We start from the raw sequence: 139,785 nt of genomic DNA, 5'->3' as shown, positions 1-139,785 counted from the left end.
GGCTGGCGCTGTGCGGGTCACCTTTAGAAAGGGAGAGGGGGCCTGTCAGGATGCAGCGACCTTCGTGAACTAGTTGGACCTGGACAATAAAAATTTCTTGGTTTGTCCCTGTGGAGATGTCGGGACATCTGTCCTCTACTTCAGTCAGGATCTGCCAGATGAGATGTGGCAGGAAACTCAACCAACTTGCATAACCAAAAAGAATGTATTGGCTCCTGGAGCAGGAAAAGCCAAGGTCTGCTGCTTTCAGGAGTAGCTAGATCCAGGTGCTGGGGGGCCCACCTCCCCCACCTCCGAGTCCTTCTGGGGCAGCATGGCCCGCAGCAGCTCTGGGTTGACACCCTCAGAAAGGGCGCATCTACCTGATCGTTGCAGGGAGAGCCCAGGGCTGGCATTTGCAGGCTCAGGGGAGCCCAGCGCCGGCCATTTCTGCAGCCCCAAGGTGAGGATGACAGGCCTGGGTGTTGCCGCACTGCAGCTGGGGCTGGCGCTGGCTCTGTGTCAGCCCTGAGGGTGGAACAGGGTGCTGCCCAAGCATGCCCTGAGGGTTGTTTCCAGAAGAATGGATAGGTAAAAACAACAGAGCCCAGCCCATTTCTCCCACCGTTGGGGAAACTGAGGCCTGGAGGGAGCAGGCACTTGCCTGGGGCATACCGAAATATTAGGATCGATGTGGGTTGTAGTATCATCTGAAAGACCACCAGGATGGCTGAAGAGCAAAAAGGAGAGCTTTGTTGGTGTTATCACTTTGAAAGCCGGGAAGAGACCGTCTCTGGCATGGGCCAAAGGTGCTCTCTCTCAGAAGAGGCAAGGGCAGGTTGGTTTCATGCCCTGCGGAGTCTGCAACACAGTAGCGTCACACACATTCAGCAGGCTTGGGGCAGGACGGTGCTTGGCAGAGCAGCTGAAACACAAGCATGAACTTGTCCATGGCCACAGCTTGAGGTCCCACATGGGTGAGTGAGGCAGGAATATGCCCAGGGACAGGGGAGACGGCTGTGTCCCCTGAGGTCTCCCTTGTCTTCTCCCTGCTAGGCCTCAGCTGAAGATGTGGCATGTGCTGCCGTCTCTGCTGCCGCAGGTGTGACTTAGAACCTGGGGGCAGGTGTGAGGCTCTGCTTGGAGCTGTCCCAGTTTGGGGGGATGCTGGCAGCAGGCGCTACAGCCTGACCCTGGGACATGTTGGCCCCACCACTCCCCACCAGCCCAACTTCCTTCTTCACTACAGAGCACTGGGACAGAGACTGCGCATCCGAGGCCCCCACCCCCACCCAAGACATCCACCTTGTGGACATCTACTGAGGCCTGTGTGCGCAGGCGCCGTGGCAGGCACTGGGGATATGGCAGTGAGCAGGACACGAGTCCCTCCTGCTCAGAGCACACAGTTTAGAGAGGGGAGGCTGAGAACTAACCATATCGGCAGAATAGACCCACCCTGGCCGGGCACTGAGTGTGGGAAGGAAGGGCTCAGGCAAAGCCTCCTCCACTCAAGCAGCGAGGAGCCAGCCTTGAAGCCGGTGGCAGGGCGCTGGGCAGAGGGGTTGCAGGACAAGGCCTGTGGCCAGCATGGATTTTTTGCAGAAAACAAAGAAGGCTGGAGAGTGCTAGGAGCCAGGCTGGAAGGGAACAGGCCCAGTGGGGCTCCGGGGCAGAGGAGCTAGGTTCTGCCCTCTGGGTCTGGCCTCAGAGGCAGGCACCGCCAGCAGCACCCCCAGCAGGAGGGGGTGCTGTCCCCAGCTGCACAGGTCTTGGCCTCTCTCAGCACCCCTGGCTTCTTCCTTGGTTGCCTCTGGCCCAGATGACACCTCACACACATGTGTGGCTCTGGGAGCTCTGAGTTTGCCCCCTGTTCAGCACTGGGTTGGTGGGGCCAGGGTCATTGTCCACTGAGAGCCACTTGGGGATAGGCAGTGGCAGGAGCCCAGCAGGAGGTGGGCAGGGAGAGCTGAGGACAGACCTAGCATAGGCGGGAGATGGGACAGGCCCAAGGGCTATTTGTTGGGGAGCCGCAGGGCTGGGCCATGGGAGGATGAGAAGAACGCGTGGGAAGGGACACAGTGCTGAGGTCTGGCAGGGGCAGTGGGGCACCTTTCCCAGGGAGGGCCAGGTGCCCCTGCACAGCAGGCAGGATCTGCTGAAACTGTGGGGCCAGGGGGATTTGGGGCCATCTGCAGGTGGCTGGACTTGCGGGTTCAGAGTGTGATGTGGGCCCTGGGGGGAGGGAAGGACAGTCTCGGGTTCTGGTGGTGGTGGACACAGGCAGGACCGGGAGCCTACGAACCCTTGGCAGCACATCTGCACCCTGCTCTTGGCACAGCCATAGTAGGTGACTCAGGAAAGAGGCTGCCAGCAGCGAGGATGCTGAGCAGGATCCCCAGTAAAATCAGAGAACAGTAAGGACAGAACTCATCAATGCGCTTTCTTAGCACAACCCGCAACTCTTCCATTCTTGGGGCTGGTGAAAACTCTCCAGAGTTGTTAACATTACAAGCGCAAGCCTCCAGTAGAAAGTCATCACATAGCCAGCTGCTGCTGGAGGTCACATTTAATTATCCCTCACAGTTCAGCGCCCTGCCTGCCCACTGAGTCTGGGGAGATACTCGGTAGGAGCAAGAAAACAAGCGTGTGTGTGCCTATGCACGTGTGTGTTCCTGTTGTGTCCAGTGTGTGTGTGTGTGTGTGTGTGTGTATGCAGTGTGTGTGGTCGTTGTTCTATGCATGTGCTCTGTACGTGCAGCTCATATGTGTATAATGTGTGTATGTAATGTGTGGTGAATATGTGTGGTTCTGTGTGCATGTGTGTGGTGTTATGTGCATGTATGAGTGTTATGTGCATTGTGTGGTGTGAGTGTATGTGGTGTCATGCACTGTTGTGTGTATGTGTGTGGTGCTACGTGCATGTCTGTGGTGTGTGCATGTGTGTAGTGCTGCATGCATGTATGTGGTGTTGTGTGCATGTGTTGTGCTGTGTGCATGTGCAGTGCGTGTGCATGTGTGTGGTGCTGCATGTATGTATGTGGTGCTATGTGCATATGTGTGGTGTGTGCATGTGTGTAGTGCTACATGTATGTGGTACTGTGTGCATGTGTGTAGTGCTATGTGCATGTGTGTAGTGCTATGTGCATGTGTGTGGTGCTGCGTGTATGTATGTGGTGTTGTGTGCATGTGTGTGGTGTGTGCATGTGTGTGTGGTGTGTAGTATGTGCATGTGTGTGGTGCTGTGTGCATGTGTGTGCTGTGCACATGTGTGTAGTGCTGTGTGTGGTGCTGTGTGCACATGTGTGCATGTGTGTGGTGTTGTGTGCATGTGTGTGTTGGGTGAGTGTGGGTCTGGTCCCAATCTGGGTCCCCAGCAGCCATCACAAGGTTCCAAACAGAGCGGCCTGAGGCTGAAGGAAGGTACCGCAGATGGGATACCCCAGAAGCAGAGCCTGAGATGTGGGTGCAGGTTGCTTATGTAGGAGGGGATCCCAGGGAGCTGGGGAAGGAGGGACCGCCCAGAAAGGGTGCGTTATGAGGATGGTCACCATCATGGCCAACAGAAGCCCTGCCTATTGGAGACCCTTTGGGGAGCTGGACAGGAGGAAGTGCCTCAGAATTCTCTTGCTGGGCACAGAACTCACGCACACGCCGTGCTTTCAGGTTGCTCCTGTCTGAAGGCTGAACATACGCTCAGAATTCAAGGAACATTCCTGGGAAGAAAAGCGTAATCTCAAAGCAGGCCACTGCCAGGCACAGAGCCGCCACCCGCTGCACTGAGCATAGGCGGGCGAAATTTCAGCACGGGGGGCAAAACTTGCCTGCTGCGATCATGATCACCCCTTGGGGCACTCAGACTCCCTTAGGTCCCATAGTAAGTCCACGGGGTCATGTCCCCCGTGCTCTGCCCTCCTGGGGTCCCCTCACCTGCAGGCAGTACTTACGCCAGTCTAAGTGGTGTGCCAGGGTGGCCCGCAGGGCTGGAGCCCTGGTTACGTGGTTGCCAGGCCCTCACTGGGCTAGGGCTACTCGTCGCCCATCTTACGTTTATAACGGGACATGGAAGCGCAGGGGTCCCCGAGGCCTCTCAGAGTCCGAGACATAGTCCCCTCACCCAGCATCCTCACCATGAGGAGGCAGGGCTGAGCACCCTGCTGGCAGAGTGGCTCCCCGCGCTGTCCTTTCTGCTCAGTTGCTGGCATGAGTGAGGCACACAGATCGAGGGTCAGAGGGACCCGTGTGGGTCCCCGCAGGAAGTGGCCGACAGAGCTCAGTCTGCAGGCAGGGAGGCGTCTCCTCGGGGCTGCTGCCCCACGATCCTCCCGCTGGGTTCCAGTGGGCGCGAGGGCGGGAACCTCCTCTCCCCTGCTGGGTGCCCCCCGGGCTCGGCCGCACCGAGGCTCCACTTCTCCACGGCTGGCAGGTGTCAACGTGTGTGGGAGTCCCCTGGAACATTCAGGAAAAGGCAGATCCCAGGACTCAGGCTTGACCTCTGGGTGGCCCCGAACTCTGTATTTGTAACGAGTGGCCCAGGTGACGCTGCTGCAGGCTGAAGACATGACAAATTTTAAGAAATGCTGACTTAAGGGATATAGGGTTACCCACCCCACTGTGGTAGGCAGAATAATGCCCCGTGTCCTAATCCCCAGAGCCTGGGAATATGTTCCCTCGCATGGCAAAAGGGACTTGCAGGTGTGGTCAGGTTAGGGTCTTGAGAGAGGGAGATCATCCTAGATTTCCGGGTGAGCTCAACGTAGTCACCTGGGTCGTGAAAGGTGGAAGACGGAGGCAGAAGAGGAAGGTCGGAGAGCGCCGCGGCGAGCGAAGCGGGGTCTCAGAGGAGCCTCGCCTCTGGCTCTGAGGACGGAGGACGGGGCTGTGAGCTGAGGCGTGCGGGTGGCCTCCTGGAGCTGGGCATGCAGAGAAAGGACCTCCCGAGCCTCCAGAGGAACCGGCCCCGCTGACATCTTGCTTTGAGCGTTAAGCCCAGTGGGACCCACGTCGGACTTCTGACCTACAGAGCTGTGAGATAATACAACCGTGCTGTCTTGAGCCACCAAGTCTGTAGTAATTTGCCACAGTGACAACAAGAAGCTCATACACCATTCCACAAGAGAGGCTCAGAGAAACCTGGCGACTTGTGCAGGTGGCCCACTCATGCCCAAACCTCCATGCTTCCCAGTGGCTGCCCCGTACAGGGTGGTGGAGACAGGGAGGCCGGGCGTGGGCTGCTCCGCTCCCCAGAGCCAATGGCCTGGCTGGCAGAGTGGACACGAAGCCGCCCCGGCCTTCCCTGGGAGCTCGCTTACAACACAGGTGCCTCTGCTGAGACTTCTGACTCCCAGGGGTTGGGTGGGGCCAGGGAATATGGATCTCTTAGTAGGTGCCTGGAGTGGCTCTGAGCCCAGCCAGGTTGGGGACCCATTGCTGAGACCATGTCCTTCATGTACCTTATGGCTGGACTTGCCCCTCCTCCCAGGGAGCCCAGAGACAACTGAAATGTTTCCTAGGCCATGAGGGAGCAACGTCACCCACATTCTTACAGAGAATGACCAGGGGTGCCCAACTGTTTGCCCACTGAGCACATGGGAATCAGGCACCCACTGTGTGATCCGGCCGGATGTGGCTCCTGGTGAGGGTGGAGCGGGCTGGCCCCTCGGGCACACATGTCCCTGCCGGGGATGTTTTAGGTACGCACTACAGGAACCTCCAAGCAAGGCTGAGCAGCTGCAGTGAGCGTCTGTGTAGGCACTGCGGAGTTCACACGTGTTTCTAGGGGACCCCACACATGTGCAAAAGTGCCAGTGGGGGACGAGGGGAGACAGCAGTGTTCCCGGGCTGAGGCATGGTCAGCTGCAGGGACCCCGGATGTGGCTTATGGCTCTGCCATTGCCCTCTTGAAATTCTGTTTGTAAGGTTTTTCTGAAGCAGCCAGCGCCAGAGAAAGAAAGACGAGCAGAGCTGAAAGGGATAAGTAAAGAGGCTTTATCGGAGCTCTCCCAGGTGGGGGTAACGAGTCCCGAGAGAGGGACCCGGGCGAGCCTCACGGGACCCACGGAGTGGTACCAGAGAGGCCACCCCACCCAGAAGTCTGAGTGGGTTTATATAGGTTCTTAGGGCTGGGGGATGGGAGCTTCTTCGGTCAGGAGATGTGGGTGCCAGGAGTGAGGAATTTCTTTGTTTCAGCTTTGGGGCGGGTATTGAGGGATAGGAGGGACTTCTTCTTTTTCATTAGGGAAGGGAGGGTACCTGCCACCAGCCTACACTATTGATCTTTGAACTTGTGTTTTCCAAGTCAAGCCCCACAGGACAACAGCTGTGCTTGTGAGGAGGTCCGTTCACTCGGCACGTCCACTACGTTCCTTGCCACCCCATTCGAACTTAGGGCTCACGACGTCTCTCGAGCACAGCGTGCTGGCAGGGCGACGGTGCAGAGCAGTTCAGACTGAAGGTGAGCACCGGGGACGTGCGCCACCCCGATGACCGAGTGAGCTGCCTTTGCTGCCAACACAGAGGTACCGGCATTCCAAAAATCTCAGATGAGCAAGAACACGATCGCAGCTTCTCTGACTCAGTTTCCTCGCTGGGTTAGCCAGGCGCTGCGCTGCACAGAGAAGGCAGAGGGGGGCGGGCGCCGGGGCCTCCCAGGGCCGCCGTCTTCCCGCCAGTAAGCGGGGCAGCGTGTGGGTGCGGCGTGCGCACATCAAGAAGTGAAATGAAAACACAGTCCTGTGTCGCTCAGTGACAGGGACATGTTCTGAGAAGTGCGTCATCAGGTGATTTCATCGTCGTGGGAACACCCTAGGGTGTCCTCACACACACCTAGAGGGTGCGGCCGATGGTGTGCCCAGGCTGCTCAGCGCGGGACTGTCCCGAATGCTGCAGGCAGCCGTAGCACGATGGGAAGTGTCTGTGTATCTAAATGCATCTAAACATGGAAAAGGTACAGTAAAAACGTGGTCAATAGTCTTGCGGGACCACGGTGGGTGGCACATGTGGCCTGCACAGGCTGACACGGGAGCGGCGCAGGCCGGGTTGAGCTGGGTTTGTGCCGCGTTTCTACTGCTCTGGTCAGAATGAAACACACGTGCACGTATAAGCTACAAAATGCAAATTGTGTAATTTCAGTGATTCCACACAGGAGTTAAATGCCCTTATGTTTGCATTTAAAACTGACATTGAACAATGTAAAGATGAATGTAGTTCATGTTGATCACCTCAAATTTTAATTTTCTTTACTTAGAATGACATTAAATGGCGTGCGAAACACACCAGCATAAGTCGACAGAGAGAGATGCTGGGAGAAAGGAAAATAGCGCCGGCACCGTCCCCCTGCCTTCCAAACAAGGGATCCCCCCTTTTCATTTCGTGCTGGGCCCACTGGTTACGTGGCCGGCCCTGGGCTGGAGGGGCGGCAGCAGCAGTGGGGAGAAGTGTGTTTGCTTGGCTTTCCGGAACTGCCCGAGACAGCACGTCACCCTCCCCTCAGCACCCTGCCTGAGTCCCATTGGAGAACAAGTCACGTGTGATGTGGGCCAGGCCGTGGCGGTGCCTGCCTCTCCCTCTCTCTGCTTTGAACCTGGTGGCGTCCGAGCCCGAAGAGGACGAGGTGAGAAGGGGCAGAGTGAGGGATCATGACAGCCACTAGGCTGCTGTCCCTCGGTGCCACCCCTCTCTCTGCTCGGCTGGGGCTGAGCCGCTGTCGCTGGCTCCTTGTGGACGTGGCCCTGGGGGCTCTCGGAGACAAGCAGGCACTTGCTGCTCTGTCACGCCCTGTGCGGACAGTGGGCCTCAGCCAGGGCCCTTCACAAGACAGCGCGGTTGGCTCCAGGCTCGGCCTCGCAGCCCCTCCCGCAGGGGCCACCAGCAGCCCGGCCCTGCCCCTCCTTACAGGTCAGCTCCCACCCCCCAGGGCCTTCCTGCGAGCTTTTAGGTGCCAGACTATTCTCCCCTTTACTCCTTGACCCCTACAGGGTAGTAGCTGCCTCTTACACCGATTTCTTTGTTACCTTGTTTTCTCTTCTGCTCTGGAAGTCTTCCAACCTGTGTTTAACCAAGGCCCACCAGGGCTTTGCTGAAATACCTAGTGTGGGTCCTGTTCCCCTGACTGGACACTGTCTGGTGGCCCCACTTGGTAGCAGGAGTGGGGTCCCAGGAAACAGCTCCTCAAAGGTGGCAGGGCCAACTCCATCTCACGACGGACAGGTCAAGTCCAGAACTCCCCTGCCCCTCCTTAGCTCTTGTTCCCTACTTGGACCCGCATGGGATGAAACGTCGAGCTAGTGAAAAGGACCGGAGGACAGAAGCCAAGTTCGAGGAAGGGGAGGAGCAGCCGGTGCCCTCGGCCCTGGCCTCCTCGCTGCTGAGCACCCCGTGCAGGGACGGTGGAAGGCTGAACCCCGCCAGTGCAGCAAGCTGAAGCACTGGGATGGCTGCACTGACACTGAATGTTTGACTCAGACCCATCACGGAGTTTTCTGTTTCCTGCGGCAGACTGGAAAAGCCACCCAGTCGTTCCCCTCTGACTGCGGGGGCATCGGCAAGAGTACAGTTGCACACTAGCGACGGTGCACAAGCCCCGCTCATTCAGCATCCTCATTACATTTTGATTTTGTGTTCAAATGCATCAAAATAAGTTTATAATATAAATAACGTAAGGCAGCACTGGGATTCAGTGTAACTGTTTTTCTTTCAAAAGAGTTTTGTAATTTAGGAAACTTGACTATGGACTTGGTATTAACTTTCGTTTATAAAGATGCATACTGGAAAATTTAGGGGCAAAATTTAATGACGTCATTAAGTTACTTGATGCGTAAAGATGTGTGAGTCAGCTCGGGCTGCCGTAACAAAGTACCACAGACGGGGCAGCTCAAACAATGGGGACTTCTTTTCTCACAGTTCTGGAGGCTGGAGTCTGAGGCCAGGGGTCAGCGAGGCTGCGCTCTGGCAAGGCCTCTTCCTCGCTGGCCCGTGCTGCCTTCCCACTGCGTCCCCCACAGTCCTTCCTCAGTGCGTGCACGTGGAGACATCCATCCATCTTTCTCGCTTCCTTTCTTGTGAAGCCACCAACCCTATGGGATTGGGACCCCAGCCTCACCTCCCTGACCAGCGGTGGCCCTCCTTTTACAATGGTTCCCACACCGCCCTTCTCAGCACTCACCCCTGCTGAGGCTGCGGCTAGATCTGCATGTTATTTGATTACGCCCACTAATGCTGGATTAATTATTTGCACCATGGAGTGTTAAGGTCCCCAAAGGCAGGGGCTGTGTGTCTTTTATTTTTTTTTTGAGACAGAGTCTCACTCTGTTGTCCAGGCTACAATGCCTAGCTCACAGCAGCCTCAAACTCCTGGGCTTTAGTGATCCTCCTGCCTCAGCCTCCCAAGTAGCTGGGACTGCAGGCATGTGCCACCACACCTGGCTATTTTTTTCTATTTTTAGTAGTTCTCAGCTAATTATTTCTAATTTTTAGTGGAGATGGGGTCTCACTCTTGCTCAGGCTGGTCTCAAACTCCTGGCCCCAAGTGATCCTCCTGCCTCGGCCTCCCAGAGTGCTGGGATTGCAGGTGTGAGCCACCGCGCCCAGCCGGGGCTATGTGTCTTATTTATGGCTCCATGTCCAGTCCAGGACCTGGAACAATGGAGGTGCTTAGTGGGAGACCGAGTCAGGGAACGTGGGGAAGCAGAGTGGCCCGGCAGAGGGGTCCTGGAGGTGGTTTGACTCGTGCAGAGAAGGCAGGGGTGTGCTGGGAACTGTCTCTCTGCCTCCAGCTGGGCTGCTGGCTATTCCTGGACTTGGGGGACGGCGCAGACCAAAGAAACTTCCCTGTCAGTGCCCTGGTCCAATGCTTTGTCTTCTCTTCTTCCTCATGCCTCACCAGAACACACACATACGTGCATGCATGCACCCGCATGTGCAGAGAACCATGAGCGCCTCGCTCCTCACTTCCAGTTTTTGCGCTTTCGCAGGACGACCTGTCGGACCACAGGACGTGTGAGCCAAGGAGCTGATGGAGAGCGGCCTTCCCTGCCTGTCTCCGTGGGAGGCGGCTCCCCTGGCTAGGCTGACGCGTGCGGCCTCCCCCTGCCTTCCGCCGACAAGCCTGCCACTCCCCACAGGCAGCTCTTTTCTATTCAGAGTTTTCTGAAATTTTCTCTAAAAAACAAAAATAGGTTACCTATTGTAACAGTTGACTCGCCCCTGCATTCTGGGCACGCATGTCTTCCTGATCTCTTTATCCAATTTTGGAGCCAAGACTCTACTGGCCTCATAAACTGAGATTGGGCAGCTTCGAAAATCTTTGGTAAGATAGGGTTTATCTAGGTTTCGAAAGTTTAGTAAGAACGGACCTGTCAGAATGATTTGTCCTGAGAGGATGTGGGGGGCGTGTGGCCTTCGATCACCGATCACCGCCGCACTTCCTCTGCGGGGCACTGGCCCCTGCCGGCTTCTGGAGGCCACCAAGAACACGACGTCACTGGACGCCTCCGACCCCAGCTCTGCACAGAGTGGCCATGGGAACTCAACTTCTCTTCCTGCCTCTGTTTCCCCAACTTTAAGACAGAACTAATAAAACTGATCTCTTAAACTGTTGAGATTACATAAATGAAAATGATGCTTAGCTATTCTTCTTGAGCCAATTTTGGTACTTTGTATTTCTACAGAAATCTACCTGTTTCATGTAGATTATCACATTTGTTAGAACACTGTGAAAATTTCCTTTTGTGCCCATAGTTATTTGTCTTTTCCATTTTGCATGTTACTTGCATGGCCTTTTTCATGATCAGTGTGGCCAGAGATTTGTCTTCTCTTGTTAAAATCTTCTGGGTTTTGCTAACTTTCTCCTCTCGTGTTTGTTTTCTAGTTCCTCGGTCCCTGCTCCCCACCGCTCCTCCTTCTGGGTCTCTGCAGGGCAGGGGCTCGCTCCGTTGCTCCTGTCAGTCTCCTGAGTGGAACGCCGAGCTCATTTTAAAAAGTGTCTTGTTTTTGGTAAATGCATTTAAGCCTTTGCTGGGCCCTGTCAAACTTGGCACACAGTGTTTTTTGAGGCCATGCACTTTCAGGAATTTGAAAATTTTCCTTATGATATCCTCTCTCACCTAGATTGCTCAGTCTTCAGATGTGTGAGATCTCTTAAAATTTATTTTGAATTTCATCACATCATAGAAAAACAGTCCTATGATGTCGACTTTGGAATTTACTGAGACTTCCTCTGTGGACTGGTACGTAGTCGTGTTCCTTTAAGTTCCATGTGTGAGCAAAAGGAATTTGCAGTTGGGTGTGATCCTCTCTCTGGGCCCAAGTTACAGAACTGTGGCATTCCGTCTTAGATCTCCATTCCTTTCTGACCTGCATGGCCTGCCAACTCCCGAGGAGGGCACTCACATCCAAACTGGACTTTTCATTTTTCCATTTCTCCCCATGGCACTACCAATCATCATACACACACACACACACACACACACACACGCCATTTACATTTAATTACCACTATATTTATGCTTTTTTTTCTGTTTACCATATTCTTAGCTAAAAAACAGATACTACACTTGACCTTATCCAAAAGGCCAAGAAGCAATGATAGTATTTTCTTTTCCTGACTAAATTTCCTTCTTCTGGTTCAAGTAATGAATTTCAATTTTATCTTTTTAGCTATCAATTTTAACAACTTCTTAAAATGGACAGAGAACCTAAGTATGCCCGTAGCACCCCCTGGCACCCTCTGTCCCCCCAGCTTGGCTCCACCCCCTGCAGCAAAGCCAGCGACTCTGGGCCTTTGTCATGCAGTCCTGTGGCCCAGAGACGTGCCCACAGGGTGACAAGTCACTCCTCAGGCTTCTCACAAACCACATCGAGTCTTCAGCAGGTTTCTCTGAAGTCAACGTGGACCCATCAGCTGCATAAATGCTGCTCGTTGTAGCTCCTACTAAAATGTCCCCATGTGATGTACAACTACGTATGTACATGTCTGTGTACACTGTGTCTTTGTCTATAAAAGTACATTCATATACCTCACATATACATTAATTTAGAGACATTAAAAATTGGGTTGCTTATAAAAAATCAGGGGGGGAAATTACTGAGCATGTCAGTATCAATGCACGCACCTCCACATGTATGACGCACGCTGTTCACGGGCAGACAAAAAGGGGCAAAGCACTTGTGGCAACATGGTGGCCTCTGGGGAATCTGGCTGAGGAAGGGTATGCGGGAATCTTTGTACTATCTTTGCAACTTTTCTATCTGAAGTTATTTCAAAATTAAAAGTTAAAGATGTAATGAGGTCAGTCAACAGGACATAGTAATCAGTGTGAGAACTTCCCTGGCCACAATTATGGCAACTTAAATCTCAAAAAGCTTAAATAGTCAAAGAAAGAGAAAGCCACAAAGAGAAACCCGCCCGTGACGCCACTTGAGGCAGCCATCAAACCAACACGCCACTCTGGACACTGGTCCCTGAGGGGACAGTGGGGAGGGAGCCGCCCTGCAGTCAGAGCCCCCCAGGGCCACCACACAGCTGGGCTGGCGGGGGGAGTGTGCCCTGGCAGCAGGGCCCCAGAGAGTGTCGTCCACAGGACAGATGAGCTGAGGAGATCATTTCTCCGTGGCCCTGGTGAAATTCTTGCTCGTGGCGAGGATGGTGAACCGAGGTTAACAGCATGAGACATGGTGGGTGGGGTGTCCCCAGAGGAAGCCCCCACGGTCAACCCTTTCACCAGGAGGAAAACGTCACTGTGTGACGGAGGACTGGACTCACCCGGTGGGCACCATCGGCATCACCGACAGGGGGTCAAACACAGATGAAAAGTCTTCCGGCGTGATTTCACAGAAAGAACCCAACATCACCTAAAGATGTAGGTGAATCTATCAAAGCTTTAAAGATACCTTCTAGACCCCAGGGGACGCTGGAGAAGGAGGCAGGGCAGGGCAGCTGGGGGGCTGCCCCGGAGCTCGAGAGTGCACGACCTGCCTGCACCATGGCTGGTTTCCTGGGGGATAAGAAGGTACTTAATGACCTGACCGCCAGAAACCAGCAGCACGAACACATGGGATTTGACTGGGTCCTGGCAAAACAGGCAAGGTGTGCTCAAGGTGATGAACTTCTGAAGCCACACCCAGCTAGAGCCGGGCTCTGCTCTGCCCAACGGAGGCATCTCTGCAGCAGCAGGAGGCCGCTTGGCACGAGCTTCTCCGGTCACGCTGACACAAAACAAGGCCGCGGCCTGACCTGCAGACACTGGCACAAAACTAATCATGTTTTCTAAGTGGCCACAGGACATCCAAAGCATAGACATCAAAGGAGAGAGACCGGCACTTGCCACCTGCTCCTCCCAAGTGAAAATCCAAGGAGCTCTGAGATCAGTGCAAGGCGCCAACTCATTTTTCCTGAAACATGACCAGTAAGTGGAGCAGAGAATGCTACTGAAGCGCGTTCGTGATTTCCGCAAGGTATCCATCCAGAGCCTTCTTCACAGTCTCGTGGCAAGATAACCCTCCGCACGGGCAGGCCAGTCCCACTGCTGGGGCAGACGCCAGCGCACGGGCCCCGTCTGGCTCTGTGCTGCTGCTCAGCGCGCACGTGGACGCGGTTTCGGGAGGCGTGTTCACACCACGAAACTGACAGACGTCCAGCTGGCAGACAGATGCTAGGACAGATGACAGAACCGGGATTAACTGCAACGTCACAAAATCCAGGACTTTTGATGGCCACGGGCTCAGAGTGTGACGTGGCTGTTAAAGCTGGAGCCACTAAGCATGTTGATCAATGGGGGCCTCCAAGGGTGCACTGCTCAGGCTGCACCCAGACCCTGCGTCCCGTCCTGGGCCCGTGTTTTAAGGAGCAGCTGACAAGCAGGCCCCAGGAGTGAGGCTCTGGGGCTTTTTCACAGGAGAGAGGGTTGGATGAACTTTGAGTTTAAGCTGACAGAGGGAAGACTCGGAGCTTACCTTCCCAACTAGCATCAGAACTGACATTAAAGTCTGCTATTTAAACCGGGTCAGACTTGCTCTATTTCACCCAAAGGAAAAGTCTAGGACCCATGTGTGGAAGTTGTAGAAGCCAGATTCGTTTAAGAAAGAACTTTCTAACAGTCAAAAGTACAAAAACTTCAGTGGAAAGGGAATTCACTTCATAAAAGCTATGGAAACAGAGGTGGGGTGCCCAGTTGTAAGAACTCCAGGTCAATTCCTATCCTGAATGTGGGTGTGAGCTGGAGACCTCCTCTGTCCAATCCTACTCTAGGTGGAAATGGAATTAAAGCACACTGACAAAACAATGAGAAAATCACAGGGAGTTTTGGGGAGGAGGAGAGAAAATATTTCTGGAGAATCAACAATTTAAAATAGGGTTTTAAGTGAAAGAATTTATTTCAAAGCTCAGCACAGTACTACTACTTTGAAATTAAGAGCTGCATTTAAAGGTTTGTTTCCATACCTTTCCATTTTGCACCTGAGGTCCACGTGGAAGGAGTGATGGGAAGGATCCAGTTCACTGGAACCAAGTCCCCATCAAGTAAGAACACTGACCAGCGCTGGGGCTCAGGGCGAAGAGCTCCCCGTCTACACCCCAGACCTGTGTGCACAAGTCAGAGGCCTCCTGTGGCTCTGCTCCCCGAGGACACGAAGCATCTAGGAGCTGCATCTGAAAAGGGCTCTTGACACGGTGCCCACTGGGCCAGGGCTCCTCGGAGAGCTTGGTAAGACGTTGTGCTCATAGTATTTTCTTGGGAGAAGGTCACAGGTGTCATTGGCTTCTCAAAGATGTTTCTGACTAAAGAGAGGGAAGAGTGAGATTCTCAAGAGCGAGCTGTGGCGCAGGGTCAGGAGAGAGCTGCAGCACGGCACGGGTCAGATGGAGTGATTCCGCGTTTCCCTTCCGACTCGGATGCCGCGGGGAAGCAGGGCAAGCGGCAAACACTCTCGCTCCCAAGGGCCCCCGGGCCCCCGAAGCCTTGGTCCCTCAAACTGTCGAGGAGCGTGTCATGCCCAGGCCGGCTCCCAAAGGCCGTGCCAGACACAGCCCTCTCACATCGTGGCCACACTCAGCTGCAAGGAGCTGTGACTTACCACTCTGTCACTGTTATTACTGATTTTGTCACCAACTTTCTTGATTAAAAACAAAAAATATCAAAGAACCGTCTTATTGTCAAACATAACCTTATGCTTAAATTCACACAAGTGGCCACAGAATCATCAGGACGATGTTAAGTAGCTAATTATGGAGTTATTTTGAAATATTAGCACCCTCCCTCCTCTCCCCAGACCCTACCCTGCCTATGTACACTATTTCAGACAATAAATACAAAGTATTTTAGTGCTGCCTACAGTTCGACAGGGAAGGGGTAAGATAGGGAAATGGAACCCAGCCCGATACCAAGAGAAACATCTTTCTTCTCTAGAGACCTTTAAAAATAAGACTGAACTCATGTATCTGGAAAGATTCTACTCCTTCTAAACAGAGGAAAGACAGTGAGCCATGGAGAGCCCTTCTACACCTGTGCTTTTAGCTATCAAACATCCTCAAATGCCTCAAAAAGAAAACTGAGACAAAAGTGGCTTCCCCCATGCACAAAACCACAAGCACAGAAGCACCATTAACAGTTTTAAGTAATACAAGTAAAGACTGATTGGTGAGTCCTCCCAGCCACACCTCATGAGAAAACAACTATACTAACACTCCAAATATTTGATTTTGAACTTGCATGTTTTTGATGTCAAAACTTACTGCATTGCTTTTGAAAACTTAGATTCAGGAATTTGCAGAATATTCTCAGTAAGAGAACTAACAGAGAAATGTTTTTGCCTTTCAGTGTAAAAACACTTATTAATATTGACTGAAATCAGGACATCCAGTGGCTACCCAGGTCCATGGCAAGTCTGTAACCAGAGATGGCAATGCATAAATGTACAGTCAACTGTCACTTGGAAACGCACAAAAATTGGACATGCTATCCATTTTTCTTTTAAAATGTAGTCTGTATTATTTTCACCAATCGAAACACACATAATATATTTTATTAAATGTAGTCTGTATTATTTTCACCAATCAAAACACACGTAATATATTTTATTATAAAATATTAGGCAATGTTACTTTTGAGATATGCAATCTGAAAGGTCACACTTGGATTCATTACCAGTATGAAACACCGGAGAATTACACTAGAAATCGACTAGACGGACTCATGATTATACGGCATTAAATCCGGTTCCAACGGCACCCGCTCAGTGTGTCTGCGTGGACTCTGGGCATCCGCAGCGGCCTGCGGAGGGCTTTCTCCTTTCAGCCCTGGGCTCTGAGTGCCGCATCCCAGAGCTCAGGACTGGGGTTCTGAACCTGCCGGGCCTCCCAAAACAGACGAAAGAGGAAGTTACCTGGTTTCTAGGCTGCTCTCCTGCCCCGACAGAACTGTCTGCTCTCCGGAACCTGCACTTGAAACTAAGACCCAGACAGAGGGAAGACAGTCATTTCCTTTTTGACTGAAAACTAAGCCAACAAATGAAACAAACCTAGTCCAAATTCCAGGATAATAATAAATTACCTGGTTTATAAAAATACATGTCCAAAATAGTTACTTCCCGGGTTGTGTACAATATAAATTACAAAAATAAAATAGAAAAGATGAAAAAGTTGAGCACATTTTTCAGTTCTTCATCCAACATCGGCATTTCTCCGTGGAGATCAGCTGGAACCATCGGCGCTGCACCAGGCCCCGGGTGACCCCGGCTCGGGAGGGAGAACCCTGACCCCGGGCTGAGGTACTTCTAGGGACTCCGTGGCCTGTCTTCGGTGCACTGGCTTCTACCTGACAGAAGAGAGCCTTGGCAGGAGGCCCTGTTGCGCCGTCGCGGGCTCCATCCGTGACAGCAGGCTCACTGGACGCACAGACGGGGAGCGGGCGATAGCCAGTCTTGGGGCACTGCGCTTGCTTCCGCGTCTCCTGCCGGGTGCGGGCTCCACAGCGCTCGGTGTCAGAATTTGCACCGTGTGGGGCAGATAACGCATTTTTAAAACTCTCCCTTTTCTTTGTTTTTCCTTTTAAAGATAGATTTAGTAAAATCTTTTAAAAGAATATGTATTAGAGAGAAGGCCATTTTACGATGTTTGTACATGTATAGTGACAACTTTCTTAGCTACACTATTGGGCCTCCAAGGCTAAAATAATCTCAAGCCATATAATAGGTGCTTCTGCTTCACTGCACATTATTACCATTTTGTACTTGAAAGTGTCTAAATGACACAATGTATAACTATTCCTTATGTCAGTATTAATTGTGTTCACCAAGGGTTGCAGTTTCCAGTGATATGACCAACCAATAAGATATAATTGGTGCAGAGAGAACCATGTATTTTAGATACTATTTATAATAAAGTTTCTTATCAAAGTTCCTCATCAGAACATACTCTATAGAATGTTGATCAAATAGCTTCCAAAATAATTGAACACAAGCTATGAACTGGTAACGAAGTAAGCTCCAGGGGAAAAACACTATCAGCACAGGTAGGCAAATGTGATCACCGTAACTCCAACTCTGCCGTGACACTTAAATATTCAGAATCTTAATGAATTTTGAACAATTTACATATCATAAAGTCTGAAAGTATCAATTTCAGGTGAGCAGTTTTAAATCCGAAAATATTCAATAGTTAATGTCTACTCTTCAGAGTATTTCCTTCAAATCCCTCTGCAGAGTTTTCCCAGAGCATTTGTGGATGTCCCTCAGGAAAAGCAAAGGCCTCCACGCAACGGGAGCCAACAGCAGTAAACGGCATTCTGAACCTGCCGGGCCTCCCAAAACAGACGAAAGAGGAATTTACCTGGTTTCTTTCAGTGAAGAAAGCAAACTGAGTATGAATGTGGTGTTGGCAAAGGGAAATGCTGCCTTGTGGAATCATGGATCCCACCTTTACTGACGGAAGGTAAGGACAGGACGCAGGCTGGGCTCTGGCGAAGGAAGGAAGCTCTCAGGGAATGGCTGCAACAACCTCTAGTGAGCATTTTGTAAAATTCTACTCTAACATCAGGCAATGAATTCGCAATCCATCTGCCATTGTATTATTGACAGGGAGTGTTTTGTGTCTAGTCAAGAAGGTGAAGTTCTAGGTAGCATTTAAAATTAATAATAAGTCCAGAAGACCAAGGAAAAAAGAGATAAGGTAGATAGGATTTCAAAGGTATGTATGTCTTCAGCAGCATAAAACAAAACTTAAAATTCCGTCATGCAGTAAAGCTGAATGTACAATCAACCAGTCTAGACAGGTTAGGGAAAACAAAATGTCCATACAAGTGTCTTGGTTGTAGCAATGACAATTCTCAGCGCCAAATATCACAAATTTAAGAAAAGCTATATTTTTTATTTATTAAATAGATTTACTTATATTCCTTCTGAAATATAATAGAATAAATCATACCATAAAAGAGGATAAGATGTGATAACATGATAATGGCCAATTAATATACATAAATCTATTTTTTTCTGGACAGACACCAAATTACTTAAGAGGATTAAGAGATAATTCTAGAAGCAGCACTACCTGGAAGATTTGGCATTTACATACTGATTTCCGAAGTATTAGGTGGGCAAGCCCAAGCAAGCATTTGTGGTCACATGCACGTAAGTTCCAAAAGTTACGAATGATGTCAAACTGTCACTACTATCACCACACAACTTAAAAAAAAGTCACCTATTCTAACTGCTCACCTGAAATGATCTTGAACAAAATCTCTAAAAGTGTGGCTCGTACTTTTTCCTTCAGACATGACCTGCTTCGTGTCACAGTCTAAGCAGGAATCCTACTGGATCTGAGCAGGGCGAGGCATTGCGTTTCCTACATGCAGAACACGGAATTTTCTATTTGGTTCCATCAACTCCCGAGTATTTCAGGCCCATGGAAGCGAGAGTTCCTTCAATGATGACAAGTTTGCTGTTTCTAACTTATCATCGACAGCCTTCAAGGGGTCCTGTCGAGGCATCCAGACTGCTGTCCGTGTCTGAGGCCAGGGTCTGCTCGGTGGACATGGATGAAATGTCATTGATAGACGAGGACTGGGAAGGAGTGGCGTTGCTACTTACTGCTGCATCTGTGCTAAGAAAACCAAATATAATAAAATCTGAGGCACGACATTGCTGCAAATCCAGGCAATGAGACTTTGGGCCATTTCTTGGCTTTGTCCTTTTCGAGTTGCCCAATCCTAACTATTAGTATAAACAAGAATCAACTGTACATGTGGAGCTTTTTCTTGAGTCTTTTATTAGGCCCAGAATCCCAAATATTCTTATGTCTTTCCCTGAAACATTCTTTTCTTCCCAGAGACTAAACACATATGTGGGCATGCGTAGTCATATTAACTACTTAAAAAAATACCTGCTGGATTTCAAATAGACACCAAAAGGATATTGCCAAATTTATCCTAAAACTCATTATCACAAAAGGCTTAAGTCTGAATAGGATTCAAGTGTCATCAGATACTTCAATTGTAACAATCATAACAAACACTGAATCTATAGAAAAAAGCATCAACGTTCAAAGAAATCTTTTGCAATAAATAGAATAAAGGCTCTATACTACAAAAAGGAAAAAATTTAGTGGCCTCTTGTACATTTTCTTTTTGTTTTATGAATACAGAAAACTGACATTTTAATCTTTTAAGGCAAATTAAACTACCCTATTTCCTACTATTCATATTTTAGTCTGGTTTGAACAAATATAAAACATGCAGGCTGCCAGAGCTTAGTGTTTGCAGTCTTAAATTTGTGCTTAGTTAACAAGCACCTACATTCCTGCTGAAGTCATATAATCTCTAGATGTTTGACACACACGTCATGGTGAATATGAAATTTAGGAATAAAAAGCTGTGCACTTGCACTTCCTCACACACGCATGTACACACAGACTCTCTAGTGGGAATGGGAGTGAGAAAATAAACAACACTGCAGACTTCCATCTAGTAAACAAGTAGAATACCTGGTATTAACACAGGTTAATACCACTAATATCAGAGTCTTTCATAATCTTACATTTACCTAGTCCTTAGGCTTCTACCACTAGGTAGACCAAGTAGAAAATGGAGAATGACATGAAAAATTTCCTCAAAAGAAAACCTACTTCCATTTTCCCTAGATTTGCATTAATGTTCTTTTTTAACTGGGTGGGCCCAGTACAAAGAGTGTCAACGCACATCAAAAAGGCTTTGAGTTCAGTTTCCTTGTCTGCCGCGAGGCCGGAACAGAAGCGTCCACACCAGTCTGGAGCCCGGCACGCAGGCAAATGTCAGCCGCTGCCACTGGCACGACCGCCATGAGCCACACGGCCCCGTTTCACACAGTGGTTTTCAAACCCAATGTGTGCCAGGCTCGCATTTAATATGCTGTCGCCACTTATAAAAATTGAACAGGGAAAGAAAAATATCATAAATTCAAACTATTAAAGCAATCACTAACCTGAAGGCTGATCTTTCACAACGCCATTCTTGCTTCTTTCTTCCCAATCCATTACTTCTTTGTAAATTAGCTCTTCAAACAGAAATGTAAGTTAAAATGCTTCATCCGTTTCTCTGCATCTCTAAACTCTGCTTCCAAATCAATGGGAACCACTCCAAGGGCACTGTGATATGTTATTTTTAATTGTGATATATAGTCAATTCAGTAGTATAGTTTACCTGGACCAATATATCCATGTTTTGATCCATTAAATCTTTTCAATTATTAAGGTAGCAAAAAATGTAGGGCAGTTCTGAATCCACAAGTGGGTTTTACAAAGAGAGAGACCTCGTGGAGTGGCTCTCAGAGAACACAGAGGACTGGATGTTCTCACACCCGTGTCAACATGTTTCTCTCCATCACTACTGTGGTTCTCCAACCAGCACCCAGGCATGGGCCATGAGCCCCTCCAGCCTGGCCAGAAATGACTCCACACACCAGAGTCTTTTTGTGGCTTCAACTTCAGTTTTCCTCAACTTCCATTTGTAAGAAAAACTAACTGCCGACTCAGTAAGCTGTTAGGGATTTATTTCTACACTTTCGGTATTCGTGAACCTCAGTGCACTGCACGCGTGCATGGAGGCCAATGCACGTGCTGTGTGCACGGCCTGCTGCGCACACACAGATAACTGGTGCTCCCCACGCCCCCCAGTGCCTCGGGCAGGCCCCACCATCAGCTCTGACTGCAGTTCTCAGTGAATATTGATCCTGCTTTTTAATGAAAAATTGTGACTTCAGCCTCTTCACTATGGGCTTGGTTTGCTGTGGACTGTTTGGTTAATCTTATACTGGTAATAATACCCATTTGCATATTTTTGATTTAAAATTTTCCCCAAACTAGATTTTAAAACATATATACAACAACATGGCTTAAAAAACAAACAGAAGTTCACAGGACCCCCAGCCCTCACTCTCCATTTCTGCTCAGACAGGGAACTTCACAGGTGATGTCTGGCCTGCGCTTCGGAGTCACCTGCCGATTTGCAACACGTGGTCAAGACAAGTGTGAAATAATATTAATATACTAAGCTCAGTTTACCAATATTGGAAAATGTAAAGTCATGTGAAAAAGCCCTTATTTTTCTCTCTTGAAGCAAATAATAAGAAATTCATACATGTTCCTCTATAATTCTGTTACCTTCAAGTTCTTTTTCTACTGGAAGGTAGAGGAGAGGACAGTGGGCTGCAGGGTCCTTTGCCCTTCCCGAAGGGCTGCTGTCAAAGTGCAAAGCCTCTGCTTTACAGGACTGTAAGAAACGTCATAAGTAAGGATCAAAGCAAGTTCTGTCTTTACCTTTCCATTCTTCAATTGCATGTTCTCTTTCTTCCAACTGGGCATCGTAAATTTGAGGTGGTGGCTAAAATTAAATCAGACAGAAAGTCAACAGTTCAAAAAATAATGAGGCATAAAAACAGGTGAAATCGCTTAGAAGACTTCTAGTCTACGATACAGATTTAGTTTCATCCAATACATGGTTTATTAAAGATTTTTGTTCTAAGTGTGATATTCCATCAGTTTCAGAATCAAAATTATTGTGGAAAAATTAACCAAAAAAGAGAGTGACGATGGTCTTCTTAATAATCACATGACCTCAAAACACTAAAGACAGCTGCCCAAATGTAATTATAAATTAATAATCACAGGCTGCTTCCTCGAGTTCCCCCATGGATAAGGCACCATGGCAGGAACTATGGAAGGTGCCGTGTTTCTCAGAACATACTTCCAGTTTACATTTCTTCACATTAAAACTCCCAAACCCAATCCCCAACTCATAAATGGATTATTCCAAAAATCTGCTTATAAATTAGACTCTTTTTATAAAAAACAATGTTTGAAATGATGGTTAAAACCATAGGCCATGACATAGAATGTGTTTTACCAGTGGCATGGAATAAGCATGCCACTTTGTAGCCACTTGCCTTGCAGCTAACGACCATTCACACCAGTGCTGACAGGGAAGAATGCACACGGGCACCAGCCTCAGAGTGGAAGCCCCAGCAGGGGGTGGGGGCGTTCAGATGCCTTCAGGAGGGTTACGCAGACTCGCGGTTTTCAGCAAGCTGCTCAGCCTCTCCCACTGGGTGGCCTGAACAGGAGGATGTGACCGAAGCCCCCGGCACAGCGCCAGGAACAGCACAGATGCTAACGAACTATCACCACATGTCAGCTTTGGCACAAACGCAGGCGAGTGTGTGGCCACAGCGAGAGCATGCTCACGCCCGGGTGCTCTGAGCACAGCTCCAACCCCACGTGCCCCAAAAGCGGCAGGGACCCAGGTCCCAGATAACACTTAGCCTTTTTGTAACTGGGAGCTCTAAAATCTAGAACTTGCTATCCTTCTGTAGCCATTCTGGACTAACAGTCAGAAGAGCCAAGGAAATACCTTTTCAACATCAATACTTACTGCTTCTGCTTCAGTGGGGTCGTACCAGACGGTAATATAGGGGTGGCGCAAGGCCTCATCTACAGAGATCCGCTTGTTGGGATCAATCACTAACATTTTTGATAGCAGATCTCTGGCTTGACTTGCTAGGGTGGAAATAATAAAATTAATAAACTAATTAATACACTGATGTGGCAAATCTGAGAAAAGAAAAGCACACAGTAAAGAGTTAAATTGTGACAGCACATAGCACAGCTAGAACGAATACATGTTAACTTTGAGAAATGTTTGACAGGTTCAAGATCAACAGAATCCAAAAACTTTTAAGAGAAAGTCGAGTGGCTACTGTCACGGCAAACCAGGTTTCCAGATGTGGTTTTCACCTCTGGACCTGCGAGGGGAAGAGAAGCCTGGGGCCAAGGGGGGCACCAGCAGCCTCAGACCGATGTCTGGACAGGGCCTGCGGTGGGAAAGCACAGCCAGGAAGGGGCGAGAGCGGGCGAGGCCGTGCTGCTGAGCGTGCGCATGGAGCACACGGGAGTGTCCTTCTCTACGTCACGTTGAAATGAAATGAGAATGGACTTTTTAGATCACACAATAATCTTACATTCCCACAGTATAAAACCCTTCACAGATGCCTCTGCTCAGTCTGCCTGGTACAATGTTGGCAACATAGACTTCTTTTTTTTCAATCTAGAAATAAGTACTCAGAAAAAAACCAACAAGTTCAATAACTTAGTTAAATATAAGGCTCACCTAGGTTTCAGCAATTAAAGTTACAACACGATAGAGAAAGGAAGGATTGGAGCTTTTCTGACTAAGGCACAGTTTACCCGGACGTGGACAGAAACAAATTTATTCTTTTTCCTTAAACAATTACACTTTAGTGAAGGGCACAGAAGGGCAGGGAGGACATTTTTTATCGAACCACCATCACGTTTTTGACTCTAGAATCTGTATTCAAGTGTTCTTTACACCTGAAAACTGTTTGAATTCCAATTGCCGTAATTATAACATAAGAGTCTTTCAGAACGATTTGAATATTTTGGTTTTGGCCAAAGGCTTCGATTAAACCATCTTACCGAGGACTCTAGGCCTTTAGGCCTTCTCTTCTCGGAGGCTTCACAGATCACATTCTAGCCTGTAAATGACTCGATTTCAGGAGTCACCCGCTTTATCTCCCAATGATCACATGAAAAAGTGAAAGGTTCGCCTGAATTATAAAAACAAATATAAGAAAAAAAGGATATCTTACTTTTTATTTTGTCTCGTTCAGATTCTGATGGGAATATCCAATCTGGAAAGAGTTCTTCAAATTTGATTCCAGGATACTTTGGTCTATTTTCTACATAATTCCTCACAGTTGGCTGAAGTTTCTTCATGAACTCTGCTGACGGTGTTCCTAGCTGCTCAATAACTTTATTCCACTGATCAATATCTAAGGAGTCTCTTGAGGAAAATACAACTGAAATGCCTTATATTCGTATTACATGTAGTAGCATCATTTTAAAAAAAGCTATATTTATACCGACTGACAAGTGATTAACTAGCCCACCCCACTGGGTTGGCAGAAGCATTGTGAAATGATATTCAAATTAAGTTTAGGTTTCCAAGCTAGACAATTTTTAAAAACTCCTACACTCTGAATCTTTATGAACTATTATCACAGTTTATTAAATCAACGCAATGAAGCCTATATATGCCTTCTCATTATAGTTCAAAATAAAGTTATCTTGAAACTAAGAATACCTATGACAGAAATGATTAAACATGAAATTAGAAAAACATTACATAAGCAAATGGAAATTCATTTCTGTACTAGGGCTACCTTAGACTCGCAGCTTTCTAAAGGAGAGGGACCCATCTTAACTAACCTTTGCAGCGCACAGCGGGGGCGGAGGCCCTCCGGGCGCTGGCCAGGTGCGGCACAGGGCTCTCTGGGCCTTGGCCCAGTCCTTTGCCAGACCAGCTGCCCACCAAATACTTGCAAGGTGTCAGGGAAGTCAGTCTCCCTTGGGGCCAACTTCCTTATTTGTACAATGCCGACGGCACTAGCTCTGCCTACTGCACAGGGTGCTTGTTAGGCTCAGGATGACTGGGATTGTGTGTGGGGAAAGTGACACTGAAACTGTACCCAACTACACCAGAGAACGCAAGCCAGAAAAATCCCGGACACAGCAACTTAAAAAAGTGACTGAGGTGTGTCTTAGAAAAACAAACTTAAGAAATAATCTATGAAATAACGTAAGCAACAGGCACATGAACTCAATTTTTCCCAAATGTTATGCTTCTGAAGACCTGCTTGGGAAATGAGTTTCTAGCATTCAAATCACTAGCAAATGCTCCTTCTTCACTCCCCTGTTTCATACATGCTGCCACATCAGAATCATGCCTACACTTCACTTACCTACTTCACACCTTTCCCTCTCTCCTTGTACTCTGGACGCCTCTTCCCCATGCTTGCAATCTCAAGAGAAGCCTCCCAGAGCCCCCGCAACGCCCCACCCCAGCATCCGCGTGCCAATCACCACCGAGGAACCATCTGGGCTCCTGGCTAAGGCACAGCCTGCCTGGCTCCAGACCCCCACCTCGAGCCCACGCAAGGATGAGCTGCCGTGAATCCTCTCACTCCTACATCACTAACACTTTGCTCTCTCCTGACGCATCCCGTCGCCACTCAGACATGATGGTTTTTCTCCTATGCTAACACAGCGGCCACTTTCTTTTGGCGCCCACCTCCCCACGGGCTATCGCTCCATTCCTTCACTCCTGCTTGCAGCAACACTTCTTGAAGAGTTATCTACACTGCGTCTCTAATTCCTAGCCTCTCATGCTCTCTTAAGCAGACTCCTGTCAGGCTTTCTTCCCCCACTTCCATGAACATGGTGCTCATCAAGGCTGCCAGCAGCCACCGCAGAGCCCAGTAGAAGCGCCCAGTCCTCGTCTCCTACACCGTGTGCATGAGCCTCCCTCAGCCCCTTTCCTCCAGCCTCCATGGTGTCACTGGAGTGCCTTCTCCATTTCCTTTCCCTGTTCCTCTTTTGCCTCCACCCTGAGTGGCTTAGTCCCGGGTCCTCATCCCCTCCCTTCATGCAAGCACTCGCTACCAGACTCGAGGCTTCAACGCTACCGACAGACCGATAGCGCCCACATTGACCTCTCTAGCCCAGACCTCTCCCCGGAATCCCACTGTCTAACAGACACCTCCAAACTCTAACAGGCTCTTGGAGGGTTCGGCTTCAAAGCAGACACAGGGTGCAAGCCCTTCTCCCCCGCTGCACCCCTGCCAGCCTGCCGTGAGCCTCCGCCTCGCCCACGGACGAGGGCAGCCTCTGCACTGGTCTGCTCTGCCCTGCTCTTCACAGTCTGCCTTAACCTCAGCAGCCTTTAAAGGAGGGAGGGAGCCTTTGCAATCGAAGTCAGATTAGGAGCCTAAAAATGGGCAAGGGCCAGATACATAACTGCTGGAATAGCGACAAAGGGTCATTTCTCTAGACAGCAGGGTGGCGAGAAGAGGGAAGAACCCCGGCAAGCCCGGTGGGCCTTCTGAGTGTGTGCAGACACTGCTGCCGTCAATTCCCACACCCTGTGAGGCAGACCACAGATCTTGCATTTTATAAGAGGAAACCAAGGCTCAGAGAGGCCTTGAATTCCTCAAGCATGCACAGCTGCCACCTCATAGGCCACAGCAGGGACAGGAATGCCTTTTCTACCCCAGGTCACAAATCTAAAGCAAACATCTGAGGATCTTAGTCTGGTTTCTGGAAACTCTTCTCTTCTCCAGGTTTTCAATCTAATGTTTAAAAGAGTTATAAAATTTTCTTTGATAGTGGCTGGGGACAGTAGCTTAGACCTGTAGTCCCAGCACTTTGGGAGGCTGAGGTGGGAGGATTTCTTGAGGCCAGGAGTTTGAGACTGCAGTGAGCTATGATCATGCCACTACATGCAAGCTTGGGTGACAGAGTGAGACCCTGTCCTCTTAAAAAAAATAGAAAATGATATTAAACTCTGTGTGAGTTTTGAGAATAACATTAGGTGACCTTTATATACAAAACCATTAATTACTGACATTGAAATATGTTAGTATGTAAAGTAGGAATTTTAAATTACTTACTAAAATGGATCAAAAAGTACCCACATTTTCATTTTTGTATTTTTTGAAGAAAAAATTTCTTAATTAATAAAACAAGGCATAAATTAATTAAGAATTGAGACAAAGTGAACATTAAGTAGATACTGCTAAATTATTAATCATTAGAATACTTTGACTTTTCCCTTTTTAATTGCATTCACTTGCAAAATAAAGACCTCCTTATTTATAGGTTGAAACAAGTGAATCTGAGGTAAGGCTATGGAAAACTGCTAGAAAATTTGCTAGAACAAAACAAAATGCTATCTTTAACAACTTCACTCATTATATAATCTATGATGTAGAAAATGCAAAGGAAGGTAAATAACAGGAATAAAACCTTTTCATTCCAAGTTTGTGTTGTGAAGAATCTGTAAGAAAACCATCCTCATAAAATTGTTAAAAACTAAAATTACTTTCGTAAAATACATACAAAACACTGACTCCAGAGCTTGATCTCCTTTCAAAGCAATCATCAATCTGTCAAAGGACAGAGACCATTTTAAACTTTCATAACAAAAAACAAACTCAAAGACTAATGAAAAATTAAATGATTAGAACACAAATGAAAAAGGGTATATGTTAGGGTGAAAAATATTAAAGATGGGAGAATGACCATATGAGGAAAGAGGGCGATTATAACTATCACAGTAACTACTCTCCTTTATGCCGTATCATCCATGTGATTTCCTGATTACAGTACGAGTTAATCTTTTTCATTTTATATTTATTTAGACTTTCCCAGTGTGTCACAAAATAACCCTCTAGATCAATTTTTAAAAAAGTTTCAACACAATTTCAGCAGAGTAACAAACAAGAAAATTTAACATATCATTCCTCACATAATTTTCACTTTAATCTTGTTCACTTAGGTCTTATGTACATAGTGTGCTTCAGTTCTTACTCTGGGGGAAAACATTTTAATGCATATTGATAACAAAATAGTTTATTAATTAAATCACACCTGCATACTAGCCTATTAAATTTAGATAGCATCTTTCCTAGTTAAATTAAAGTGATAAACTAAATAAAACAGTGTGTTCATTTAAGTATCAGAATGTACTTATTAAAGAGTAAATTATTTCTTCTATGTGCCCAGCTATTTTTGATAAGATTAAGAGCTAATGTAATTGATTTAACTTAACTCCGAGTCTCAACAAAATTGTCACAGTCAAGTAAAAAAGAAAATGTAAAACCAAATCACTTGGTTCGTGACACTAATTTAACAGACATAATAAAGACCCCCTTAGAACACAGTCTAGAACGAATTCCGGCATTTTCCTTGTGAGCGCTCGTGTGAGCAGTGCGATCATGCCGCCTTTGGTGCTATGGAAAGCGTGGCAGGGCCAAGGTCCCGGGGAAGGATACGGTCAGTGCCTTGGAATATCACACAACCTTTCACCAGCTCTCCCATGATGCAACCCACTGACCAGATATCAACTGAAAATAAAATGAAATGATAAAATTATGAAGTGCCATGAACAAAACAAAAGTGAGGAAAAGGAATTCTAACAGTGCACTAAACACACAAACATGGAAGAATAAATTGCTAGCTAAGGGTGAACTTTTTACACAACACGAAGGATTGCTGACCTCTATTTTAGCCTTCGGTTTGCAGCAATCTGGGGTTTTAGTGCCAAAGATTCCAATACTTTATAGCTTAAAACAAACAAACAAATGAACAAACAACCAGAAACAAAAAGTGCCTGTGAACACAAAGCTTTTCATGGCCACGTGCCCACCCCTCCCTGCAGGCTCTAGGGCCAAGTGCTGGTCTCTCCCTGTGAAGGATACAGTCTCTTCCTGGAAACAGGACTTTGTGGAGGACCATTTCTGCCATGATGCACCCGACAGACCAGATGTCCACTACCAAATACCAGGTGATTAAAAAGCAGCTCGAGTCCCCCATCTCCTTTCTCCACACCCCTCCCAGACAGAGACAAACCCAGGAAACTTCACCAGATTGTCAGGGGGAGCTTTTATAAAACACTGACGCCACACCTTCTGCACGATCGTTCTCTACGCTGCAGTGTCAGCAAGGCAGCTGTGCTCAGTGCGGGAACAGCCTGCTCGGCTGGGTTCCAGGTGAAGTCTTGCCAGAGGGGCCCCGACTTCCACGGTGCCCCCTCATCTGTGGGCCCCAGCTGGACCCCAGGCCTTGGCCAGCACAGGCAGCACTGTCTAAGCGCCCTGCTGGGCGGCGGGTGGGGAGAAGTTAACAGGGGAGCTGATTTTCTCTCCCTTCCACGGGAAGCACACAGAGCTATGCCTCTTGAGTGGGAGCACAGGTTACAAAGCACACACTGAAACAAAACTCCTTTCAGATGACTTGGGCAAACTTTCAGGTTTTTTTTTTCTTTTTTTTAACAAGTAAATGTAATTTAGTTCTTTTCAACAAATTTGTTAAAAGCTAAGTTTCAAAGAGCTCTCAGATTGCTAGAATAAGCTAAATTGTGATGTTAAAAAAATACCAATTTTACATGGAAGAGAAATGTTGCCTTATTCCACTTATACTAAGCTCAAAAAACCAAGTAAACCAACAAGCAAAGCCAGTCTCCGGGCTGGAGATCAGGGTCACGGCCACCGCGGGGGTGGGCCTGGGGGCGTGGGAGGCGGGGCACTGCGGGTTCTGAGCTGTGCTCCCATCGAGCTGCACATGCAGGATCTGCGCGCTTTCCTGTGAATAGGTTATATTTTGATAAAAAGTTCAAAAATACTGATTTCAAAAGTGGATTTTTAAAAGTCAATGATTTTAACCAATGGAAATACAAAATTATTTCTTATCTATGGACTATTATACTCTCTCGTATTTCATATGGTTCAAAGGAAAGAGAAAAAGCTAGAGATGGCCACTAGAGCTACTTCAGACACCGCAGCCTCTTCCAGGCCCGGCCGCACTCACCGTTCTCTTTGTAGCCCATCCCCAGGATGACTTCGGGTGCCCGATAGTACCGTGTTACCACGTAGGGAGTCATCATGAAGTTGGTGCACGCTGTCCGGGCCAGGCCAAAGTCAAGGATCTTAAGGGTGCAGTCTGATTTCACTACGATGTTGCTGGGCTTCAAATCCTAGGAAAGAAATGGTTTAAATGAACAAAATGAGCAAAGCATGCGAAACAAACTATTTCCCACTAGAAAAGGTCTGCGAAGCCAGTGACTACTGAAGTGTGTGAGAGTGCAGGGAGGAGGACAGTTGGAATCCAATTCTGGGATTCTGCAACAATTCCGGAAAACTCAAATCAAAACTAATACAAATCAGCCTAAAGGGCTTCCCCTCACCCCTATGTGGAAACATTTATGATCCTCCTTTGCTTAAAACCTTCTGAGAACTTCCATGCCCCTTCCTGTGGCCTCCCAGGCCCATAAGGCTGCCTGCCAGCCCCTCACATCCACCCGCACTCTGTCTGGCCCTCCTTCCATTCCTCCAACCCCTGGCTCCCTCCCACTGAGGCCCTCACACTTACTAGTCAGTCCAGAGCAGAGCTGTTCAGTAGATAATATAATATGAACCACATGGATCCTTTACATTTTCTAGTAGCCATGTTAAAAAAGTATCAACAGAGGCCGGGCGTGGTGGCTCACGCCTGTAATCCTAGCACTCCAGGAGGCTGAGGCGGGAGGATTGCTCAAGGTCAGGAGCTCGAGACCAGCCTGAGCAAGAGCGAGACCCCGTCTCTACTAAAAATAGAAAGAAATTATCTGGACAACTAAAAATACATAGAAAAAATTAGCCGGGCATGGTGGCGCATGCCTGTAGTCCCAGCTACTTGGGAGGCTGAGGCAGGAGGACTGCCTGAGCCCAGGAGTTTGAGGTTGCTGTGAGCTAGGCTGACGCCACGGCACTCACTCTAGCCGGGGCAACAGAGCGAGACTCTCTCTCAAAAAAAAAAGAAAAAAAAAAAAGTGTCAACAGAAACAGGTGAAATTAATTTTATTAATTCAGTATATTTATTTAACCCCATATATCCATAGTATTATTAATATCATTTCAAAATGTAATCACCATAAAAAATTACTGACATATTTTACATTCTGCTTTTGGTACTGAGTCTTTGAAGTCCAGTATGTATTTTAGGATTGCAGGATAGCCACATTCTGAGTGCTCAACAGCCTGTGGGCTTAGTGGCTACCACCCTGGACAGCACAAGTCTAGCACGCGCTTACCTCAGAATCTTCCCATGGCTCTCCCTCCTCTCCCTGGAAGAGCCGTCCCCTGATCACCAATCCCAACTCTTCCCTCCCCCATAAGGACTCCCCACTCCCTCCAGAGCACCCGTGTTATGTCTCCATAGCCTGTATGTGCCGCAAGTGAAATCACCTGCTCATCCTTCGGTTCCCAGCTCCCCTCGTGTCCCCAGTGCTGACTCTGAGAGCAGGGTGGCAGCTGTGCCCTCGGGACTGAGCAGCATGCCCGGCGCACGCATGCACAGGAGCCACGCTGTCGTGCTCCACTGCGCTTCCCACGCCACAACACAACTGCTGCAGCTTTCCCCTCGTGACGCCAGGGCCTTTCTTCCAGCTGACCCTCCACACTCCAGCTCCTTCCTTAGGCCACAGGAGTTTGACCTTTGCCTGTGGACTCACCCAGAAACTGTTACTTCTGAACACCCCCATCTATTCTCACAGGACATGCAACGTGTAGCTGCACCATCACCCTGCCAAGCCGCCGCTGCACGGTAGCACCAGGGGGTGCTCTACGTGTGAAGCTGCAGGTTCCATAAAACTGCCAGCACCTGACTGCCACCACTTCCCAGCGGATGGGCCGTAAGAGGGCCGCAGGCATGCCGGCCACGGTGACAGTTAACTGTGACGTTAACGGCACAGGCACAAAACCCATAACAAACTGACAACAACTACAGTATACTGCAATACTACTAAATGCTCTTTCTAAATTTCCTGGATTCAGTAAAATTTAAATTATAAGTAGATAATGTTTAACAATGTGATGAAAATCTCTACCAGGCCCCATAAAGAGGCCCCAGCTCCGCATCCCACCCTGGGCACTGCACGAGTGGCCCCTCTCACAGGAGAGGCCGGGGGTGAGGAAGGCTCTGCCCCTGCCTGACCCGCTGCTCCGCGTGCAGGACGGCCAGGGGCGTGGCAGCCCCGACTCCAGCCAGGACTGTCCTCTGCCAGGAGTCCGTGATGGAGCAAAGACCAAACAAACCAATTTGTCTTCTAGTTTTCTTTTTTAAAATCAAAGAATACAGCAAGAACAGGCATTTTGGAATACAAATTACTAACAGATAAAATAACGCTCAACCTCACAAAATTTTTTTTTAAAAACCCAAAATGACAAGGAACCATTTTGAGCCTACCGTGTGGCAATGCTGAAAAGAAAGCAGCATCCACACTGGCAGGAGGACCTGAGAGGCCCTCCTCACGCTGTCAGCGGGGCCTCAACAGGGACTTTCTCTTTAGGAGGCTGATTTTTAAAATATGGGAAATGTATGTGCTTTACTACCCAGCACTCCCCGAAGTCCGCCCTGGCCTAGGACTGACAGCACAGTTGCACGACTGGGGACAGGAGCAGCCCAGGGCCCACCAAGGGCAAATTCAGCCATGGGAGGAGCCACCTCAACAGGCCACCTGCCTGAGAACCCCTGATGGAGTCAGAAAACATGCCCATTTTGAGACTCCATCTGTCAGGTTAAACACACTGCTGGAAAACTGCAATAATAAAATGCCAATTCGGGCCGGGCACGGCAGCTCACACCTATAATCCTAGCACTCTGAGAGGCCAAGGCAGGAGGATCGCTTGACCTCACGAGTTCGAGACCAGCCTGAGCAAGAGTAAGACCCCATCTCCTAAAAAATAGACAGAACTCTGGCCAGTCAACTAAAAATTAAAAAAATAAAAAAATTAGCCAGACGTAGTGGGGCATGCCTGTATTCCCGGCTACTCGGGAGGCTGAGGCAGGAGGATCGCTTGAGCCCAGGAGTCTGAGGTTGCTGTGAGCTGGGCTGACGCCACAGCACTCTACCAGGCAACAGAGCGAGACTGTCTCAAAAAAAAAAAAAAAAAAAGTCAATCTGGACTTTCAGGGCAGCTTGTCGCCCAGGTCCCCCATCGGGGAAGTGGTTAAGGAGGTCCAGGCTCTGAGGGCTTTCGCCCACCCTTTTCCCAGTCAGCCTCCACAGTACATCCAGCTCCAACACTTAGCTGGACTGCAGCTTCAAGACTGCAGAGTAAAGACAACTATGCCACTTCAAATCTCGGAAACCATCTAGAACACGGAAAACAAGAAACTCAAGTTAAGATCCAAATGACACCTGGATTTGAGGGCTCAGCCCCTAGAGGTACAGAAGATGGCTACCAGGCCCGGTACCCCTGTGGGCAGCAGTGAGGGTGCCACGAAGTGTGGCGGGAGCAGGGGCAGGGGGTGACCTTCACCTCTGCCCACGTGGTCCCCAGCTCCAGACCCACTGCCTGAAGAGCTGTCCCAGGGGAAGGACCTTGTGCAAAGTGACAAGCGTCTGCTGTCCGGCTTTCCCTGGTCCTTCCCCGCAGGGGCATACAGCCATTTACTCAGGTGGCTGTACAATGGGGAAGGAGAAGAGCCAGACATTTTGAGGATGATCGGACACAAGTTCTAAGTGGTGACTGAAACCCAAAGGCCCAAGCATCATCATGCCTCCTCCACGTGAAGGGTCTGTAGGGCCAGGTCATAAATGCAGTCTGGCCCAGGTCTCTTCTGGCCATGCCAGGACAGAGGGTAGGAGAGTTAACACAGGCCTGAGGCAAAACTGTACAGGAATATCTGGGTTCAGCCTACTCAAGTGTGAACCGTTTCTGACCCTCCTTTCCATCAGTATGGAAGAATGCACTGTCTCAATCAACACGGCACACCTGAGGCTCTGGTAACTATACTGCGTTTGTGACCATGGACCAGTCTCATCTGGCCATATTCCACGATAATGGCCAGTTATTTTGTAGGAACAGAGCTAACAAGCTGCAAATTATACAGCCAAAGCATGCACAGAAAACTTCAGCTTCAAATAATACTTGGAACTAAAGTCTCGCCTCGCCCCAAACCTGCCCTGCCCAGCCCCACTCCGTGGAACTAAAAGACTGGAACCTGAGTGCTGGACACTTTCCAAAGCAAGGGGTCTGTGTCCAGGAATGTCCAGTGCTACAGACCCCTCCCCCTGCCTTACCACAAATGGTCCTGTTTGAAGGGCTTCCGATCAAAACCTACCCTGCCAGGGCTTTGCCTACCAACCTGTCCTCCCCAACACACGAAACCTGCCCAGACACCAGCTCAGGGAGAAAGATTTGAGCTTCACCTCCTGTCTCCTTGCTGGCTGACCTCACAATAAAGCCTTTTTTTCTTCTTTCTCTCTCAAAGCCAGTGCCACAGTATCGGCTTCTGTGTGGGGACAGCGAGCTCATGCCTGGCAACACAGCCAGCACAGCAGCCACAGCGGACTGCTAGCTGCCTAAGCCTGAGTAGCTGGGGTCACTCTCCAGGATCCCTCTCGTTTCTTCAAGGGCAAACTAGTGAATTAATCTGAGAGATGGAAGGGACCCCCATTCCTGCAGCCTTGAGGTTTTAATGGTGCATCCACCCCTGCATGTGCAATAATATTTTTGATTTATTATCTTGAAGATAGTTTCGGGTTCCCATTTAGCCTCCTCCCAGTGATAACTGCCAAGGAACTCAGGTGGGGTTTGCTCTGGCTGCCGAGTGTAGCAGTTCCAGCCACACAAACAGGGATCTGGGGATGCCCACTGGGCGGCCCGAGGACCCAGGGGCCGACTGTCAGCCGCCAGACCCAGATCCCTCAGGAGGGAAGGTCTGGGTCACACAGGAGGTGAGCCGCGGTGAGCGCTGCGAGTACGGGTACTGCGGTGACAGGGGCAACGGCTCATCCCATTAACCTCTGTCTCCTCCATTTTCCCTAAAAGGGGGCCATGGGAGCCACAGGGGATCCACTCCCAGCCTACGTGGAAAAGCAGGGCTGAGAGGGCATGAGTGGGCTGCGGGGGCCAAGGAAAGGTGCTCCTCGGTCTCCTGCTGCGGGAGTGCAAGTGGCAGACGGCCCAGGTGCTGCTCCTGAACCCAGCGTCTGTCTTGGCCACACACACCTCCCACAGAGGTCTCAGCCAGGTATGATGGGCAGGACAACGGAGGCAGACCTGTTCCTATGAGATACACGTGTCCCCTGGTGGGTGACAGCTCCTACAGGGCTGCCCGGCAGCCTGGGCGCGGCCTCACTCCCCCTCCCTGGGCCGGCACTGCCCGCCGACGGCTGCCCCTTTCCTCCCCTGCTGGCCTTCTCCCAGCAAGTCTCTCCCTGTCTAACCCTGCCGTGGCGTGCTGCAGCCTGCAATAAAACCTCCTGCTCTGCAGAGATGGGAAGTGGCAGAGTAACAGCAAATGGCAAATGACTTGGCAGAGTAAAAGAAATGCCAGCCTCTGTGACTGAGCCATGGCAAGACAACTGGACCACACCACCCAGGAAAGGCTCAGCTATTGCGGAGTTTTTTTTGCAAGCCCTGATAAGGAGCAGTTAGCTGTCCCAGACCCCCACCTCCACTCCAGATGGGGGGCCTCTGCTCCTTCCCTGCTCCCATCGGCCTATCGTCTAATTTTCTCAGGTCCAGCACTGACAGACACGCTGGCATTAGGACGGCAGGCCGGGAGACGGGCTGGCCTGCAGACAGGGCTCCCCCGTGAGAGCCTGCCTTCCGCCATGGGAGGAGCCCGGCTGCCCCCACACAGACCTGCACCACCAGCAGTCTCGCTTGGATCCCTCCGCCAAGAGACTGGAGGAGCCTTTTCTAGAGAAACTAAAAGGTGCCCAGAGAAAAGACCTACAAATGGCAACACCTGTGGCCCTAGAGACACCCACCTTCAACAATCCACCCACGCACCCAGCATTTCCAGTCAGCTTCTAATGCTTCAGTCTTAAACATAATCAAACAACAGAGGATGATCCGACATTTGGGGAAGGGAAAGACTTAACATGCTAAAACAGGAACTAAGGGTAGAGAAAGACCATGCAGGAAGTAATAAAAACCTTCAAAAAAAAGTTTACTCTCAGAGAGATGATTCTGAATCCACGTAACAAGAACAGAGGGCTACAAAAAGGAACATTTAAGGATAAAAGAGTGCCAACTAACTGGTGCTTCAGAGAGAGAGAGAGAGAGAAAAAATAAAGAATGAAGTGAAGAGGGCACTCTGAAAGAAATAATATAAATTTCTCAGACCTTTATGACACATTCTTCCAGACTGAAAGCTAAGTACCCAGCACAATTAAAGAAAAAAAAATGTCCGTATCAAGGTATATATATCATCATAACATTTCAGAGTACAAGGAATAAAGAAACAATTTTAAAAGTTTCCAGCGATAAAAACCAAACCAAAAGCAAACCCAGAGCACCTACAAAGGGTCCCTCATAAGATGGCCTGAAGGGTGCTCTGACACTGAGCCCGATGGCTCACTCCAGTGGGGCGACTGATCTGTAACTAAGAATTCTACATTCTCCCAAACTGTTCATCATGTCAGAGGGCAGAATAAAGAGTTTCAGACATTTGAGGCCTCAAAAAATTTCCCTCCCATGCACCATTTTTGAGGAGGCTATTAGAGGATGTATAGTGTTCTAATACTCCCCAAACAAGGGAGTAACCTGAGAGAGAAGGAGACAAGGAAGGCCAGGAAGCAGGGGGATGCTAAAGGAAACCCCAGGGTGACCCTCCAGGGCAGGTTCAGGGCAACCAGCCCAGAGGGGAGCAGGACGGAGGCTCCAGGAGAGAGTTCCTGAGAAGATGAAAGACCTAAGACAGCTGGACACACTGATAAAAGATTTCGACACCTGCCAGAAGGCTTAGGGTTAAATTAGCAATAAGAACCTAGAAAACTACTCCCCCCTTAAAATAAAAAAACAAACAAACAAAAACTTCAAACAAATAAAGGACAAGCCTTATTAACTCCAGGGGCTGAAAGTTGAAAGGGAAAAAATACAATCAGGCGTAAATGAAAGGCTCCGCTGTGCAGAGAATCTATGTGGTCACGGTGCTGGGCAACAGCATGGAGCCAGACACAGTCACAGGGGGCCACCCTGGGGGGAGGGGGGGGATGGGGGGTGGGGTGCGGGGGGGAGTGGGGGGATGAGACAGCTGACTCAGCATCTTTTGCCCCAAACTGAGAAAAAAAAATCAATGATGAAAGACCTAAGCATATTACTTCAAGACATAGAAACAAACACCAAAATAATCAGCTGAGAGTTTGCTTCTAGGGAGAAAGAAATAAGAGGGAGGAGGTGGGGGAACCTGTTTTTCATAAACATTTATAAAATCATTTTATCCTTGATAAAAATACAAAACAAAAACCAACTTATTCAGCAAGGTGCAGAACAGTTATGTACAAGATGATGCCATCTTTGAAGAATATAAGTTTAAAAGGACATAAGTATAAACAGCTATGCTGGTATTAACATCAGTAAACAGAGAGGTGTCCGTGCAAAGCTAGAATGGAAATGCATCAGACTGCCATCACTGGCCATCTGCAGGCAGTAACAGAGGGCTGGGTGCTTTCATTTCTTTTAATATTTTGAATTATATAAAGTAAAAAGTGGTGGGATCATGGGCAAAACTTTATTTTTCAAATAATTAAATATTATGGTTAGTATGAAGCTATTTTAATAAGCAAAATTAAAAGCGTACATTCTGTGTACAGTATTGTAGACAGGACAAAGGACTGGTATAGTCCACATAAAATGTTTAACACACTCAAGGGTTAACTTGGGGTTCCTCCTCTTGGGAGCTGGACAGGGGTGGGGTGGAGGAAATGGGAGCCTTTCATGCTTTGTTTTACATAGCTGTGCACTGTTTGAAACTTTCCCCCGTGAGTGTGGACCCTTCCCGTGCAGACAGATATGGCCGAGAGCCTGGCAAGCCCCCGGATGTGGGAAGCAGGAAGTACAAGGTGACAGGGAGGATGCGGTAAGAATGGGGGTGGGAGGGTCATCAGAAGGCAGGGGTGGCGATGGAGTCATTTTTTCAGGTCTTCTTAGATTTCTCAACGGGGCACTGGGTAACCCAAACACTTCTCTGGGCTCGCTGTGGCTGTGGCCCGCTGGCCAGCAGGCGCGACCAGGCTGCAGGGACTGAACCATCCATAAAAAGGCCCAGGAGTGCGGCAGCTCTTACAAGTCAGTACCGGGAGGCTCCTGTTCTCCCACTGACCTCTGTGCCCAAGAGGGGAAACAAGTCAGGCAAATCATTCCCCTTACAGAATTTATAAGGCCTAAAGTAATCAGCCTAATAATCTGGGAGATCATTCTAAAGTTCGAATTTAATAAAAGATGTATTTAAGAGGTATTAAACTGCCTTAAATTGTGTGAAGGCTGTGAAAATTTGGGGAGGAGAAACAGAATGGTACACTAAGAAATCTTTACTTTTAATTCAGAAATCTAGTGTTTGTAAAGTGAATTTGCCAACACTACATATTACTTGAACTGACCACTTGGTGGCAGCACAGGCTGTGTTTTAAACAACAGCACCCGGCTGGCAACGCAGCAGCCGTTCAGCCTGCCAGGCCCTGGGAGGACAAGCAACGCCGCCCCACCGGGGCCACAGACCCGGGCTCGCGAGGAGGGAGGGGCTCTGCCACCACGGAGGCCTCCACGCAGTGGCTGCGACGAAACCCACCCTTCCTGGCAGCTAACGGATCTGAATGAATTGCCGCTACTGTACCAGCAAAACCCACCACTCTTCCGTATTCATAGGCTTCACTCTTTTGGTCTCACTATCTTCTTCCCCACAGATTTCAGCCCAGAAAAAATACAACTTCTTGCTGTTGGAACATAAAATCTAACGACAGTTTGCCAATACAATTAGCACAGTAATAATTTAGGGAATGCTGGGAATATTCCAATAAAATTATATTATCTCTGACTCTAGTCTCACTCAACATTTTAGTTGTTTTTAAAAAAATTCTATTATGATGTTCTGTTTACACAACTCTACAAGTCAAAAAATAACAAAAACTTATAAAACCAGCCTAGAGAATCACATTACATGCCCCTGGGTTTTAAGCGTTACTTGCTGACAGTACCGGCCACACCGCCATCCCAGTCCCAGCCTCCGCGGGGCCCGGGCCGCCCCGCTGCCCCAAGTGCTCAGCTGCAGAGCCAGGCCGTTCCTACCAGACAGGCGGGGAAGCCACCGGCAGAATGTTGGAACATAAGAAATGGATATCTGATAAATTTTAGTAAGAGTTCTCAAGCGACTGTTTCATTCACTAATTGGCCTCTAACTTTCTTTCACCCCAAACCCAAATTCCTCGCTGATTTCAAATTTGGCAAAAACATTAACAAGAGGTGAATCTGGATAAATGGTATTTGATGTTCTTTGTCCAAAAATTCCCTTGCAATTTTTCTCTAAGTTTTAAGTTACTTCCAAATGAAAAGTCTAAAAAGAAACTTTTCTTCCGCAGTATCCAACTCTCTCGGGATTCGGCGCGGGCATGGCCGCGGCTGCTCGCCCCCCACATCCCCCACGTTCGCAGCAGCTCGCGCCCCTCGCCGGGCCGCACACGCGTGTTCCAGTCGGTATCTCTTGACACACAACACAGGTCCATAGTTTACTTGGGTTTTCAACACTGAGAAATTTTTTAAAAAATATTTTCTTTTGCATGTAAAGGATTATGAAAACCAAATGATTGCGATTTTAAAAATAAAATTAATATATCACTACTTACTCTATGAATTATACCAGCTGAATGCAGATGTTTAATACCACAAAGCATCTGGTACAGAAGGTAGGACATTCTTTCATGGTCCAGCTCCATATGAATAACCTGACACAAGTTAGCATCCATTAATTCCATAACCAAATACCTGGGAAAGAAAGGATCAGCCATGTACGTGAAAATTATCTCAAGTCCCTGTGACTACTAAATCAGAATTTTTATGAAACAATAATAACATTGTACTGACTAAAGTAAAAAGATAACTTGTTTTCTTTCAATGTAAGGTATCTTGAAAAGAAGCAAAGGTATACTGGAACTTTGTAAAAAATTTTCCAAAGAATATAAAAACAACCAATTTACTCAATGTCTTATAAATTAAAAACAAAAAAAAATTTTACATCATAGTAAACAGAATCGCATACATTCAAATTCTCCTACTTTAATTTTTTGCTATTGGCTCACACCTAGCTGGGTCCCAACCATGTTGTCACAGGCTCACTGGCTGGAACGCAGGTCCCACCCTCGGTGGGGGATGCTGGCAATGGGCAGCTGCGTGGGGGGCAGGGGTATGTGGGAGCCCTGCGTCTCCTGCTCAGTTTTGCTGTGAATCTAAATTGAGGTGTCTACACTTGCCATCTCCACTTCTGCCATTTTTCTATAACAGCACTTGGTTCAGGCTTGCGCCCCACCACTCTGCTGAAGCTGTCCTTCTCATGGCCAGCTGGCTCCGTGTTGCCAAATCCAGCGGTTAGTCCCACAATCAAGCTGGCCATGCCCTCTCCTGTGCCAGACTCCTAGCTGCTGGTGTGCCTCGCGGTCAGCCCTTGGCACTGCTCTCTTCTCTAACTGCACTCACCGCCTTGGCGGTTTCCAGTTCCACCCCGCTGACCCCCAACTCCTACCTTCAACACAGACCTCTCTCCTGAACCCAGGCTCATCCCCCGACTGCCTACTTCACAGCTCCCCTTGGATGTCCAACAGTATCTCCAAGTCCATGGCCGAAACTGAACTCCTGATTCCACCCGCCACAGCCCCCACCTGCTCTTCTCACAGCCTTCCTCGTCTCAGTTGAGAGCTCCTTCATCCTTCAGGCTTAGGCCAAAAATGCAGGCATCGTTCTTAATCCTCCCTCACAGCACACAGCCCATCTACCTACCAGCAAATACTGCGGCTCTGCCCTTATGCCTTTTCAGTGTCCAACCTCTTCCCTCCACCCCTCTGGCCCACACGGACCCTCCACAATCCCTCGCCTGAACTGCTGCAATAGCAATAACTGGCCTTCCCTGCCCCTACCCCTTACAACGGGTTATCAACCCAGACACCAGATTTATTCTTTTAAACATGAGGCGAGTGAGCTCACTTCTCTGCTGAACTCTTATTCTGACTTGCCTTAGAGCAAAAGAACATCCTTACGATGGCTTAGCAGCCCCGCAGTGTCCTACTATCGTTTCTCTGAGCTCACCCTCTTCTCCTCCCCCTGGGCCCTCTGACTCCAGCACAATGGCCTCTTGCTAGTCTTAGAGCACACCAGGCAGGTGCCCGCTGCCATTCCTGTGTGCCATCTGCTCCCTATTTCGCCATTCCACCAGTCCCCAAGTATCTGTAGGCCCAACTCCCTCACTTCCTTCAAGGCTTTCTTCAAATGTCACCACTCACTGAGGTCCTTCCCCAGCCACCCTATTGAAAACCGCAGCCTGACTCCCAACCCCAGCACTCTGATGCCTGACTAGCTGGCCTGAAGCACCAGTGCCGACAGCACTTGCCACCTTCTAAGGGACTATGCTCTCTCCTTACTGACTGGCCGACTGTCTGTCTTCCCTGGCAGGCTCCAGGAAGGAGCTTACCAACTACACTTCTTAAGCAGTGAAAGGGATTTCCACATGCTTTGGTCCCCAAAGTAAGCCGAGTCCAAGAGAGTGCTTAGCACAACCAAATATTTGTTGAATGATTGAATATACCAATAAATTTAGGATGAAGTTGGGTATTGTGCCTCAACAGCATAAACTAATATTTCCTTCCACTGTTAGTCAGCGAGATAATTCTGTTTAAGAATCTGAAAACGCAGAGTACTTAATCACTTAAACATTTCAAATGATGCTCGTAAACATCTGAACCCTACGATGCTGGCTATCAGAGACTGGAGAAAAACACTATAGTTTGGTAAAACAGAGTACTGACATTAACGGTCACTGCTCTGAAGAATTCTTTTCAGCCATCCTTTATCTGATATGAAGATGGTAACCTTTGAGGCACAAATAAATTAATATTACCATTCATTTTTCTTAATATTTCTCTTCTACAGAGAAAACTGTCTATGCTATCATTAAAAATGTATTGTCAGGCTGGGTGCAGTGGCTCACGCTTGTAATCTTAGCACTCTGGGAAGCTGCGGTGGAAGGATGGCTTGAGGTGAGGAGTTTGAGACCAGCCTGAGCAACACTGAGACCCTGTCTCTACTAAAAATAGAAAAAAAAAATTAGTCGGGCATGGTGGTGCACGCCTGTAGTCCCAGCTACTCGGGAAGCTGAGGCAGGAGGATCGCTTGAGCCCAGGAGTTTGAGGTTGCTGTGAGCGAGGCTGACGCCATGGCACTCTAGCCTGGGCAAGAGAGTGAGACTTTGTCTTAAAAAAAAAAAGTATTGTTGCTTACATTTCTTAAGTATAAAAAAATCTCTTTACTAAATTTTCAGTCTTTGATGTATAGTGTATTACTATGATAAATAAAAATGATACTTACACATCTTGAAATTCTTCTAGAGTTTTTTGTGGTGTAAACACATTTAACAAACTTATTATCTGAAAAGAGAAAATTAATTTTACCTCAGTATGTCAGCTGATTCTACTTGATTATAAAAATTAAGTTTAACATTGAAATGTATTAAAACTGGCAAAAAAATCACAGCAGAACTCAGAATGTATTATTATTACTGCTTTTACCAAAACATTCTATTACCTGGCATTTGATAAAAGTTAAACATTGATTCAAAAAGACAGGAGGATGGCTTGAGCCCACGAGTTTGAGGCTGCAATGAGCTATGATGACGCCACTGCACTCTACCCGGGGCAACAGAGTAAGACTCTGTCTCAAAAAAATCCAAGATGTACATTTAATCAAATCATTTTTATGTGTCTCTAGTAGCTTAAATTATTATTACAGAATTTAAATACATAATATCTTTTTGGCTCTGAACATAAAAAGTAGAAATTATGGGTGGAAAAACACTAAAGAAAGCAGTATGTTTCCTCTGAAAACTTAAATACTATGTACAAATTTCTAAAATAGTTTTGAAATATGAAGGCTAAGCTCATATTTTTCATGTGATAAAGTGAAAAACCTTATAGCATCATATTTTTACTTAAAGAGGGTTAAAAAGCCGAACCACCCCACACACAGGCCTCCATCCTGGGACCTCATGGTATAAACAGCAAGTCTCCCTGATTTGAGCATCAGACACACATCCTCAATAATTTTAAATGACAAAGGGAGAGATGAATTATTCAGTGTACAGGACTGGCATGAGTGGCTAGCCACCAGAAAAAATAAAACTGCATCCCATATTTTAATCTTTATACCAAGATAAACTCAAAATAGAATAAAGATTTAAATCTAAAACATGAAACTATAAAACATTAGAATATGGTTAAACATTTATATAATTCTGGTGTAGAAACGTTTTTTCTAAGCATGACAGGAAACCTAGGAGATTTGATTACATTAAAACAAAACCAGAAATAAATTTTTAAAACATCAGTATGGCAACAACATAAATAATGTCAAATGGAAAAAAAAAAAGTAAAGGGCTTTAATATACAAAAACCTCCTGCAAATGCATAGAAAAGAGATGAGTAATCCAAGAGAAAAATGAACAAAAGCCATAAAAAGCAAGTTCTCAATAAAATAAAAATAAATAATTAATAACCTCACTAATAAAGAATTTATCATCTATTGAATTGGCAAAAGTAAAACAAAAAACACCCCCAACAATATGTATTGTTAGGGTATTCTGAAGTAAAAGACATTCTTTGATACGCTTAATGGAAGTATAAAATTGACAATCTTCCTTGAAGTCAATTTGTCAGCATATTTTAAATCAAAAGTGTACACACTCTTTGACCCAGCAATGTTGGCTAAGAAATTCACGTGGACGAAGTGTGCAAAGATTCATGTATAAAGATATTCATTGCAGCATTGCTTATAATAGTGAAAAACTGGAAACAAATTATCCAACAACAGGTGGCCTTTTAAATAAATCAGTGTGCATCTGTACTATGTAGCCATTTAAAAAACAGCTTATATCTATGTTCATTAAAGTCTATGAGATCTACCAACATTCCAGCAAGGGGAAAAAACAGGATGAAGAATAACATAATCGATCCTGTTTATGTGTATGTGCACACGTATGCATAAGAATGCGCATGAAGGTGTTAATGCTAGTGATCTGTGGGTGGTGGGATTCAAGAATTACTGATTTTTTATGTTGTTTGAATCTTTAACAATATAAAATTTTTTGCAACCTGAAAAAAAAGGTTTTAAAATAAATAAGCAAAATAAAGCATGCCTTAGAGAATTAAAACCAAGTCAAACCATAGACTCAAAAGAATGAAGTTATCTTAGTTTCATATTCAATGTCCTTACACCAGAAGGATCCAGCATAAATGTTAAAACAAAGGGAACCATATAGAGTTTAATGTAATCTTAGATATTCACCCCCCTCCAAAAAAAGCGGGGTCACACAAGTTGATCTCCAAAGTCCTTTCCAGATTTAACATTTTATGGTTTCAAAACATGGCAAGAATATTAAAATAATGCTCAGTGACCACTAGTAGAACATATGATGTGCTTGACTGAATATAACCTCATTTTCTAGAGACATTATTTCTCCTTAACATTTAGTGCTTTGATTTCTGTGCAGATGTTGAGTACAGCTATCCTAAATGTAAAATCATCTAATAATGTGTATTGAAAACTGAGATGTCCTATACAAGGTAAAAAACTACTTATAGAATAATGTTTTTCCAAAAAATATTTAGTTATGTCTCAATTTGTTAGGTGAATGCTGTTCCTATTTTACAGAGATGGCAATAGTGAAAACCAAATGGTTACAGGATTAATTGACATTCCTACCTTCATTGACTGACCTAAATTCCTGTGGACCATGAGACCTTTTTCTAAGTTCAATTTCCCCAATGTTAATTAAGAATTTTATCAATAAAATATAACCATTTTAATAGCCATTTTTATCATTAGTTAATCCTAGGTCTGAACTCAATGTATCTTCAAAGGACCCTGAAGATTAAGACATCATTGACTACATTAAAGCATACAGAAAAAATATATACATAACTTACATTTTTATGATTGACACATTTTAAGAGGACGAGTTCACGATAAGCTCTCTTTGCATGAGTTTGATTCTGAAAAGGGCGGCTTAGTTTCTTGACTGCAACATTTATTCCAAGAACCGTATCAAATGCAGCACTATAATTAGGAAATATAATAAACAATCCAATAGAATATTTTTGGAAAATATAGCAATACAGAATGTACATTCAATGTATTATCGTTTTAGTGAATAACAAGGAAAATCTGCTTGCTCCCATTCACGGTACTTACACACATGAAGAGCAAAGTAGGCTGGCTAAGACTGCCAGGAGGGACTAACTCCTCTACAAAGGCACAAACATTGCAGCTACAGTTAAGATGGGATTCAGCAATCCTTTGCACACTGAATTCTCATTTTATTAGTTGAGATTATTAGGTTCAGAACCAGGTAATTTAAAATAGAGCATGTAAGACTGGTCAATAAATGAAATCTTCAGTTTAAAAGAAGAAATTTTTTTCAAGAAGTTGAAAAAAGATCACTGTTATCACAGCTTAAAACATAAGTATATTTTGGAGTATCACAGCAGAGGAAATGGTTGAGCTCATAAGAATATAATAAATCTAAGTCTTGAATGATTGTACCTTTTCCCAGACAAAAGGATCTAAAATGAAAACAGAAGCTAAAATCGCAGCTCGTAGTAAATCCCTAAGACACAAAATCTCTAATGTAAGCCATTGCTATACATAAAATTCTTCTAGAAATACCTCCTCCTATTATAGTAAGAATATTAATAACATCTAGAGGCATGTTTCTAGCATCTCAAGCTCCCTGTTGAAATTTTATATTCATTCCCCCTCAGAAAACAGACATGAAAAATTGAGTACCTGATCGCACATTTTTAGGTTTTAAACCTGTTCAAAAAATTATTACCTTTTGCTACTCATCAGGGGTTAAGAGCTTCTAAAGGTCATCTGCAAACCTAAGCACCGTTTTAAATATTGTTTCTATTTGTTTATTCTATTAGGCTTATTAGAATTAACACTGTATACATTTATTTTCTTCTATTAATAATGTTTTTTGCCAAACAACTCTAACTTAATTTAATCTGCTTTTAAGTTGAGGCTATCTGCTGTAGTATTTCAGAATTATTAGAAACTTCATATCTTATTTTTCTTTAATTACTTTGTAAGTCAATTCATACTATGTGTATGTGTGGATACATATGTAAATCCATATGCTCATATGCAAATGTACTATTCATATGAGTTATAAAATGTAAAATTAAATCTATTTGTGAAATAAATCACAAGAATTTGAAAATGGACACATTTTTTTGGTCTCAAAACTTTTTGCCCAAAATTTCAGTTAGGAGGAATAAGTTCAAGAGATCTATTGTACAACATGGTGACTACAGTTAATAACAATGTATGGTATTCTTGAAAATTGCTAAGAAAGTAGATTTTAAGTGTTCTCACCACCAAAAAAATGATAAGTATATGAGGTAATGCATATGTTAATTAGCTCCATTTAGCCATTCCACAATGTATGCATATTTCAAAACAACATGCTGTACATGATAAGTATATGTTATTTGTCAATTTAAAAAAAGTTTTGGTCCAAAATGAGCCAAATAGACCAGTTCTAAGCATCTGAGTGGACACATGCTTTCCCACTCCTAATTCTGGCTCCAGGAGCAACTACCTTCAATTATGCCTGGTTTTGGTTCTTGTAGTCACTTCTTAACTCAAAAGAATATATTTTTATCACTATTTCTTCATTTATCAATTTTAGAAATGATCTATTATACTCCCCATTGCAAAAACTGAGCAGTTAGCCACTTCCTTGAAATCCCCAATACCTCCCAGTTTTCTATTCTTGTGTTTTTAAGTTTTCCTTTGGTTACCTCTGTAACTTTAAATAAGATACCTAAAGTTCATGTTTCCTTGGCTTTCAAAGGAGCCTTTTAACTCCTGGGTATGCAAGATGAGACTAAGACGTTCCTTCTCTTTCTCTTCTATCCTCCTCCCTTTTCCTCCAAACTTCTATCTTAAATGGTCAAGCCTGATAACACATTTATATTTATAATTAAGCCTTCCGTGTTTCTTCTTTAGGATGTATCTGAAAGTTGAAAACCAATACATAGAGTGTATGTAAATATTACTAACCGCAGAGTTGGGATGACACTTCATTCTCTGAAGGTCACATGGCCCTGGCCACTTGCTCATGAGACTTCCCAGCATTAAGAGCAAATTGATTCTCTTTTCTTACATTCCATCATCTGCTCAAACATCATGTCCTTTTTATATTTTAGACCAGCAGTCCCCAACCTTTTTGGCACCAGGGATGGTTTTCATGGAAGACAATTTTTCCACGCACTGGGGGTGGGGGTGTTGCGGAGCTCATGTAGTGACAGTGGCCCATTTCCTGACAGGCCATGGACCAGTGATACCAGGCCTTGGACCCGGGGTTGGGGACTGCAGTTTTAGACAATGACTTTTTCTAGCTTTTCCCACACACATTTCTAATAAACTATTTTTTTCTTATTAAGAGAAGAAAAATGTACCTATTTTTAGTCAATCACCAATACTTCCTATAATAGTTTCTTACGTTATCATTATTGTTTGGAATCTATTCTCTTTTTCAAAAAACATTTTTCTTGGAGCTTCTTTCAAAGCCTGCTACATGGCTATTATCCTGGGATTTCTCTTCATTGGCCTTGACTGTTTCTTGTATTACACGTTCTCCTACTGTCTTTCCTGTTGTACATCCTCAAGGAATTTCCTCAGAAAAAGAAACGGAAGATAAATGATCCTATTCTGCCCTCACCCTTGATTGACAGTTTATCTTCTAAGTTTAAAATCAACTTTCTCTCGGAACTTTAAAGGCATGTTCCACTGATTTCCAACATTGAGTGTTATTGGTGAAAAGGCTTAGCCTGATACTGTACTCATTCCTTCGCTTCTTTTTTTGTTCTCTAGCTCAGTGTTTCATCAAAGAGTCATGTCTGTCAGTATCCTAAAAGTCCCTCTCATACCCCCCAACTAATTACTATCCCTCCTGGCCACCAAAGATAATAACTACTTCTGTTTATAATAATTACTTTCTTGCTAAACAAGCATCCTCAAGCCCCCATAATTTACTTTTGCCTGTTTTTTTTAAATCTTCTGTGTCTGACTTTTTTTGCTTAATATTATATTTAGGAGATTCATCCATTGTTGTATGTAGCTATAATTCATTCTGTGTCATTGCTATAATGTTCCTTTGTATGACTGTATCACATAATGTTGATAGATATTTCAGTTGCTTTTAGTTTTCAAACAATTACCAAAAAAGCCATAAACAGTCTTGCACATGGCTCTGGGTCCTCTATGCATGCATTTCTGATGAGTGACAGCTAAGAGCGAGAATGCATCTACTATATTTTAGTAGATAATGCTGAACTCTTTGCCCAGGTGGTTCTAGGCCCACTAACAGTGCATGAGAGGTCTACATCTGAGAACTGTCTGTGAGCTGTTCCACGTCCTCACCAACACTTGGTATTGTCAACAGTTTAATTTTTAACCATTCTGCTGAGTGTACAGCATTATTTCATTATGGTTTTAATTTGCATTTCCCTGTTGAACAACGACATTGAGCATTTTTTCCCATGGTTATTGGAAAGGTTATTTGGATACCCTCTTTTGTGACAATGTAATTCTGTTTCCACGTATCAAAAAGACTATCCTTTCCCCACTGCTCCGTAAGGCCAGCACTGAAGCCCGTATGTGTGTGGTTGTTTCTAGGTTCTTTATTATATCTCCTTGCACCCACACCCCACCACCTGATCACCACGGTTTCCTACTGATAGTAAGTCTTCACATCTGGCAGACGGGGTCCTCCTCCCTTTTTCTTCAAGGGTGTCTGGACCATTCTAGGACCTTTATTTTTACATGCAAATTTTATAATCAGCTTATTAATTAAAAAGAAAAAAAGACTGCCAAGATTTAGACTATAATCAATCTAGACAGTTTGAAAATGACACTTCTAAAGTATTAAGTGTTTAATTCATGAACATGATATATCCTATTTAAGTTTCTTTATTTTTCCTAATTCTTTTAGCTTTTTGCACACAGATCTCTCACATTTTGTTAGATTTTCTTCACCTAGATATAATAATTAATTTTTTCATCCTATTTTAAATGGTATACTTTTCAAATTTTCTTTTTCCATGTGCTGATAGTATATATTAATACAAATGAAATTGATTTTTGTGGGGAAGAGTAGTATATTGACCCTGTATCCTGCAAAGGGGCTGAACATACTCATTAATTTAAGAAAAGGCAGATTACCCAGGTGGCCTTAATCTAATCACAAGAGCCCTTTAAAAGCAGAGTTTGCTCTGGCCGATGGGAAGGGGGGGGGAAGTCAGAGAGATCTGAGTCAGGGGAAGGACTGAGCATGCCACTGCTGCCTTTAAGACGAAGGCGGTCACTTGAGAGCCTCTAGGAGTAGAGAGTAGCCCCTGGCTGACAGGTGGCAAGGAATTGGTGACCTCAGACCTACAGTTGTAAGGAACGAGACTCTGCCAACAACCTGAATGAGCTTGGAGGCAGATTCTTCCCAAAGCTTCCTTGTAAGAGCCCAGCCCAGCCAACCTCTCTCTTTTTTTTCTTTTGAGACAAGGTCTGGCTCAGTTACCTGGGCTGGAGTGCAGTGGTGTCATCATAGCTCACTGCAACCTCAAACTTCTGGGCTCAAGTGATCCTCCTGCCTCATCCTTCCAAGTATCTGGGACTACAGGCCTGCACCATCACACCTAGCTCATTTTTAAATTTTTTGTAGAGACAGGGTCTTGCTATGTTGTTCAGGCTGGTCTCAAACTCCTGGCCTCAAGCAATCCTCCTGTCTCAGCCTCCCAAAGTGCTGGGATTACTGGTGGGAGCCACTGAACCCAGCCAGCCCAGCCAACATCTTGACTTCAGCCTTGTGAGATGCTGAGAACCCAGGCAAGCTCACCCAAATTTCTGACCTACAGAGATAATAAATGGGTCTTGTTTTAAACAACTAAGTTTGTGGTAATTTGTTATGTAGCAATAGAAAACTAATGCATTCTCTCTTCTGTACTCTTCTGCTCTTTTGTCTCTCCAGGCTCCATTCTGCATATTTTTGCTGACATATCTTCCAAGTCACTAATTCTCTCTTCAGTTATACCTAAAATGCTGTTAAATACATTAAGTTCATAATTCAATTACTACACTTTTAAGTTCTAGAATTTGTTTAGTTTGTTTAGTTCTTCATCAAAACTTTTCATCCTGCCTCTTATCACCTTGAACATGACATCATACCTATTTAAAAATTTGGATCTAATAATGCCAATATTGGATCTGGATCTGTTTCTCTTGTCTGTTGTTTCTGTAGGATTTTGTTTATGTTGTCTTATCTCCTTGTGCCTAGTTATTTTCGATTGTGTACTGGACCTTGCACTTGTAAAACTGTTTGCTATCTAGAAATAACTTTATCTATTGTGTTACTATCTTCTTCCAGAAAGAATTTACATTTACTATTGCTGGGTATCTGGGGACCCTAACAATTTAGAACTAAGCTCTGTACAAATTCAGCAAATGAGATGATTTGAAGTCAAGTGGCAGTGCCTGCAAGGGCCTATCTTGGGGTCACCTTTATTTCTAGGAGGCAGTCTTTTCTTTTATTGGTCCCAACACAAAGCAAGGAAGTTCACTAGGCCTCCTTTGAGGGCCCTGGACTCTAATCCCTGTCTCCTAGCCACAAGGCAGTCCAAAATACTACCCAATCTCTCAGCTGCCCCTTCCAGAATGCCCCCAAGACAAAGACAGACCCAAATCCTGAGCTCTCCTTACTAGGCCTCTGTCATTCCTTGGATCCTGACTTAATAATTCTTCGCTAACTTACTAGCTCTCTAAGGGCAAATCTGAGCATGGGGGAGGGTGGGAATGTTGGGAGCAAACTGGAGCAGCTGTTTCATAGGAACATTTTAATTCACAGCCCTGGTTTTAGCCCCTCATTTCATCCTCATTTTCTATACTGTCACCTCTACACCCATGGCTTCTTTAGGGTTCTACTATAGACAGGTTCTCTTCCTTGTTGCAAATGCCTCGTCTACTTATTCTTACTTCCTCTGTTGTTTTATCTGTATCAAGATTCCAACTACTTTCTATATTTTATGCATTTGTTAAAACTCTCATGTACTCATTATCATCCTTGTTCCCTTTGTTTAGGTGTTTGATCTACTATCTTAAATCAGAAGTTCCAAACTAATCATTATGGGTGAAAATATTAAGGCCCATAAAGAAACAGTGATTCGCCCAAGTCACAAAGAACCACTGCTGTGAGGATCAGGGCTGGATTCAGAACTCACGTCTCCTGAATCACATCCATCCTATGCCTTATGCCATTTGTCTCCTTTATCATACAAATTTTACTATAAACATTATGTTTTTATTTATTTATATTAATAGAGAGAAAATAAAACAGTATTAGGACCAGGCCAATGCTCATGCTTGTACAGAACTAGAGGAAAAGAAAAAGGAATAAAAGCTATACTGATTAGTTCATGTTAAGGCTGTAATTGTTACTTCTAAGTACTGCCAGACTTAATATTAAACTTTTTTCCCAAAAGGTTGAACATTTCATAGAACTGTTTCATAAACTGAGTAATCTTTACTTTTTGGTTGAACAACCTGAGATTTTTTAAATATTATTTATTATGATTTTTATTTTTTAGAGACAGGCTCTTGCTCTGTCACCCAGGCTGGAGTGCTGTGGGGCATGATCATAGCTCACTGCAGCCTCGAACTCCTGGGCTCAAGTGATCCTCCTGCCTCAGCCTCCTGAGTAGCTGGGACTGCAAGTGCCACCACCACGCCCGGCTTGAAGAACTTGAGACTTTACAAGGAGAAAGAAAAACTGAATATATATGAAAGAAATGTAAATACATTTTCCCCAGTCTTGCAATTACTTAATTTTACTGTATAACTGAGTTAATATTTATTAATACTTCAAAATGATAAACATTTTAAAACTTATTTCCTAAAAAATTTTACTAATGTTTTTAAAGAACAAAAACATAGAAACAAACAAATCAAAGACAACACTAAAAACAATTCAAAACTAGGATTCAGAATACTTTATTCTGGTTCCAACTCTTCCATTTAGTCCTGTAAAAGTCCCCAGCCCTGCCTGCACTTTGGTTCATCTGCACACCTCCCTAGGTCTTCATGAAGCGCTAATTACATAGAAGATTAACTAGTTGTATAAATCATATACTGTTGCTATTACGATATTTTATTTCTCAAAAATATAAAAACACACATGCCCCCCTGTATTAGTTTCCTGTTGCTACTGTAACAAGTTACCACAAATTTACGGGTTTAAAGCAACACATATTTATTATCTTATGGTTATGGAGATCAGAGTCCAAAATGGGTCTTAAATAGGGCTAAAATCGAGATGTCAGCAAGACTGAGTTCCTTCTGAAGGCTTGAGGGGAGAATCTGCTCCCGGCCTTTCCCAGCTTGCAGCTGCTGCCTATATTCCTTGGCTGTGGCCCTGTGTCACTCCAAACTCTGCTCTGTCATCACATCATCTCTGATTATGACTGTCCTAGTTTCTTTTTATAAGAAGAACCCACCTGCTAATCCAGGATGATCCCCCATCTCAAGATCATTAATTTAATCACATCTGCAAGGTTCTTTTTGCCATGTGAAGTAACATAGTTTTTCAGATTCCAGGGATTAGAATGTGGACATCTCTGGCAGGGCCATAATTCTGCTACCACACTCAAAAGATCATTGATGGATGATTTTTCTTTTTTTTTTGAGACAGAGTGTCACTTTGTTGCCCGGGCTAGAATGAGTGCCCTGGCGTCAGCCTAGCTCACAGCAACCTCAAACTCCTGGGCTTAAGCGATCCTCCTCCCAGCCTCCTGAGTAGCTGGGACTACAGGCATGCGCCACCATGCCCGGCTAATTTTTTTCTATATATATTTTAGTTGGCCAGCTAATTTCTTTCTATTTTTAGTAGAGACAGGGTCTCGCTCTTGCTCAGGCTGCTCTTGAACTCCTGACCTCGAGCGATCCACCCGCCTCAGCCTCCCAGAGTGCTAGGATTACAGGCGTGAGCCACCGCGCCCGGCCATGATGGATAATTTTAAAGTACAACAGTGACAAAAGGAAGTTTTGGACCATCAAATCAATTAAAGGTATAATGGCAATATTTTAAGAAGGAATGTGATAGAAAACCCAATTCCTCTTGTCAAAGTAGTAGCTAACCTATTGTTGAGTTTATTTTAAGAAAAGTAAGCTTTTTTTTTTTTAAACAGGATGTGCTATAACCAGACTACTTCTCAATTCCACTTGGTGCCTCATAACCTGGTGCAAATGGACATAAAAGAGAAAGGGTGAAAAGGAAGCTAAAATGACTTACAAATTGTTCACTTTCCCCATCAGAACATAAGATGGAGGGACACCATAAAACTGAGCATCAGTTATAGCTATAAAAATTAAAACTGTTCTTGAACACAACCGTTGTCTTTTAGAGAGATAAAGACAAGTAACAGAGAATTTTCTAATAGCATTTAGTGAATATTTACTCACTATTACTAAGATTCTAAAGAGAGGTTAGGTCAGAGTCCTGGTCATATCGATAAGTATCAGTGGCTCAAAGTAATCAACAAACCTTTCCTCAGTACAAGCATCTGGGACTAAAAGTACAAATCTTTGGTCCCAAAAGGCCATCAGCTGGGTTTTAAACCTAGGCCTATCACTGACACCCTGTGAGATGGGGAGAAGTCAACAAATCTTCTCAGTCCTAATTTCACCATTTATACAATGAGGTTTATGGCAGAGTTCACAGTGACTAGATAATGTTTGCATTACTACTAACTTTCAAAAACAAGTGAATGACGACAAGCCAGTTGGGATAAATGAAGCCCATGTTTAAAACGGTTATCTGTCTACAGCCCTAAATAACTGCCCCCAGCTAGACCTTTGCTATTTCCTGCTTCTTGCTACCTCTCTTTCTCTTCTCTCTCTCATGCACATGCGCCAAATTATCTGTGTCAAATTACCATCTAATTCCCAATAACAGATAGATTATAAACAAAACGAATATTTTGTTGTTTACAACTTTTTATTACCATCCAAGTTTCCTAATGTGAACCACCCATTGACTTTAAAACTTCTTTTGGCACAACACTGGATTTAAGTACCAATATGGTTGTTACCATTTGGAAGTGAAGATCATCACTATTTTAGACACAGGCTGGCATTCCTTCTCCCCTGTTAGTTTTTCTCAGAAGCTCTGGACTGCAATCTCCTCTTAGCTCCCAGGGCCTTCAACCACCTAAGCTGAAGAAAACAACTGATTCCCCTGATCACATGTCTCTGCAACAGAGGATCAGTTAAAAACCACTGATGATGATTCTCTAAGCTCAACATTTTTACATGTAAACTTAAACTCTCCTACCAAAACATCTAAAAGAGTTCTCTTTTTATCTTGAATCCCCTCTTCCTACTAGCTGTAAACATCAGATGTTTAGCTTCATCATAGTTTCTTTTAGGTACAAAGATAATCTTGTTTTCATTGACCACAAAAAGAAAAAAAAGAGTTTTGCCCAGAATAAAAGTTTGGGAAGTGCTGATAACTGTAGTCTAGAAAACATGTGAAAAACTTTACCTTTAGCTGGCCAGTGATGTCGCGGCAGCTGACTGTCTTACCATGCAAGAGACTAAGGTTCAGGGTCAGACTAACGGTTCTGACGTCCTGGGCTGGACACATAGTTGAAGTGAGACACCAGGGAGAGACGGCCAGCCCAACCCCTCACACGGCATCCCTTCCTGGTTAATCCATGGAGTGACAATGACACTGACTGCCTCATCCTGCCAATGAATGGCAGGCACTGCAATGACGGTGCCTAGAAATGAATAGGAGTGATTGGGAATAAAAGGGGGAGGGGGGAAAAGGTGGCCATGATGAAGAAATGAATAAAACGCCAAATTTCTGTTACAACTCACTGTCATCCTATTATTTTAATATCATAATGACAGGCGAAATGAAAAAAAAAAAAAAAAAAAGAAACAGAGAAACAAACCAAAAAAGAAAGAACGAAAAATTGCTACCTATTTAAATTTACGCAGCATTCTAAGAATTTGAGTTTGTATCCTATAGCCTGACTACATATAACTAGAGCAACAGGTTGGTTCAATTTAGCTCACAAACCTATAACAAAGAGTATTTCTTAACATCAGTATTTCTAAATTCTGATGATTCAGTTTTACTTTTTATTATAGCAAAAACTTAATGCACGCCACTAAAACAGACCACACGTACCAAACAATGCCCTGGGCCCCAGAGCCAATTGGCTTCAGCTGCTGGTAGCGTTGCAGGACGGTGAAGGTGGAGTCTGCCACTTGCACGCTGTAAAACTGACTGTCACAGTCACTGTCACTCATGATGCAACGTCATGCAATGCTCCCAAGGGCTGGTACGTCGTCAAAGTCCTTCAAAGAAAAACAAAATGTGCATTCTTACTGAAATTATATGTACACAGCCCACTTACTAGCATTTTCAAACTTATGGGTATATAAGACAATGTGGCTATTACTCAGTTTCACCAAGTTCTGAACTTAATTAAGCAAGACACACAAAAAATGCAAAGACATGTCAGTGGTATGAGACTATTATAAAAGGAAGAAATTTTGAGCCCAGCAAGACCACATTTTAAGAGTTTGGATTAGAAAAGAACCACCTGTGGGGAAAAGAATTTATACATTACTATTGGCCACGAAAAGACTGTATCACTGAACACTTCCCGTCAGCTTGCCTCCCGGGGGACCAGTCTATGCCTGGCAGTCTCAACCAAAGTTCCAAATGATCGCTTCTAGGGTTCCCAAAGAAAAGCAAATGGACCAGTCTTCTGCTACGTCAGGTTAAGGTGATGAACCAGAAAGCAAGATGAACCAGAAAACCAAGTGACAGGCAGTTAGAGGACTGGTGACACTGGTGTGCTGTGTGTACCCACGGGTGTGCTCCTGCCTCAGGAGGGGGCCCAGTGCTGGCCCGCAGCCCCCGAGTCCCGTACCACCACAGGGATTTGGGACAGAGATTCGTATACGGAGAACTCTGCTGTGACCCACGGTCAATACTATCAACACTATGAAGTTTATTCACAAACGTCTGAGTATAAACTGGCAGCTCCCAGAAAGCAGCACTGAAACCACAGAGATTAGGCGGCAGGCTAAGGTTCCCACACTGCAGGAGCCGGGATGATTTTATATGGAAAATAAGCAAGCAGAAATCAGTGGGCGGTTACATTTATTTGGCTCCCTGGCTCTTGTCTGATGACGTTTATTTAAAAGTCAGCAAGTAGGAAAAAAAAAAAAGATCAGCAAGTGGTTTATTTTGGTCTTTTTTAAAATTATAAAGCCTACAATAAAATCATATATGTAAACATCCTATATTGTCTAAAAACACAAATTTAAATTTTATCCTACAGCTCCATCAACTTCCTTGCATTTTTATTGTACCATCTAATATTTAACATCTACTCAGTGAGTTTTTCGTAGTGATGATTTGTATTTCAACACAATAGTGTTGAGGATTTTTCTTAAATATGGAAATAAATTAATAACCTCTAAAACAAAGAACTGAAGTCAAATTAATAATTTCTCGAGCTGACCACTGCTCTGTGTTTTTCTCACCATTCTCAGGGCGGTGGCTGCAGTCGCAGTTGCTGGTCTGACCAGCCACTCCTGCAGAGAGCCATTAGCACTGGTCACCACGCTGCATTCGATGTTGGACAAACAACCACGCACAATGACCCACACAGCAGGATTAGAGCCCCCCGTTACACTGGAGCAAGCCAAGGCTGAGGAAGTTGGAATGCCTGCCAAGGCCACACTGCTGTGAGGGGACTCAGGAGCTGACCTGGGCTGCCAGGTCACTGTGCCCTGAGCTCCAGGAGGGGGAACAGGTCTGTCTCCTTCACCATGGCATCTCAAACTCCAAGGCCAGTAGGACAGGGAGGCACTGGTCCCTGGGAGGGTGTGCGCATTCAATAAATCTTTGCTGATCTGACCCATACTATGGCATTTAATAATTCCCCACAATTATTTTGGGCTGCTCCATTTTACTGACATCTGAAGGAATATCCTTTTCTAGAGATGAACTTATCTATAGTTTGCAAGAGGTTGAAACAATTCAACTCGACATTTAGGGGGTGCCTTTGAACAAGAAAGTGGTAAGTACTATAGGCAATACAGCACGGTCAGGCAGGAGCTAGTCCTGAAGCAGCATATGATTCTCTATTGGGGGTAGAAGTGCGAGGAGTGAATCTATTATCTATATTATAATACAAGGTAGGGGCCATAAGCAAAATGTAAACAAAATCAAAAGGCAAAAGAGATCCTACCCTCTGGCAGGGGTGCAGAAGACAAGGAAGGCTTCATGGAGGAGGCGGCATCCGCCTTAGATTATTTTGTCAGAGTTGGACAGCAGAGGCACAGAGCTCAAACTGACTGTGTCCAGACAGGGTGAATTGCTCAGCTTGGCTAGGAGGATAAGTGCAAAGGATTAGAGACAGACTCGGCAAAAACGCAGGTACCCACTACAACCTGCTCTGTTGGGGGCAGCTGTTCCTCTGCCATATTGTAAATCCACCAGCAACACTGGTCATTTCAAAGCATTTACTGAGCACCCACTGCGGACGAGGTCCTGTGCCAGAACACAGCGCCTGCCCTCAGTGAACTCATACTAAGGAAGAGACCCCACAAATGGAGGGTCCTAAACCTCAAAGGATAAAAAAGATCAGGGGTTATGAGGTGGAGAAGTAGCATCTATAGACAGGTGTAGTAGGCCCACTCTGAATGTGGTAAGTCATTCGAGATTTAGTTTTGTTGGATAGAGGGAGAATGGAGCAAAGAGAGAAAATGAGGCCAGATCACCACAAGCCCGGCAGGACCCATCTGGGCTCGATCCTGAGGGTTGTGGGAGCCATCAAACCACCAGAGGTGTGCACAGGTGCTGAGATATTCCAAGATCCATTCCTCCCATCCTCGCTTTAGTAATGGAAACCTCCCCTTTCCTGTGGGACAAATGGCTGCTCAACGAGAGACAATATCTGGCAGTTTTCCCAGCAGCCAGGTATGGCCAGTTGACCAACTTTTGGCCAATGAAATGTGAGTAGAAGTTTTTATAGAAAGCTGCTTGCTCTCCAATCTATCTTTCTCCCTTGCTGCTAGCTGAAGGATCTGCTGTCACAGACCCTGAGACAGAAGTCACATGTTGTTGACGGTAGAGCTGCCCCCAACTCTGGGGCACCTGCCCATGCTGGGACTGACACACATCAACCTCAACCCTGTTGAGCAGTCTGCAAGTCTCTGCTACAGTTGCTTGTAACCTATACTCGGACTACTAAGTACAATGTTAGGTTAGCTTCTTTGAATTTTGGGAGTACATTCAATTATATTGGGTTCTAGAATTATTAATATAATTTCATCTCAAGATTTAAAACAATTCTAAAATTAAAATACGTTGCCCTTATTAGGAAGCAAAAAAAATCACCTAAGAGAAAAGCTGTCAAAGCTACCTTCTCTGTCAAGCTTCGGCTTCATGAGAGCAAGAGAAAGAACCTCAAGGTAACCTGAGAAAGCATGTAATTTAGCTATTAATGAGTCAACTGCTGAGATTATATTTCAATAAAAGACCATCAAGTGGGGCTCAGAAGACAGTTTTACGAATTGGGAAGTACACAAATGCTCCATGCAAGCACATCAGCGGCACACTGCACTGCTCTGGCACCACCACCAGTCTGGCCCAGGCTCCCTCCGCACTGCTTCTGCACACTGCGGCAGCCACCGGCCAGGCGCAACAGCTGCTGCAGGTCTGCCTTCCTCTCCCAGGCCATGAGCTCCTCAAAAGCTGGCGGGGAAAAGAGTGGATGAGTATAGGGAGAGAGGGGTGGATGTGCAGGAAGGCTTCCTGGAGGAGGCAAGACCTGAGCTCAAGTCTGTTCACAGTATCAACCAAAGCATGAAGAAATGCATACTTTCGACTGGGCGTGGTTGCTCACACCTGTAATCTTAGCACTCTGGGAGGCCGAGGTGGGAGGATTGCTCGAAGTCAGGAGTTCAAGACCAGCCTGAGCAAGAGCAAAAGTCCGTCTCTACTAAAAAATAGAAAGAAATTATCTGGACAACTAAAAATATATAGAAAAAATTAGCAAGGCATGGTGGCACATGCTTGTAGTCCCAGCTACTCAGGAGGCTGAGGCAGAAGGATCATTTGAGCCCAGGAGTTTGAGGTTGCTGTGAGCTAGGCTGACGCCACAGCACTCTAGCCAGGGCAAAAGAGCGAGATTCTGTCTCAAAAAAAAAAAAGCAAAAAAAAAAAAACCAAAACAAACAAAAAAAAGAAATGGGTACTTTTATACATGTTGGTGAGAACTGTAAATTGGAAAAACACTTTTTGGAAGGAACATAGGTAATAGCTAATGAAAATTTTAAATGCACATGACTCCTAACCTGACAACCACAATTCTATAAATGTATCTGACAAATATATGTGTCCAAATATTCCAAGATATTTGTGCAAGGATGTTTGTAGCACTTTTCTTGTAATAGGCAAAAAACAGAAATAACCTAAAATGTACATTGTGGACTGACTGAATAAATTATGGCATAAAAGTACAATAAGGCCATTAAACAAAACGCAGGGACTTTATGTATTGATATGAATAGATGTCTAAGATATATAAAGGAAATAAGGCAAGGTGAAGAAGAGTGCACATAATAAATGGCAATCTATATAAAAATACACACACACACACTATGCTAGGAAGTATAGAGAAATGGGGGAAATGACTCATTATAACTTTCTGTTCTGATTTTTTTTAAAAAAACATGCACATATTTCACATTAAAAAACTAACTAAACAAAAAATTTTAAAGGAAGAGCTGCAGAATGATCACTCTGACACATGCATGGAGGATGGGTCTGAGGCAGGTGAGACTGGGAGCAGGAAAGTGGGCCAGGGTCCACGTCTGCATTTATAAACACTCTCTCAACAACTTGTGAGGGGCACTGTTACTACCCTCACTCTGCAAATGAGGAAACAGAGGTTTGGACACAGTAAGGGAGCTGCGCAAATTCCCAGCATGGCCCAGATTTGAATCTACATGGTTTGACCACAATATTCATGTTCCTCCCAACACACCACTCTAACATCTCTACTTTTATCTAGAAAGCAAAGCCCTTTGTCCAAGGCTGGTCAGGACCAGGCCACAAAAACACAGGCCTTCACGTTTCATACTGCTGGCTTCCTCTACCAAAACGCTTTTTCTCCTGATGATGAAGGTGAGTCAGTGATCTACAGATTCAATTCAACCTTTAATCACAATAATTTCAAAATACCTACCTGACAGCTATGATTAAAAGCAGATTCTCACCATCACTTTTTTTTAATACTTGCTATTGAAATTTTTTTCATCAAATTGTTCTATTTTCGTACTTTAATTCTTAAGAAAAATACCTTAGTACAACAACTTAACTTTTCTTTGATAATTAAGAACCTTACAGTCTCCCAGGGCCATCCTCCGGACATCAGTTCTTAAGCTACCGTACACACTGCGATACAGAGTAAGAACTAGTATTTGGTTATCACCTCACCTACTGTTGGCTCCTAAGGACCCAGCGAGGACCCTCCCCAGCAGCCCTCTTCCATCCACCAGGGCCTGTTCATTCTCCCCCTCTCCAGCCCGCACCCCCAGTGCCCTGGGTAAGGCCTTCTCATTGCTCCCGGGACTCGGACGCAGCAGAAGTGCTCTCCAGTCTTCATTCCGGATGCGTGCAAACCACTGCACACACGCCACTTTAGGAAGAGAGATCTGTCTACACGAGAATCTGTACACAAATGTTCATAGCAGCTCTATTTGTAATAGCTCAAAACCAGAAACAATCCAATGTCCTTCCTTGTGTGGATGGTTAAACACAGTTGCACATCCATAGCACGGACCACTACTGAGCAACTGAAACAACCAAACTTCCGATCCAGATACACATAGCGACTTGGGTGGATCTTTGGGCATTATGTTTAGTGAAAAAAGCCAATCTCAAAGGTCACCTGCTGTAAAATTCCATTTATACAACATTCTTGGAATGACAAAATTATGGGGATGCAGAACAGATTAGTGGCTGCCAGGGGTAAGGTGGCGTGGCTTTAAAGGGGTAGCACGAGGAGATCTTTGGGATAACAAAACATTTCTGAACCTTGACTGTGGTGGCGGTGTTTATACAAATCTCCACATGTGATAAAAAAATGACAAGACTGTACATACATTGTACCAATGCCAATTTCCTGGTTTTGATACTGTACCATAATTATGTAAATATACAACTATTGGAGAAAACTGGGTGAAGGGTACATGGGCCTCTCTGTACTAGTTTTGTAACTTCTTGTGAATTTATACTTGTTTCTAAATAAGGAATTTTAAGAAGAGAGATTTGTTGAAAATATGCAGTGATCATACCATTCTCCTGTTTGAATTCCTTCAATAGTGACTGACTGCCTTGACAGTAAGATCTGGTTCCTTAGCACAACAGAGAAGCAACAGCCCCTCTGGCCCACTCTCTGGCAATATTGAACCACCTGGGATCAGCAGACACACTACTGCGCACCTCAGACCTCAAGCTGTTCCATCTGCCTGAAACGACTTCCCTCTCCCTTTTGTTCTTCTGGTCAACCTTCATTCTCCTTCAAAATCTAGTTCAAGTACCTGCTTCTCTTCTAAGTTTGCTTCTATACCCTTTTCCTTCCAACTGTGCTGGGCATGCCCCCTTTTTTGCCACTCAAATTTGTTTTACATTGCATTGCAGGCCTACCTCCACTTCTACTCTGTGAGTTCCTTAAGGGCCAAAAATGTGTCTGATTTATTTCTCAATCCTCTACTAATTACACAGTGGGTGCCCAGTAAATGTCTGTTAAAGGCAAAACTAAGCACAATAAATGTGGTAGGGCAGAGTGGAGCAGGTGGTTAAGATCAGGACCCTGGAATTAGACTCCCAGTGTGTATGCCATTTATTTGGGTGACCTGGGGGAAGCAAATGTACTCATCTGTAAAACAGGGATGGGCATAAAACCTCAGGGTGTCTCTAGATAGAAGCACACAGCCCCCCTAGGAAGGCATCTTAACCTAAGTATGCACCCTAAATCTGACCACGTCTTGTCTAGATCCAGCTATTAATTTTCAGCAAATAGAGAGAAACACATTAAATCACATGCAGAGATGTAGTCAATTACCAACTATGGAAATGCTACTGAACAACCCAATTGCTTCAACAAACTACAAGGAAAACAAAAAAGAAATAGAGGTGAAATCTACAGATTAAAAGAAACTTAAAAGACTATCAACCAATCACAATGTATGGATCTTATATGGATCCACCTTCAAACTATTACTATTAAAGAAACTGTAAAATTCACAGGACAACTAGAAATTTAAATACTGACTGGTTATTCGATGACATTAAAGAATTATTGGTTTTTCAAGTTTAAAAGAGTCCTTATTTAGAGACATACACTGAAAAATTTATGGATGAAATAATATGATACTCATGATTTGCCTGAAAATAATATAGGGGTAAATGTGTAAGTGGAGGATGTTACAGATGAAATAAGATTGGCCAGAAGTTAATAATTGTTGAAGCTGGATGCTCTATTTCTATATATGTTTGAAAGCCCTCATAATAGCTAAAATAAAAAGACTGATATTGAAACTAGTTCATACAATCAATTACAAACTATTAAGGCCAAATAAAAATTATTAAGAATGAATTATCCTTAAGGCAAATTATGTAAAAATGGCACCTTCCTAACCAAGTGTGAAGTATAACTATTATACATATTTAGACCAAAAGTAGCTGCCCTAGTGCCAAATCAATAGTCTTAAGAAAAAATCTGGCTTCTGTTTTACCTTACGCATCATGAAAACAATTGCTTTACTCACTATTAACTGCTTCATCTGGCACTTTTCTTTATCCAGAAAATTAAGAAGATTTTAAATAGACAACTTCAAGTATACTTTCTAACATTTATTTAGGGGATGAAATAAACAGATTTTAATCTGTCAACAAATTATTTTAAAGTCCTGGTACCATGCAAATTAAATTCTCAGGAAAATCAAAGCTCTCCAGAGAAGACTATACCAAAATAGGATTATTTTTAGCCCTATAGGATCCTTCTGAAGGAAAAAAAAGGTTAAAAGGAGGAAAACATTGAATAGATTGGATGATCTTCCAGAACATAGTAAAAGCCAAAAGAGAATACTAAGAGACAAGGGACCCAGGAAAGAATGTTTGGGGGGGAGGGCTGGGTTCGAATTCTATTTACCAGCTGCTTGCTATGAAGCAGAGTACTGAAATTCTGTGAGTCTCCATTTCTCCCTTGGTAAAAGTGGGTTTCACACCTGCTAATCACAGGGCTCCAGTGATAATTGCTGATACCCAGGCAAACAGGGCCTCCCCTGGCCTCAGGCTACCTTTCCAGCTCATCACAGTTCCTCCCGCCCACACAGCCTGTCCTGGAGGTTGACTAGCCTGCAACCAAGTTGAAGGAGGTCTGTATTTGGCTTGAATCACAATGTTTAAAAAAAAAAAAATTTAATTAGCTATTGCCAACATTTAAAAATCAGAAGAGTATAAATACAAATTTGGAATTCTGCCTTCTTTTAGAAAATTGCTGGGTCAGGTTCTGGTTCTCTGGGGTCCCCACCACTCTGTGCCCTTATACCTGGCCCTGTAGGCTGGTTCCCAGCTCCACACTGAACTAAGATCTTCCCTTGTTCCTGCCCTTTCAAACTTCTGTGCCTCTCCCTGCCTGGCAAATTTCTCATCACCCTCAAGGCCCACCAGCACCACCTGTCACCTCCTCCACATTTCCATGGCACAGCCCCTCCACTACAGCAGGTGTCCTGCACTGTCCTGGGGCTGTCTGCATGCCTGCTGTCCCTACTGAGCTCCTGGACTCTCTGGGGGAAGGGACCCTGTTGCTATTCCTTTCTGTCCCTAGGGGCTAGCATTAAGTGTGACCTAGAAAATGCAGAATTCAGGAAACGTCTCCTGAATGTGTGGAAGAAAGCTAGAGCTAAACTATTACAAAAACGTAATATTTTTATATCACAGCTTGTTCTGACAGTTACCAAATAAAGGAGGTCAAGGACATTACAATGTTTCACAAAATGAGAAGAAGCTTCCGTCTGCTTGCAAGTTTCACAAGTTAGTCAGAAGTCACCACATGAACAGGTAAAGCAGAGACAACAAGCAGGCAGGGTCATTCCTTAGATCACTCATTCATTGAATTGATACTACTGAATACTTACGGTGTGCTTTCTAAACACTGGGTTAAAGCAGTGGACAAATCAGACAGCTACCTGTTTTCATAAAGTTACATCCTAGTGGGGGAGACAGAAAATAAACAGGCAAATAAACAGAATAGTTTCAAACCAGAGTGAGTGTTAGGAAGGAAATGAAACAAAATAATGAAATAGAATGACTAAGGGAAGAAAGAGGGTGGTCAAGGAAGGCCTCACCAAAAACGAAACATCTGATCAGGAGAAGGAATGGAAAGAGCCAAAGATCTTGGAGACAACTCCAAAGCTGGGAAATAGCAAGTGCAAAGGTCTTGGGGCAAATGGGAGTTGGCATGTTCAAGGCAGGTGAGAAGATGAATGGGAGGAGCAGTGTTCTGGGGTAGGCAGGAGTGGTAAGGAAGGTGGGCAGTACCTGCTCTGGCTCTGCTGGGCATTTGTGCAATGACAAGGCACTGGAGGGGTGCGGGGGGAGGGGGTTCCTATCACATTCACACCAGCAAGGGGCAGTATCCGGCCCAATTTTCCACAAATGTGCACTGGGCTCCTGCTCAGGCGCTTTCATGCAGTCATACAACCCGACAACAACCCTGTCCAGAAGAGCAGACATTTCCCCATTTTCCCGAGGGGAAAACCAAGGGAAAGCTGGATCAGTGCCTTAGCCAAGGTCGCGGGGACCAGACCGGGCCCCTGGGCACCCAGTGCAGGAACGCAGCTGCGTGCCCCACAATAAGAAGGGATGGCGCGCACAGACCCCAGGCAGGTCTGCGTGGCCAGGCCGGGGAGCGGGCCCGCGGCCCTGTGCTGCTGACAGCGGGTGGGAGGGGGCGACTGCCGCATCCGGGGGACAAGGGAGGCGGCCGCCAGTGCCCCGCAGACCCGGGCCCACCCCGCAGACCCCGGCCGCGCGGCTCCCCCGCCGCCCCTTTCCTGCGGGGCCCGGCCCGAGCAGTCCCCGCTGGGCCTAGACCGCCCGCCGGGCTCACCTCGCCTCCCCGCCGCCGCACACGGGGAGAGGGCGGGCGGGAGGACTGGCGGCGCTGCGTGCTGCTCGCCCCCGGCTCCGCCGCTCGCTCCCGGCTTCGCCGGCCGCCCCACCCCGCTCCGCTCCGCCCCGCCGCCGCCGCCGCAGTGGGTGTAAGGGGCGCCGGGGCGCTCCGACCCTTCCGGTCCGGCTCCCTTCTCCTGCGCCGCCGCCGCCGCCTCGGCGGCGCCCGGCCCGACCGACCTGGGGGCCAACCAATCAGCGCGCAGAGACTGGGCAGGCGCGGCCAATCGCGCCAGGGGGCGGGCCGCTGCCGGGCCGCGCGGGCGGGGCCCGGGCCGGGTCAGGCGCCTGGGGCCGCGTCGGGGTTCGGCGGGCGGCGGCGCCCGGGGCCGCTCAGCCGCGCCGGCCGACGGGCCTCTGCGCTTGGGCCGCGCCGCGCCTGCGTCTCCGGCCCCCCGCGCGCACGGCGCGGCCGGCTGTCCCGGCAGGGGGCCACCGCTGGTGGCCGGACGCAGAGCTGGGAGGCGGCGGCGAGGGCGGGCCGAGGGGCCGGGAGCGGGGCCGGAGGCGGACGGCGGGGATGGGGCGCCGGGCGGTCGCCGGGCTCCGGGCTGCAGGAGCAGGCTCGCAGCAGCGAGGCGGCCTGGGGGAGGACGGGGGCCCGCCCGATTCGGGGAGAGCCCGGGGCGCGAGCGAGGGGAGGTCGGGCCTCGGCGCCCGGGAGCCGGAGTGCAGTAGCTCCGGGGGGAGGCGAGGGCGGAGGGCGCAGAGGCGCGGGCCGTGGCCTCGGTTGCTCGTTGCGGCGCCACGGGAAAGGGTTTGTGGGGGTGCGGCCAGAAGTCAGATGGTAGTGGGGGAGGGGATGCGGAGAGGTGAGAGAGGGCCATGTGGGGGCAAGTGACCCGGGTTGGTCAGGGACGGGCGGGAGCGTGCGCAAGGTGGCAGCGGTCAGGCCTGTGCCCCAGAGGGCAGAAGGGCGGACGCGGGAGGGGAGACGAGTGCCGTGCTGAGCGGTCCCTAGGGCCTGGCGTCCGACAACCCTGAGCTGCTTTTGAGGCAACTCCTGGGCCCTCGGATCAGGTTCCAGCAGGCCATGGGGGCATAAAAGATGATGGGGAGCCCGGTGTTTGGGGTGTCGCCAGATCTGCGTTTGACCAGTAAAGCTGGATGTGAGGCCAGGGGGCTGGACACTTGGGGGGAAAGCTCAGAGATCTGCGGGGTGGCAGAGCCCTGTGGCCCTGGCTCTCCCCGAAACGGGTGGGCTCCTGTCCCCCGCCAGGACCTCGGGGACTGGAAGAGTGGGGTGACAGTGGGTGACAACAAATGGTTACTGTGGACGTAGAGCAGCAGTTACGCCAGGGCCAGCCAGAGTGGAGATCGGGAGGTCAAGGGGCTGGGGGGCATGGAGGGTGGTTGCAGAATTTGGGAAGAGCGGCAAGCCCGTGACCAAGGGCACGGAGGGCTGGGCCAGGCTGGTAGGGCAGCAGAGGAGGGGTGGGACGGAGAAAGGGATCCAGCCAAGGTGTCCCCCTCAGGCCACCCCCACCTTGGCCACCAGAGGGAGTTTTCTAAAATTAAGTGTGGGCTCACACCAGATGGGCCCTCCTCAAGGCAGGCCACGCTCAGGAGCTAGAATTCCAAGCAGGGATGAACCGTAGTAGTAAAGTGATTCCCAGACAGGCAAGTCCTCAAAAAATTTGCCTCCTTGCTATAGTCTGAATGTTTGTACACTCCAAAATTCATATGTTGAAATTCTAATTCCTAATGTGAAGGTATTAGGAGATGGGGCCTTTGGGAGGTGATTAGGTCACGAGAGTAGAGCCATCGTGAATGTGATTAGTGCCCTTACAGAACAGGCCGCAGAGAGGTCTCTCGTGCCTTCTGTCCTGCGAGGACACAGTGAGAAGACTGCCATGTTTGCACCAGCAAGTGGGCCCTTACCAGACACCAAATCTGCTGGTCCCTTGAGGTTGTACTTCCCAGCCTCCAGGACTGTGGGAAATAAATGTTTTTTTATAAGCCACCCAGTCTGTGGTGCTTTGTTACCGCAGCTTGAATGGACAAAGTCACCTCCCGAGCGCCTTTTCTCGAGCAGGATGTGCTCCACGAGAACAAACAAGGAAACTGAGGAGGAGGAAGACAGACAGGAAACAGGAGCCCAATCCAGAAAACATGGCCAGAGAATCCCATGGAGGAGGGTGAGAAGTGACTCCGGGTGACAGCTCTGCTCCAGACATGGGGGCGACTGCACCATGCTGCAGCAGTGCCACCCGGGAGGTAGACTGTCATCACCAAGACCCCACTTCCATCAGGCCATCTTTTTAACCGAGGACAGAATGCCCAGGAGAGCTTGGCCCAGGTTCTCAGCAGGACTTGGCTCGTCCTGACCACACGCTGGTGAGGGTCTCTCCCTTCCTGCTCTGCTGAGGGCACGCACATCACCCACAGAAGTCTCCAGCTTTTCCCCAAGAGCTGGAGGGAGGCCATGTGAGCCTAGGAGCAGAAGGTACAGGACAACCCTGCCCTGACCGTGTTTCTGCTGCGTGTCGAGTACCTGGCCCACACCTCAGCCCCGCGGCCACACGACTCCCTCGTGACCCTGCTCATACCCTTCCCAGAGGGGCCTTGTCAACACCCAGAGAAGCGGAAGTCAGACCACGACCTGGAGACTGACCCACTCACCTCCTCCCAGAGCCTTCGTCCTGCAGGGGCAGTGCCACCCTCTCCCTACGGCTAGTGCGGGCTTGCCCTCTGCTTTCAAAACTAGGCAGCTGTTGCTTGGGGACAGACACACAGCTAGAGCCACGAGGAACAGCAAAAGAACGAGCACAAATGTCGAGACAGTTGTCACCTCCCTGGCATAAGGATAAGAAATATTTCCTGGGTCTTGTCCAGATAAAAAGGTTCTGGCTGGTTTGCAGTCTCCTAATCTTAGAAGTTGCACTGGTCAGGGTTTGGTCAGTAAGACAGAGACCACTCTAGGCGTTCCCGGCAAGACTTGCCCCTCGTTGATTTATGAGGAGGCCTGGAGGGTGGGGGTCAGGGACAGCTCTGGGGGCTCTGGGTTCCTGCCAGCTCTCCAGAGTTGGGATTTTGGAGGAGCCACAGAAAACCACTGTTTGTGGCCACCACTGCCAGGAGTGCTGAGGTGGATGAGTTTTGGGGAGTACCATAGCAGAACCCGTCTGCTGAAGCCATGAGAGAAATAAACAATATGATTTCTGCCCTTCAGCTATCTTCCAGATCTCCCGTGAGTGCCTCTCACTGGTGGAATTTAACCTGGAAATGTAGTTCCCAGGTTTCTAACTTCTGTGATACAAGGGAGAACATAGAAGAGAACGGAAAAGTTGCTGAGTAGCCCACAGGTAATCCAGGACCGAGGCCCGACTGCAAGAAGACGTCATCATGCAAGCTGTGTGACGGCACTTACGTAGGGAGCCTAGATTCCAACCTCACAAACCTTCAGAACTCTGCCTTTGTTTCTGCCTGAGTGCATTAATAAAACCAGTAACTATCACAAGCTCATTGGGAAAAAAAATACAAACTTGGAAGTTTCACCCCTCTACGTGGCCTCCAGGCTCTGGGCAACCATCTTAAGCAGCATTGAGTGGCCCAGTCCCCTCCAGGTTCCGTGAACCCTCAGCAAGTCTCAAATCTGCATTTTGTTGTATCCTGTAGAGTAGCCCTCACTTTGTACTAGAAGCATGTGGGTCACAGGTGTGGACAACGCCAGTGGCTACTAACAAACAGCACTGCTCCCCCAGACACTACTGAGCTCTGGCAGAGTCCTCAAAATGCAAAGTACACTTAAAGAATGAGGTTAACAAAATCCAAACACATGAGAAAAAAATCGTATGTTCTTTATTGTCTTAAAATTGCATAGTAATTTGATTGTGCATGCTTTTAAATAGAGAGCAAGGTAGCCCATCTGACACTACTCTCTTGCATGGGACATTTCCAGCTGTTTTACTACGGACAGGGAGCAGGAATCAAAATGCTGCCTGGGCTTAGCAAGAACCTTGATCAGATTAAACAGAAGTTGGAGAGTTGGAGGGATCTGGGCTATAGATGAGGAGAAAATGTTGAAGGAAGTTGAGATTTCAACTGGACTTACAGGCGGCATGGGCAGATGGCTGGAGGGACTTCCTGATGTCAGGGGATGGGATTCAGGAGCAGCCTAAGGGGAGGAAAGGAGAAGGAGTCCAGAGGGTCAGTGCCCTGTGCTCAAATCTGAGATGAATGCCACCCGCCAGGAACGAGCCTGGAGATAGCGCACCGGGTAGCTAGGATGCATAGTCTGGGCGTTACCACGGCTACGGAAAGCCACATAGAAAAATAACTTAAACGCTATACAATCATCATTATAAATACTTTGTCTTTTAAAACTAACTAGTGTTGGTTTAAAAAGGTTCACAGTTACTCTGCAGAGAGCTGCATCTCTATTGCACAGTAGTGGAAAAGTTCGCTCTGATCCCCATGTGTAAACAATGATTCCCTTCTCCTCTGGCGACTCCAGGACACAGAGAAACAGTATTTGCTGTAAGCAAAAGCACTTGGGTACAAGGCACGTCGAAGCTGTCAAGCTCTACTGGGAGCACGCAGAACACGTGGGATGCCCACTTTCTCTTCCCACGTGGTATCCCTGCTGTCGGGACAGGTCTGCAGTCAGGCTGAAGGCGGTGACGGTCTCATCATGATCTCCTTCTCATTCCACGGTTACAGACTTGGCTAGATTTCTGGGGAAGTCAACCTAAAATGAAAGAGAGTGGCTGCTTAGGACCCCACAGAACTCAGCAAACTGCTATGTCTTAAGGACTGTCATCAGAGTGCTTGAAAACAAGGAGACAGATGTTCCTGGTCACCTCCAACCATGAGCTACCCAGAGACCTGCACCTTGGAAGCAGAGTCCTTATTACAGAAGCTGCATTTAACTGTACAATGTTTAATTCATTCAATAAACATCTATGTGCACCTAATATGTATCATGCTGTGTTAACACTATTAAAAGAATATGATCCCTGCTTTTAAAAACAGGTAGCTCAATTTGTACTCTTTAAAAAATTCACTTTTCTTGGAAGGATACACACAAATCCCACGTGACTTGTTAGTTTAGGGTAGGGGGTGGGAAGGAAATGGGATTGGGAATGGTTTAGAGAGTGAGCTTCAACTTTATGTGCAATGTCTTAATACATTTATATGTTAAAAAAAGATGAAACAAATACAACAAAATGTTAGCAAATGTCCATTCTGGATGGTATGTGCACATTCAGGTATTTATTATTCTTTATATTATTATGTATTTTTAAAAGCTTCTCAAAATAAAATTGTAATAAAACTTCTACTGTTTCTTTGCACAATGAATTGTGTGTTCTTAGACACTTGCTGGTGAGATCATAGATAACGCCTTCTCTAGAATATAATTTGGCAATATATGTTAGGAATGCAAAATGTTACATCATTTGCTAGACTAAGGACCAATTTTAAATGTGGGACAAAGTTATATGGACAAAGATGTTCACTGCTATGTTATTTGTGAAGACAAAGAGATAAGGAGCAGTTTAAATAATAGAAGACTAATTGCTAAGGAAGTCATAAGACTTCCTTATGAAGTCTTATGATGGAATATCACGCAATTAGATGTTTCCTGTAACAACAGCATAAAGATGTAAGACAATACTTGTAGGCTGGGCATGGTGGCTCACGCCTGTAATCCAGGCACTCTGGGAGGCTGAGGCGGGCGGATTGTTTGAGCTCAGGAGTTTGAGACCAGCCTGAGCAAGAGATTCCATCAGTACTAAAAATAGAAATTATATGGACAATTAAAAAAATATATAGAAAAGATTAGCTGGGCATGGTGGCACATGGCTGTAGTCCCAGCTACTCGGGAGGCGAGGCAGTAGGATTGCTTGAACCCAGGAGTTTGAGGTTGCTGTGAGCTGGGCTGATGCCACGGCACTCTAGCCTGGGCAACAAAGTGAGACTCTGTCTCAAAAAAAAAAAAAAAAAAGAGAGACAATACTTGTAATATAATAAAATGAAGATGCGAAATTTTATCCTTGATATAATATTGAAAATGTTAAAAATTACATGCACAGGAAAAAAACTGGAATAAAATATTAAATTTGCTAACTGCCTTTGGGTGATGAGGTTATGGTTTAATGATACAGTTTTTCTTCGTATATTTTACAGTTTCCAGCTTGTTTTCAGGGAGTATACACTGCTTTAAAAAGGAAGTTTCTTTAAATGAAAATTGTTTCTCTTATGACCATTTACTGCAAATAAGTATGCCGGAGAAGAACATGAAGGAACTGCGGGGCTGTGTCTGTCCTCTTTGCTGTGCTAGGTGCCATTCTCAGACGTACATCGTATCCTCGGAGAACGGCCAGGTGGAAGGAGAGGAGCTGCAGCGGGATCACGCTCAGGACACCCTGGAGGCAGTCCACGGTGCGGGGCAGCGAGATCGCTCTGTATGCAAACCTGGAACTCTCCGTGTCATCCTGGGAGCACAGTATGATCGGGCGACCCTGAAGCAGAGAGACGTGACCATGCAGCAGACCGTGTCAGACGGAGCAATCCCTCCCGCGCAGCAGAGCATCTGGAGTCAACATTACTTCTATGATAACGGTCATCTTTTGTTTTTGCTGGAATTATGGGACAGGTGATCAGTACGGGACACAGCGTTTGGTGTTTTTGGTGTGCATCTTCCCCTGGTAAGGGGACTGCCATCCTGCTGCATCACTCAGCACCCACTTGCCGGGTGGCTGCAGCGTGCCCTGTGAGAGGCAGCGCAGACCCGCTCCTGACTCTGATGGGCTCATCATCTAGTGGTGGGAAACAAAACCTAAACAAGCAAACCAATAAGTACAGATGAATTTCAGAGAAATGCTGCAAAGGCAACAAGGTAATGTGACTGGGAGACATGGGTGAGGTCTGGGAAGGCCTCTCAAAAAAGGAGACGTTTGGATTGAGACCTGAGTGGCAAGGGCCAACCTCTGCAGATCTGTGGGAGGAACATTCCAGGCAGAGGGAACAGCCAGTGCAAAGGCTCAGAGGCAGGAATGAGTTGGGCGTGAGTAGGAAACAGAAGGAAAGCTGGAGTGCCTGGAACTCAGTGAGAGGGAGGAAGGAGTCAGGTATTACAGGGTCGGGGGTCACGGTGGTTTGATGGGAAGCCACGGGAGGGTTTTAAGCAGGAAAGTGATGCGATTGTTCTTCATGCCATCTGTCTGGCCACTGTGCTGAGCCAGGTGGCAGCAGCTAGATGGAGCCCCTTGTTGGATTTCACCTCCCTGTAACTTCATGAGCCCCCAGGATGGAACTGTGGGGGTTCTGCCCTTCTCCCTCAGGGCAGCTGTCATTGTATAAAAATTTGGCTGGACTTTGTCCCTGGTTCCTGGGAGGGAACTTCTAAACCTTGGCTTTTCCAGGTGATAGAAGTGTCTTTTGTTATTCATGGGGGGCCCCCTGGACTTCACCTTACTTTATGCTAATCAGGTGACTCATCATGGCTTCAGGATTGGGGCTAACCGTGACACAAAGACCAACCATGTGATTAAAGGGTCGGGGCTCTGAGCCACATGCTGTCAGCCTGACCTCCCAACCTCCGGGGTGGAAGAGGGGCTGGAGACTGAGCTCAGGCACACGGCCAGTGAGCCGATCAAACGTGCCTACTTGACAAGACCCCAGTAAAACTCTGGACACTGAGGCCAGCAGCTCTGGTGAGCTCTCCGGTGGCGCACACTGCCGTGCTGGCAAAGTGGCACTTCCTAGGGACACAGAAAGCTTCACATCTGCGGCCCTCACACTGCCGGTCTTTTCTCTGGTGCTGGTCATGATTTGCATCTTTTATAATAAAACTGTCGTAGTAAGTATAGCATTTTCTGAGTTCTATGAGTCATTCTAGAGAATTCCTGAATCTGAGGGGAGCACCGGAACTCTGGAATCTGTAGCTGGCTGGTCAGGAGCGAGGGCAGTCTTCTGGAGGACTGACCTGGCCCTGTGGGACCCGACCTGACTCCGTGCAGTGAGCACGCGGTGGGAGGCGCCGCCCATGCCCCCTGGCAGGAGCACCTCCTCTGCTGCCAGGCCAGCAGGCTGGGCCACCGTGGGCACTACTCACAGAGGGCCCAGGAGAATGGGAGGGAGGCGCCCTAGCCCAGGGGAGAGCCCTCACCTGGCGGGCCGTGACCTGCTGCAAGGCGTTCTGGCACTTGGCAAAGCAAGGGTCCTTCATGATGACCATGATGACGGGCATCTGCTTGTCGACCAGCGCCAGAGGCCCGTGCTTCAGCTCCCCAGCCAGGATGCCTTCTGAGTGCATGTAGGTGATCTCTTTAATTTTCTGGGGAAACAGGAAGTGGGATGAGAGGTACACTAGGCAGACAGGTGGCTGGAGCTTATCAGCCAGAGGGGAAGAAGGGCAGCAGGGGAGGTGTGACCCTGGAGGGCAAAGAGCTGAAGGTGGCAAGGCAGACGATGTGGGCCACAGTGTGGTTGACAGCACTGAGGATGCCTGGCAAGGGCAGAGAAGTGGTCTGGCTGCTGCCCAGGGCATGCACAAAGCCCAGCACACAGCCTCTGTGTCCCCAGATCAGCCACCCCCTGGACAGCCAAGTCGGAGTCAGCCTATATGGCCCTCTTCGCCTCTGCAGTCAGCCCCCGGGCCTCTGCAATTAGCATGTGTCATGACGGCATTGCATTCCGCTTAGACATACCTTCAGTCAGTTATGTGACGAAGCAGGCCCCTAATTTCAGACCACTAGTAACTTCTAAAGGGTTGCTCAAACTGACCTGTGGAGCAAAGCTGCACACACTGCGGCATCATTTGAATTTTTTCCTACGCTTAGGTAGATCTATTTCTATTCAGTCACCATGAAATCTACACCATTGAAATGGTGAGAACGTCGAAGAAAACATCTCTCAACTCCCCTAGGACTATTTATTTGGGTCAGGGAAAGGCTCTAAGGGGTGTGGCTCCACTCTGGAGGCTGCAGACCACTGGGGCACTGGCCTCCAGGTGACCACAGAGGGGCCAGTAACGGGTGCCAGCAGTAGCCTAGACGCGTCTTTCTTTCCCCACAGACTCACTTGGAGGCACAGTTGAACATGCGTCTTTCGCCAGCACACTCAGCCACTGTACCTGGGCTCCCCACCCAGGCGACTGACCTATCTGGGGGCTGACAATGCGCCCCTGAGGAGCAGGGTGCCAGCCCCGCATTCCTCAGAATCTCCATGGGCTGGGTGTGGGGGCTGGAGCCCACTGAGGTCAGGCTTGCGCTCTTGGCTGAGACAGCCTGAAGTAAGCTCTGGGTGTTTCTTGTGAACCACTAGCAACTGGCATGGTCTTTCAAATGGGGTTGGTGGGGAGGGAACAGACGCTTCCATGGGGAGAGGATGGAGCAAAGCTGGCAATGGATAATGCCCTCGTCAGGTGCCTGGAACACTGTCTCCCTGCTCCCTGGGCAGAGTGTTTGGATCCATAACCTGCGAGCTGACAGTGACCCTGCCTCGCTATGTGCCCGTGCTCTTGGCAGCCTTGTGGCCGTGGCCCCTTGCCCCTGCTCCACCAGCTTTCTCTTAGCAGCCTGGATCTTTACTGCAGCAGGGGCAAACAGCCCATCACCAATTTTTAAAAACTGCATGGCCTTCGAAGCTCATTCGTGCAGGATCTCAAACTCCTCTCGGGAGGGAAATTCTGCAGAGACCTCCACCCTGCCCTTCTGGTCTGCCAAGATCCTCCCACACTGTGGTGGTGGACAGAAGCAAAGGCCACATGGATCTGGGTTCCATTCTGTTCCTCCCTGTCACTTGAGTGACATACTTCACCTGGAGGCTTAGTTTCCCGCTGGGTGAAATGTGCGCAGGAACTGCCAGCCTCTAGGAGACAACCAGGAAGCATGTGTGAGCTGCTCTCAGCAGCCTGGCACTGGCCGGACACCTGGAGGAACTCGCCCAGAGATGCCCTTCCCCTTTCTCTCCAGCAGATTGGGAGCTCCCTGGGGGGAGGGCACCTGCCTCACCCATCTCTGTGTCCCCAGGGCTAGAAACCTGGTCAGGAACTGATGCTTAGTGCAGGCTCGAGGGGCGGCCCAGGAGCCCTCCAGGAGCCCTCCTTCCCACCGTGCCTGCCCTCACATTGCCCAAGGGCTGTACAGCGGCCGGGGAGGTGGGGCTGGGCAGGGGGCTCACCAGGGCTCCTTCCAGGCACGTGGCGTAGTTGTAGCCCCGCCCCATCACCAGAAGCGACCTCTGTGTGTAGAGCTCCAGGGCCAGGTCGTGGATCTGCTCGTCCAGTAACAACACCTCCTTGATCAGCTCTAAGCCGTGCACAGAGCAAAGGGAGAGAGCCAGTCATTCTGATTTTAAAACAATATTCATGAAGAAAAATTATGGCGATTCATAGATGTGTGAATACTTTCTCGAGCACCGCTAAGGCAGGTAGGGAAGTATTATCTCTAGCTCCATTTTGCAGGTAAGGCAACTGAGGCTCAGGGGAGAGAAATCACCAGCTGGCAAGACACAGAGCTGACACTCCACGCTGGTGTCCCCTTTCTTGGCCAAGTGCTGTGTTTGAAGACAAAGCCAGTGTGGGGGGCCAGTGGTTCTCAAACTTGTTGGTCTCAGACTCCTCTATATTCTTAAAAATTATTGTGAATCCCTGATAGCCTTTGTTTTTGTGGGTTATATATATCAATATTTGCCATATTATAAATTACACTGAGAAATTCTAAAATATTATTAATTCATTTAGAAATAACAATAATACACCCATTACATTACTATTTAAAAAAATAGTGAAAAGAGTGGTATTGTTACACATTTTTGCAAATCTTTTTAATGTCTGACTTTTTAATAAAAAATAATTGACTCTCACATCTGTTTCTGCAGTCAATCTGCTGTGGCAGGTTCTTCTAGTTGAAGTATAGGATTAAAATCCAGCCTCATAGAACTGTGAGTATTGTTCTCTGATATTACAGTACACCTAACTTGAGAAACAATAGTTTCTTAAGAGGGTAGTTGTCAATATGTAATCTAAAATTATATCAGTAGTTTTCTACTTTGTTACATTAAAATTTACTGGTCTATCTTGTACTTTTAAATGGATCATTTACACATGCATAATTTTGTAACATCATGCATTGGCCACAAAGTTATGCAAATCTTCTTAAAATAGATAAACATTTTCTAAGTCACCAGGATCTCATCAGAGAAGTCTTTGAATGTTGGGAAGTAATCAAGCTCACGGTGGCAGATACGAGTTTTACAAAATTCTAAGTTTCATTTGAAAGCTCGTAGTTTATCACTGGCAACAAATACTATCAGTTGTTTTTACTGATGTGTCAAGATAACTGTTAATTTTGAGAAAATGTCTGCTAAATACCCAAATAAGCTTGCTATTCAAACAATCCCAAGGGTGCTTTTCTTTGAAACAACCATCATTCTCCAGGGTGAGCAGAAGTGCTCTATGCAGACTTCCCGTTTTATCACAGAATGTTAAAAAGGACAGCAGTGTACAGACCAACGTTTTGTGCGGCCTCATCAAGGAGGCCCTCCGGTGAACGGGGTGTGTGTGGTGTGAAGAGCACAAGACCACCAGGTCTCAAGTGTGCTAAGGCACCGGGTGTAGCCACCCCAGGCAAAAAAGTCATATTATTATAACTAATGTGTTACTACGTAAATCGTTTTGACTGAAAGGGCCTGACAGACCCCCAGGTCCTGTGGACCACATCTTGAGAACCGCTGGCTTAGAGAGCAGAAGAGAGTCCTGTTTTGCACGGTTATAACCTAGCTTGAAGTAAGAGTGCTTTTCTTGTCAATCAACTTTCAGCACGTTGTCTAGGCCAGATTTCAGACCGCAGGCCTTAGGTATTGACCAAGGCGGAGACCGGCCGGTAAACAGGTCACTTCACATCACGAGATATGTTATAAAGAAAAGAAATGGCTAATGTTTAAGGAAGTGCTGGGGAACAGGGTTGGGGACTCTTGGGGTGATACTGGAGCTGAGGCCTGGGAGATGAGAAGCTGCTGGCTGTACGAAAAGCTGGAGGAAGAGGGTATCGGCAGAGGAGAGAGCCAGTGCAAAGGCCCTGTGGCGGGACAAGCGCTTGACACCACTGAGGATCCGAAGGTCAAGGTAGCAGCCAGCCCAGGGAGTGGGAGGGAGCAGAGGAGGCAGAGGCAGTGGACTCAGCGTGCAGGGCTCCAGGGCCTGGCGAGGAGTGTGGATTTTAACCTTGGCCCAGTGGGCGCTGCTGGAAGGATTCAGTGGTGACCAGGAAGTTTTAGGAGGAGGGAGTAATTAATATCATCGAGTACAGGAGAGTCAAGGAAGAGAGTGGCCCGAAAGAGTCCACTGGATTTGAAGCTATGGGAAGTCAAGTTGTGGAACATACCAGGTAAAGATCTCAGGCCACGGATGATCTCTTGCCTCCGGTTTTGTAGAGAAATTCTGTCTTCGGACATCATCAAACCAAACATCACCAGAGAGATGAACTGACTGGTGTAAGCCTGCAGGCAAAGGAGGAGGCGGCCAGAGCTTTGAAACAAGCATCTCAAAGAGGCTGAAAGAGCTAAAGGCCAACATGGAAAGGATGGGAAGACAATGTAGGAACAAAATGACACTATAAATGAAGAGACAGAAATCACTAGAAAAAGGAAAGAGAGGCAGCATCGCTGGTGTGTCAGGGCACGACTGCCCGCCACATGCACACCAGAGAAGGGTGGATTCCAGGCAGCCCAGGCCTCTGGCCCACCCGCCCAGGCTCCTCCCGAAGCAGAGCATGCTGTTCCTTCTACCTTGGTGCTGGCCACGCCGATCTCCGGCCCCGCGTTGATATGGACACCACAGTCGGTCTCCCGGGAGATGGAGCTGCCCACGGTGTTAGTGACGCCCACAGTCAGGGCGCGGCGGTCCTTGCAGTATCGCAGAGCCAGGAGCGTGTCTGCAGTCTCACCTGCGCACAGGGCCCTTTCAGTGCGTGCTGCCAGCCTGAACACCACCCCCGGCCCCACCCCCACTCCGTTCCGGGCTCTTACATCAGAGCCCGAGGCACAGGCAGGCTGGGGGTGTTCAGAAAGCAAAATGCACACTCAATAATTTTTTCGTTGATTGTTAGATTGAAGATGTTGTTATTATTTATGTGACAAGCACTTTCTCATCCACTATTTCATTTAAATCTTATGACAGCCGTGTGGGGGCTATTGTCCCCACTTTCCTTTGGAGGATAAGGGGCTCAGAGACAGGAGAAAATCAGTGCCAGGTGGGCCTGGCTCCCAAGGCCCCTTCCGCCACTCTAAGCTGCCTTATTCAGCATGTGCTGAGATGTAACAGATTTAACATTTAAAAATCAGGAATGCCCCCAAAGGGTGTTTCCCAAATAGATCTTGTTTGAAAGGAAGCACTTCTTGCAGCCTCCCAGTGCGGACTCAAATTGTTTCTAGAATAAAGCTAAAGAGGTTCATGCATAAACTCCCTATGTCTGTACATTGTAAAGAACTCAGACTAAATTAAATATGAGCCATACCATAAAATCAAAACCGCTTGAATTCACATAAGTTGCTGGAGGCTGCTCTGTCTGCAAGGTCTCTGCTCCTGGCTGTGCCTGTCCTAGCGTCTGCAGGGCAGGCTGGCATTGCCATGTGCTGCCGCATGGCCCAATTCTCCTCTCCCTTGTTCTCTTCAGGTTGCTTAGTTTATGGCACTAGGGTGCCATGTGGCACTTCCTCAGCCCCAACCGTGGGGGCCGGGGGAGGATGACGGGGAAGGGGGCTCTGTCTTCAGCTGCCTTCCCGCCCCAGGTTTTGACAGGTTTTTCCCAATCTCGTTGCAGGGCTGAACCCCTCTGTACCCAGAGACTCGGGAGCTGAGCTGCCGCTGCATTATTTTCACATCAGAGCCACCTCTGTTCTGTCGCTAATGGCTGATGAGATCAAAAACCTAAAGGCAAATGTGGTGGCTCCCGGGTAACGGGGCGGTCAGCCAGAGGATGGGTACATCTGTGTCAGTTTTTCTTAGCTTGTCATCAAAATGGAAATGGTATTAAGATTTGACATGGAAGCAGTATTAAAAGCCCCAATAGATGTTAGAGCATTACTGTCAACTTTTTAGTTGTGGTAATGACATTGTGGTTATGTTTTTTCCTTTTATCATTTTAATCATACATCCTGACATATTTGTGGATGAAATAACATGATGTCTGGTCTGGGATTGGCTCCAGAATAACCTAGCACAGGGGAAGGTCAGTGTGGGTGTGGATGGCAGTTATTGGCTGTGTTGATAATTGCTGAGGCTGGGCGATTCGTTACACGAATATGTCTACTTTTACAAAGGTTTGGAATTCTCCATAATCAAAACATTTCAAAAATCATTCTAGAGCTCAAGCGGACTGCAAGCATATGGCCAGGGGTCACTTCCCTGGAGCAAGTGTCCAAGCCTAGCACTAGGATGGCACCGAGGGGCGTTTGCTCACTTCAGGGACAGGCGGGCCCTAAACCAGGGCAGTGTCTCCCACGCGCCCCTGCCTGGTGGCATGGGCACTCACTGCACACCGAGGCCACACTGAGAACCCGGTGTGACTCTCAACCTAGCAGAATTTTGAAGATTTTTTTCTCCATGAAGTTAAATCCAAGTTTCTCTTTATGGAAGTAATACAGCTAGTAATGAAGAAATGATAGAATTAGAGTAATCAATTTATGAACTCCTAATTATTAATAACTCTAATCAAGAACCATCAATGGCTGTTGCAACTAAGAGGTCAAAAGCTGAGGACAGCTTTTACTGGATGGATAAGGCTGGCAACACTTGAACCCCTCATGGATTTTAGCACAAAAAGAGAGAAAAATGAGACATTATGTGCCTCTTGGTGAGTAGTCACTGAAGTCTTGAACTTGGACTGGCAGGAGGAGGGAGAAGCCAGGGAGCAGGGGAAACCAATGGACCTGGATTCCCAGCCCAGTTCCAGCATGGCCTTGGACATACCTTGCCCTTTCTGAGCAACCGTGACAGTAACTGACGGCTCCAAGAGTTAAATGACCCAATGCACGAGCGAGCATGGGGCGCAAGGTAGGTGCATAGAGGACTTAACTGGATGGAGGAGGGAGGGAGCTATCTGGTATGCCACAGAGAGGAGAGAGCCCAGAGCTGACCTAATGCCTACCTGGCCACACGGCCCTATCCCTTACCTGATTGACTTATGAAAAAGCAAACGTCATCCCTGAACACAGGTGTGTTCCTGTCCAGAAAATCACTAGCAAGTTCAACCATCACAGGGAGCTCAGTCAGTTCCTCCAACACTTGCCGAGTCTGAAGCCAACAAGAATGGGGACTAAAGTCAGTCACAGGCTCTACGGGAACACAGGGCAGCTGAGCTTCCAGGGACAGTTTGTGATATGGCGCCTCACTAGCGCTGTCATGGTGGTGAGGGGATTTCAGTCACTCACACCTTGCAGAAGAAAGGGCCCTGTGCCACGTCTCATGCTGGCGCATGGCAGTGGGGCAAGGGCTTTGCAAACGCAGAAGGCCAAACGCATGACAAAACGGAAGGCCAGTGTGTCATCCTGACAGCCAATTTCCCTTCACTCTCAGGGGTCCAGTGTGTTGCACTTACAGCCACGGCAGCGTGGTAGCTGGTCCCACAGCCAATCACGATGAGCCGCCGGCATCTTCGAATCTCCTTCAAGTGGTCCTTCAAGCCGCCCAGGAGCACTGCGGGCACACGGCAAGGTGTCAGGGCTGACTGCACAGTGCAGGCAGAGGCGCCCGGCTGAGTATAGGAATTACCTGTGTTGCTCTCAAAATTCACCCGACCTCTCATGGTATTGAAAACCGATTCTGGCTGTTCAAAGATCTCCTTCTGCATAAAGGCACTGAAGTTACCTGGTCAAATAAACATCAACAAGACCGGTCAGTTTCAATTTAGTTACATTTCCACTGCGTGACTTTTAATCAGGAGGAAAAGTAGCTATGGGACAGTGATAGTGACACGCGTGGAAAGCCCACTGCAGGGACTGTCCTGGCCGGAATGAGGACTATCTCTACTTTACATATTAGATCCTGAAGCTTGAGGAAGGCAGGGATTTGCTTGGGGCACGTAAGTAAACAAATGGTGTGGCTGGTCCTGCTGGGCCAGGCTCCCCTTAAGGCCAGAGGAAAGTAAAATGCTTGACTTCCAAAAAGCTGTCCTCTTAGGGAAGTACAAATTAAGCCAGCCCAAAGAAACAGACAATTTTCTTTTTTAATAGATAACCTCCTAGTTCTGTAATAAAAACCCAAATCAAAATCTTCCTAGCCGCACATGCATTTCTGGGCTCTGGTTGGAATGGGATTGGACGGTAGCCAAGGGACGACCCGGCTACAGCATGTTCAAGCCCCTGATGGAGGTGTGGCACCTGTCGCTCCGGCGGCACCCAGACTTGGTGAGCAAGGTTCTCTAGGATACATGCACTCGTGCTGCCCAACACTACCAGTGTGCCCTGCCTGCTGCCCACCACACAGCACGTGTACAAAGAACAAGTAAAGCAAGTGGGGGGGCGCAGGAAGGAGCCACGGCAGACACAGGATTAGAGGACTCCGAGGGCGCCATGTTTCAGTGGAGCTTGAGATGACTGCTGGGAACCAGGCCTAGGAGAACAGTGAGTGAAGGACCCCAGGTGGGTGAGGGACTGAGGCAGCCAGGCCAGGGCTGGCGGGCAGAGCATGAAGGGTCAAGTGTGGTAAGCCAGGCCTTGGCTCAGGTGGGGCGGGGGGGTTGTGGGCAGTGGCAGAGAGTTTGGGTTTTATTCTAAGAATGGCAGGAAGCCATCAGAAGGCTTTAAGCAGTGGGAGCATCACAGGGTCTGAGTCATGTTCTGAACAGTCTGTCAGGCTGCGCTGCGGGGTAGTGGTTGTAGGGGATGGAAGTGGGTGCAGAGACAGGCTCTCCTTGTGCGAGAAAGTGCTCCACAGCCCAAAGGAGAAATGATGCCTGGGGGTGGGAGTGTGTCCCGGGGAGTCAGCACAGGCAGGCCACGGATGTGCTGGAGGCGGCTCAAGCAGACAGGGGCCCCCTTGGAGGCACCAGGCCAGGCTCCCCACATCCTTTCAGCTGTGTGAGCCACAGGCCACCTGCAGCCCGCCCTGGTGGCCATGAGGGGCAGGAGGGCTATGGCCCCACCCAGGGCCGGGTGGAGTGTCGGGAGCTCCACCACAGGCAGCGGCCCCAAGGCTGCTCCACACGGCCCCTCGGAGGCACCTGCCTTTCATGATCTGCTGCAGTTCCATCTGCAAGGTCTGGATGGCTCGCGATGGGTCATCACTAGCCGAGCGCTTGATCCGGTGAATGGAAAGTTTCCCATCAGCCACGGCGGCAATGTCGTCGTCCTCCAGGAAAATGACCCTGTTGGTGTGCTCTATGATGGCGCTGGAGCAGGGAAACACAGGCATCATCACCGTCACACCTGCCCTTGGCAGTCACAGGCAGTAGTCGCTAGCTGTTTCCCAAGCGTGGGGTCCACATTGGTGGCGTTTTAGGGGGGACAGAGACACACCACACTAAAAACATCAATTCCCAGGTGAATCATCCCCCTTCTTCAGCCTCCCCCCAGAATTGTTCTGAAGCCAGTCCCCAACATCACATTGTTTCTTCTGTCAGCCCTTTAGCTTATATCTCTAAAGGATAAGGACTATTGTTTAACCTACTAAATGTCATTATCATATCTAAAGTTAACAGTGCTTCCTTCCCATCATCAAATATCCAGTATGTTCAAATTTCCCCAATAATCTCATGGATGTCTTTTCTTAGTTGGTTACTTCAAATCAGGACCCAGCAGCATCACCCTGGAGGATACCTGGGAATCAACACATCATCCAAATCACAAAGGGGAAGAACGGAGCACTTTGTCTTGCCTTTCCAAACAACCTGTCTTTCAGAACCACAGTTTACAAAGCCAAGTTTCTCTTTATGGAAGTAATACAGCTAGTAATGAAGAAATGATAGAATTAGAGTAATCAATTTATGAACTCCTAATTATTAATAACTCTAATCAAGGACCATCAATGGCTGTTGAAACCAGGAGGTAAAAAGCTGAGGGCAGCTTTTACTGGACCGATAAGGCTGGCAACACTCGAACCCCTCATGGATTTTAGCACAAAAAGAGAGGAAAATGAGACATTATGTGCCTCTAGGAGGAAGGACACACCATCACCTATGCAGTTTTGCCAAAACAATCAAATCTCAATGAGATCAAATTTCTAGACGCTTGTAAACCCCAGTTTATAGGAAATACAGTACACCGAGGAACATGGCAAACCACCCCGGGGTGTCTGCAAAATCCAGACAGTGGGAAACTCAGGACAAGAGACTCCGTTTCTCTCTGTCTCTCTCTCTCTCTCTCTCACATACACACACGCCTTGAAAGTAACCTACAGAGTATGTCCACCAATGAAACATAGGGCCATTGTGTTTATTTTTATAACTTTCTCTGTATGAAAAGGGATAATGATTTTTCCCACGTGAGATAACAGTACATTCTACAGGAGCTGCAGAATAAGCTAAAATAATAAAATAAACAAACAAACAAACAAACAAAAAAGAGATCACAGTACAAAGAGTCTTTTAAAAATAAGTTTAAGTTAGAAAAGTTGGTAAGTGAAAAAGAAAGTTCAGTAATTAATAGCACAGGTGGTGTATAGATATGGTAGAAACCATGCAGGTAGGGCTTAAAGGACCACTGGAAAAAAACTTCATTCTAGAAAGTGCCACACCTACAAGTGTCTCTGCAGGTAAATGAACAAACTCCTGGTACAAAGTTAAGGAGAGAAACTATCAAGCTTGATGGTTCTATGAGAGGCGTATCCAGCAAGATCCCAGGGAAGACAGAGAAAGGATGGAAAGCCAATGCACTGGGAAAAATACTTTAAGCAATACTCACCTACTGTATAAAAAGGAGAGATACAGAGTCACAGGAGGAAGAAGTATAATAAAAATGGCCCTACCCTGTCTCCATGAGATAAACACTGCTTACATGATAGCACTGCTCGATGCATGAGTGTTTACATTTATGTGTGCATGTATATATGTATGTCTAAATATGATTATTATTTTAATTTACAAAATGGATAGTAATGGATAGGAATCTAGTCATTAAGGTCACTGGTACAAGAGTTAGGCCTGAGGTGGATGCTGCAACTCCGTCCCTTACTGGTCCTGTGCCCCCAGGCAACACAGGTGACACTCTGACCCCCTAGCTCTGGCTCCTCCTCTGTGAACAGGAGAGGGGAGCTGTCCCTTCTCCAGAGGTCTGCTGTGATCATTAACCAGGGCGGTCCAGGTGTGGCCCTTGGCACAGTGTCCCGCTGTCTGTGCACAGTGGGCTGCGGCCGTCTCAGCTCTGCAGCGTGTGTTCATATCCAGGAGGTCACCGTGTGGCTGGTTTTCAGTGTGTGCTGGCTTTCTTGTCTATACACTGTACATGACAGAGTCACTTTTTTAAGTTCCAAAAACCTAAACAAACAGAAGAATCTCGAGGATTTCAATTATAGCATTGAATTCACTGATTAATTTAGGGGAGAATCTACACTTTTTAAAAAATTAATTTTTAATTATTAAATTAATTTAAAATTTTAAGTCCATTAATTTTTGAAAATATCCACTTGGGAAGCTGAGATGGGAGGATCCCTTGAGCCCAGGAGTTCAAGGCCAGCCTGGGCAACACTGTGAGACCCTATCTCTATTAAAGAAAAGAAAAAAAGAAAAATAATAATATTAAGCTTCTTACTGAGGAATGTGGAATCTCCTCCTTCATTCAAACCTCTTTGTTCTTCATGGTAAACTTCTGTAGTTTTCTCCAGATTCCAGACCATTTTTATTGAAATTTATTCTAAGGAATTTAATTAAACATTTTTTTCCAGCCGTGGTGAGTGGTATTGCTTCTTTTGTTTATCAAATGTTTGCCGAGAGGCTTTGGGGCCCGGTCATAGTCACAGCCACAGTCACGCGAGGAGAGACAGGCGGGAGCCAGGCGGACGTGGTCCAGGCTGCTCAGCCAGCAGCACAGGGGCTGGGGCTGGAGTCTGGGGTTTCCACACCTTTACTCCCAGCTGCTATTCCTAGGTCTAACAGCCTTTCAGCTGGGATACAAATAATTATTTTATCTCCTTTCAGGCATTCATTCTTTTTCAAAAAAGAAATATTTGCCATATTTCATTGAAAATAGGTACTGTTGGTTGTAAGATCACAATTATTTGATACACTTGGAAGAAATAAAAACTTCAGCAACTAATAATGGCAAGATGCCAAAATCTATAAAATGCCGTGTCTCAGAATCATTGAAGTAATCTTAACTTCTCACTGAAATGGTGTGTAGGGAACACAGCTGGGGAAACGCTGCCCATCTCTGTCCGTGCTAAGCATGATGCTGGCTGTGGCCTTAAGCAGGCCCTGCGTTCCTATCATCCCGTCCCGTTCCCAGGAGACCTGGCCTGGTGTCCCCCTGCCGCACCGCAAGGCCCTCCTGGAGCCAGGGTGGGAAAGGACAACTCTGCGGAGCGGAAAGAAAGGAAGGTCTGGCTGAAGGAGGCAGCAGGGGCGTTCACATGGTTTTCTTCTTCAAGGCAGGAAGTGTTGTGCTTCCTCTCTCTCTCTCTCTCTCTCCCTCTCTCTCTCTCTCTGCATGTGAGTGTAAAATTTCTGTAATAAGATGGGTATGAAGCAGAATTTCTCAAATTTCAAAATGATTATTTTGCAGATTGATGAGAACACGGACTTTAGAATCAATTGAACAAACGCCCTGAATCTTGGCTCTGTCTCTCACAAATGGACAGAGCCCGGCAAAAAGCGGAGAGGGGTGGGGTGCGGGAAGAACTGAGGTCTGGAGACCCTGGCCCCATTTGAAGGGAGAAGCTCTGAGCAGACCCAGACACCTGGGGCCTGAGAGAGCACAGTAGTTTTCCCAGAGAAGCTAGAAATACAGATTTTTATGGAAAATCTTCTGATTTTAAAATGTTGGGAAATAATTCAATTATTTTGTGCAGACGCAAAAACATTGTGCCCATCAGTGGATCTGGCCTTTGGCCTCCAGGGCTGCAGACCACAGCCGTGCAGGTGCTCACCGGACAAGGACTGCGGGACGAGGGCCATGGGGGCTGGAAGCTGCTTTGGCCCTGCACCCTGCTGAGCTACAAGGAAGCAGCTCACGTGGGGGATAAGGAAGGGTGCTGCTTAGATGGACACCCTTTGATTACGTAGTCCCAGGCAGGAAAGGTAAGAAAGGCTTAGTTACCTTGCGTCAGAAGCAAAGAAGAATTCCACTGCCTTGTCACCCACTGCGTGCAGGCAGGTAGAGCTGTCCAGCCTCTTCATCCTCGTCTTATTACAGATGTTCTTGACATTCTCAATAGTGCCTAGCAAATGAAGGAACGATTCGCAAATCTCATTTGACTATTTTGTTTGCATAACATGCAGCAAGGAACCAATTTCCCCTCTGAATGTGTGTGGGAGAAATGTGCAATTTTTAGCTTTGGCTGCGTCAACTGAATCATGTAAAAGATCCCCAAATAGCACAGTACCACTGCAAGAGCATCCACACGGCTGCAGTGTGAGCGCAACGCAAATAAAACAAACCAAAGCAGCACTCAAATCAAGGCACGGCTGCCATCACACAACGGAGCTGCAAGCCGTTCTCTCTGCTTTTGTGTCTGTTTGAAAATATCCACAATAAAAAGCTTTTTAAAAATATGGAGCCAATTTGCCATTCTGGAAAAGACAAAAATAAAAAATAAATAAAAATATGGAGCCAAGTGTCAGCTGCATAGAAACCTTTTAGACCCAGAGCCGGGTGCCAGCCGGGCCCCAGGCAGGGCGGGGCGCCCTGGCCTCAGAAGGGAGCTGGCTGCACCCGCTGAGTCCTGGGGGGTGGCAGCCGGGCTGTCCACGCCTTCTCGAGAGACTTACACGTCCTGTATAAGACGGGGATCTGCTCCGTGGAGAGCTTGTATTTGCTCCGCACGCCGATGAGCAGGGGGCTGCCTCTCCTGGGGAGAGAAGGCGTCAGTTACTTACTGCCTTCCACCCCCGGGGCTGGATGTCCTCCTAGCATCTGAGGTGGGATCCCTGAATCTAGCCCTTTCCCTGGGGCCGACAATGGAGTGCCACAGGGTGGACGCCCTGGCCACAGGAGATGCTCTCAGACCCAGAGCGAGGACCCAGAGGCCAGCACGGGAACCCCAGCTCACTGACCGGCCATCCCCCACCTGCCAAATGAGCCTGGTAGTCTGTCCCGGCCCCCAGGAGCAGGGACTCCTCCGGTTCGGCGAACCCCCCACAGGACTAACCCACATGGATCACCAAGGCTGAGCGACAGCACGCAGGGGCGAGCGGGCCTCCCCAGCCTTCCTTAGCTGCACACCCCGGAAGCAGGAGGGCTCCAGGCCCGGGCGTGCCCAAAGACTCCCTTTTTGTTCCCTCCTTTTGCTGTCCCGTTGCTCTCCTGCCTTAATGGGCGAAAAACTAACTGACCTCTGTGTACACTCTACTCTGTGGGCCACTTAGGGTGATTTCCAGGGTAGTTTTTTCTCTGCCTGAGAGACACCTCATGGATGAAGTTTAGAATCTTCGACCCGTACAAGGTGCACTTCGTCATGAAGGGGATGGTGACTGTCACAAGGCAGACTCCTGGGGAATTCCTGCCGCCGGCCAGGACAGGGCCCCAACTCAGGCCTCCCCTCCCGCGTCTCCGACCCCCACCAGCAGGCTCTCCCAGCACCTCACAAGCGAATCCCCAGGGACGTGCTTCACGCTGTTTCCTCCAAGTTCACAGCTTCTAGCAGTGAATGTGTTTAAGGTATTATTCCATGATTTTAATGACATCTTGCCTCCAAAATCTAATTCTTTGCTCATTCTTATAACTCACGCTCTAAACCTCCAATTCTAGTCAGAACCCAGGCAGGTAAAGTTCCGGTAGTTACTAAAGGGTGCCCCCCCATATTAACTTACTAATAAGAAAACACCCAGCATGTAGCAATGAGGCAATTTGAGAGCTGTTTCAAACACATTAATTAGAACACAATGAGGTAACGTTTTACCTCAACCGGTTTCTTGTTAACTCGGGTCAATGAACTAATGACCCACTTGTTAGTCAGCCTGAATCCTGCCCACATGTAACCAAGGTGGTTAACCCAACTCAACACAGCTCCCAATATTCTCCAGCAACAACAGACCTTGTTTTTCAGCCGTGCTGGGCTGTGTGGACCCCACTTGTGACTTCTCCAAGTGGGGGACAAAGTCTGTGGCTCTCAAGAAGGTGCCATGAGCACCTTGGATATTTTGGCCAATCTCTTGTCATGTCTTAAGCAAATCTGAGACATGGCTCTGGGCCCATCAGGGAACTGACTTGAATAGTCTTTATAACAATGGCAGTGAGAAAGCACGTGCTTATCTAATTTACTTGGCAAACAGCTCCCCCAAATTGTATTGTTGTAGGTTGAGCTCCACGGTTTCTCTAGAAGGAGACATATAAGTCTCCCAGGACATCCCAAAGGTTGTCCTGGAGGTTACAGAGCCATCGGTTATAGGCGATTTAGAAAAATAAAGCTTTATTGCTTCTTCATGCTGCCCTCTTCTGAGTTCACTCTAAACAGTAACATCATGATAGTACCAGATTTTAATAGGGGCTTCTAAATTTGATGGGAACCAACTGGTATTTTATAATTCTATGATTTGAGGGAATTAAATTCCAAATGGTAAATCAGTTCCAGTTCTAGAAAAAAGTAAAATCATGATAAATGCCTATCATTTCCTGCCCAGACCGTCTGCAAGGGACAGCCTCACCCTCTCTGGCCCAGTCTCCCAGGGCCGTGGGCACACCCTCCATGGCTCCTGGGGAGCTTCCGAATGGAGCCTGCCGCCCGCAGGGCATCGAACCCCTTTAGAGCTGGGCCTTGCCCACCTCTCCACTCTCAGCAGCCTTCGAGGCTCCTGGGGCAGTGTCCCCACCACCTTGCTCACTGCTGTCCTCTGTACCTGGCACACAACCGGTGGCAGTTAAGCACACACCAAGCCTGGAAAAGCCTCAAGTCCCACGGTGCCCCTCCACCACGCTGTCGCCCCAGCCAGCAGGAATCCTGGAGGCAGCTCACCTGCCCTGGGCGCCTTGCCTTTGCTCGTGCTGGTCCCTAGAGCCCGCTGCCTGCCTGCTCCGGGCTGACACCTGCCTCCCAGGCCCTGGTGCACTGGCCCCCATCGCAGAGCATCACCCTCCTCTGCCCTCCTGCACAACTGTCCAGCCCTTGAGGGCAGAGACCAGGTCCAATGTCACTAGGTCCCCAGGGCCTGGCACACAGTAAGTGCTCAACAGATATTAGTTGGATGGATGGATGGATACTCAATCCATCTGAATATAAAATAAAAGATGGCACTTAATCCACTTCTGTAAATCCACACAGCTGTGGGGGCCACATGTGGGCTGAACCACACTCTTTGGGCTGATTCCTGGGTTATGAAGTTTGAGCTCTGGGCCTCCAAGGCCTCTTTGGTATTGGATCCAAATCACTGTTTCCTAGTTACGTGTTCATTTTGCATGCTTTTCCTTAAGGGGGGTCCCCCAAATTATACTGGCTTCAAGCCCCGCAAAACCTGGATTTGCCTCAGTACAGTTTTGTTTTTATTTTAATTTGTTGTCAACTTGTAAAAATCTGGACATTCCAAATAGAAATCCAACTTTCTGGCTTCTCTTTTTAAAATATCAAGCTGTAGTACCACCAGCCACAGAGACAGTAGGGCGCAGTCCTGGGGGACAGCACGGATGTGCTTCAGACACGGCGGGCACTTGCCAGTTAGCCGGAGGCCCTGCCCCCCCGTGCCGCGGCTAAGCGATTTTGCTTTATTAATTTCTTTCTTATTGGAAATATCAACGCACTTCGCCTTACCTTGTGGCAACGGCTTCTCCTGGGTAGTGGATGCTCTTGAAAACCAACGCGAACGCACCTTCCTGAAAACACACACGTGAACAGTGGGCCCACTCGCTCCGGCCAGCCCAGCCCCTGCAGCCTGGCCGCTGCCCCAGCTGGTCCCCTGGGGGGCTGAACGCAGGAACAGCTCGAGCAGGGTGACGGCAGGAGGGAAAGGGAAACACAAACGCTGAAGTACCAGAGACCAGAACTTTCAATTTCCTGGTGAGCAACATAAACCACACCCATCCAGTCCCACAGAGAGCCCCTTAGGGACACCCAACTCCAGGACGGGCGGGCTGGACAGGCACACTCAGAAGCACGCCTGGCCCACGCCTGTGGGCTGCACTCAGCTCCACACACACGACAGCCTGGGCTCAATCCCAGCTCTATCCTTTCACTGGGCGATGGTTTCAGCCACCTTTGTGCCTCATTTTCCTCATCTGTGAATGGATATGAGGACAGTCCTGGCTTGGACGGCTTCTGTGATGACGATGAGCTACAGCACTGAATGACGTCCGGCATGCAGAGGACCCAAGAGAAGCCCAAGCTGCTATTGCTGTTACTGTTATTTCTGTGGATACTGTCACTTGCCCGCTGTGCTTCAGCCTGCTGGTTGTGCAAAGCCAGAACTAGCGTCTAGCTCTCCTAACACAAGATCCAAAGAGCTTTTTCTACTTAAATTCTTGGTGCAAAATTCTCCCCTACATCCTAACTGTCCTGTACTTATTTATCACGACCCTAGTAGACCTCAGTGACATACAACCGGCTATAAATCCAAGTTTCCATGCGAAATCTCGTAAGCGCTGGAGCCCTGGCAGCACCAGGCCCTGTGTGGCCCGTGTGTTAGGTCCAGCTCACCCACTCAGCGGCACAGCCAGAGGGACTGAGTCAGTGTCCCCAGGTCCCAACGGCCCTTCAAACTGCCTAAAACCAAGGGGCTTCAGGCAGATCCTGAGGCTTTTGCTAATTCAGGAAAAATCTTAAGTTTAAAAGTGCCATTATGGGGGAGAGGTATTTCTAAAGTATCAAAATAAAAACGGAAAAGCAGGAAATACCGCACTGCAATACTAAATGGGCTTCCTGTGCATTACTCCCTACACCAGCACATTAAGCAGGGGACGGGATCTTACTGCTATTTATACACATGTCCTCTAAATTATGGACTCCAAAAATGGGAGTCACAGAGCAAAGTGTTTTGACAGCAGACTTGCTTTTTAAATAAGACTCTGAAAACACTTGCCCAGTGATGATACATCGTAAACCACCGCACGGCGCCTGCAGCAGCCAGCGACACAGGATGTCCCGGTTCTCAGCCCTAACGCTGTCTCCACGCTGCCGTGGCCATGGAGCTACCGGCCAGCACCGAGAGGTCGGGGCCCCTCCCTCCTCCTGCCCCATCCCATGTGGACCTGTGTGGGCTCCATCTCCTCCGCCCAGGACGGGCACCCCTTGGACAGTCCCCCCAGGGTGAGCTCCCCTTCTCATGCCTTCGGCTCCTTGGGCCCTGCCCTCTGGGATGTCACGAATCTCTCTCCCTCCTGGGTCATTCCCTTCAGCAACACAACCCTCCCTCAGAACCACAACCCTCTCCTGCACGCCCTCACCAAGCTCACATGTGCCTCGCGAGAAGCCGTAGGCCACAAGGCCAGCCACAGTTTCAGGACGGTGAAACAAAGCAAGGCACTTTTTTTTTCTTTTTTTTGAGACAGAGTCTTACTTTGTTGCCCAGGCTAGAGTGCTGTGGCGTCAGCCTAGCTCACAGCAACCTCAGACTCCTGGGCTCAAGCGATCCTCCTGCCTCAGCCTCCCAAGTAGCTGGGACTACGGGCATGTGCCACCATGCCCAGCTAATTTTTTCTATATATATTTTTAGTTGTCCATATAATTTCTTTCTATTTTTAGTAGAGACGGGGTCTTGCTCTTGCTCAGGCTGGTCTCGAACTCCTGAGCTCAAACAATCCGCCCGCCTCGGCCTCCCAGAGTGCTGGGATTACAGGTGTGAGCCACCGTGCCTGGCCAAAGCAAGGCACTTTTTATTCGATGTTTACTACCCAAATCACAGAACATCTCCCAATTCTACAAAGATATAACATCTTTAGACCAGAGAATGTGCGTGAACCATCTTTTATCCTCAGGACTTTGTGCAAATTTGCCTAGTAAGTGCTTATAAAACAGGAAGGAATGATTTAGACAGATGGGATTTATAACTCACCAACTGTTGAATGACTCTCTCGACCAGGGTTGAAAATGTAATGTCTTCAGTTTCTCTGTTGTCAAACACGTATTTAATCAGCTTCGCGATGGTCTCTGTATCTGTTTCTGACTCAAATTCATAGCCTTTGCTTTCCTGGAATGTGCGGTTGGACACGGAGTGTCAGATAGTGGTCGTTGTGCAATGCCTGCCCAGCCAACTCCCTCTCCTCCCCGATGACATGCCCTTGGAGTAACTCAAGCCAAGAACAAGGAAAACTGGGAAGGGATGAAGAATGTTTGCCAGAATCACACAGACAAACACCTCTGACTCACTCCTGGATTCCCTGAGATCATCCCTCCTCGGAAGCTTGTCCTTGCCATTAATCCGGACATTGCAAAACAACAGCAGTCAAAATGATAAAATATGTGAGTCAAATCCACCCACATCCCGACCAACACCACACGAGCTTTCCAAACTTCGGACACTCACCAACCTGACTCCCACCCTCGTTCCCCTGGTTGTGTGAGTCAATGTGTTCTACAGTGCAGACACTTTTGCAAACCAAGTGCGTGTCACCTGATTCTGTGACTCGGCAGTGGCCTTGAGGTCAATGCTGATGCCCTGGTGTCTCCTCAGACAAGACCCGGGAGGCCGTGGCTGAGGCTACGTTCAACACGTGGTGGCCAGGATGGGTCTCGCTCGTTCCCATGTTTGCTACTGGCGGGAAACGAGCTAGCTGGAAGGTTTCCAAGGAGACCAATGCCACTCAGCCAATGCCACTCGGCCCAGATGTCACCGGGGAAGGAATCTTACCAGGAACTTCCTCAGATCTTTGTAATTTGTGATGATCCCATTATGGATGACAACAAATTCTGAAAGAAAAGTCAAGAGAGAGGCGCTGTGAGGAGGCAAAGCAGGAGTCAGATGTGAAGGAAACGACACGATGGCTGCAAACCCCGCAACGCCCACCCCAACGGAGACTGCGCAGCAGATTCTGTCCCCAGTGACCAGCTGACGTCTGCGACGATGCGGTTCCCACCCGAGGAACACATATTTCTCTCTCTGTGACAGGCAGTCACCAACCTGCCCGTGCCCAGAGCTCCGTGCTTGGGGTCCCGATGCTATCAAACAGGCTTTGGTATTTATGTCGCACAACAGACGATTAACCCTTCATTAGCCAGGATCAACCCAGGCACTCCCAACAGGCTTTAGGCTCAGAGAGGTCACAAGCTAACAGCCCGCTGAAGCGCTTTGTTTGGTCTACACTTTGCACTTTAGAATCCTTTCTTGGGCGGCAAATCCCCAGCACTTCTGGCATCCCCGGGCTCAGCCACACTTCTGTGTGTCAGGGTCTGCCTGCTGCTGCTGCCCTGCCTCCCCAGCACTGCCCCACGCCCTGCACGGAGGCCCCGGAGACCCTGGGGGGCGAGGGCTGGGTCTGCCTCAGAGCCACTGCATTTTCTCAGTAAACAGCTGACGAGTGAGCACCTTGAGGGAAAGGTCTAAGGCCAGCCTGAAAGGCTTTCTGGGCAAAAGCCCCCTTCGCTCTCATCCTAGATGAGGGAAAGATTCCTCACTGCCCTTAACATTTAATAATTCCACCAGGATGTGTTTAGATGTTGGATGCTCTTCACAAATATTGACTCTTATGGGGTGATCCTTTGGATCTCCAATTCAAATTTTTCTTCAGTTCAGGAAAGATTTCTCCCACTACATCTTTTAAAACCTTTTTCTTTATTTTCACCATAAGTTCCTCTCTACCTTAAAAAAACCTATTGTCTACTTGTGTGACATCACACCAAAAAATGGGAGGGCTTGAATAAGAAAAGCCCAGTTCAACAGGTGCGTTGGCCACAGCTGAGCTCTACATGGCGTTCAGGGTTCTGTCCTGATGGCCTCCTGGGGACCCCTGCTGTCCACATGTTGGCTGTCTCTTGCCTGGCTCCATAGTCATCCTCTTCTCTAATCTTTTTCATACCTATTGTGACATTATTTCTTTACATTATTTTCTTAACCCTCACATTTTCTTTCATCTTAGTCTACTATTTTAACTTGTCATTAATTTCTTTCCTAGAATCCATGTTTTCTTTGCAAGAGCTTCTCTGTGCAATTTCCTTGTGCACTGTGGCTACTGGGAGTGAGACTTCCTTCAAAGTGTGCTCTTCAGCTATCACTGCTAGTTGTTAAGAAAGTTTATGAATCTTTGCTTCTTGCCCATGTTATTTTCTTTGCAATTACTCATCCTGAGTCAGGGCAGAAGTGTCCAAGTTCGGGTTTGGGTGGGTCTCCTTGGAGCCTCCCTGCTTTGGGGACACAGAATCATTGTCTGCCCCGGAGTGGGGGATTTTCTGGTGAGGTTCGCCCTATCGGTTGGGCGGCTGGGAGGCTGTGGCTGAAGTGGCAACATCTCAGGGCACACAGTCTTGGGGCAGTGTTTTCTCAGCCGACGCTGCTGCTCTGGGGACCAGCTTCTGCATCTGCCGTGGGGTTTGGCCAGATGTACATTCCAGGTCCTCAGCACCGTGCGGTCTTGTAGTCCTCCTCCAGGGTGCAGGGTGCTTGCCCCAGTCATGGCATGCCCTACGGTTCAAGGCATGGACCAGACCCAAGGAACAGTCACCAACTGAAGCCTCACTGCCCAAAGACTCTGACCACATGGACACATGAGTAGCCCTGGCTTCTGTGCTACCTCCAGCTGCTTTTCTGAGTGGGGCAGATGGGGCTCTCCTTCCAGTCTCTGGACGATGCTTGCCCTTCCAAATTGGGCAGGGAGAGCTGGTGAATCCCTGCAGAGCGCTTTGGAGAGAAGCAGCACTTTCTGTTAGGGGTGAGGGTGGCTGTCCTTCCTGCCTGGCACTACCTGGGGGCACCACTGATCCACAGTGGGTAAAGAACCCCAGGTAGGTGCTGCCCTCTCCTTGGCCCAACTTCCATGAGGACATACTACAGTGAGGCTTGTCACGTGTGTGGCTAAGTGCCTGCTAACAGGCCCGTGACAACTGCTCTGATGTATTTGATCCTCACTGTAACACAGGACTTGGAAAGAACGTGCAGCGTGCCAGGGCACGTCTGGGGTGAGGGTCTGGCTGACTCCAGAAGCCATTCTCTTTGCTGGATGCCCGCCCTGCCACGCCCAGGTTCAAGTCCTCAGGGGCTTCTGCCCTGACCAGGCCTCACCCAGAGTGGGGACCTACTGGAAGGCCCAGATCATGTCTTAGACTCTGGCAGGCCCTTGTGGGCCTGGGAGGAGTGAGGGATTGAATTCTCTCCTGTCTCCACGCCCACCACGTCCTAATGCAAGAGGCCCTGACACCCTGGGGGCCGACCCACGAGCCCCTGAAAGCCTACCAGCCACGGGAGTGGGAAGGGTGCTATTCAAGAGAACTGTGACATGGAGCACTGTCCTGGTGGCCCAGCTAAGTGATGTGGACCCGTGAGCTGGCCTTGGGGGTGGCTGGGAGAACCCACCAAAGACGGCCGTGAGCAGTCACAGTGACCTTGGCCCTCTGCCCAGCAGTGGTGCTCTGAGGTTCTGTAAGCTCAGTGTTTCCAGATTTCCCAGATTTTCAAGGGATGCCAGATATTCTGGATTTTTATGCACAATCATTCTTGATTTTTAAAAACACAAAGTGAGCCGAGTTGAGGGCTCTCCTGGGAAGATCCCTTGGGCTTCCGGCTGCAGCTCCTGCTTCTCCAAATCGTAAGCTCTTGGCTGCTAAGGTCTCCTGCAGGGGCCCAGAGGGTGGAGCAGGTGCCTCCGACACCAGCCAAGATCAGCACGACCCCTGCCTCACTCTGGAACACCCTGTAGGGATGGTGGGTTTAGCTGGATGAGGACGGATCCCATCCTCCCCTTAAAGGTGGGGACACCTCAGTCTCTTAGGGAGGAAGTGTCTGGCCCCTCAGTCCCTCACGCTGCCACATCCCACTCATGGGCTGGGTTCCAAGTAGCCAGCAGCCCTCCTGGTAAGTGCCATCATTTCCCCGTGGGTGCCCAGCAGGTCATCACCGCCCAGGGGCCAGGCTGAGTTTGCCTCTTCACAGAGGCCTGGGGTCAACAAAAGTGTCTGGGAGCAAGGTCGTTTGTGTGAGAAGTCAGCTAGAAGTGGGCATGGAACCTGCTCTGACTGGGATTAGCCCTGCAACATGGCTCAGGGCGGGGCAGAACCTTGGGGACAGAGGAGCAAGGCCACATCACGTACCATTGCCTTTGTCTGAGCGCTGAGGGTGGCTGTTGACAGCATTGGGGATCCCATGGGTGGCCCAGCGAGTGTGGGCGATGCCAAAGTGCGTTTCAAACTCCACCTTTAAGTCCATGCTGTTTTGTTCTAAATGAAAGAAAAATGAGTTTGCCACACTTTAAAAACAAGAAAGACACAGGACTGTTAAGGGAAGGTGGTGTCCTTACACCGCGACACACCAACAGCACGTCCCCTCTGGGCCCAGCCGGCATCCCGCCGGGCCCGGCACCACCATGCTGAGGGCTGCTTGGGACTCACCAGTGACGCAGCTCACTCTAAACTGAAATAGACTCACTTTAAAAAGAAAATTATACTAAAATAGAAAGGCAGTATCTGAATAATTAAAATAAATTTGCCAGAATAATTAAAATGAATATTGTACATAACTATTAAAATTTTTTAAACTGCTCCACGTGCCACTGCCTAAAATAAACCATCCTATACTCTGTGAAACACAGTTTTACAACATGGGCTTAACCCTCCTTCTATTTCAGCTTGGCCACATCAATATTTTTAGTCTCAAATGCTGTTGGAACAAAGTCTTTCTTTTAAAGTGGCCCATGCTGCATTTATTATTCGTACTCAGAGTGTTTTCCACTTACTGTAAAGTTCTTCATCCAGAGCCTTGACTTTTCCACTTTTCTTGACAAGCTGGATTTGTCTTTCTTTGGCTTCGTGATTATTTCCATCAATTGCCACACCTGCGGTTTAAACATTATTTTTTCTGTTAGAATTTAAGTTTGGTCACAAGGTGCTATGCAGGGCAGGGCTGCACGCTCAGGGCTGCTGGTCACCGCAGGTCTCGTACCCCAGGCTTGCTGACCGGAGGACCCTGTGCAGTTTGCAGGAAATCTCCTTGGACGCAAGATGTGACGTGAGGGTGGCGGGATTAACTGCAAGCAGGCGACTCCCTGCTTCCTCCCCCGCTGCAGCTGCCCCGCCTGCTCTGCCCTGGGCTGCTGGCCAGGGCCAGCCCCACAGGTGGTGGGAGAGGCGCTACCAGCCCCTCCACTGGTGGCAATGGGTACAGTGAAAGGCTTGTGTCTCGTGTACTCCTCACATTACGATAGTTTTGCTGGTGTCTCCACTGCACTGGTGTCCCTGCAACCTTTTATCTGATTTGCTTTCTGTTAAGAACTTGATGGGGATATAAAATCATATGGCTCCCCACTTCTCCTTGGGCTGCTTAATTAAAAATTGGAAACAGGCTAAATGTCCACCTATTTGGTGGATGGAGTAAACTGTGAGACAGTCGCCCGATGGAGGATTAGGTAGCCACTTAGAAAGATATTTTGGAAGAGGTTAAGATAATGGAAATGCTAAGGTAAGAGAAAAGAGAATATAAAATTACAAAATTGAATAATTACAATTAGGTAAAAACAAAAAATATCCAAGTACAACACCTCCCCCCCCAACCCCACATCATACCAACAGACTGCAAGGACAGGATGAGGGACACGAAGAGTGATCTAAGATTGATGGAAGGTCCTTTTGTTTTCTGAAGCCACATTATTCAGGTAGGGCTAACATACACAACGCTGTGCATATTTAATATCTACAACTTGATTGGTTTGGAGACAAGTCTGCACCCACGAAACCACTACCCCAATCTACGCCATAGACCTACCCATCAGCTCCAGAAGTCTGCCCTCATCCTCGTTGTTTATAATTTGTGTGTGTGATAAGAGCACTTAACCTAAGATCTGCTCAGCAAATCTAAGACCCTGTTAGCAAATCCTTAAGCACGTAATCCAGCACCCTCACCCGCAGGCCCCTGCCGCAGGGCGCCCCTCCAGCACCTCCTCGCTTTGCACAGCAGATTCGTGGCCTCCCCGTTTCCCGATGGGGAAACTTTGATGGAGGTTTATTTACTTATTTATTTTACCCTTGTTTCTTCTTTCTACTTTTCTATAGTTTTCAAATTTCTTTAGTGGGCAAGCATTATTTTTATACTGAGAAGAAATGTTAATAAGAAGTACCAGAAGAATGCCCAGGTTGTAAAAGCCCACAGCAGAAAAATGCACAGCGGAGCCTGGTCCCGTGCGAGGCGGGCAGGTGGCACTCACCTGCAGAATCGTAGCCTCTGTACTCCAGCCGCTGCAGACCCTTGATGAGGGTCTCAAAGATCTCCTTCCTCGTCCTCGGGACTCTGTAGTTCATGTAGGCGAAGATTCCTGAACAAAGAGAAAAAAGTGGTAAGTTTATAAAACACTCAGTTCATGTGTAGAAGAAAACACTTTGGGGGCACAAGGTGGCAACTTGGGAGGTCTCTGGCTGCTTGCAGAGGGAGGTGTGGCCTTTCCAGACAAGACGAGTGGCACTTCCCTCCTTCCCCCCGTGACAAAAACACTTGTGCACCCTGTGTCACGCCTCTTGGCCTTGCAATTCCACTGCAGAGAACTTACGCTGTACTTTCAGGAGACAGCTTTCCTGTGGCAACGTCCATCAGAGCAAAGGCCAGCAATGCAGCCCAACCACCTTGGGACCCTGCAAGTCCTCACCTCCCTGCATTCCTGGATTTGTACAGTACACGCCTTGAAAGAGTCATAAGGAGGTCACAGCAGCCCCTGGTGGCAGGTGGGACTGGTGCTGGGCCTCTGCTTCCACTTTCCACCTGTATGTGTGGCTTGGAGCTGGACATGAATAAGCACTACGATGACAACAGCAAGAATAAGACCATCTCATTCTCCCTTGGGCCCCAGAGAATCCTCACCCTCAAGGTAGGCTGACAAACCAAGAAGATTTTGTTTGGCTTTATTTTCTGCATTCGTATTTCAAAATAATACTTTTCCGAATAGGAAGCCATGGTTGTCATGTTGGTTCTGCCCTTCCAACCCCTCTACTCCCCCATTGGTGACGATGGACCCTTGACCTGCCTCTCTCTGTGGGTGTCCTAGCCCATCATCCTCTGTCCTTCCATCTTCTCTCCCCACCTTGAGGAAGCCTGCCCACCTCAGGGGTGGTGTCCTGGCCCCGGCTCTGGCCACCCCAATGCCCATACACATCTCCCTGACAAGGGCACAGGCTGGCACCTCTGTCTTTTTTTTTCTTTTTCTTTTCTTTTTTTTGTTTTTGAGACAGAGTCTCGCTGTGTTGCCCTGGCTAGAGTGCTGTGGCGTCAGCCTAGCTCACAGCAACCTAAGACTCCTGGGCTTAAGTGATCCTACTGCCTCAGCCTCCCCAGTAGCTGGGACTACAGGCATGCGCCATCATGCCCGGCTAATTTTTTCTATATATTTTTAGTTGTCCAGCTAATTTCTTTCTATTTTTAGTAGAGACGGGGTCTCGCTCTTGAGGCCTCTAGCAATCCTCCCGCCTCAGCCTCCCAGAGTGCTAGGATTACAGGCGTGAGCCACTGTGCCCGGCCAGATTCTGTCTTTATATTTCTCACCATGCCTTCACACACAGTCCTGTTCGACAAACGTATGTTGAATAGAATGACCATATATCTGTATTAACGGAGGAAGCAATAGCACGGGTCATAAGAAAGTTATTGGGCTTCAGGCGTATTCACAGTGCCTGTCTGGGTGTGCCTGGGCTGCTGTAACAAAATACCATGGACTGGGCGGCTTATGAACAAATAGGAATTTATTGCTCACAGTTCTGGGGGCTGGCTGGAAGTCCAAGATCAAGGTGTTGGCAGATCCAGCTTCTGGTGAGGGCCCCTTCCTGGAAGGGGCGCAGGGTCTGTCCATAGTTTTTTATAAGGGCACTAATTTTATTCATGAGGGCTCCACCCCCACAACCTCATCACCTCCCAAGGCCCCGCCTCCAATACTATCACCTTGGTGGGGTGAGGACTTCAATATATGAATTTAGGGGGAACATGAACACTCAGACCATAGCAGTAGCTAATCTTGCTGAGGCTCACCACGTACCAGGCACTGGGCCACACAGATGTCAGCACAAGCCCTCAGCAGCCTTCAAGCTTGGCCTACAACCCTCCTCTTACCCTCTGGAACAGAAGCCTGGGGAAGCCAGGACTCACCCAGAGCCAGAGTGGAACCAGGGAGACCTGACTTCAGGATTTAAATGCTCCTAACCAGTGGGCATGGGATGAACACTGTGAAGGTAAAAAGATTTATTTTCCCAATTACATTTTGCTGGGATGAGAGAAAGTTCTGATCAGGATCAGAGTTCTTCCAGAGACAAACTTCACAGTGGACAACCTGCCCCGCAGATAGCCAAGGGCTGGCCATAATTATACACAAAACCACCTGTAACATCTCTGGTCATTAAGAAGATTAGATTCAAGTGAATACAGAATGAATGACTAAACTTCAATGAAAACAATGTTATATTCCTAAACAGTAAGTAGGGTCCCATCACACAAACACTTAACTTACTAAAATTCATCTACACACACAGTCAAAAAGCAGGTGATAAAATTAAATAGTATTATAAGTTATATTTAGCATTCTTATATACTGTAAGGTACTGTACACAGGATATATTTGCACACACATATTAAGGTGCAGGGTTTATACAGAAAAACATGTACCCGGTACACTGGCAATTTTGCCAGTAAGTATTTTTGTCTTCCTCGCTGACTTCAGGCCAGGCGAGAGGCGCTGAGTGTGAGCCGCCAGGCCCTTCCCCCACGGGGCCTGCACTGCCCTGGCTTGCGCTTAGTACCTACACTTCCACCAAAAAACACATCTGGGCATGGGACGTACTTTTGTCACCTTGTTCTTTTTTTTTTTTTAAAAAAAGATAGTTACTTTTTAATGTCAACATTAAAAAATTTTTTACCAGCTTTCTTGAGATATAAGTCATGTACCACAACATCCTCCCATCTAAATTATACAATTCAATGGTTTTTAGTATATTCAGAGTTGTGTAATCATCACTACAATGTATCTTTTAGATGAAACTTTTAATAACATTAATTTTTCTAAAAACAATCAGAAAGTTCCCTGGGGGACATGGTCAAATTCTGGCCGCTGTAAAGACCATATAGTTATGGGAGACAGTTACTCAGAGGATGGAGCGACTCAGTAAATCGTTATTGGGGTCTTTTAATCTAAACTTTCCTGGCATCCTGAGAATGTTCTAGAATTACACCTGTGCCTCACTAAGGGAAGCTGGCAAACTTCACAGATGACACAAAGCCTCAGACATGTAACCATCACCAGCTCTGAAAAGGTTTTGAGTCTGTGTTCACCAGAGTGCTCTAAGGGTGGGCGCTGCGACTCCCCTCTGCAGTCCCCCCTGCCGGCCACGCGTGGCTTCTGCACAGGCGTCGGGCGTGTAGCTCTGCGTACTCTCTGGCTCTCAGACCCATGACAGTTTCTGGGGAGCCGCAGGGGTGGCCGCCAGAGTCCCTGCAGGCTCGGACCGTGAAAGGGTCCTTGCCCTCAGGACCCCGGTCGCGTCCACACCCAGCTGGGAGGCGGCGGCCGTGAGGGAAGCTGCCAAACAGTGGCATTCACGGTCTCTGCGCGGAAGACACAATCTAATTTTCAACAAGAAACCTCTTGCGTGCCAACATCTGTTCCGTAGCGCTGTCCACGAGCAAAGCTCTCTCCTTTCGCAGCGCGTCCTCCTTACCGGGCTCTCCCTGTACCTACTGCACTGAAGTGAGCAAAACAGCATTCACATTGTGTTCTGATTCTTTTTTAAAAAAATAGAATAAAATAAAAGGAAGCTGCTCTTCTAGGAATTTCTCTTGCTATTTACATCAGAATTCCCTTTTAAATCCCTCCCATCCATGAATAAAAGCCACAGTGAGAATACACTTTTTAACCTATTTTTACCTATAAGATCAGTAAAGATCAAGCAGTTTGACAATAAGTGAGAGTTTAAATTCCAGCACCCTCTTTGGAAGGCCGTGTGGCAATCTCTCAAAATTAAACATGTACACACATCTGTTGCCCAGAGCTGCTGCGCTTCTAGGAACATATCCAACAGGCATCTCTGCAGAGACACATGTGCACAGCTACGAGGATAGCCGCTTAGCACTCTTTGCGGTCACCAAAGGCTGGAGACAGCCTGGCGCCCGGCAGGGACCAGGTGGGCGGAGTTGCAGCTGCACAGCGGCCTGCAGCAGGCAGCCCTTACAGCCGCGCACTCTCTTGGAAGGCAATCTACATCCCCAAGACATGTCAAGGGGAAAAAGCAGCTTGCAGAACATGAATAAACTACACAGGGCTGGGGGTAGGTGCATGGAGCATTTCTAGAAGGGCACCAAGACCAGCAGGCAGTGGTTGCCTCTGACGTGGTCACTGAACATGGGACAGAAACTTCCTTTCCACGGTGTCCTGTTTGTACGGCTAAGATATTTCCCCACACGCCACTACATAGTATTTTACCACTGTATGAATTATGTGGTGGTGAGTACATGATAGTTATCTAGATGCTAGATAATGTCTAAATAAGAAAAGATTATCCTGGCCGGGCGGGGTGGCTCATGCCTGTAATCCTAGCCCTCTGGGAGGCCGAGGCGGGTGGATCGCTCGAGGTCAGGAGTTCGAGACCAGCCTGAGCGAGACCCCCGTCTCTGCTAAAAATAGAAAGAAATTATCTGGCCAACTAAAAATATATATAGCAAAAAATTAGCCGGGCATGGTGGCGCATGCCTGTAGTCCCAGCTACTTGGGAGGCTGAGGCAGTAGGATCGCTTGAGCCCAGGAGTTTGAGGTTGCTGTGAGCTAGGCTGACGCCACGGCACTCACTCTAGCACAGGCAACAAAGTGAGACTCTGTCTCAAAAAAAAAAAAAAAAAAAAAGAAAAGAAAAGAAAAGACTATTCTGTTAGAAGGCGGACACCCTAGCCAAGGCACAAGGGTTGACATGGACCAGCTGTTTAGACAGTGGTGTATGTGACAGCCCTGGTTCACCCTGATCTCTTGTGGGCACGGGCATCCCGGTGAGGGGGCCCTACAACTTTCAGGGAAAGGTGCACTGACGGTGTGGCACCTGGGACCTCTGACCAGGACGGACCTCTGGCTGGGTCTGCTTTTGTTGTAATCGTCTCATCACATCTCGAGTGCCAGGACCGCTGCCAGCCCTTCCTTTTGCAGGGCCCCTGCCCTGGCCAGTCCCTCCTGCCCCTCTACCTCTTGAGCTGGGTGGGCCCAACGTGCCTTCCTGCAGCTCCCTGGCCCCACCCACCTGGAGGAACAACAGCTGAGCACACCTCCTGATCCTTAAAAGGACTGGCTCAGGGTCACCCACGTGGGGTGGCCTCCTTCCTCCCTCTGCCACTTGCTATCTGAGGGACAGCAAGAAGCACAGAGGGTGGCCACTGAAGCCTGCCGCCAGCACCAGGAACTGATCTCAAATCCCTTTCAGTGCAGCCTCCAGCAGGTCACTGAACCCCTGCACCTTTGTGAAAAGGGGGTGATCGCTAGAATAGTGCCTGCCACATAGCAAGCGCCCACTAAAATAAAATGAGGCAAGGAGCTTGAGAAATTATCCCTTCAGAAGTTATCTTTAAATTAAACCAAGGGTAAAATTGTACCATTTACTGTTATTTCTTCTTGGCCTTCTGCCTGGGGAAATAATGGTTAAACCAAATGTATGATTTGGCTGTGGTTTGATCAAGATTTAATTCACCCTGGAAACATTCTCTGGCCGTGAGGGCCTCAGAGAGGGGTCAAGAGAGGACAAGGGTGCTCTGGGACCCCTGAGCCCTCTGGGGAGGTGGGAAAGGGCCTCCTGCTGGGGGCAGGGAAGACAGCTGAGGCCGGCTCTTGGCACAGGTGGCTGTGACCCATTCTAGGGTTCCCCATGAGATCTAAGCAGGGCTTTCCCCACCCCCTTCCAAAGCCATATGGCCCTGTTTACTTTCTATACAGCATTTGCTTCCTCTTCTGTTTTCTGACTCCCTTGGGACTGTAACCTATATGAGAGTGGAGGCCACATCCGTCTTATCCATCTTTGGGTCCCCAGCAGCTAGCCCAGGGACTGGCACATTTTAGGTGCTCAATAAATATTTCTTGAATGAATGAATGCAAGAATGGATGACTGGAGGGGGAACACCAAAGAAGGTGGCTTTTGAGCTGGGCATGAGAAGCTACGCTTAGCCAGAAACAAGCAGATCAGTTTGCTGGAACCCACAGCGAAACCATGAGGGACAAAAAGGCAGGGGGTGATGGGTGCTGAGCTGGGGGTCCCTGGGTGTCAACCCCTGTCACAAGGGGAGCATGGCACTGCCAGAGCTCAGGGTGAGCCGCAAGGCACTCAGACACTGATGTTCCCCAGCACAACCTCCCTGCCCCCATGCAGCGCGATGGAGGAGCACAGCCTTCCAGCCGAGTGAGCCAGGGAAGCCCCCAGGAGCCTGCTGGGTGGGCTGCAGAGTAAGCCACTGCAGAGGCTTCCCAGTGCCACCACTTTCTGAAACTCGTCTTCTCGGACCCTCACAACACCCTGTGCAGAGGAACTGCGGCTCCCGTGGGCGTCTGGGGCTCCAAGGCCAGAAACTTGAGCAATTCACAGCCAGGTCTGCCTGACCGCAAGCCAGGGCTTATCACTGCTGCCTCCGAGTCTGCCCAGAGTCCTATCCCAAGGGGAGAGGAACAGCTCTCACAGACACCTGGCTTGGGGGAGATGCCCACCTGGCACCAGATGGACAGGCCCCAGAGACCCCCTGGTCAAGTTCAGGCCAGGTGCTGCCCTTAGAGCCCAGCCCCACCCCGACACTCCCAAGTGCGACTCCACCCTTCTCTTTCTGTCCTGCCCCACCCCCAGGGCCTCTGAAACCAGCCAGGGAGCCTCCAGTTACACACCCCCCAACCCCGCCCCAGGGCCCACAGCCCTGCCTCAGTCTCTCACCCCTGCTCCCCACAGCCCCCTGCAGGGGCCAGCCTCAGATCTCACTCCTGAGGGGCCCCCAGCCCGGTGCTGTCCCCTCCCACGTCCCCCACACCCATTCTCACACGATGCCTCCTCAATCCCTCTACCCCAGATGAAAACCATCTTTGCCACCTCTGACCTCTCTTTTCCAATTCCCCATCCCTTTTCCAAGACTTCTGCCACTTTCTATCTTGACCTACTGACATTACGGGCCTCCACTCCTAGGGTTGCTCGTCCCGTAGGACAGGTGTCCACACCGACATCCCTCTTCCCACCACCATCTCAGCACTGAAGGGGCTCACCTTTTCAGTCCATGAACCCGATACAGGTCAGAGACTATCCCAAGTCCTGAACTGGAAGACTCCCTGCTCCGACAGAAGAGCACAGGCAAGCCGGATTTCTGCCTCAAGGAATGCTCAGAAAATTCCTGAGTGTGTGCGTGTGGTGTCGGGGCAGGGGGCAGGTCCAGTCTCCTGGGTGAGGCCCACAGGTGTGTGGAGGCCTCAGGGCCATGGCAAGGGCCACTGAGGAGCTGTGGCCTCTCTGACTGTCCAGCCCTTGCTCACCTAGACCGAGGAGGGCCACTCCACTGACAGCATGGGGAGGACCACCCCCACCTCCTCCTCACAGAACCAGGGCAAAGCTGCAGGCGCCGAAGGAGGAATCGTGTGCTCTTGTCGCACTCCTGCTTAAAGACAGGCAGCGGAGCCCACAGGCCTGGACAGGGGCCCTGAGCGGACCCAGCTGGCTCCTCTGCCTCGGGCCTGCTGGGGGCTCCGTGGCTTAACACTGCCTCCCTGCTGGAACCAGGAGGTACCAGACTCTGCTTCCTGCAGCAAACCAGACAAGGCCTTTCTATTTTTAGTAGAAAAGTTCCTGGTGTCCTTGTCATTCTAGGATTTTACCAGGAACAAAGTGGGAAGTGACATATACTCTAAGTATTACCAAAAGAAAAAAACTTTTAATAAAAAATGTGTCAAATTTTGGCTATAAATGTCAAAACTTTTTTCAGTGAGAAATATTTCCCTTGAAAATTAAAACGAGAAACATGATCAGGTTGAATTTCTTAATCATTTTTGTGCAGAATTCATCTTTAGACTTTTCTTTCAAAGTTGTTTGTAATCTCAAGTTAATCTCTCTTTATAAGCTTATTTTGCTAAATACAAAAGTAATCCCTTAATTTGAGAGCATAGTTTACTAATGCTATGCCACTAAATGTGCAGGTTTTTCTGAACTTGGGGAACCCCTGATGGTTGAGACTGACTTACGGAGGAAGCACACAATGACAGGGAGGAAGTGGAGGAGGTGGAGGAGGGCCACAGCCCATGCAGAGATGGGAGCCATGTGGCCACAAGCCAAGGAGTGCCAGCAAACACCAGAAAGTGGAAGAGGCTAGGAAGGAGTCTCGTCTAGAGCTTCCAGATGAAGCACAGCGCTGAAGACACCTTGCTTTTGGCCCAGTAAAACTGATTTTGGACTTCAGGTCTCCAGAACTGTGAGAGAATAAATTTGTGTTGTTTTACATGAGCAAGTTTGTGGTCATTTGTTAGAGCAGCCAGAAGAAACGAATACACCAATCAAGACAAAAGATGGTGAATTCAAGGCAAGGGCTCTTTACCTTCTAGCAAGAACTAAGAATTCTCCAATTCTCCACCCCACAGCCAAGTCTTTTTTCCTTTTTCCCCCTTCATAGATTACGAACTGAAGCGCAGGGAAGGTTTAAGAGTTCCGGGCTGGGAGGAACAAACCCCTCCTGCCCTCCCTCTCTTCCTAGGAAGGTCAGCTCCCTGTCCCCTCTGTGCCGGGGGCCCAGGCTCAGACTGCAAGGGGCAACAGGTAGCACCAGTGAGCAAGGCGGCTGGGAGGGGCAGGGAGAACTGGGGCACGTGTGCCCATCACCCAGGGGGTCACTCATGCACCATTTGGAAATATGGACTCCGTCCGTGTTGCTTATCTTTGGATTTTTTTTTCAAGAGAAGCCCAAAATCCACCTAATTATGTGAAATCTCCCAATTTTGTAATTTGGTAACTGATTTTAAAAAATGTTTTAACCCTGTGCGCCAAACAAAAAGATGTCTGTGTGCCCAGTTTGGCCCAGGACTGCCGGGCTGCATGCAGCCTATGCACAAGATCTTCCTTCTGCAGCAGGATTTCTCGGGTCAGTCACCCCGGTCAGTGAGCACCCTCTGGACTGGCCCTCTAACTCACCTGCCCCCTCTTTGGTGGGGGGACCACACCCAGGGGATCTTCAAAACCCCAGGGCCTGGAAAACAGAGGGCCTCTCCACGATAGTCAGCTCCCAGTGGCTGAATGAAGAAGAGAGAAGGAAAGAAGGAAAGGAGGGAGGAAGGAAATATCGGAACTTTTCTATTGGCAGAAAGTCAGCAAAATGCCAGCAACTCTTGAATGTCAACCAAACCCGACATGTGAATACCTAAGTGCCATTTCAGCTACCCTCTCAGTACACTGAAAGTCGTGGAGCGTCAATTCATGGAGGATTGACTACTGCCGGTGCGGGCTTTCCGAGGGGGAGCAGACAGTCTGAGCACGGTCCTTAGCACAAGGATAAGGAAGGGCCTTTGATCTTGTTCCCTGCAGGAACTGCCCAGGAGACCTGAGACCTGAGGCTGCCTCCACGTGGCAGCAACAGGCATGGCCCAGAGAAAAGACCTGAAACAATTCCTGCTCAGACACAGGTGTGCACAGTCCTCTCCAGGCCGCGATTTTCCCCAATGTAAAGTGAAGAGGTTATGTGGTTCTTTCCAGGAGCATCCTCACAATTTTTGCTGTATTTTTGCAATATTTTTGTAATATTTTTCTGTAAAAATTGACTAAACGTTCAATAACATAAATGAATTCATTACAAAAGGAAACAACCATAAAACGAAAGCCAGTATCATTTGCCATACACACACAGATCATAATCCAAAAAAAAAAAAAACATTCCGATGTGTTCAATTCTAGCCAGCTGCTGCTGCCTGCTCTGAGCCTGGGAAGTGTCAGAGAGACGTTAAGGACACATTAGCACCAAGCTGAGACTCTCTCCTGCTGTAACTTTCCCATGCAGGGATTCCATAGGACTCCAGGCTGAGCTACACCCGCCCTGCCAACAGCAAGGATCAGCCCTGGGGAAATGAATTCCCCAAAGGCATCCTTAGTCCTGCAAATACTCTGATTCTGGCTCTGGGCCACAGCCACTCTCTTGAGCCCTGGGTATCCTTTGGTGACCCAAGCCCCTTCTCACACTCAACCATGAGCAGTACCAGAAGATATGAGGACACGGGGTGTTCCACCCACAGCGCAACATTTCCTATGGGCACAATACACGTGCAGCCCTTTAAGAAAACAGAACAAAAAACTTGTGATTTTGAATGCTGGAGGAGTTAGAGCCCCCCAAACCTCAGAAAGACATCAGAGAAAGCCAGATGCAAGCAGGACCGGTAGGACGCAGGAGAGCAGGTGGGGTGGTGGTGGAGGGGCATCTGAGAGGAGGAGGGCAGTAAAGGCTCTGGTGCTGGGGGGCAGAGCCTCCAAGTTCAAGGGTCTCATGCACAAGTCTGGGTCCAAGGCCACCAGTTGGCCGAGAGTCTGGAATGCCACACTGAGAGCTCTGGAATCTGAAGGGCTTTGAGACCTTCCAAAATTGCCACCTTTGGCTCATCTCTGTCCCCAGAAGCACCTAGAGGCAGCCCTACACATTGCAAATGATGCCCAGGAGTACCGAGATTTTTGCTGAGGGTTCAGGAATTTAAACTGATGCCCTTTCAGCCTGGGTCAGGCTGCATCCCAAAGGCAGCTGCCCACTTCTTGGTCCTCTGGAACCGAAACAAGGCCTGTATGGACCTTGGCCCAGGGCGCACAGCCGGCGCACCCCACCCCTCAGCCCTCGGCAAAGGCAGAGAGAGGCCTTTCATGGCTTCAAAAGTTCCACCAGGTCCTCCAGCCACAGGAGGCTGGAATGGGTAACTGAATCCTAGTCAAGTGAAAAAAAAAAAAAAAAAAAAAAAAAAAAAAACACGCACAGCGACCTTTTGTCCCAGCAGAAGTTCCAGCCTGTCTCCAGGCCAGCGGAGGCGGCCCCGCCAGAAGAGTAAAGAATTGCAGATGTGCGCTTAGGGCCGCGGCCACCCCCCGGCTGCCCGGCAGCCACGCGGGACGGCGGGGGCTCGCCGCGGGCATCCGGCCGCCGAGCCCGGCCCGCTCCCCGCCCCGGACTCCGTCTCCTCGCTTCGGGCCGAGGCTCCGCCGCGATTCCTGCCTCTTCCCCACGCCTCCCCGAGAATTCTTTGCAGCAAAGAAGCGGCAACAGGGAACCGACCCTTCTACAGACAGGAGGTTCATCTGGGGTCGCGAGGAGGACGCGCAGGCCGTTCCCTGCGCACCGGGGGCCGCTCTCCCTGCGGCGGGGGCGAGCCCGGCGGCTGCGGGGGCCGAGAGCGGGGCTGGGCCGCCTTTGTGAGCGGCTGGGGAAGTGGAGGAAAGCGCCCTCTCTGGACCTGGGATGCGGACACCTCTGTGTTGCGGGGGCCCGGGCCAGGGGCCGGACCAGTCGCCCCCCTCTGTAGGGGAGCCGAGCCTGGGTCCCCCTCACTACGACGGAGACCCGGGCTGGGCATCCCCCCAACGCCTCCCGGAGACACTCAGGCGGGGCCCGGGGCCCGGGGCAGGCAGGCCTGGTCACCGAGAGCCCCGCGCTCGGCGCCCCCAGCCAGGCCCGCGGCGCCCGTTCCCGGAGGAGGGCGGCTCGGGCGAGCGAGGCACTCACCGCACATCGTGGCCGCTGCTCGGGCCCTCGGCGGCTCCGGGACCTGCGCACCGCGGACGCTCCGGGCACTCCTGGCGCTGTGTGCTCAGAGGGCTCCGGCTCCCGCCGTTTTAGCCCCGAGCCCGGCAAGGGGGCGGGACAGGGCGGGGCCCTCCTCTCGCCTGCCTGCTCTCCATTGGCCCCCGGTTGTCGTGACAACGGTGGGGACGGGGCCCCCGGAGTCCCGGAACCGCCAAGGGGCTGCTCCCAGGCGCAGGTCGCGACTGTGCCGCGAGCGCGTCGGGCCCTGGAGCCTGGAGGTGGGCTGGGGGCAGCCAACGACCCCAGCCCACCCCCGATTCAACCCCGAGCGGCGTGGAACCTTGGGGGGAGGGCGGTTCAATCCGCTCTGTGCCTCCGTTTCCCCGTCTGTAAAATGGGAGTAACCATGGACCCCACCTCCCAGGTGCGGGGGAGGAGTAGGACAGTCGGTGTAGCCCTCAGGGAGCCGCGGATCTTACTGCCCCGCTGTGCCGGACGCTCAGAGCTCCAGAGACGCGGCCCACGATCGGCCTTGTCCCGCCCTGCGAGGAGGGGACTCCTGGGCTGGGTCGAGAGGAGAAAACTGGGGCTCCTTGTTGCTGGGAAGGGACTTTGCCAAGACTGGACAGCCGCAGCGGTGGCAGAGTGTGAACCTGGATTTATTGTGGAGCCTGAGCTTGGAGGCGAGGATTCCCCACGTGGTGAACATAGCTGGGGGCAACCCAGGAAGCCACCCCTCCCTGAGCCGGGGGCTCCCGCCAGGGGCCGGAATCCCACCCGCTGCGAGCCTGCGACCCCGCCCTGGCTCCAGGCTGCCCCTCCCCTCCCCGCTGAGCTCTGGGCCCCTAGTCTCTCAAGGAAGGTTGCGAGAACTGGCCCGATATTTGCGTACTGTGAAGACATCTGTTTTTTTTTTTTTTTTAACTTAAAAAAAACCGTGAAATTCTAAACAGATCCTCCCCAGACCGTGTGCAAGAACCAAATGAAGATTTTCACGTCTTGTCTAGAGCATTTCTCCTGACATGATCTGTCCCTAGCTTCACCGTGCCTCTACGGGCCCTGGGGGAGGTGTTTGCTGTCCCCACTGAGGGTCAGTGACAGCAAAGGAGGGGGCTTGGTTGAGTCACGATGCTGGGAAACAGCAGAGCTGGTTCGGGAGCTGCTGGGCTTGCCTCTCACCCTTCCACCAGGCAGGGCCCCTTTCACCCATTCATTCATTCCCAAATCCTAAGCACCCACCTCATGCCTGTCCTGGCACTCGGGACTTCATGATGATGAGGGAGCGCGGATCTACAAGGCAGTTAGTGCGGAAGCAGGCGCTAAGCTGGCGGTCACGCGGCAGCTGGACAATTCCAGGTGGGATACAGGGAGGAGATGGGCAGGGCCAGTGAAGAGGGTGCCAGGCTCTTCCTGGCACTGGGCTGGAGCTGGCACTCATGCAGGTCAGTCGACAGCCAGGCAGTTCTCCCAAGGAAGTCAACAGACACTCAAGGGAGGGAGCAGCGGGCACGTGCAGAGGTCCCCTGGGTGAGGGCCAGAACTTGAGCCTGGAGATCAGGCTGTGCTGCCCCAAACTGGCCTCTGCTGTCTGTAACTGAGATGGAAACAGGATGAGGTCGTCAGGCCCTCTGCTAGAACCAGGAGCCCTGGGGTCCCAGTAGGGTCCAGGTCTGTGCTCCATCTTCCTTGGGGATCCACAGCTCCATGGTGGGAGTGGCATGAATGAATGACCCCTGGGGAGGCATCTGCCTCAGTGGCTGGCTGAGCATCTCCTCTGCTTTGGGGACCAGCCCCCTAAGAATCCTTTGGGAAGGTGGGGCCTGGGCCTGGCCACATAGCCCCTAGATCCCCAAGTGGGATCAGCCTGTGGCCCATGCTGGACCCCTGGGTGGTGCAACTGGATGGAGGATAGCCTGGTGATACTGGAGACCTTCTTGTCAACTTTGGGGTGGAATGCGGAGAGGCCATCTGACAGCAGAGTGATCCAGAGCACACAGATGGATCTAGGATGGAGACGATACAAATGAGAGCCCCTGCATCCAGCCAGGTCTGAAGCCAGGATCTATCCCTGGACTTCTCTGTATCCGGACTCCATAAATTCCCACCCTTGCCTGAGGCTCTCTGAGGTGACTTCTGTCATTTGCAACCAAGTGGTGTCCTGACTCCTTCAACCTGCAGGACTTAGGCTCTGAGGTTCAGGTAGGCAGCTGGTGGCCCCAGCCTGTAAGATCCTGCTGGCTGGAGGTAGCTCCCTTTCCTGCTCTCAGCTCTGTCCAGGATCTGTCCTCATGCAGCTGGGGAGGCCCCTGGGCTTTGGAGAGATTAAACAATCTGCCCACAGTCACACAGCCAGGGAAGAGGGGCTGGTCTGGATCAGAGGGCCCAGGCTTGCTGCCTTTTGGAAGAAGGAAAATGTGGGACAATGCATTGGTGCCTCTCTCAGGTTGGCCCCGACCTGCGCTCACAGGAGGGTGAGCAGGAGTGGCTAGGGCAGGGCCTGGGTGTCCACTGCCCGGGCTGATCTCTATGGCCGGCTCCAGCCCCGCTCTCCAGGAGTGCCTTGGCCCTGCTGGCCAGAGGGTGGGACCACAGGCTGGAATTGCAAACAGCAGCCACAGACATGGCTTCTTCACCTGCACAGTTTTTTCAAAGCTCTTTGTAGTTGGGAGATTTGCTCATTGATCTGGTATCTCCCAGACAACCCAGAGATCTGCTCCCCACTCCTGCACCACTCCCAACAAAAGCAGGCCAGTTGAGTCCCGTGGCTGTCCTGGTAGATGTGGAATGTGCCTGTCATCCCTTGGCCACAGGCCCTGTTCATCTGCTTTTCCCTGTGACATTTCCCGTAGGGAAGGGTTATAGGGCCACGGTATGGTGAGGGCCCCCTCTGGCTCCTGCAGGCATCCTGGCTGGACTTTTACCAGCTCTCATGTTGTCATCAGGGTCCTCACTATGAGTATCCACCAGCCACAGCTCTGCCTGAATCTGGGCTGGTCACCTGTTCTTCCTGCTCTCCTTTTACCCCTCTGGATGCAGAAATGCCAGGAAGGTCTCCCTGTTGCCCAGAGACCCAGCCCAGCCCAGAGCTGTGGAGCACAGGGCTTCCTGGACTTCAGCAGAGGGCCCGGGGAGCTGGGGATGCAGGGTGCTGAGGCCTGCAGTTGGGAGCCCTGGGTTGGATCACTCCATGGGGATGGAAGGAGACTCTAGCGGGACCTATGAGTGGTGCTCTCAGCGGGCAGCAGGTAGGATTTGGGGAGCCCAGGTCAGACATCCCAGGTGTTGTGACTTGGATGGAGTGTCCCCCCTTGGGGCAGCTGGTCCTCAGCTCAGACTCAAGGTGGGGACATAAGGAGCAGCAGAGCTTGGGACTAGACTGGAGCATGGGGCAGGAAGACACCCCCCTACCCCTCCTGTGGGGCTGGGATAGGGTGGATAGGGGGGTGCGTAGGATGCAAAAAGCCCACTGTCAGGGAAAGTCTGAGGGACTGGTCTGGGGAGCCCTACGCCAGCATTGAGGCAGGAGCGACCCTCCCCTGCCTCATTCCTCAGCACCGGCCAGCGGCAGTGGGGACTGTCCCATCAAGTTCCTTGTTTTACCTTTCTCCTGCAGAGCTTAGGAGGAGGTCTGCCAGAGAGCTGAACTGGTGTACTCTTTCATGACTATAGGTTAATTTTTTTAAATAAATGGGGCTATTTATACATTTTTGTAACTTTTTGCTTACAGAAGAAATACATGTCCATTTTAGGGAATTCAGAGTAAAATTTTTTTCAAAAGGTTAACCACCATCAACTTCTTACACCTTCCAAATGTTATTCTCCACATACATGGTCAGTATTTAAACAATGCAGTCACCCTGCAAATGTCGTTTTGCAGCTGAGGTTTAACAAATTGTGCTGTGAAGCCCGGATCTGGCCCAGGAATGCCGGTGCTGTCCCACATACCCCTCTGGTACCACTGTCCCCTGGAAAAGCTGGGCCTTCACTCTGCTGAGCTGGGAGAGGGTGGGGATCCTAGTGGGACAAGCAGAAATCTGAGATTGCACGAAGCACTGGCTGTGAGACAGCAGTGGTCGAGGAGTGGCAGGCGCAGCCTGTCATGCCATCCCTGGAGGCTCTCTGGCCCAGACAAGGGGGCTTCTGCTATGGGCTGAATCTTTGTGTCCTCCTCCCCCAATTCCTATGTTGAAATCCTGACTCCCAAGGTGATGCTACCAGGAGGTGGGGCTTTTTGGGAGGTGATCACGTCAAGAGGGTAAAGCCCTCCTGAATGGGATCATTGTCCTTATCGAAGAGGCCCTAGAGTGCTGCCCCACCCCTTCTGGTGCATGAGGACACAGTGAGAAGGCAGCATCTGTGAGCCAGGAAGTGGGCCCTCACCAGACACTGAATCTACTGGTGCCTTGATCTTAGACTTGAGCCTCCAGAACTGCAAGGAATGTCTGTTGTTTACAGGCTGGTTAGTCTATGGTATTTTGTTGTAGCAGCCCGAACGGACTGAGGCAGCTGCTCACGCCAACACCTGCCTAGCCACGCCTGTGTGTCACTACCTAAGCTCACCCCGTGCCAAGCTGCTCAATTATTTCAGGGAAAGTATCTCCTCCAGGATGAAAAGGCACATATTGGGGTCCCTGGCAGAGCAGGAAGAGGCCTCACATTCATGGACCATTTGGTGCAGCACAGCATGGCTGCTCATGTGTAAGAGCAAAGGTGACTCCATGACAGGCTAGGCTTCCTGGAATAGGCCTAAGTTTCGGTTTTCCCAGCGCGGGCCCTCCCCTTCCCCGAAATGACACCGATGACCACCGGAGGATCCCGAGACTTGGAGCTGACCAATCAGGAGTTAACGCGACCACGGAACTGACCAATCAGGAGCCGACACGGTCAGCCAGTCTTGAAGGAACAAATGAACTGAGGGAGGGAGGGGATGGTGTGCCCAGCGTATGTAGCCTACTGAAAAGTATAAAAGCTTAATTTTTACCCAAGGGCAGGGTCCTGGCTTGTGGAGAGGCCACTGCGTTGGTGCTCTGGGACTTGGACCCTAGCTCGAGCTAGCCAATAAACTCCTTTGCCTTTTGCAGCCTTGGTGACTCTGCCTCTCTGTTCCTGGGGCCGAGGGAAACCGGTTCTAACACATGTGTCTCACAAATGCTCATGTGTCTCACAAGTGCCCATGGGCCCGCATGCCCATGTGCCTACCCTGTGCTGGAGGGGGGTGGGTTACAGAAAGGAAACCAACCCAGTTTCCACCCTGGAGGAGCCCATAGTCTAGTGGGCAAGTATACACACACACGTATACACACAGAAAATCAGAAAATAGGGGGTGGGGTATAGAATCTACCTGAGTATTGTAAGCTGAGAAGGCATTAAACTGCAAATGAGGCAGGCAGACAGGCTAGCACGTGCAAAGACCCAAGGGGCAGGAAAAGCAGGTCACGTGCAGAGAGTCAGCAGGGCAGGATTGTTGATCCCCCACACCTTGCCTAGGACCAAAGCAGGTAAACGTGAATAAGGAAGGTGAGTGGGAGAGAGGAGGTGACAGGGACCAGTGGGGACTGAGGGAGCTGGGATCATGTGCCCCATTTAAGGGTGTTCCTGGTACCAGAAAAAAGGCATTTTCTGATGCCAGAGCAGAGATCAATTGCAGGGGGACCCAAAAGCCTGTAGGAGCTTCTTTTTAATAATTCCAGGTAGGTGTTAGAAGTTTTGTTTATTTGCCTGTTCAGTAAGCAGGCCTTTCTTTCCTGAAAGGCCACAGCCAGGTGCTCTGCCTGGGAGAGCTGCGGGACCGCCCAGCGGCTCAGAGTCTGAGAGCTGGAGGGTGGCGGTGGCAGGCACCTTAGTCTATCGGCCCCATCACACAGTCTCTTCTGTTGTTTGGGGCATTTCCCTGTGGAATCCGGGACTGGGGGTGGTAGGGGGAGCTGCCCAGACAGCCAGGGCTATGGCTGAGGAGCTTGGTGGAGCTTGAAGGCTCTGTGGTGACCCAGCTGAGTGGGATGGCAGAGAATTCATTAGGTAGTTTAGGCTTTGCAGGCCACATATGATCTCATCTTTGTGCATATTCTTCTTTGTGCATTTTTTGTCTTTGTTTTGGTTTTTTTCCTACAATTCTTTGAAAATATGAAAACCATTCTTAGCTGGCTGGACATACAAAAACAGGCCAGGGGCAGGATTTGTCACTGTGGGCCATGGTTTGCAGATCCTTGCTTTAATGGATGTGCTCAGCCCCAGAGCTGGCCAGGAGCTAAACCCTCAGCAGAGGGCGGTTGCACTGGTCCCCTTCCTGGCTGCAAACAGCCGACTGGGACTCCAGCTGTGGTTGGGGGCATGCTGGGTGAGGAGCTCACACACTCTGGGAAGCACAGAGAACTGGGCTCAGGAAACCAGCAGGGTCCTCAGAAGGCGTGGCTCCTGGAGCCCTCCAGAACACACCCAAAGCCACGGGGGGGGGGGGGGGGGGGGGGGCTCCCAGCCGCAAGAGGGCTACCTCAGCCAGCAAAGGAGGTCTGCATGCTTTCCCAGAGCCATGCACGTGTGCTCTGGGGGCTGGGGCCGCCCTGTGTGGGGGCCCCAGAGGAAGGAGCCTGAGTGTGGAGAACTCGAGGCTTCCCCGAGCACATGCTCTGGGGGGACACTGGGATACAGGCCAGGGGACCCACCCCCCAGAACTGCTTGGGCCTCTCACTTGAGCCACTATGGTGATCACTGTGGGGTTAGTGGCTGGGGTAGACCCTGCCTTGGCAAGTTTGTGTTCTTCTGGGAGGCCTACTTTTGGCCCTCTTGACCCAACTTCGCTTCTGTGCGAAGGTTCACCCCGCACCCCTGCAGGGTCCTCCCACCCACTCCCCTTGCTCTGTGCCCAGAGTGGCTGGCTTCACCAGGGGTCCCAGTCCCTCTGGCTGTGGTTGGCTTTGGCCAGTGGGCAACACCCAGCAGGAGGTCCAGGGAGCGAGGGAGTGAGGTCGGGATATTTGCCTCCCAGGCAGCCAGTCTCCCCAGAGCCCCAGGGCTCTCCGGTTCCTCTCCCACAGCTGCACTCTCAGGATCCGGCCCCTTCAGGTCTAGGAGTGGCCATGCCCCAGCTGGGAACCCCTTTAACTCTTCATTCCCTTCAAGTAATGCTCCTCAATTACCCTGTCCTGGGGTCCCAGGACTGTCCTGCTTTTAGCATTGAAATTCCCAAGTCCCAGGGAACCCCTCAGTCCTGGGCAATTTGGGACAGTTGGTCACTCTGGCTGCCATCAATTCCTTCAGTGACCCTGACGCATTCTTGTTTCCTTGCATTCTTGTCTACTAAGCTGAGAGTAAGAAGGGCCTGAAGCTGTTCCCCAGCCTTCCAGTTCCTCTTGACCCGTGAGAACTGGAGATCCTCCCAAGGGGTGGCAGTGGCCCGGCACCATGGCTGTATCTTTGGAGGGGCTCACTCCCACGTCCTCCGCATCCCAGCTCCCAGACTGGGTGCTGGCTGTGCTGCCTGCCTGATTTCCTGCCTGGCCCCGCAGGCAGCTGAGCCAGCTACGCCACATACTGCTGATGTCCCACAGATTCCGGGGGTGGGAGGAGGAAGGAGTTGCCTGAGTGTGGTGGTGGATGTCTCCTCTGAGTTGTCCAGTCTAGTGAGGGCATTTGGCTGTAATTCCCAGAGCCCAGGGCAAGGACAGAGGGTGAAGGTTTGAGACCCAGGATTCTTCTGGTTCCCCATCCATCAGACAGCAGAGACAAGTTGGTGCTGGGGGTCCACACAGGCAGGGCAATGGAGGCCATCCCAAGCAGGGACCAGCCCTGCACCAAGGGCCAGGGGACAGGGCCTCCAAGCACACCTGGAGCCACTTAGTCCTCATGTGTGGCCTTGTTTCCATGTTTCCAGTTGGGACATAAGACCCTCCTAGACTCCAGTGGTGCAGGAAGTAGGCTTCAGGGAGGACCTGCCTGGGTGTTCACTAAGTGTGCCAGCTGTGGCACCTTCTGGAATGGCCAGTGGGCAGAGGGGCCGTGTGTGCCTGTCTCCCTCCCCACTGAAGACAGCACCCTGGATCTTCTCTGTGCAATCACCCCTTCTCTGCTCTCAGCCTGTTGGATCACATGGGTCTGCCCTGTCCGCTGGCTGCTGGGGGTGAGGGACTGTGTGACCCAGACCTGAGCCTGAGGGAAACACTGTGAACACATAGTGGTTCTGGGCTGGGCCAGGGACCTAAATCAGCCTAGAGAGCACCAGTGTCATCTCGGAGGAGTTTTGCTAGACCATCAGGAAAGAGGGGCTCTCTTTTATTAGAGCCGGTTCCCCTCGGCCCCAGGAACAGAGAGACAGAGTCACTGAGGCTGCAAAGGCAAAGGAGTTTTATTTTGACTAGCTCGAGCTAGGGTCCAAGTCCCAGAGCACCAACGCAGTGGCCTCTCACAAACCAGGACCCCGCCCTGGGGTAAAGGTTAAGCTTTTATACCTTTTCGTATGCTAGTTTGCACACAACACGCTAGTCTGCACACGATACGCTAGTCTGCACAAGACACACTGGGCACTCCATCCCTCCTCCCCCCTTAGTTCATTTGCTCCTTCAAAAGTGGCTGATCGTGTTGGCTCCTGATTGGTTGGCTCCAAGCCTTGGGCTTTTCGCGCCGGCGCCAGTTGTGGTCAGTGTCATTTTGGGGAAAGGGCGGAGTCATTTCGGGGAAACCGAAACTTAGGCCTACTTCAGGAAGTTGGGCCTGTCATGGAGTCACTCCCGCTCTTATACCTGTTTCTCACTCTGATCAACTATAGTTATCAAACAACCAAAAGCAAGCACAGTCACAGAAGCAAATAGCATCAGTTAGAATCAAAGAGAGCACAATTCATCACACACACACACACACACACACACTTTCCTACTATCAATTCCTGTTCTTCATTTTCCCATGAAGTTATGAAGGTGTTAGAATGTAACATTGGACTTTCACTTGTGGAGTTTCAACTTGACCCCAAGTGGAGAGAATCTGTGAGTAGGCATAACACAGAGGAAAGCAGATCTGTGCGCCTGGATCCAGCCCTGCCTGCCGTGACTTGGGCCTGGACTTCTCAGGCTTTTCATTCCTTGCCCGGGTAGCAGCCTTGGCTTACCTGGTGAGGTTGACCCTTACCCCCAGGGGCTACTGCACTGTTTGTCCTTTCCTCTAACCTTTGCTGCTCCGGTCTTGGCAGTGTTTGGGGGTCTTCCAGGAGGCCTGCCCTGTCACTTAGGCACTTGCTGCATCACGCACACTGCACAGTGGGGGCGGATCTGTTCTGTGATGTGGCCTTCCAAGCACTGATCTTTGTGAAATTCCTTGAGGTTTCTCATGGGATGCTGGCAGCACCACCACCTGTTTCTGAGAGGATTGGTATCGTAACCTCAAACTTCCATGGAGCGCTGAGAGTGGGGGTCTCTCAGCCTGCGGTGCTCCAGGAAACCAGCTGCCGGAGAACCCACGAGTCTCTCTGGGGTGTCAGTTCCATCCCTGACCCTTTTCGGCAGTGAATGACACTGTTGCTAGGGTTGCGGATTTTTCTCTTCCCAGCCTGTGAAGGGGGGGTCTTGATGCCTCTGGGAGGCAAAATACCTCCCAGGTGTCTTCACAGACAAGCCAAGCCAATAAAGCTGGGCATCCACATTCTGCTGACATGGCAATATTTTGTTACTGTTTTGAAACAACTTGTCTACAAAAACTATCTTCCTTTTCCTGTAAATATTATTATTTATTATTATTATTTGAGATAGAGTCTCACTCCATTGCCCTGGGCAGAGTGCCGTGGTATCAGCCTAGCTCACAGCAACCTCAAACTCCTGGGCTCAAGTGATCCTCCTGCCTCAGCCTCCTGAGTAGCTGGGACTACAGGCGTGCACCACCACGCCTGGCTAATTTTTATATTTTTAGCAGAGATAGGATCTTGGTTTTGCTCAGGCTGGTCTTGAACTCCTGAGCTCAAGTGATCCTCCTGCCTCAGCCTCCCACGGTGCTAGGATTACAGGTGTGAGCCACCACGCCCGGCCCTTTCCCTGTAAATAGAAACCAGAGCGTCCATTTTTTAACTTCCTTTCGTCCATGATATTATCTTTAGAAGATCTTTTTGACACATGCATTTTTTGTTATGAAAAATTCAAACATACATCCAGGAGTGGTGGCTTATACCTGTAATCCTAGCACTTTGGGAGACCGAGGTGGGAGGATCACTTCAGCCCAGGAGTTTGAGGCTGAAGTGAGCTAAGATCTGGCCATTGCACTCCAGCCTGGGCGACAGGGAGATCCCCTCTCGAAAAAGAAAAGAAAAATTCAAACATGCACAAAAAGAGTCTGAGGTACCCCAATGTACTCCCACATACTCATCACCCAGAGTCAGCCATTATCAACACTTAACCAACCTTGTTTCTCCTATCCCTCCAGCTTTTGCTTTGTTTTGTTTTTCTAGAACAAATCCCACTATGATTTCATTTGCTAATACAGTAATTCATTATGTGGATTTACAAATAAAGACTCTCAGAACCACAATACCAGTATCACACCAAACAAAGTTAACATATTATCTAACACTGACTTCCTTTCTAAACTTCCTTGAGTATCTCAAAAATATCTTTTTACAGCTTATTGGTTCAAATCAGGATACAAACCGCATCTACACATTACTGTGGCCAGTGTGTTTTCTGAGACTTGTGAAGTACATAATCCATAAACCCTTCACAGCCTCCTCCATGCCATTTGCCCTCCCCCACTCGGGAGGGCTGAGAGCAGCGAGCGTTTTCGCGAAGTCCTCCGCACTGTGCTCCGGCACTGAGACTGTGTGGCGACCACGTGGCGCTGGGAGCAGCCGCCCGGGGCCAGGGCGAGGAGGGGACAGACGGAAATGCCTCTGCAGGCCAGAGGCGGCGGCGGGGCAGAGACCGTGCTGGGCCTGGAGTTGGGCTGCCGGGGTTGAGCCCTGACTCGCGGCGGGCTCCGGTGGGGCATTCTCCTCGGCCACCGGACGGAGGTGGCGGGCGTCCTCCACACCGCCCGGGAAACTATCCCTGGGACGAGCTTTCCAGAGAGGCATTTGGCAATATGGATCGAAGACTTAAAAAGTCTATTTTCTGACACATTATTTCAATGACATAATGAACAGCTGGACAAAAAATATTCAGGATGTTCACCTAGTGCAGTTTATTCTTAGCGAACATTGAAGATAAAACCAACATCCTTTGGTAGCGGGCGGACACGGAGACCGGAACACGCGGGGAACACGCCTGCCGGAGACGGCGGCAGCGCCGGGAGGGACGCCGCGGGCTGCGCTGCGGCGCGGGGGGCGAGGGGGGCCGCGGGGGGCGAGGGGGGCGAGGGGGGCGAGGGGGCCGCGGGGGGGCGAGGGGGGCGAGGGGGGCCGTGGGGGGTGAGGGGGCCACGGGGGGCGAGGGGGCCGAGGGGGGCGAGGGGGCCGCGGGGGCCGGGGCGAGGGGGGCGAGGGGGGCCGCGGGACGAGGGGGCCGAGGGGGGCGAGGGGGGCCGCGGGGGGGCGAGGGGGGCGAGGGGGGCCGTGGGGGGTGAGGGGGCCACGGGGGGCGAGGGGGGCCGCGGGGGGCGAGGGGGGCGAGGGGGCCGCGGGGCCGGGGCGAGGGGGGCGAGGGGGGCCGCGGGACGAGGGGGCCGAGGGGGGCGAGGGGGCCGCGGGGGGCGAGGGGGGCGAGGGGGGCCGTGGGGGGTGAGGGGGCCGCGGGGGGCGAGGGGGGCGAGGGGGCCGCGGGGGGCGAGGGGGGCGAGGGGGCCACGGGGCCGGGGCCGGGGCCGCGCCGCGCGGTCCCCAGCGCGTTTGCTTCACGTTCAGCAGGTTTATTGAGATACGGTTCACTCACCATTCAGCCAGCAAAATGAGAGGCGTTGGTCAAAGGGCACAGAGTTCAGCTGACGGGAGGGATGAGCTCTGGGATCTGATGGGCACAGAGTGTGGTGACTGTACTTGAAGTTTGCCAAGAGACTGGACCTTAAGTGTCCTCGCCACAACAAGGCAAAATGAAACATCACAAGACCCGATAAGGCCATGAAGCGATGGATGTTTATTAACGTGACTGTGGTAATTGGTTCATACTGTATACCTATATCAGAACATTGCCGCATACACCATAAATATATACAAGTTAAATTTGTCAATTCTATCTCAATAAACCTGGGGGGGAAATAAAGTGAACAAATTCAATGGTTTCTAATATATTAACAGAGTTATTATACAACCATCACCACCATCAATTTGAGAATATTTTCATCATCCCCCCACAAAAAAGAAATTAAGGTCTCTGAATCTGGGGGGCAGGTTTTGGTGCATGGTCCTTGTGGAAGCAGAGAGGCTGGCCCTTGTCTGGGAGGGGCGGTGGGCTTCTCCGGTCCCACTGCAAGGTGGCCAGTGGCAGGCCTGTCTTCAGGCCCCGGTGAGTGCTGCGAGGCCAGAGGGCTGTGCAGTGTGTGCAGGCCCTCGCCCTGGAGCCTCCCAGGCTCACGGAGGGGAGGTGTGGAGGCCTGGGCCTCTCCCGAGACCAGCTCCTCTCTGTGGTCCCTGGTGGCCCCTGCCCTGGCTGCCCTGCCTGCTGAGCTGGGGTCACAGGCTGCTGGCATCAGCCAGTCTGGCTGGTGTGCTCCTCAGCAGAGAAGCCAAGGCAGGGAGAACAAGAAGCTCTGTGTCCTCTAGGGGTGCAGACTGTCCCATGTCACGATCTTGGTCTGCGGAGTGAAATGATTGGACCTTCCCATGGGTCTGCAGATGTTGCTGAACAAAAAGTAACTGAACACACGCCAACATCCGGACTCCAGCCCTCCCTGCTGGCATGTCCAAGTGCGCAGACGGAATCACAGCCGAGATACAGGGAACATGGGACGGCTTTCCCGGCACAGACTCACCAGTCCTGTCTCAGCTCCCGCTGGCCCTAATCACACAGGCAGGCCACGGTGACTGCCAGCTCTGGGGTCCTGGGTCCTGACGACCACGTGACTTATGCCATGTGTCTCCACACCTGCTGCCTAAAGACCATCTGGGGTGTGACACTGTGTTCTCTCATTTGCCAACAAGTAACTCCCTGTAGTCTTGTGACAAGGGCACCTTGATGGCAAATTGTGACGGATCCCGAGTCTCTGCTGAGCAAAGGGATCTGCTTGGTCCCCTCCTGGCTTCTGAGCCGCCCCCACCCCTACCCCAACACTCTGAATCTTGCCTGGAGACCCTCGCAGCACTAGCCTCGGGCCTCGGCTCAGTTCCTGGGGCTGGAACTCACCTCAAACCTGCTTAAGCATGAAAGAAAGGACACTGGTCATTCCTGAACGTGCATCCAGGGGCCCAAGCAGTGTCTTCCTGGTGCTGATTCCCCGACTCCCACTCAGTCTGCCTCTGGGTGTTCTTGGGGCTCAGGCTGGTGCCCCCCCAGGTGGCCGGAGGCCCATACAAGGAGCCACTCTGGGGAGGGGTGAGGAGTGAGCTCTCTTCCTCAGTCGATGGCTTTGCTGTCAGCTGGGGACTGGAGTTCACCCTGGAACCTCCTGGAGTGAGAGGGGAAGGGGAGGACGCTGCGGCCCGGAGCACAGTGTTTCCGAGTGAGATTCTGAGGATCTCAGCTTGGCTTGGATGGGGAGAGGCTGCAGCGCAGGGCGAACGTTCCTTCCCCATGTCCCCTCTTTCCCCATTGTCAGGCTTGGGAAGGGGGGGAGGGGGCAGCACCAGACTTCTCTGGTGGCTTTCTCTCCCTGCAGGGACAGATTCACTCAGGCCTCAGCACTTACTGGGCCCACCGCGACCGACCTCTTGGTGCTGAGGGACAATGATGCATTAGCCTCCACCCTTGCCCTCCATGGTTCACAGCCCAGCTGGCGGCAAATGTAAACACTCACTGAGCTGCGAAGTTCCACAGATGGTGGGAAGCAAGCAGTGGGGGGCCACCCACCGTGCCTAGACCTAGAGGGTCACTTGAGCCAATCTTGGTGGTACGCAAGGGGGAGGAAGAACTCAAAGTGGTATAATCAAGAAGGGACCGGTTGGTTCGCATAACTGAAAAATTCATGGGGTAGATGCGGGTGCAGCGGGACCCAGGCACTCGGAGGGTGCAGACTCCTCCTTCATTCTCTCAGCTCTGCTTTTCTCTGTGTTGACTTCGGACCAGCTTCCTTTACCTGGTGGCCCTGGCAACTCCAGGCTCATCTCCTCCCGACTGAGCAAGCCCAGTGGGCAGGAGCATCCTTCCTCAAAGATGCCAGCTGAGGTGCTGGGACTTCCTCAGACCCTTCAGGGACTCATGCATCCCTGGCCAGGCCCTGCTGTGTCGTCAGAAGTTGGGTTTACAGACCCACCGTGGGGCGAGGGTGGGCATCTCCAGGCAAAATCTGAGGTGCCGTTGGCAGACTGAGGGCGTGTCTAACGGCTTGTAAAACCCTCTCATCCATGACAAATGGGTAGGAGTCTGCCAGCAGGGAGGGAGGGACATCTGGACAGGCAGGGCCTTCCATCCCTCCCGCCCTGTGTGGGAAGCTCGGTGGAAGTCTTTAAGCAGAAGTGACGTGGCAGGATCTGCATCTTGGAAAGATCTGGGGCAGTAGGAGGCTGGGTGGATGGGGTTTGCTGCAGGCCCAGGGTGGGAGGAAAGGTGGGTGAGAGAGAGCCCTGGGGGCTGGTACAAACAAGGCTCCAGAGCCACCAGGTACGGGAGAGAAATGTGGCATCCAGCCCTTAGGGACACCAGGAGAGTGTTGGCCAGGACCTTTGGACACAGGAAGGCAGCAGGCTGAGGGGTGGGGACCACTGTTCAGCCCTGTTGGATGGGAGGTTCCAGTGGACGGCCCCCTCCCCGTGCAGGGGTCTGCAGGCAGCGGGATGTGTGTCTGCAGCTTGCAGAGGGACCCCTGCTGGAGACAGGCTCCGAGCGTGCATCTGGCTATGAGGGGCGATGATGCTGAGGGACCACATCGGGGGGCTTGATCTGAGCTCTGGTGTCCGTTCTTGCTGGACTGTGACCCTGAGCAAGCCCTTCAACTCCCAGAGCCTCAGTCTCCTCATCTGTAAAATGGGGCTGAGAAAACCTAGCTCATGAGGGCAGATGGGAAGGGGCTCTGCACTCTCTGAAGCACAGGGTCGGTGTTCAGAGGACAGTGAGGCCAGAGGTGAGGCCAGAGAAAGCTGGAGAGCTGCTGCGGGGCTCTGCATTGGGAGTCACCGCCAAGGACAGCCACACAGCCACCCTGCAGGCAGCATTTGGAGCTTTTGTTATTTTCTTCAAAAAACACAGCTGGGAAATAAATGATCACTGGCGACAAAGATGGGTCTTGGCCAGAAGGCCTTTCTGTCACCCCTCCCAGCTGAAAGGGATTTTTGGAGATTGTCTTGTCATCGACAGATGAAGAAAACAAGCTCTGTATTGCTTGTTTGCAGAGCACGTGTGAGTCAGACCATGGCAGAGCCACTGGGACTCCCAGACCTGCTGAGCCAACCCACCCAGTGGACAGATGGGAGAGGGGCCCGAGAGGTTTGGTGCTTGGTCCAGAGCCAGGCAGGTCGGGGCCCTGGAGGTGACCACTGGCCAGAGCTGACACTGCCCTTCAGATGGAGCTGCACGCCTGGGTTTGGCATGAGCCCTGTCACCCCTCAAACTTGGTCCATCTTGGTTCAGGATGTTTTCAGAGGGGCCCAGCGGGCAGCTGTTGAGTGCACGAGAGAGCAAAGGGTGAGTTGGAGGCCAGGGACAGTGTGAAAGACTGCCAGGGCCATGCTCAGTGTGAACTGCATATCCTAATGACAAGCAGAGTGAATGGCACAAGAAATCATAGTTCTTCAAGGCCTTGATCTTTGCAGTTCCCTCAGCCAGGAAGGCTTCTCCCACCCCAGTCAGCTCTTGTTGCCTGCAGAGAATCTTTCCCTGACTGGCCCCCGGGAAGCAGCCACTTCATTCATCCCAACTTCTTGCCTGACACTGGCCCCCTGCCCAGTGCTCCCAGGGCTGCCCCCCTCATGGGCCAGGCCCCAGCCAAGCTTCTACCCTGTTTCCAGCTTCCCCTGGGGGGACCTGGGCGGAATGGGCCAGGCCTCTGAATGGGCCAAGCCTTCCTGCGGGACCTCACTTGCTCCGCTGCACCGGAGGGAGGGGCGAGCGGTGGGTGTGGCCTGGACTGCCTGGGATCTGGAGGTGGGGGCTTGGGCAGTGGCAATCAGGTGACTTCTCAGGCCTGAGGGGCCGACTATATGTCCTTGACTACACAACCTCTGTCCTCTGCTTCCACCCACTGAGAAGATGCAAAGCTCAGGCCAGGGCTGAGAAGCAACTGCCCAGTAGGCTCTTCTTCCAGCAGAGGAATGTCCTCTGCCAAAGAAGTCCCAGGCATGGCCTCCATCCCACTTTCTTATGGCAGGAGAGCAGTGCCACTTCCAGCCTGCTGGGTTAGGGTTTGGGTCCCTACTCTGTCCCTAAGACCCTCAGTTCCTAGCCCTTCTGACCTCAGTTGTCTCATATGTGAAATGGAAATGATACTCTAGCTCAATGAGTTGTGAGGATTAATAAGAGAAGATGACAGGAACATTAATGAAATTTTAGGATAAATTTAAACATTCTTCAAAAAGCAGAAACCAAGCAAAAATACTTTTCTGATTACAATAAAAGGATAATTTTAAAAATCTCCTTAGAAATAAAAAACAAAATCCTTCTAAACAACCCTAGAGCAGAAGACATTAGAACTGAAATGGTGTCAGAACATGTATATTAAAACCTGTGGGATGCATACAAAGAGGTATTCAGAGGAAAGTTCATAGCCTGAAAAACATTTTTTAGAAAATATGAAAGAAGACAAATTCTTCCTGGCTAAGGGAACTGCTTGTAAGGCAGAGCAGGCATGTCACATGGCGACCCAGAGAGTGAGAAAGAGAGAAGAAGGAGGTGGTGCAGGCTCTTTTATACAACCAGCTCTCTCGTGAATAACAGATCGAGTACTCACTCACTATGGCAGGGCAGGCACTAAGCCATTCCTGAGGGATCCACCCCTATGACCCAAACACCTCCCACTCGCCCCCACCTCCAACACTGGGGGTCAAATTTCAACATGAGATTTGGAGGGGCCAAACACCCAAACCATATCAAGGATCCATACTATTCCCTGGGCCGAGGTTGCTATAGCAACTGAATGTTGCAGCCACTTGCTGCTCCAAAGCCTTGGCCTCCCCCTGCAGTTATTTCTTGCTACCACCAGCCATCCTTTGAATACTCACAATGCCACTGCAGGCCACATGTCCCATGTCTCATTTCTCCCTGGCAAAGAGGTACAATCTGTGTAAGCAACCAGCTCCCAGAAACCATTTTGAAGATTTGTTTCCTGGGGCACGTTCATATATGGTAAGTTGAGAAGAGTTTTTTGGTTTTTTTAGAAAAAACTTTATTGATGTATAATTGATATACAAAAAATGCACACAATTAATGTGTACATGAATTTGAACATATGCATACACCTGGGATACCATCACATCCAAGGTACTAAACATATCCATCACCTCTAAACATTTCTTTGTGTTCTTTTTCGGGGGTGGGGGTAGTAAGAACACAACACGAGCTCTATCCTAACATAAGCACACACCACCATACTGTTAGCTGTTGGCACTATATTGGATAGCTGATCCCCAGAACTTACTCCGCTTGCGCAACAGAAACTTTATAACCAATTGAGAAACAATTCCCCAGTTCCTGAGCCACCATCCCCTGGCAACCCCCATTCTATTCTCTTCTTCTTTGAGTTTGACTATTTTAGATACCTTAGTAATTGGGTCATGCAGTATTTGACCTTCTGTGACTGGCTTATTTCACTTGGCGTAACAGGCTCTAGGTTCATTCATGTTGTTGCAAATGGCAGGATTTCCTTCTTTTGGGGAGAGTTTAATAAAAGACTCTACCAACTTGTGGGGAGGGTGTGGGGAAGCTCCAAGGCAGAGTGCAGCCCCAGGGCTAGTAAGAGCAAGGTGCGGCAAATGTCCCCCTTCTGTGGGGACAGGGGCAGTGAGCAAAATCGGAAACTAGAGAGGGGAGGGAGGGCGCTGCATAGAAGGGCCATTAGCCAGGTGACCCTGCAGGGAGGGGACCCGGGGAATAGATACCCAGACCTCCCACAACCCTCTCCAGAAGGCCTGCTGGTTTACCCTAGAGCAGGGGTGGAGAACCTGTGACCTTAAGGCCACATGTGGCCTTCTAGGTCCTTAAGTGTGGCCTTTTGACTGAGTCCAAACAGAACAAATCCTTTTATTTTTATTAATACATTTTTGCTCATCTTTTATATTTTATTTTTAAAATGAACATATTTAAAATACCAAAGAATAAAAATAAGTTTCCACAAAATAATCCTCCCAGATTGACCGGCACAACTAGAACATTAGTAAACCCTAAGGGCTAAACTGACGCTGTGCCCGTGATTTAGTTCTAACCTCCCCCGCCTGACTGACGGGGCCGCCGCACGAGGCCGGTGGGCGGGAGTTTACGGGAGTGAGTGCGCCAGTCTGCTATCAGCTTTCCACAAGGTGCACTGTTTCTGTCTGAAGTGGAACTTGTGAATAGTTGCACAGCTCGACAGCATTTTTTAATTCTGTCTGCTTAACAGCCCATCATGTCAAAGAAGACCAAGAGAACGCTGACGGAAGCAAACAGATTTTTAAATGAGGATTGGAAATTGCAATGTTATTTTGTTTCTGTTAAAGGTAAGATGATTTGCTTGCTTTGTGATACTGCAATATCAACATTAAAGAAACTCAATGCTCATTAACATTATAACACTCATAAGGACCACAGATATTTTAAATTAGAGGGAAAAGCTGCATTGCAGAATTTAAAAGATGAAAAGCAAAAGGAAGACAATTGTTTCAAGCAGCAATAAGACCTGGAAATAATGCCACTGAAGCAACTTATAAAGTAGCTTATGTACGCTTAAAAGGGAAGCCATTTAGTGACGTAGAAATTGTGAAAAAATGCATTGTTGAAGTTGTAGGATGCTTAGAATCTGATAACATTTCAAAGTATAAACAACTGTCCCTTTCAAGAAGAGCCATAACTGATCGGCAGCATGAATTAGGCTTCAACTTAACATAATTGGTGCAATACTTCAAAAGGAAAATGCATATTATTCAATCACTTTGGATGAATCAGCTGATACTTCTGACTTAGTGCAGGTTTTATACCTCATTTGGGTCATAGCAGAAGATTTTCTGTGCTACGAAGAGTTACTCGCTTTGGGAACTCTTGTGAACAGAACACGGGGAATAGATATCTTCAACAGCTTTCAAGATAAATGTCGTGAAGTTGGACTGAATTTGGTAAATTTAGTGAGCATATGTACAGATGGTGCACCTCCCCTGACAGGAACACATGAAGGGCTTATTGCACAGGGTTAGGGTATAAACCTAGTAGGTGCTCATGGCAGCTTGGAGAAAAAAGTCTCACACCAGGAGTAGAATAGTTTTAGGAAAGAAAGTTTATTTTACTTTCTTGAGAAAAAAAGAGAGAGAGAGAGAGAAAGAGGCCACAGCACTGAAGAAAAGGTCGAGGGTAGTGCCAGGTATCTGAGGACAGTTGCTTGGAGTTTTAAAGGGCAAAATGGCTTTTTTCCCCTCTGCTTCAGCAGACTAATAACAGAAATGGCAGCAAAGTAGTTGCAAATGTTCTTTTTTTTTTTTCTCTGTGAGGCTGAGGAAATTTCAGATGAACATTTTCCCCAGGTAGCAAAGGATAATGATGAGCAGGATGATACATGCGAATCATTTGAAGGATACACAGCTGATACAGACCTATTAATTGGAGAACACAATGAAAGTTTCACTGACTTTGGGAATCATGGCATCACACTCAAATTAGCATTTCAGCCTCCCCTAGTTGATATCAGCAAAGCACCTAAAGCACTACAGATGGAATTGATTGAGCTCTCAATAGACGACATTTTAAAGTCATTGTTTGATGCTAAGAATGATCCAATTGAAATATGGAAAAATGCAGTAGAACACCCACGCCTTCAGCAACATGCCCAAAAAATGCTTCTTGCTTGTCAGTCACTTATTGCTATGAATCTACATTCTCCTACCTAACCCAAATCAAGATGCCCTTAAGGTTGCAAATGACCGATACCCATCTAGAGGGTCAACTGAAACTGCAGACCTCCACGCTGCAACCAAATATTCAAATGATTTCCAACAAGAAGACACAACAAAGTCATTAAAATGTTAGTTAATTTTAAAATTAACAAATAGTTTTCATTTGTTGAAATTATTAAGTATATAGTAGTTAGATTTTTACAAAATAATGTAATTTTTAAGTATATCTAATTGAAGTTTCCTGAATGCGGCCTTATTTTACTACAGCTAAATTAATGCAGCTTCCAGCATGAGAAGGCTCCCCACCCCTGGGCTAGCGTCAGGCTCTTGGGACAGGGTTGGGGCAGAACTGCAAGGCAAACCAAAGTTACCCTGCCCTCATTTCTTGTACTTCTGAGTTCCTAGCTTGAACTTTGGATCTCCTACAATTTCACGCTGTTTTGTTGTAAGGAAATTTGTTTCTTTCTTTCTTTTTTTTTTTTTTTATCCAAAATGTGTTTAGGTTATTGGGATGGTTTCCCATTCATTCAAGCAGGATACTTAGTGCTGCTTCCTTCTGAAGGGACATCCTTTTGTAAGCCTTGCTTTTCCTCCTGTGGGCTGGCAGAGGACAGTAGAGCAACCAACACACAAAACTACTGTTGTGCATGGCTAAACACCGTGGTGATTTTATAGCATCCTGGGCACTTCATCCATGAAGTAGGAATTTGGGCTCTGCACCGGGTGCTTCTTCTTGTGTTTCCTCTTCTCCTCTTCTGGAGAGGGACGAAGAAGATCCTTTGCGAGAGGCATGTTCTCGTGGGAAGGCTGTCACCGCCAGAAAGGTGGAAATTTGTTTCTGAACCAGGCAAGTATTAAAATTGTGCCCTTGCGTCGCTCCTTTTCATGCTCCTTGGAGCCCGGCCACAGGACTCCTCTGAGGCAGAGTGCATTCACAGCTCTGTGGGTTGAAAAATTCAAGTCAGTGCGAATGCATGTGGCTTAAAACCAAACAGAGCAAAATCAATCTGCAACTAAATATTTGTGCACTTCACTCTATCCCTTAACATTTAAAAATGCCAGTAAACTGGCTCATCACAGAGCTGCGTCCATTGTCCAGAGGAGAGGCCAGTGATTCACAGGGGTCCCCTCTGTGGGCAGGCCCAGGTCCCAGCCTGGCTCCTGTGTGCTCCCCGTCGCCTCAAGTTCCCCAGTGCAAGGTGGTCTTCTTCTTCCAGCCTCCCTAGGGCAGCACATCCCTGCCCGCGCCCACCATCCCATCATGAAAATCCTATTCCCAAGCCCAGGGAGGACTGGATTTAGAGCACCAGCACCATGCCCCAGTGTCACGTGGAGTTACTCTGGCTGGGGCACGCAGGGCTTGAGGACGTGAGCGTGGGTGGCTGTGCTGTCCAGGTGCCCTGCAAAACAGGAGCGATGCTGACCTTAGCGGGTATAGGGACACAGAGTTACATGGTGGGAGAAGCTCTCTCTGACGCCTCTTTGACACAAGCCCTATTTTATGTTTTTAGACTCAAAGAAGTGGCCACAGACTCGGAGACCGTGGCAGGCAGCAGGGTGTGTCATTAGAATGGAATAACAGTGTTTTTATTGCATTAATTTTCACGGTTACCTTCTATTTATGGGAAATGAATCTAGTTTCATATTTAACTTAGTGATGTAATATTGTATTTTAAAATGAGTTTATTTAAATGAAAACAGGGAGAGACTTTTTTTAAAAATTCAGGTGGTGAGTAAATGTGGAAAACCCTGACCATGGGCAGACCTTGTGGGCTTGGGGGGGGGGGTCACCTGGGTGGCTGTGTCTTGGGGTGACCCCCCTGCTGGTTTCCCCACTTTCACCATCCCCCGTGCAGTGTGTTAGTTTCCTGTGGCTGCTGCAACAGATCACTACAAATGGGTGACTCCAAACAACACCTATTTACTCTCCCACAGGTCTGGAGGCCAGAAGTCCAAAATCAAGGTGTCAGCAAGGCTGTGCTGTCCCTGAAGGCTCTGGGGGTCCTTCCTGCCTCATCCAGCTTCTGGGGGCTCCAGGGGGTTCTCGACCTGTGGATGCACAACTTCCATCTCCACTCCCCTGGCCTCTGACGTTCTCATCTTCCCCCTGTGTCTCTGCTCTGTGCGTCTGTTAAAAGGACACATCATTGGACTTAGGGGCCACCTGGATAACCCAGGATGATCTCATGTGGAGGTCCTTACACTAATGACACCTACAAGGACTCTTTTTCCAAATAAGGTTACAGTCACAGTTCTCAGTCATGGACGTATCTTTTTGGGGGGGTGGGGAAGTCACCATTCAACCCCCTGCAAGTGTGTTTCCCACAGGCAGCACTGGACATCGGGTCTTTTCCAAAGGGTCTTATCGTCTTCTTGATGAGACTTTCCCCTGAACGTCACGCTTAACAAGGCTGCCCCACCCACGTCCTCTCGCTCCTGCACGCTGGTGACACTCCAGGTGTGTGCCGGGGTCTGTCTCCCTCACTGCAGAGGCCACTCCACAAGGGCAGGAACCCTGGTCTCTCTTGTCCACCACTGTGCTGTCACGGATTCAAGAACAGTGTCCCACGCGCAGTAGGTGCTCAGGAAGCGCACGCTGACTGCACAGTGCGGGCTTGGCCTGGACGTGGGGGTCAGTGCTGGGGGTGCCCCAGGGTGTGACCAGGCCAGTGACTCTCGGTGGAGGCTGGACCCCTGACCTGCAGGGGTGGCTGCTGAGGCTGACCCGCCGGTCCCATGTTGATCTGTCCCTGTCTCTCATCCACCTTCTTGAGAATCAAGTTGTGCATCTTTTAATTTTTTTTTAACAGTGTAAGAAAGGGGAGATTTAGTGGGTTTATACATTAAGATGCCTCTACAGGGTTTCTGTGCTCTTCATTGCAGGTAAAACTCCAAATAACCCAGAGACTTATCATTCTACATAACTTTTTTGTTTTATTAATGTATTTTTTTTTTTTGAGAGAGAGTCTCGCTGTGTTGCCCAGGCTAGAGTGAGTGCCGTGGCGTCAGCCTAGCTCACAGAAACTTCAGACTCCTGGGCTCGAGCGATCCTCCTGCCTCAGCCTCCCGAGTAGCTGCGACTACAGGCATGCGCCACCATGCCCGGCTAATTTTTTTTCCATATATATTTTTAGTTGGCCAGATAATTTGTTTCTATTTTTAGTAGAGATGGGGTCTGGCTCTTGCTCAGGCTGGTCTCGAACTCCTGACCTCGAGCGATCCGCCGCCTCGGCCTCCCAGAGTGCTGCGATGACAGGCGTGAGCCACCGCGCCCGGCCTATTAATGTATTTTTTAATGAAAGCATGAATCGTGGCAACCAAGTAAAACAATAAGAAATTCACCAGGTACCTTAAAAAGTCTTTTTCAGAGGGACGCCAGGGAGGCCCCTGCTCCTCTGCTCTCGGCAGAGCCGGCGGGAGGCCGCCCCTCTGGAAGCCCGGGGCTAGTCCTGGCCAGACTTCCACAGATGAACACAGAGACTGGTTTAAAACTTGGAAGTCAGAGTCCCTGAAACGGAGGAGGCCCCCGTGTCTGGCGATCCCGCGCTCTTCCCCTGGCCCCTCGGAGGCCGGGCCAAGCCCCGCCCTGGCCGGGCGAGCCCAGGGTCCAGCCCTCCCTCTTCTCCTGGAGGAAGAAAAGAAACTTTGTTCAGCCAAGTACGAGCACCTGGTGCTCTCCACCGCGTCTGCCGGCCGCGTCCTGACCTTGAACAGGAAGGCCAGAGCGGGGTGCCGCCGAGGGAGCGCAGGCGGAGCCAGCCCTCGGGAGGCCGCGAGGGACGTCCTGTGGGGCGAGGACGGTGCCCGCTCAGCAGCCCACGCCGGCCCCTCTCCCGTCTGCAGACCCGGCCGCTGCCCCTGCCCGCGCATCCCAGGACTGGGGGAGCCCGAGTCAAAACCCGGCATAGACGACCTTGTTCCTGAGCAGCCTCCCATCTGCGAGAGGGGCTGCCAGTGCCCCAGTGGTCGTGATAGTTCACTAAGCCATGGGAAACACCAAGGCCCCCGCCCGGCTGGTCCTCCACGTGAGGCCGGAGTCTCGCTCCCACTGCATCTCTGCTCGTTCCTGTAAACAAAGTTTGGCCACCAGAACCCTCAGATTTCATGGACAACCAGAGAGTGCAAGTGTTGCTGTTTCTCAGAGCAGTAAGAGGGTCTGCGGTGATCCCCCGCCTCCACCCACCCTGGGCCAGGCCTCAGCCATCCTCCCAGGCCCAGGGATGCAGCTGGCCCTCTGGCTCTGCCTCTGCAGCCGCCTCTCCACTCCAGCCTCTTGGCGGGTCACCTCCCCCAGCACCCTGTGTTACTGTAGTGGCAGAGGGGAGAGGCCAGGGGGCCCTGTATCAGCCTCTTCACCGCCCTTGAGGCATCCTTCAGCTCTCTGAGCCCTAGTGTCCTCCTCTGTGAGGACAGAGCTGTGGCCAGGTGACCTGCAAGCACCCTTGTCACTGCCGCCTCCCAAGATCGCCCCTGCTGGGGCCAGCTCAGGCCCCAAGTCTGCCTGTCTTCTCAGTCCCTGGCCTCCCTGTGGGTCACACTCCCCTCTTCGCCTGCCTGAGCTGGCTCCTCCTCCCTTCCTGGGGCTGAGACTGGGGACCCTTTCACCCCCTCACCCCCACCCCCCGCTCCCAGCACTGTTTGCTTTCCTGGCAGCCTGTAGACAGCAGAAAGCCCCACTGTCCACTAATGACTTCCACATGTGGCCTGGAGCGCAGCTGAGCTTCAGACCAGGCAGGCTCGATGGCAGCCGGGCTGGCAGGGGTCGGAGAGAGGCAGGGTCACTTGGGAGGAAGGAGAAGCTGCAGAGAGGGCCATGTGGTCAGGACACAGCTTCCGACAAGGAAGACCCAGATGTGTCTGCTGCAGCTGGCGGCTGTGCCCTGAGGCCCACCCTGTGTGCCCCTCCCCTGCTGGCAGTCAACTGCTCCTTGTGGCCCCCTTTGGGCCCTGCCTGTCCTGCCTGGCAGCAGTGTATCTGTGGCTTGTCCCACCCTGTGTCTCACCGACCCTGCCTGTGCTCAGGCCACACCCTCTGTGGCAAGTGCTGTCCGTCAGCTCTCCTCTGAGCCTGCGCTGGGAAGTCCCTGTGTCCACCGCCCTCCGGCCCGCAGGCCCTGCCCTCACTGTGCCTTTTGTAGCCTCCTCTCCTGGCCCAGGGCCCCTGTGGGCCAGCCTTGCCCCCGGCTGGGGCCTTTGGGGCTGTGCATGAGTGGGACCCCCCTCCAGTTTTCAAGGTCAGCCCCTTTTGACCCACAGCAAGGAAGCTTGCTACGCAAAGGAAAACTAAGATGACTTTCACCTGAAGAGTGTGCTATGAAGCCTATCTACCAGAGCTAATGCAATGTGAGAAGATGTTTGCTGAGATTTCCTGAAGTGCAACCCCTCCTGTCTTTGTTACAGAAACTCCAAAAGGGGCCTCTGTGAAGAAAGGATATGAAGGTAGAGCTGTGGCAGCTGTTTTGCTAACATGAGAAAGGAGACTGGAGGGACTGGGGCCACCAAAAGAACACTATGGTCACGAGGGAAGAGCAGAGAGAGAAGAGTTGGGTTTTTGGTGATATTGTCTGAGTGGCTAGAACAAGCCTCACCCGAAGTCCACCTTTGAACTTTTCAGGTACATAATTGAATACCTTCTTTTTGCTGTTTAAGTCAGTTTGATGTGGTTTTATGCCACTTGCATTCCCAAAAGTGCCTGAGAGAATCTTGCCCTCCCAAACCAGGAGATCGACGTGGACCATGGTGGGAAACAGGCTGTGCAAGAAGCCGGATGAAGCAGAAACTGTCTCTGGGAGGTGGAAGGCGAGGCTGATGCCACTCACCTTCTTGGTGAGGGTCAGCGCCACAGCTGGAAGTGGCAGTGTCTCTGTGCGTGTGCAGGATGGAGCACGTGCCCGGCCAAGTGTCCGTGGGGCCTCTGGAGCTCGGAAGGGTAAAGAAGCCCCTGGATTTACAGGCTTGAGAGAAAGGGTGTCGTGTCTACCCAGCGGTTCTGAACACTAAACACAAGACGTGGGGAACAAAGAGCTCACATAAAGCAGCCCCTGTCTGACACGAGCCAAGCCCCCAGGGCCCAGCAGCTCCGGGTGCAGATGGCCAAGCATGCTGTTCTGGTGCCCCAGGGCAGGCCTCCAGTCACGGGCAACCATTCTCCTGAGGGAGACGCCAGGCCCTGAGACAAGGCAGGCTTTGGAGGTGGCAGGTGCCCACTGGAGAGCTGGAGGCACTGGTCTTGCTCAGGGCTGGCAGGCCAGAACCTGGGCACAGGAGGGTTTGGTCTTGATTTGAAGACATCTTTGACCCTTAGGTCCCAAGAGAGCCACTTTTCAAATGTCTGGGGCAACCCCCTAAAGATGACCAGGTGTCTTGGGCAGCCTGAAGTCTCCTAAAGCAGCATGGCTGGGGCTGCACACATCCTCACGTGGGCTGTGTGGCTGGGTAGCACAGGCCCTGGAGTCCCCAGCATCCTTCTCCTACTTTCCTCAGGGTTGGCCTGCAGCACGCAGTAGGGGCTGGGTGCAGGGCTGGTGGGATGCCAGACTCCACAGGGCCATTTTATCCTTGCAGTAGGATGAGCCCGGCTTCTTCATTACTTTTCTCAGCTAGAAATTACGTTGAGGAAATGATTGTGGCTTAAACAAGACAGAAGTGCATTTCGATCTCATGTAAATGCAGTCTGAGCCTAGGCAGACCACAGTTAGCTGCATGTCATCGGAGCCCAGGCTCCTTCTATCTTCCTGCTCCACCATTCACAGCATGTAGCAGTCATCCTCAAGGTCACAAGGTTGCTGCTGGGCCTCCAGCCATCATGCCCAGTGTCTAGATAGAAGGAAGGGGGAGGAAAGGTACGGAACAAAAATATGAAAGGACGGCCTTTCTCAAAAGGCCCACACGGACTTCCACCTACAACTCATTGAAGCCAGGGACCAACCCGATCCCATTATGAAGCACAACACACTCCTCCTTCCCTGAGCAAGAGAATCCAGATACAGTATTTTTCCATGTGAAGGAGAGGTTGTATATGGAATCCACTGTGACCACCATGCCTGCCACAGTGGCCACCCCCTTCTGTAAGCAAGCCTGGGCTCTAACCACTATACTATACTGCCTTTCAAAGGCAATGGTATATAATTAGAATCTAATACTTTCACTTTGGTTTTAGTTTATTTTTATGATTAGGTTTGGTTTATGGCAAGTTGTTAGAAAGTTGAAGACAGCAGTGCACCAAAAAAATTACATGTATGTGTGTACACACACTCACACGAATCCTGATCACACACGGCTTGTTTCAAGAATAAGTCATTCAAGATCAGAGAACATCAAGACATGCACCAAGAAAATACACAATTTCGCAGTCGTTTCTAATAAACATGCCAGATAAAATAAGAATAGAGGGAAACATTGTTAACCAAGAATAACACGTGTATCAAAATCAATGGCAAATATCATACTAATTACTAACAGCCTGAAATAACTTTCATTAAAATTACCAGCAAAAAGTGGATGTCTGATATCACCGTTAAATTCAAAACAATTTTAGAGATGCTAACTTAAGAAATGGTGCAAGAAAAGAAAATAATTGGTTAATCAGTTATATTTGGGAAAAAGCAGACATTTTCTTTATTTGCAAATGAAATTATTGGACATTCAGAAAAGCCAAGACGTTTTGGATACAAACTACTAGGATTGATAAGAGAATTTAAGGTGGCTGAAAATATGATATATTAAAAAAAAAAATCAGTGTTCTTCTCTAAAACAGCTAGAAATGAAAACACAAGAAAAACGCATTCACAGGAACTACAAAATCTTACGAATAAATTTTAAAAGAAAAAAACCTATATGAGAAAACTGTGAAATTGAACGGAAAGATTCAAAATAAATATTGGGCAAATGGAGAAAAATTAAGTTCTTGGGTGGTAAAATGTAATATCATAAAAATGTCATTTCCCCCAAATTAGGATTTAAATGTACTTTGGCTTTTGGCAGGTGGGGGCAGAGAGATCTGGGGTGAGCAGGAGCTGGACGAAATGCTCACAAAGTATGAAGCAAAGAGTAAGTGCACAAGGAAAGTATCAGAGTAAAATGGCTAGGGGGAATTGACCTACCAGATGTTAAATCTTATTTCAAAGTCACTTTAATCAAAGCACGATGTTGGGAATGGCCTGTGTGTCCAGTCTGGTCAGATGCGTGAGCTTCCCAGGGGCCACTGGATCTCTGGATCCGGTCGGTGGTCTTGAGTTGTCAAGACCCAAGAGCTCCTGCAGGGTGTCTTAGCCCTTTTTCTGTTCTTATAACAGAATACTTGAAACTGGGTAATTTATAATGAAAAGAAATTCATTTCTTACAGTTGTGGAGGCTGAGTCCAAGGTTGGGACAGCATGTGGGGAGGGCCTTCTTGCTCGTGGGGACTCTGCAGAGTCCCAGGCGGTGCAGGGCATCACGTGGCAGGGGCTGAGTGTGCTCACATGCCAGCTCAAGTCTCTTCCTCTTTGTATAAAGCGCCCGGATCCCACTCCCGTGATAACCCCTTAATCTACCAGGCCCGTCATGAGAGCAGAGCCCCATGACACAGTGGCCTCTTAAGGGTCCCGCCTCTCGGCGCTGCCACGTTGGGGGTTAAGTCTCAATGTGAGTTTTGGAGGAGACAAAGATTCAAACCATAGCACAGGGTGAACGTCCAGATAGGGGCAGGGGAAGGTCTTTCTCAGACAGCCAAGGAGGCACTGCCAGTGTCGGGAAATTGCAGCCAGAGGTTTCTGGTCGGGGGTCATGGAGAGAACCCCAGAAGCATGTGCCCAGGGAAGGAATTAAAGTGGGCGTCTCCCACACCCAGAGCATCAGCAGCCAGTGTCTCTCCTCTCACCCCACCAACCCTGGAGGAGCTGGGAGAACAGGGAACAGAACGGTGACAGAACTGATCAGACCCCATTTTCCACTAGAGGCTGGCCCCGTTGAAGTTCAGGGCTCCAGCCCATGATTGCTGGGGCAGCAAAGGGACAGTGGCTGTAGCATAGAGGAAAGTCATGGTGTGAAGGAAGGCATTGCTTCCTGCCTGTGCCCTCGGGGGTGTGGCTCCTGCACTCACCCACGCGCGCTCGTGATCACCCTCGACTGTTGTGCATCCGCTGAGTCTACGGACCTGTCGGTTTCCTGTGGCTGCTGTAGCAAACTATCACCATCGGATGGCTTAAAACAGAAATTTATTCTCTCCTAGTTTGGGGGCCCTGAAGTCTAAAGTCAAGACGTCAGAGGGTTGGTTTTTTCTGGAGGCTCCAAGGGAGAACCTGTGCTATGCCTCTCCCCTTGCTTCTGGTGGCCGTGGGCAATCCATGGTGTTCCTCAGCTAGTACACACATCACCCCGGTCTCTGCCTCCAGCTTCCCATGGACTTCTCTTCTCCCTTATGTATGTTACAAGTACATCCATCA

At 49.1% G+C, this 139,785-nt stretch overlaps 2 protein-coding genes and 1 pseudogene across 8 annotated transcripts; all 3 read right to left on the bottom strand.

Moving 5' to 3' along the window:
• Positions 1-18,319: 18,319 nt before the first annotated feature.
• On the bottom strand, positions 18,320-65,516 carry MAPK9 (mitogen-activated protein kinase 9). Of its 7 annotated transcripts, none has more exons than XM_045527711.1 (12): positions 65,355-65,516; positions 55,340-55,509; positions 45,021-45,150; positions 42,409-42,467; positions 39,681-39,819; positions 29,876-30,041; positions 28,768-28,839; positions 24,100-24,282; positions 22,866-22,990; positions 21,755-21,818; positions 20,422-20,493; positions 18,320-19,061 (listed from the first exon to the last, which is right to left on the bottom strand). In XM_045527711.1, the coding sequence occupies exons 2-12, from the start codon at positions 55,459-55,461 to the stop codon at positions 18,919-18,921; spliced, it is 1,275 nt and encodes a 424-aa protein (XP_045383667.1). In that variant the 5' UTR covers positions 55,462-55,509; positions 65,355-65,516; the 3' UTR covers positions 18,320-18,918. The 7 variants fall into 7 exon arrangements, 5 of the variants coding, with proteins under 5 accessions (XP_045383667.1, XP_045383666.1, XP_045383669.1 ...); XM_045527710.1 differs by lacking the exon at positions 28,768-28,839 and adding an exon at positions 28,342-28,413; XM_045527713.1 differs by having other exon boundaries at positions 18,835-19,066.
• Positions 65,517-69,195: 3,679 nt separating this feature from the next.
• GFPT2 (glutamine-fructose-6-phosphate transaminase 2) lies at positions 69,196-110,372 on the bottom strand. Its single transcript, XM_045527708.1, has 19 exons — positions 110,278-110,372; positions 98,780-98,887; positions 97,316-97,414; positions 96,675-96,800; positions 93,286-93,344; positions 92,491-92,625; positions 90,255-90,316; positions 87,283-87,362; positions 86,612-86,732; positions 82,589-82,752; positions 81,135-81,230; positions 80,962-81,059; positions 80,537-80,657; positions 78,152-78,309; positions 77,749-77,863; positions 75,545-75,672; positions 73,530-73,697; positions 71,719-71,880; positions 69,196-70,106 (listed from the first exon to the last, which is right to left on the bottom strand). The coding sequence occupies exons 1-19, from the start codon at positions 110,282-110,284 to the stop codon at positions 70,062-70,064; spliced, it is 2,052 nt and encodes a 683-aa protein (XP_045383664.1). The 5' UTR covers positions 110,285-110,372; the 3' UTR covers positions 69,196-70,061.
• Positions 110,373-130,822: 20,450 nt separating this feature from the next.
• Positions 130,823-131,158, bottom strand: LOC123621797 (annotated as a pseudogene).
• Between the last annotated feature and the right edge of the window lie 8,627 nt (positions 131,159-139,785).

The sequence above is a fragment of the Lemur catta genome, chromosome 16 (genome assembly GCF_020740605.2).
Source record: "Lemur catta isolate mLemCat1 chromosome 16, mLemCat1.pri, whole genome shotgun sequence".
Taxonomy (NCBI): Eukaryota; Metazoa; Chordata; class Mammalia; order Primates; family Lemuridae; genus Lemur; species Lemur catta.
This window is presented reverse-complemented; position numbering and strand designations above follow the sequence as displayed.

Excerpts from the sequence above, each read along its gene's own strand:
- GFPT2 (XM_045527708.1), bottom strand. Across the intron at positions 90,317-92,490 it reads AGAGAGTCATTCAACAGTTG|GAAGGTGCGTTCGCGTTGGT; the intron begins GTGAGTTATAAA and ends GTGTGTTTTCAG. Across the intron at positions 71,881-73,529 it reads AGCAGGTCACGGCCCGCCAG|GGTCGCCCGATCATACTGTG; the intron begins GTGAGGGCTCTC and ends TCTCTGCTTCAG.
- MAPK9 (XM_045527711.1), bottom strand. The coding sequence starts at position 55,461 with ATGAGTGACAGTGACTGTGACAGTCAGTTTTACAGCGTGCAAGTGGCA. Across the intron at positions 39,820-42,408 it reads CTAGAAGAATTTCAAGATGT|GTATTTGGTTATGGAATTAA; the intron begins GTAAGTATCATT and ends TTTCTTTCCCAG. Across the intron at positions 20,494-21,754 it reads TGCAATTGAAGAATGGAAAG|AGCTAATTTACAAAGAAGTA; the intron begins GTAAAGACAGAA and ends TTCTGTTTGAAG.